The 129945-nt window shown below is 44.5% G+C and overlaps 4 protein-coding genes across 4 annotated transcripts; 1 reads left to right on the top strand and 3 right to left on the bottom strand.

Annotated features, from left to right (window-relative positions):
• Positions 1-3878: 3878 nt before the first annotated feature.
• LOC139546676 (semaphorin-5B-like) lies at positions 3879-7617 on the bottom strand. Its single transcript, XM_071355327.1, has 3 exons — positions 7525-7617; positions 7013-7160; positions 3879-4087 (listed from the first exon to the last, which is right to left on the bottom strand). Exons 1-3 carry the CDS (start codon positions 7599-7601, stop codon positions 4007-4009), a joined length of 306 nt encoding a protein of 101 aa, XP_071211428.1. The 5' UTR covers positions 7602-7617; the 3' UTR covers positions 3879-4006.
• A 436-nt stretch (positions 7618-8053) lies between these two features.
• LOC139547104 (semaphorin-5B-like) lies at positions 8054-24576 on the bottom strand. The gene is made up of 7 exons (XM_071356148.1): positions 24509-24576; positions 24160-24295; positions 22876-23086; positions 20539-20746; positions 9011-9128; positions 8432-8613; positions 8054-8060 (listed from the first exon to the last, which is right to left on the bottom strand). Exons 1-7 carry the CDS (start codon positions 24574-24576, stop codon positions 8054-8056), a joined length of 930 nt encoding a protein of 309 aa, XP_071212249.1.
• A 19349-nt stretch (positions 24577-43925) lies between these two features.
• On the top strand, positions 43926-89367 carry LOC139547105 (semaphorin-5B-like). The gene is made up of 15 exons (XM_071356149.1): positions 43926-43993; positions 44208-44343; positions 45419-45629; positions 47770-47977; positions 59380-59497; positions 59896-60077; positions 60844-60987; positions 61351-61498; positions 64432-64657; positions 66540-66752; positions 68631-68801; positions 72087-72224; positions 73461-73505; positions 82633-82838; positions 84710-89367. Exons 1-15 carry the CDS (start codon positions 43926-43928, stop codon positions 84878-84880), a joined length of 2385 nt encoding a protein of 794 aa, XP_071212250.1. The 3' UTR covers positions 84881-89367.
• Positions 89368-113299: 23932 nt separating this feature from the next.
• LOC139546674 (solute carrier family 49 member 4-like) lies at positions 113300-128188 on the bottom strand. Its single transcript, XM_071355324.1, has 3 exons — positions 128034-128188; positions 125486-125668; positions 113300-117825 (listed from the first exon to the last, which is right to left on the bottom strand). Exons 1-3 carry the CDS (start codon positions 128137-128139, stop codon positions 117710-117712), a joined length of 405 nt encoding a protein of 134 aa, XP_071211425.1. The 5' UTR covers positions 128140-128188; the 3' UTR covers positions 113300-117709.
• Positions 128189-129945: the final 1757 nt, after the last annotated feature.

Genomic DNA, 129945 nt, shown 5'->3' on the forward strand with positions numbered 1-129945 from the left:
AATGTTATCCTCTTGTAGCTGCAATAAACACAACCAAAGTCTACCCAGGGGACCAGATAGATTATCTACTTAAAAGACTACACTGCTGTCCATTGTCCCTACACAGCACTTTTCATGCCTAGGAATAACTCTGCTATGCTTAACCCCTCTATAAAGACTTGCTATATTAAGTGTGTTGTCATTCCACTCACATGTGTTTTATTTAACTAGGCAAGTCAGTTAAGAACAAATTCTTATTTACAATGACAGCCTACCGGGGAACAGTGGGTTAACTGCCTTGTTCAGGGGCAGAACGACAGATTTTTACCTTGTCAGCTCGGGGATTCAATCCAGCAACCTTTTGGTTACTGACCCAACGCTCTAACCGCTAGGCCACCCTGCCGCCCCATTGAACAGGTACTTTCAGCATGTCCATCTGAATGAGAGTGTTTGAGTTGAGGGGACGAGACAGTAAAGAATGCGTTTGACAGAGAGAGATGGAGGTGAGTGGTGAGGAGCCGGGGGCTGTAATGCCGTCCTCGCCCCTATCGCCCGTGCTCAGAAAACTCCATTTACTTCAGTTGATTAGACAGTAGGGAGAGTGAACTGGGATGTGACTGCTTTGGTTGCCTCACACTCCTCTGGCTGTCTGTCTGGCCCCTCTGAGTGCTGCATGGTGATGGGACTGGGAAAGACATTTTGGGGAAAAGAGGAATATAAAGAGAGCATCTCAAGAAAACCAGCAAACAGAAGGCTTGTAAAATAAAGATAGCCACATCAGGACCAGAGACTTCTCCTTATAGCCCGTTCTCTGAAACACTCTTTACCATCTCTCAATCTTGTGAAAATCTATTTTCTTCTCCCTTGCCACTCCATCTGTCAATTTCACGGTCTCACGGTCTCACGGTCTCTCTGTCTCACGGTCTCTCGGTCTCACGGTCTCACGGTCTCTCGGTCTCACGGTCTCACGGTCTCACGGTCTCACGGTCTCACGGTCTCACGGTCTCTCGGTCTCACGGTCTCTCGGTCTCTTTCTGTCAGTCTTGCTCTGCCTCTGTAAATCAGGTACCTCTCCCTCCCTCTCTGTCTTCCTCTGTCTATCAGTCAAGGACCTCTCTCTCTCCCTCCCTCACTCTCTCTCTCTGTCTTTCTCTGTCTCTCAATCAAGGACTTCTGTCCCTCTCTCCCTCCCTCGCACGCGCCCTCCCTCCCTCAGTCACATAATATCCAACTGTCAGACAGACAGACAGACAGACAGAGAGAGAGAGAGAGAAATTACAGACTGGGTCATTTAGGTCAGGTTAATTAAGAGTTGAGTATATAGACATAAGAGAATAGGCTGGCACACACAGCCAATGACCATTACTAAACGATACACTCAAGGGATGATCATCAGTGATGCACCAACCATACAACATCAATATAGCCAGTCCACATTCCATTTACATGAGTGTTAAGAGCAGAGCTTAGTGGAGGTACTACTGGTTATAGCAGGCCAACTGCATGATTAGGGGATGATGAGAAGCTTTAGTTTAAACGCTACAAAGACTCAGCTACTGTAACCAAGGACTCCTTGGTTCTGTTTCATTAAGCTAATGGAAGTAATGGTCCCCTCAGCATAACTTTACAGGACGAGCATCAGCATACAGCTCTCTCCCTAGTGGTGTGTTTTAATGTGTGTATTATGCTAACCACAACTGGAGGTCGTTGATGTATAGTTATGGAAGTAGTGTGTGTGTGTATGTGTGTGCAAGTGCATGTGTGCACGTGTGTTTGTGTGTGTGTGCATGTTCTCTTCCCCTTTACCGTGACAGGCCTGAGAGTTGCAGTCCTGGGCACCACGGGTGAGCCCCTGCAGGCTGGCGGGGCAGCCTTGCCCTCTGGGGTGGTACAGGTGCGCTTGCGGGTGCGGTACCCTTTGGCACAGTCCTGGGAGCAGGCGGACCACGTCTCCCATGATGACCAGTCGGAGCCTGCCACTCGTACCACAGGGGTCCTCAGGAGGTCCTCCACTAGAGCTAGCAGTAGAGGAAAGGGTTAATACACAGGGCACTGGTCTGCTCAATACACTGAATCATTTCTACATTACACAGGTCATAGAGATAGAGTAGTATGATACCGTTGTATATCATATAGGTGTATGGAATAGCTCACACATACAAGCGAAAGATCACTGATACCAGGGGATCAATAGGACCAGGCTTTCTTTATACTGAAACACTCTCCATTCCAAAACTGTTCAGATTATTCAATCCTGCCTCCATGGAGAGTCATACAACTCTAAAAATCATCTACTCTCTGTTCTGAGGAAGGAGTCTTACTTTATTCATATCTTACTCAAGTCAGCACTGGTCTTATTCTGGGTAAGTCTGGCTAGACTGTGACACGTTGGGAAGTGTTTAAGTGTTTTGCAGTGACCTCACTAACTGAATATACTGTACATATAACAGACAGAGCCACCTGGCCATACATAGAGAGAGAGACAGAGAGATAGAGACCATACTTCCCTTTAGTCCTGTCCAGTCTGGACTGTATTTCCTGTTCAGAAGCTGTTCATCAGCTCCTCTCTGAGCCTGTCCTCCTGTCCTCCTATCTGCCCACCCTGCCTACACAGCCCACCCTGCCTACACAGCCCACCCTGGCCAGCCCACCACTGTCAGCCAGCTACAGTTAATCGATACAGTGGGCGGAGAGGCGTAAAGCTGTCACCAGGAGAGGAGAGTCGGACTGTGACCAGCAGCATTGTGTGCCTGCTGGGAGACCCACACACTAACAGACACCAACAGACATCAACAGCCACTAACATACCAACAGACACTAACACACCAACAGCCACTAACACACTAAAAGACACTAACACACTAACAGACACAAACACACTAGCATACACTAACATACCAACAGACAATAAAACACGAACAGACACGAACACACCAACAGACACGCACTAACGAACACTAACACACCAACTGACACTAACAGACAAACACAGACACCTAACACACGAATAGACACTAACACACGAATAGACACTAACATACTAATAGACACTAACACACTAACAAACACTAACACACTAATAGACACTAACATACTAATAGACACCAACATACTAACAGACACCAACATACTAATAGACACTAACATACTAATAGACACTAACATACTAACAAACACTAACACACTAATAGACACTAACATACTAATAGACACCAGCATACTAATAGACACCAACATACTAATAGACGTCAACATACTAATAGACACTAACATACTAACAGACACTAACATACTAATAGACACTAACATACTAATAGACACTAACATACTAACAGACACTAACATACTAATAGACACTAACATACTAATAGACACTAACATAATAATAGACACTAACATACTAATAGACACTAACACACTAACATACTAATAGACACTACCACACCAACATACTAATAGACACCAACACACTAACAAACACTAACATACTCAGACACTAACACACTAACAGCCACTAACAGACACTAACAGGAGGATTCCTTCAATATGCTCTACATCACTGTACTACCCAGCGGGAGGATACCACAGGAGGCTGCTGATGGGAGGACAGCTTATAATGGAACGGAGCAAATGTAATGGTATCAAACAGCTGGAAACCATGTATTTGATGTATCTGATACCCCTCCACCCATCCTGTTCCAGAAGTTACGAGCCCAGAGCCGTCTATAATATAGATTGAGAGTGGGTGGGTTTGACAAAATTAAAACGATATTTAAACCTGGGCGTTAACTCCCAACCCTCTGCACACCAACACAATACATGTCACTTGCTCAATGGTAGCTACTAGCACATCACAACTAACTAGCGATTCCACATCGGATACTCACTGTCGGTCTCGCAGGCAACCGTGCCTTGGGGCAGAAGCGGGTCTCTACCTTGCGTCGTCCGATCTGCAGCTCGTGGGGGTCTGCCAGCTGGGCGCGGCACATGTAGCGCATCCTCTGCTCCTGGCGTGCCCCGCCCTGGGTCACGTTGATGGGCATCCACGGGGTCCAGGGGCGTTCCTCTTTACCTCTGGACACGCCTCCAGGTTACACGCCTTGTACTCCTGTAGGGGGAGGGTTGAGGGGGAGGGAGAAGAAAGAGCGAGAGAAAGAGAGGCCATTATTATAAAAGCATAGCTATATTGGTGCTGAGGTTGCTGCAGCACCCCCTAAATGAATCTGAATAACAAAATGTATATTAATAAAAAATATTAATATTTCTTCTCACGAAAGTAGTACACTGGGCCTTTACTAGTATTAGCGGAGATATAGACATCTGTAGCGCAGGGGGGGGGGGGACAAAATTCTGCATCTCATCTTTGGCAAAAAGGTAATTGTTTAATTAAGAACAGTATTTTGCAGGATTCAATAGTTGGAATTGTAAGAGTTGTTGCCCTGTCCCTTTCTCTACAATTGTCATTGTAATGGAATCCAGAAAGAACAAAACCCTGTCCTCAAACATTTACATGAAAAGGTGCAAAGTTATGGAAAAACACACAAAACATCCACATCCAATTAAATATTTTCCTTTATCAAATAACATTAAAAAAACGTTTTGTGCAGTATTAATCTACCATCCTTACAAACCACTTAATGTGGTCATCTAGGTTTGTACCTGTAGATTGTCCATCACCATGAAGAAAAACAATGCATAATACAGTAATTGAGTACATTGAGGATATAATGTGATGAGGCTCAGTTAGTGCTTGCAATGCTAGGGTTATGGGTTCAATTCCCATGGGGAACCAGCATGAAAAAGTCTGAAAATGTATGCACTCACTACTGTAAATTCCTCTGGATAAGAGTGTCTATGGAAAAGGAATGAATAGACCATTTCAGTTTTCACATAGAAATAAGCTGCGGGCCTCCTGAGTGGCGCAGCAGTCTAAGGCACTGTGTTGCGGTGTCACTACAGCCTGGAGTTCGATCCCAGAGGACTGGTGTACAATTGGCCCAGTGTTGTCTGTGTTAGGGGAGGGTTTGGCTGGGCGGGTTTTACTTGGCTCATTGCGCTCTAGTAACTCCTTGTGGTGGGCCAGGAACCTGCAGGCTGACTCTGGTCCTCAGTTGAACTGTGTTTCCTCTGACACATTGGTGTGGCTGGCTTCTGGGTTAAGCGCGCGGGTGTTAAGAAGCGTGTCATGTTTTGGAGGACGCATGACACGACCTTTGCTTTTCCCGAGCCCGTTGTGGAGTTGCAGTGATGAGACAAGATCGCAATTGGATATCATGAAATTGGGGAGAAAAAGGGGGTAAAAATTACACAAAAAAAAGAAATAAGTTGCATTTGCAAAGTATTTAAAGAAACTGAAAACCTATTTCAAGCAAGTATTTTTATATTCCACAAGTATCAAATGAACTGTTTTGTACATATAATTATCAGACTCAGGTTACAAATTCTGGTAAACACTCAAATACATTTAGTTTACATTTCTTCACAAAAGTAGTGCACTGGGCCTTTACTAGCTTGATAGATTCCAGGCACAGGCAAAACATTCTTTGGGGAAAAATGCTGCATTTATTAACAATGACCAACACAATTCCAGCCAAAATAGAAGATTGTAAGAAATACTGTAACCTACTATTACTATATCCAACCCAACTAGATCTGTTGCCAGTACATGTATCCCAGTGTTTTTATTTGAATTTTTCTAATCTGCCACTTCAAAAGAGTGGTACAAAACTTGCGACCCTCGCTCATGCAAGTGTGCACACAATCGTTTGCGCAAATGTAGCCAGCCATAAACTGTGATTTATTTTCAAAACGCAAGATAGGCTACAGAAATAAACTGCCTTTTACACCTGCATTTGGTGCTGAAAGTCATTCATGTTAGCAGCCAATATCAACTAGCGATATATTATCTCACTTCTCCGGAGTCCAGAGTAGAGCCATAGTTTCCAAGAAATGTAAAGAAAGTTTTGACTATTTTCTACATTGTAAATTAATAGTGAAGACATCAAAACTATAAAATAACACATATGAAATCATGTAGTAACCAAAAGTGTTAAAAACAAATCAAAATATATTTATATTTGAGATTCTTCAAAGTAGCCACCCTTTGCCTTGATGACAGCTTTGCACACTCTTGGCATTCTCTCAATCAGCTTCACCTGGATTGCTTTTCCAACAGTCTTGAAGGAGTTTCCCACATATGCTGAGCGCTTGTTGGCTGCTTTTCCTTTTTTCTGCGGTTCAACTCATCCTAAACCATCTCAATTGGGTTGAGGTCGGTGTGATTGTGGAGGCCAGATCAACCAGAGCAAAATCCTACGCGTACTTGTAGCGAATGTTGCAGGATCTGATGGAAAGCATGTTGTGTTCGGACCGCTCCATCACTTTGGAGGACAGCCTGCCTGCAGAGTGCTTGTTGGCTGCCGAGTAGACCTGTGCTTCCTCACAAATATCTTCATAAATTTGCCAGAATATGTTACATCGTAATTCCATAATATTGAAGTCAGTGCGATGTTACAGCTGCTTATCTTTAGACACATCGCCAGTACCACCCAAATTAGGCCTATCTGAATTATGAAAAGTATCAATAAAATTGCCAGGTAGCCTATTATAGTTCTGGTAAAGATGAGTCAGTAGTAGATAAACTGTATTTTATATGGATGATAAATGTGACCTATCTGTTTATTCCAGGAAAAACTGGAGGAAATTCTTTGGTCACTAATCTGGATATGCACACAGTCCTTTGTGCTGATGAATGGTCCTTGGTCAACAATCAAGACACACAACTTTTTGGTTCTGAAACATAGATGAGAATTTAACAACGACATGCGGGCAGTAGGTTCAGAAAAAAAACAAAAAAAACTTTTTGGTTAAATTCTACCATCAACAAAAAGCACACTTTGGGGACTGGCAGGGCTAGAGTCCCTCCAGGCTCACACAGGTCCAGAGCAGCTCTGTGAGCCAAGAGGTGTGTGTATGTGTGTGTGTGCGTGCGTGCGTGTGTGTGCATCCGTCTGTCCGTCCATCCATATCGTACCAGTGCGCAGCCTGGGCAGCTGTTCCCATTCTCACAGCTCCTGACCCTGGAGTGGACCCCACCTCCACACCCAGCACTGCACTTAGTCCAGGAACCCCACGGGGACCAGAAGATAGGCTGGGGACATGACACACCCTCGTTACAGAACCTAGAGAGGGGAGGAGAGGAGACGGGACGGGAGGTTAGAAACTGATATCTATTTTGGAAGAAATGTCAATTTGTCTTCTGCCTTACAGAGCTGAGCTGATATTTACCTAAGACCATCATGCCCAAAAAGATACTGAGGGTCAATACTGTTACTGAAAAGTGCAAAACATGTCTCATAAATTAATCATAAATGTCCTTTCTTAGTAAATCACCTATACATGTTTGAGAGTTTTGCTCTTTTGAGTCAAGCGAACATGTTCATTATTCAGCAAAAAAATGACATATGATAAATGTATTACTTAACCAACATTTGTTCACATAGCTCTCTCAACAAATAGACCTGCCATCTCCCTCTCTCCTCTCACCTTTCGTCCCTGACGGGGCCCACACACACCCGACCACCGTGACGGGGCGACGGGTTGTTGCAGGTGCGCTGGCGCATCTCAAACCCCGTTCCACAGGTGGTGTGCTGCACTGTCCCCATGACGCCCCAGGGGTCCAGCCTCCGTTTCTACGGCAACAGAAATGTGATGTTATAGGAGGTTCAAAGAATCCTGTAGCACCGTGTGGAAACCAGTTTCAAGATTGAGATGTACATCCAATAAGTCCAATGAGTCCAAACGGAAACGATGGCTTGATGAATACAGAGTAAAACGTTTATTTGTAGAATCTAAATGAAAAGTTTCAGGTAAAAAAACGGTTCCAATTTTCCAGGTAAACGAAAAAGATTACAGAATTTTTTGCACCAAAACATTAAAGATATTTTCCCTAAAATATGCATTATAGTAGTAGCATTTGTAAGTGCTTAAGATTCCGTTCAAGCTCTTTAAGCACTCAACACACTTATGAATATGGCCCTAATTTGTGATTCTGAGAGGGAAGACAACCACTTGCTCAGGAGCTAAATGTGACACCAGAAACACATTCTTTAATCTGCTTAAGTGCTCTGTTCCTCTGAAAGCATTTCTCTATATTCAGTAGCCACTTCCAGACAGACAGACAGACATATCTGAGGCTGCATCTAAAATGGCACCCTATCCCCTTATGTACTGCACTACTTTTGACCAGAATTCATGAGTAGTACACTATATAGGGAATGGGTTGTTATTTCACACCCTGAATGAGATGGTGGTTGGTGGTTCGGGTGGAAACATTCCTGTAACTTTCTCCAAATTACCAGGTTTTCCAAATCCTGCTTGGAAGGAGGGAAGAAGCAGGAAATCCGCAATCCTCCAATCAGGATCTATATAAATCCCTATTTGTTTTACATACCTGGAACAGTTGGAGACTTCGATGGTGGGCCCCTCACAGTTCCTCCCGCCACAGCGAGCTGGAGGGTTGTCACACTCCCTGGAGCGACACAGACAGGTGCTGGTGCCTTCGCCGTCGTCGTTGCTGCATTGTTGCCACGCTGCCCAGGGTCCAAAGCCACCGATGGTGATCTGGTTCCTCAGCTGAAAATCCACACAGGGCAGAGAGAGAGAGATAAGAGTGTCAGGAAATGTACTGGATATCATTAATCATGTGACAATAACCTTGACACAGGAAAACTGTTATTTTAACTTTATTTAATCAGGAAAGACACCTGAGGCTAAAAACATTTTCCAAGGGCGACCTGGACAAACTGAGTCCCCAAGGCAAAACAAACTGTTACAATGTTAAACTGTCAGACTACTACTGTACATGGCCAGAGTCCCCAGGAATCTCAGGCAGAGTGGAGGTATGCTAGGTTATCAGACAGCCAGCGGTGATGCAGGTAGCCCCAGGGGCTTACCAGTGACAATATTGACACCTAGGGAAATAACAAAACGAGCGGGGTAGGGGAAATTGGGGGTCCCTGTTGGCACTTACCGGACACACAGTGATGTTCTGACTCCACTGGCTCATGTTAGAGCTATCCTCCAGGGTGGTGCATCGCTTCTGTTTCCTGTCCCAGCCACAGTATGGGTCCCTGGCCTCCAGGCATAGCCTACAGGGGGCAAGAGAGATGGAGGAGAGGGGAGGGATAGGGAGAGGGAGATGGTAAAGGATAGAGAGAGAGCAGTCAGTCAACGCAGTAAACACAAGCAAAGAACACTCACCAGCCCTGTGAGGCCGGCCCACTAAACCATGTACAAATAAACTCACTCTCCCTCCAGGCACACAGCCCGCACCCCTGTGATTCCTAAACTAAGGAGCGTCTGACTAGAGGTAAACAAATCAGTGCCCCCCCCCCCCACACACACACACACATACACACACACACACACACACACACACATACAGCCGTGCAGCAACCAAACAGCGATGAAATATGCAAGTTTCCAGTCAAACAGGAGCTTAATGAGGGGTAATTAAATCTAAACCTGTTAATGATGAAGTTAGGCCGTGGGAGACAGGGAGTGAGAGGGAGCGAGAGAAAGATGGGGGAGGGGAAAGAGAGAGCTGGAGAGAGAGGGAGAGAGAGATACTGAGAGTGCAGAGAGAGCAAAAGAAAAGAGAGCGAAAGAGAGAAAGAGAGATAAATAGAGAGAAAGAGAGAACTTATTGTAATAAACACATCAGTCCTTACTGCCCTGCAACCACTCTGACTGCCTCCCTAGCAGACCTGGGTTCAATAGTATTTGATATCATTTCAAACACTTGATTGAGCTTGTCTGTTGCTGTAGAACCAATAAAAGTGAAAAGTCCCAACAAGTTCCAGGCAGGCTAAAGCAAATGCTTGAAGTATTTGAAAAATCTCAGATACTATTTGAACCCATGTCTGCTCCCTATTTCCTGCCTGTACTACCTCTTTACAGCCCCCTTAGCTAGCAGAGAGAAAGAAAGATAATTATATTCTTGGCACCAGCCCCCTTTGTTTATTTGAGTGGGGCCTCTGGTGTTTCAGCTACGAGGTTGAAGCATCACTTTGTGTTGTTACAGAACACACAGCCAAGCCCGAGCCAAGTCCTGCAGTGGGGAAGGTGTTTTAGGAGTTAGTGCTGAGCTGACAAATTGATATTTAACCTGCATCAGAGATGGCCTGACACAGAGCTAGAGGGAGAGAGAGGCTATGGGAAGGGATCCATGTTGTTGTGGTGACATCAGAGAGACGGGAACGCTTCTGCTGCACCATAGCTTTAAATGAGTGGTAAAATGAGGGTGAAGACCTGGCAAGCATAACATGTTGATAATGTTTAGCTGCCTCACCAAGCACTGCTAGTGTGCATTCTGTTTACTCAGACACATAATGCTGCTTACAGACAGACAGACTAAACACTGACACTTAAGAAGAGCATGGTGCAGATCTGAGGTCCAATTACCCTCCGTTACAGTAAGCCAGAAGTCAGGCCCGAGGACACACACACATACCCACCCTCAGGGCACACACCTCAAATTGGAAAATGCCTTCAGCTGAAAGAGTTTACCCTGGACCTGGTCTCATGAATTACAGTGGTGAAATCACACACACACACACACACACACACACACACACACACACACACACACACACACACACACACACACACACACACACACACACACACACACACACACACACACACACACACACACACACACACACACACACACACACACACACACACACACACCGATGAAAGCCAGCCATCCATGTAAGCTCTTAAGACTATGAAAATTCGTCAGCTTGAAAAGAATGCTGAGTTGACGTTTTTGACGAGCGCAGTGAGCGAGAGGGGCAGTGGAGGACGGGTTTACCAGAGAGAAAAGGAGAGCCACCCTGCAGTACAAACATCACCGCAGGGCAGGGCATGCCAACCGTCCCGTCTGCTCACCTTACTGTAACAATGGGCCTCATAGGAGTCTTCAAAGAGATTGGGGGTAATCCTGCTCTCTCTCTTTCACATGGACGCACATACAAGCATACACACACACACACACACACACACACACACACACACACACACACACACACACACACACACACACACACACACACACACACACACACACACACACACACACACACACACACACACACACACACACACACACACACACACACACACAGTAAGCTAAACCCACTAGTCTGCACTGTAAATCGTACAAAAAAGGTGCTGTCCAGAATGTAAAATGGATATTTGGCTGTCCCCATAGGAGAACCCTTTTTCCACCCCTCAGTGGAAAAGGCCCTTCATGGAACCCAAAAGGGTTCTCCCTGGAACCAAAAAGGTTCTACCTGGAACCAAAAAGAGTTCTTCGAAGGGTTCTCCTATGGGAATATCCAAACATCCATTTTAGGTTCTAGATAGCACCTTTTTTTGTAAGATTTACAGTGCTGACTAGTGGGTTTGGCTCCGATCCCATCTGACCTTTCTCCAGCTGCATCAACTGTTGGCCAGTCAAAGCTCTCAACATTTATATAACAAAACAGGTCATTGTAAAAGTAAAGGAGATCAGCCAGCCAGCTACAGACAAGGCTCTGATGTAGGCTCTGTAAGGGATGAAGTGGAGCAGGTACACTCAGAAAAGTAGAACCATGTACGGTTCTTCAGTTTGTCCCCATAAGGGAACCCTTTTTGGTGCTAGGTAGATCCCTTTACAGAGTCACATTATGCTGGCTTGAAAAAGAAGTTTTACTCCTGCTTTCTATGTGATATCAGGCCTGCAAGTCACATTATGCTGGTTTGCAAAGTGATGTTTAATTCCTATTGGAATCCAGCCAGAGTTAGTATAGCCAACAAGTGAAATGTTTAATCACCCGCAACCTGTATTCAGAATGACTGCCAGCGTAGGGCAGATTAAATACTGAGTACCTCAATCATCTAAACTGGAATAACCATCTCAGTCACATGTGCAACAAGTCAAATTACTAACAGATTGGATCAACCAAATAAAATAAAAAACTTTATTTAACTAGACAAGTCAGTTAAAAACAAATTCTTATTTTCAATGATGGCCTACGAACAGTGGGTTACCTGCCTTATTCAGGGGCAGAACGACAGCATTTTACATTGTCAGCTCAGGGATTCGATCTTGCAACCTTTCGGTTATTAGTCTAACACTCTAACCACTAGGCTACCTGCCGCCCAATGACTGTACATGCAAAAACACATATTAAAACAAACAATTCTGAAAATCACCATACAATAGAGCATGCTGGGAAATATGATATATGGCTTGATGTAGAACCCTTCTTGCTTTCCAAAGAATAATGTTTGTCTTCCAAAGAATCATCAAATAAACCCTTTCTTCCAAAAACTGTTCTTAGGATGTTAAGGTTCTAGGTAGAACCATTTGCCTTACAAAGAACCCTTGTCTTCCAAAAAGGGTTCTTCAGATCAAAACGGTTCTTGGTAAAACACTATCCCTCCGCAAAGAACCCATTTGGAACCCTTTTTTCTAAGAGTCTACATGTGATGGAGTCTGCTGATAGAGAGGAATGTGGGATTTGCACGGTGTTGGGGAGTAGCGCACTACATGTTGTCAAATCAAATTGAATCAAATTGTATTTGTCACATGCTCCAAATACAACAAATACAACCTTAAAGTGAAATGCTTACTAATGGGCTCTTAAGTAAAGTATAATTTTCTCAAGGGAAGCTGTAGTGTAAATGAACTTAAGTAATTGGTAGCTTGGTAAACTATATTTTCAAAAGATAAATATCTTAGGACTTGTTTTGAAAGTGTGTGTGTGTGTGTGTGTGTGTGTGTGTGTGTGTGTGTGTGTGTGTGTGTGTGTGTGTGTGTGTGTGTGTGTGTGTGTGTGTGTGTGTGTGTGTGTGTGTGTGTGTGTGTGTGTGTGTGTGTGTGTGTGTGTGTGTTTGAATGACTGTGAGAGAGAAGACTAAGGGAGATATAAAGATTAAAGGAAAGAGAGAAGGAGAGAAGGCTTCTAATGGCTTCTGACACCAACCCAAGACACCATACTGATATTTAATTCACCAGCCTCTTTTAGCGGTGACATAGCACACTATATCAAAACAGCGAAGCCACAAAACAAAACATGGGCTGTTAAATTTTAAACAGAGCGACCGGCAACAATAAACCAAACGATAAAACAATGTGGCTTGGCTGTCGACAGACAGCTTGTGATAAATCTCCAGAGTTCGCCATGGGGCTTAATGGACATTTTAAAAGGGATTGTGAGAGCTGTAAACCTGTGGTCCTTTACTAGGCCTTTTAATAGAAAGTCATAAAACAGCAGTTATCACTTTCCGTTTAACTGCAAATCATGACCTCATAATTGTAAACAAGACAGCGACAGACAGACAGGTTGTGTAAATATTCTGATTAGAAATGTAAGCTGTGATAGCCAATAGGCATATTGGGGACATCTGAAATGCGAATGGAGGGCAGCTTCCTGAATGGCTGTACAGTACAGTATAGCAACGTGTATTACCTAATTAATCATCATAAAACATTTCTTAAAAATACACAGCGTACAGCAATTGAAATACACAGATCTTGTGAATCCAGACAATATTTCAGATTTTCTAAGTGTTTTACAGCGAAAACACAATATATCGTTATATTAGCATACCACATGAGCTAACATCACCCCAGCATTGATTCAAGGCAAAAAGCGCGATAACGTTATCACCACCAAAATATATAAATTTTTTCACTAACCTTCTCAGAATTCTTCAGATGACAGTCCTGTAACATCATATTACACAATGCATATAGAGTTTGTTCGAAAATGTGCATATTTAGCATCACAAATCGTGGTTATGCTATGTAATCAGTCAAAACATGGCATGCATTCTGGCCGGCGCCATCTTGGAAGGGGCACCTAAGTTTACGATTATTTATCGATTAGATTGACAAAAAAAAATACAGGTTGGACAGCTAATGAAAGATGCATTGGTTATTAATGCAACCGCTGATTTAGATTTTTAAAATTAACGTTACTAGACATACAGTGTGCGTTACAGCCAGACTAGTGCCGCAATAATGGCCGTAAAAATGCGTTTACATTTTTCCACATAAATACGGAATAAAATCATAAATAGCTCTTACTTTTGGACGAGCTTCCATCAGAATCTTGGGCAAAGGTGTCCTTTTGTCCAAAAGAATCATTGCTTTGTTGTAAAACGTCCACTTCAACTTCGGAACTCAGCAGCTAACGTTAGCTACGTGGCACACACATGTCCAAATCCTCAAACGCAATACTACCGAAAATTCCGAAAAATAGCAATATACTCACATAAACTGATATAAATCGGTTTCAAATAACTTCGTTATGATGTTTCTAACACCTATATCGAATTAAATCACAGACGGATATATCTTAGCCCGATGACAAGAGCTATCTCGACATCCCAATTCTGATGTCCTCTCTTGCGCCTTCGGCGAGCGTCCAAAAGAACGTACGTCTCACTCCATTGCCTCTTATCAACTTCTGCGAACGACGTAGAGAGCTCCATTCCACTTCTCATTGGTTACTGACATCCAGGGGAAGGCGGGTGCAGTTCATTTGCGATCCATAGGGCACACACAGAGCTTTAAACTGATACTGAGAACAGAGACTATTTTTCTGACCTTCGCATGTCCTGTCATGATTTTCGCTGTAGAAAGAGTTCTGGTTCACCCACAGACATAATTCAAACGGTTTTAGAAACTAGAGATTGTTTTCTATCCAATAGTAATAATAATATGCATATTGTACGAGCAAGAATTGAGTATGAGGCAGTTTAATTTGGAGATGATATTTTCCAAAGTGGAAACAGCACCCCCTGTATTGAGAAAAGGTTAACAGCACTGTGTTTTAGAACCCTGTTGACAGGCTGGCGGCACGCATCAACAGACCATAAATTGGCTCTGCTGAGGACTGAAGAGGACCGGTGGGTGGAATTAAAGTTCTTCTCACACAGACAATAAAACACTGGATTTATTCAGGGCTCCTGGGACGCTCTGGAGATGTTAAGGCCAGAATACTGTATATAAAGAGGTTATTATTATCCCCAGGGCCCAACCTCAGGACTCAATGCTGATGACAAGGGTTTATAAGATTAAAAAATGCTCAGGGGCATTACAATAAACTTGAGAATTGAATAGTTCCCACCTGTAAAAGCAAATAACTATTATTTTGCATGAGGGTCCGTGGAATACAGCTGTAGACATGGTTGCTATCCACAAATGGTCTGATTGTGAAAATAATTTAATAAACAATGAAAACACATGAAGGTCCCTGAGCTAGAGAGCATCAGGAAATCATTGAACTTCTACACTGGAAAAATGAGCTGGTCATGTTCATGGTGAACACACCGAGACAGCCACTTTGTGGTTTCATGATGTTGATATAAACTCCTGCAGCACAGACCCACTAGTCTGCTACCTCCCCTGACTGGCTGGTTGCAGCTACAGTAGTACTGTAAATCACAAAGCAAGCAAAACTCCCACTCCTACTCTGTCTTCACCTTCACCACCTAAACATCAAGGGTACTACACTTAAGAGGTTGGCAGGGAAGTAGGGGTAAGTGGTTAGCATCTCAGGGCTTCTATCCTGATTTAACACATTCACAACATTATTACACCACTCCCAATCCTGCCATTGAGCTGTATGTATGGACCTGGAACACCTTGCCTCAGTGAAAGTGTTGACAGAGCTACTTTGCTGGCGCAGCTTGGCTACAACGTATCACTACCATGCAACACTGCAGCCGCTGCAGAATAAATAAGGCTACTTACAGAAAGTGGAGGTGAGAGAGTGAGAGAGGGCGAGTTCGAGAGGGAAAACACAGAGAGAAGGAGAGAGAGAGATTGAGAGTGGAGGTGGAGGCTGTACTTAGCAGTAGGTAGTGGCCATTGGGGAGGTCAGATGTAATTTTCACTAAAGTAGAGGGCATACTATACCACCTCTGTAGGCGGTGCAGCACATAGCAGTAAGTCACCACTAAACAGACAACACTGTGCAAAGCAATATGGCTGATTTGATCCCTAAACAGACACCAGGCACTCTGTACCGTACAAAGCTGTACACATTAGCTAAACATACACTGAGCGTACAAAACATTAGGAACACCTTCCTAATATTGAGTTGCACCCCTTTTTACCCTCAGAACAGCCTCAATTCATCAGGACATGGACTCTGCAAGGTGTCCAAAGCATTCCACAGGGATGCTGACCCATGTTGACTCCAATGCTTCCCACAGTGTGTCAAGTTGGCTGGATGTCCTTTGGGTGGTGGACCATTCTTGATACACACGGGAAACTGTTGCGTGTGAAAAACCCAGCAGCATTGCAGTTCTTGACATGAAACTGGTGCGCCTGGCACCTACTATCATACCCTGTTCAAAGGCACTTACAATCTTTGTCTTGCCCATTCACCCTCTGAAAGGCAACAAATATTTTAAAAAAGGATAATAATAACTGCACTTAAACATTATGAGTTTTCCCAGTGCTGTATTTCCATTAACAACCTATCCATTCATGCTAATACAGGGGACAAACACAGAACCAATAATTTCCTTCTCTGGTTGAACACTAGTATAGTACTGCCATTCATGTGGTAACAGAGGATCCTTTTCCAGAGCGAGTGGTTATCTCTGTAAAAAAACGGATAACTTTAAAGTTAAAAATAACCCATGCCATGGCCTCTGTAGCTTTTCTATACAAGACTGCTCCATAGAAACCTCCATTGTGTCACACAGAGGGGGCTGAAGAAGCCAATATGAATTGATGTATTGCTGTAGTTCCACTAGTTATTATGAGGTTTCATTATGAAAGGCTGTATGTGTGAATGGGACTGGGAGGGCCACCCACAGATCAGGCTAGGCCACTGACCGACTGGAGAATAGCCTGGCCGGGTCAGCCAGACAGACAGTCAGCAGGACAATGGGACTAGTGTTTTGTCACCCCACCTGGTGGGTGTCCTTCATAAGACCCACTGACATCCGCCACGCCTACGGAGAAAGAGTGGGACAGAGAAAGGGAGAGGTCCTCTTTGGATAATCCAAGTCAGAAAGACATAACCTCTTTATAGGCTTCTGGCAGAGTGTTGTTGTCCTGGGACTGTCTCCTGCAGACTGATGTAATAACACAGAGGCAGAGTGTTGTTGTCCTGGGACTGTCTCTTGCAGACTGATGTACTAACACAGAGGCAGAGTGTTGTTGTACTGGGGCTGTCTCCTGCAGACTGATTTAATAACACAGAGGCAGAGTGTTGTTGTCCTGGGACTGTCTCCTGCAGACTGATTTAATAACACAGAGGCAGAGTGTTGTTGTCCTGGGGCTGTCTCCTGCAGACTGATTTAATAACACAGAGGCAGAGTGTTGTTGTACTGGGGCTGTCTCCTGCAGACTGATTTAATAACACAGAGGCAGAGTGTTGTTGTCCTGGGGCTGTCTCCTGCAGACTGATTTAATAACACAGAGGCAGAGTGTTGTTGTACTGGGGCTGTCTCCTGCAGACTGATTTAATAACACAGAGGCAGAGTGTTGTTGTCCTGGGGCTGTCTCCTAACAATCTACGCAGAACACAGAGGCAGAGTGTTGTTGTCCTGGGCTGTCTCCTGCAGACTGATTTAATAACACAGAGGCAGAGTGTTGTTGTCCTGGGACTGTCTCCTGCAGACTGATATAATAACACAGAGGCAGAGTGTTGTTGTCCTGGGGCTGTCTCCTGCAGACTGATTTAATAACACAGAGGCAGAGTGTTGTTGTCCTGGGACTGTCTCCTGCAGACTGATATAATAACACAGAGGCAGAGTGTTGTTGTCCTGGGGCTGTCTCCTGCAGACTGAATGTAATAACACAGAGGCAGAGTGTTGTTGTCCTGGGGCTGTCTCCTGCAGACTGATGTAATAACACAGAGGCAGAAGTGTTGTTGTCCTGGGGCTGTCTCCTGCAGACTGATGTAATAACACAGAGGCGGAGTGTTGTTGTCCTGGGGCTGTCTCCTGCAGACTGATGTAATAACACAGAGGCAGAGTGTTGTTGTCCTGGGGCTGTCTCCTGCAGACTGATGTAATAACACAGAGGCAGAGTGTTGTTGTCCTGGGACTGTCTCCTGCAGACTGATTTAATAACACAGAGGCAGAGTGTTGTTGTCCTGGGGCTGTCTCCTGCAGACTGATGTAATAACACAGAGGCAGAGTGTTGTTGTCCTGGGGCTGTCTCCTGCAGACTGATTTAATAACACAGAGGCAGAGTGTTGTTGTACTGGGGCTGTCTCCTGCAGACTGATTTAATAACACAGAGGCAGAGTGTTGTTGTCCTGGGACTGTCTCCTGCAGACTGATATAATAACACAGAGGCAGAGTGTTGTTGTCCTGGGGCTGTCTCCTGCAGACTGATGTAATAACACAGAGGCAGAGTGTTGTTGTCCTGGGGCTGTCTCCTGCAGACTGATGTAATACACAGAGGCAGAGTGTTGTTGTCCTGGGGCTGTCTCCTGCAGACTGATTTAATAACACAGAGGCAGAGTGTTGTTGTCCTGGGGTCTGCAGACTGATGTAATAACACAGAGAACAAGTGTTGTTGTCCTGGGGCTGTCTCCTGCAGACTGATGTAATAACACAGAGGCAGAGTGTTGTTGTCCTGGGGCTGTCTCCTGCAGACTGATGTAATAACACAGAGGCAGAGTGTTGTTGTACTGGGGCTGTCTCCTGCAGACTGATATAATAACACAGAGGCAGAGTGTTGTTGTCCGGGCTGTCTCCTGCAGACTGATGTAATAACACAGAGGCAGAGTGTTGTTGTACTGGGGCTGTTCCCTGGATACGATATAATAACACAGAGGCAGAGTGTTGTTGTCCTGGGGCTGTCTCCTGCAGACTGATGTAATAACACAGAGGCGGAGGGCTGAGACACAGAATAGCCTGGGAGTGCAATGACAAACAATATGCAAAGACAGAAAATAGAACCATGTCAATTTCTGTGTAAATCCTGTTTGTGTCTGTATCTATGGCTGTGAAATGTATGCATTCTGCATGAACTTTTCTTTGACATAAGATTTCCTAAAAGCATAAACTAAAGACTAATAAGCCCTTCACACTTTCCTGCCCCGACCTTAGATATCACAATAAATCACAGTGATTGACAGCCCGTCACCTGTCATGTATATTTGCAGTTCTGCGTGGTTTTCTCTCTCTGTGTCCCCTGACAACTGACTGTGTCTGCTACTGAGGCTGGCAGATATAAGGCAGCACGCAGGATTAAGGACATGTTCCCCTGGTGTGCCCTTGAAGCCCAGTGTGATTATTCCACCCCACTGTGTTTTAAATAGGCCTGGCTACCGAGGCTTCCGCTCTGCTCTGCTCTCACATCTCCTCACTCACACCTTGTTTAGTATTCACCACTGTACCTGATGGAGAGGAGTGAGTGTGTGTGCGCATCTGTGTGTGTGTTACCGCTGGTGACATGTGATGGAGAAAGGAGCGAGCTGATTCATCATATGCATGAGCCCCCCCACCCACACACGCGCGCACGCGCACGCACACACCTCCACATACAACAATCTCCTATACAGTCGGTTGCCCTTCATGCACACCCGCACGCGTATATTGCACAGCGAGCTGACAAAGCATGGATGCAGCTCTAGAGAGTTGATTGAAAGCATTGATGAAATGCATAAGGCCTGACAAACAGAGAGCAGAGAGAGAGAGAGGGAGAGAGGGAGAGGGGAGGGCTTTTCTCCTCCTCACTCAGCTGTGTGAGAGAGAGAGAGGGGAGGTTTAGATCAACGACAGAGGCAGCCATCAGGCAGCTTATTCTGGAGATGACAGCCAGAGCATTGAGCAGAGCTCACACTCAGAGACTCATATTGAACTGGCAGAAGTCAGGCAGGGCAGAGTCTGAGCCACACGTCTCCCACTAAATGAGCCTGAATCCAGAGAGACAGTAAAAGATAAAGGCTTCCTTCCTTTCTCTGTCACTCTTTTTAGAAACACTGCTTCGTTAATTAAAAGCAACACCGCAACAAATTAAATGTGTTATTGTTTTGGTAAGTGTATCATCAAATAATGAATATATTAGTACAGAGTCCCAAGGGATAAGACTACACAGTCAGTTACTCAGGCTGGTATAATTCTAGCACTTTATACTCAAGGCAAGTGACTAGAAGTAAGCAGTAAACAACACGCTGTACATTTCTGTTGGGAACAGACCACAACCAGTGATGTAGTGGTAAAAAAATAAGTGTGCAATCTCTGATTGCCGGTAGCGGTGAAAAAAGTAACGCCTCCTATGCTTTCATTGTTTTTTTCCGCGAAAGGTTGGTAAGATGTGTCTACTTGCGTTAACCATCCACTATACCACTGACCACAACCCTGAGAAGACATGCAGAATGTGGAATCATTCTCAGTCTGAGACACTCATGTCTCAGTCTTGTAGTTGCAGCTTTTGCTCACCTGTACTCTTCCATAAGGTTGGGTTTGTTGGCCAGGTTGGCTTTTATTGCACTTGTACAAAACAGAAAAACGTAAGAAACTCACATCTCAGTCTTGTAGTTGGAGCATCTCTCCAGAGGGATCTTCAGAACTCTGTTGTTGAGTCCTACGAACAGTGACCTATCACTTTGAAGGATCTGCAGGCTCAAGATTGGCTCCTGCACCCCAGCGGGGAAGAGCTGGATTTCCTCCAGGTAACACCCTTGAAGGCTCTTATTGGTGGTCGCAAGAGCCTTCAGGATGGTGCCGTACTCTGATTGGAGGAGAGAGGAGGAAGAAGATGATGAGAAATCATTGATTGTACTGTATACAGCCTAGAGTCAAGAGGTTTTCCCATTCAGGTCATGTGGCTAGGAAACTCAGAGCTCTATAATATATCATTTGGCTGGACAGCTAGTGAAGTGTTAAAAAAAATATATATATATATACACTGCTCAAAAAAATAAGAGGAAACACTTAAACAACACAATGTAACTTCAAGTCAATCACACTTCTGTGAAATCAAACTGTCCACTTAGGAAGCAACACTGATTGACAATAAATTTCACATGCTGTTGTGCAAATGGAATAGACAAAAGGTGGAAATTATAGGCAATTAGCAAGACACCCCCAATAAAGGAGTGGTTCTGCAGGTGGTGACCACAGACCACTTCTTAGTTCCTCTGCTTCCTGGCTGATGTTTTGGTCACTTTTGAATGCTGGCGGTGCTTTCACTCAGTGGTAGCATGAGACGGAGTCTACAACCAGAGTGGCTCAGGTAGTGCAGCTCATCCAGGATGGCACATCAATGCCAGCTGTGGCAAGAAGGTTTGCTGTGTCTGTCAGCGTAGTGTCCAGAGCATGGAGGCGCTACCAGGAGACAGGCCAGTACATCAGGAGACGTGGAGGAGGCCGTAGGAGGGCAACAACCCAGCAGCAGGACCGCTACCTCCGCCTTTGTGCAAGGAGGAGCAGGTGGAACACTGCCAGAGCCCTGCAAAATGACCTCCAGCAGGCCACAAATGTGCATGTGTCTGCTCAAACGGTCAGAAACAGACTCCATGAGGGTGGTTTGAGGGCCCGACGTCCACAGGTGGGGGTTGTGCTTACAGCCCAACACCGTGCAGGACGTTTGGCATTTGCCAGAGAACACCAAGATTGGGTAGTCGCCACTGGCGCCCTGTGCTCTTCACAGATGAAAGCAGGTTCACACTGAGCACATGAGCACATGTGACAGACGTGACAGAGTCTGGAGACGCCGTGGAGAACGTTCTGCTGCCTGCAACATCCTCCAGCATGACCGGTTTGGCGGTGGGTCAGTCATGGTGTGGGGTGGCATTTTTTGGGGGGCCGCACAGCCCTCCATGTGCTCGCCAGAGGTAGCCTGACTGCCATTAGGTACCGAGATGAGATCCTCAGACCCCTTGTGAGACCATATGCTGGTGCGATTGGCCCTGGGTTCCTCCTAATGCAAGACAATGCTAGACCTCATGTGGTCCTGCAGTGTGTCAGCAGTTCCTGCAAGAGGAAGGCATTGATGCTATGGATGGGCCCATTCCCCAGACCTGAATCCAATTGAGCACATCTGGGACATCATGTCTCGCTCCATCCACCAACGCCACGTTGCACCACAGACTGTCCAGGAGTTGGCGGATGCTTTAGTCCAGGTCTGGGAGGAGATCCCTCAGGAGACCATCCGCCACCTCATCAGGAGCATGCCCAGGCGTTGTAGGGAGGTCATACAGGCACGTGGAGTCCACACACACTACTGAGACTCATTTTGACTTGTTTTAAGGACATTACATCAAAGTTGGATCAGCCTTTAGTGTGGTTTTCCACTTTAATTTTGAGTGTGACTCCAAATCCAGACCTCCATGGGTTGATAAATTTGATTTACATTGATCATTTTTGTGTGATTTTGTTGTCAGCACATTCAACTATGTAAAGAAAAAAGTATTTAATAAGAATATTTCATTCATTCAGATCTAGGATGTGTTATTTTAGTGTTCCCTTTATTTTTTTGAGCAGTGTATATATCATTTTTTTAAATTATAACAGCGCGCATCCAACCCAGAAACCAGCCGCATCAATGTGTCGGAGGAAACACCGTACACCTAGCGACCTGGTCAGCGGGCACTGCGCCCGGCCCGCGATGATATCCCTACCGGCCAAACCCTCCCTAACCCGGACGACGCTGGGCCAATTGTGCGCCGCCCCATGGACCTCCCGGTCGCGGCCGGCTGCGACAGAGCCTGGGCTCGAACCCAGAGTCTCTGGTGGCATCACTGCGCCACCCGGGAGGCCCTAGGTTTCTTCCTTCTAGGGAGATTTACCTAGATAATGTGCCCTTTCCTTTATAATTCAATTTAATTGATTGACCCCTGACCTTTGAACTCGACTGACCTGTGCCGATGTACATGACATGGTAGAGTGTGTCGTGACCCTGTACAATGTCCACCACCAGTCTGGAGAAGCGCACGTCATCCTGCATGACCAAGGGGTCCACAGAGACGGGCTGCACCACGTCGTTCATCAGGTACAGCCGTTGGGCGTCCTGGAGGCTGCGCTCCGTCAGACCATCGTTAGGACCGCCGTCATCATCTATGGTACCACACTGAGGGGAGGGGGGATGGGAAGGGAGAAAGGGGGAGAGAGACAGGGAAGGGAGGGAAAGGGGGGGATGAGAGAGGAGTGAGAGAGCAGGAGAAAGAGGGAAGAAAGGCACAGGGAAAGAAAGAAAAAGAAAGAAAGAGAGAAAGAAAGAAAGAAAAGTTAACTGAAAAGGAATAATACTTCATCTTAATAGTCATTGTTGCTTTGAATAAATCAATACTATGCCTCTGCCTGTGGTCATTTCCTTCTCATTTTTCTCCTCCAGTAATCACGCTTATTCACACCTACAATACTGTTACACTGTAATGATTGTTGTTTGGCAAACAACATCTCTGTGTCTGGCAAGCTACAGCAACAATATGCTTTTGAAATGCCGAATGACATGAATTTCTTCATAAAGCTACAGTTGCATTGCTAAAATGTAAATTATGTGGGCTTTGGGGTGCATAATCCCTGGTTCTTATATGCAGTGCCACCGAGATGCAGTCTGTTAGTCCTGGTTCTTATATGCAGTGCCACCTAGATGCAGAGTCTGTTAGTCCTGGTTCTTATATGCAGTGCCACCTAGATGCAGAGTCTGTTAGTCCTGGTTCTGGGACACACAGGATGAGCAGGATTTTGCTTCAGACCAGCACTAACCCGGAAGATGGGGATGGAGTTTGGGTGGGCAGTACCTGGAAGTTGGGGATGGAGTTGGGGTGGGCAGTACCTGGAAGTTGGGGATGGAGTTGGGGTGGGCTGTACCTGGAAGTTGGGGATGGAGTTTGGGTGGGCAGTACCTGGAAGTTGGGGATGGAGTTGGGGTGGGCTGTACCTGGAAGTTGGGGATGGAGTTGGGGTGGGCAGTACCTGGAAGTTGGGGAAGGGGTTGGGTAGTACCTGGAAGTTGGGGATGGGGTTGGGGGTGGGCAGTACCTGGAAGTTGGGGAAGAGGTTGGAGGTGGGCAGTACCTGGAAGTTGGGGAAGGGGTTGGAGAACATGGAAGTTGGGGAACGGGTTGGGGGTGGGCAGTACCTGGAAGTTGGGGGTGGGGTTGCTGGTGGGCAGTACATGAAAGTTGGGGTGGGTAGTACCTGAAAGTTTGGGATGGGGTTGGGGGTGGGCAGCCAGGTAGAGCGGGGGTTCTCCTGGGGACGGAAGGGACCGTTGAAGGCCTGGGTGATGGAGCTGAGGTTAAACGCACACACTGCAGATGCTGCTATACTGTTCCTGTAGGACAGAGAAAGAGAGGGCGAGGAGAGGAGAAAGAGAGAGAGATGGAAAGAGAGAATAATAGAGGGGGGAGAAGAGGGACAGAGAGAGAGAGACGGTGTTAAAAACCCAGTGAACAAGAGGTTACAGTGTTGCCCATACGTCTCTCTAACTGAGAGCTCAAATTGATCCATTATGTACACCACACTGTCTAACAGTCCCATCTTTTACAGGTGCATTAAAGACACAGCCCGTGTCTGATTCTGCTGGAAGCTGTGTCTGTGCTTCACAATCGTCATGAGACTGCTAAAGTGAATTAAGATACACACACACACAAACAGATACACTCTCCCCCTCGCACACATACACACTCACTGCACTGAACAGACTTTACTGTACAATAAACTCTATACTTTCCTTTGTATGGAATGCCAGCACACTCATAAATGGGCTGGTATACTGTAGCACGGGGATGGTGAGGAGTACGATACAATAGGGCCCTATGGAATCACTGTATGGTTTGACATTTGTTACGTTCTTCTTTTATACATTTCTATATCTGTTATGTTCTTACAGAGAACAGTATGAACACCGTATGTCATACATGCCTTATATACGTGTATTGTCCCTACACTTTAGTGGTTTGTAGCAACCATCGTGGAGATCCGACGACTCTCTGTAGAAATGCATTAACACTGTCAGAGGAACCCTGGTGTTGGCCAACGCTTCACAAGGAAATGGGAAATAGCCTGCAGCACATTGAACAGCAGCTATTGAATGTGTGTGTGTGTGTGTGTGTGTGTGTGTGTGTGTGTGTGTGTGTGTGTGTGTGTGTGTGTGTGTGTGTGTGTGTGTGTGTGTGTGTGTGTGTGTGTGTGTGTGTGTGTGTGTGTGTGTGTGTGTGTGTGTGTGTAGCTTGTTTGCCCTCTCTTCTCAATGTTTCTGCAGAGTGTGCAACTCCATCAGTGAGTGAGTGTGCTTCCTGCGGTGAGCAGCCAGCAACCTATCCCAACTTACAAAACCACAGACAATTAGCTGCAACAACCACTAACCAGGCTGCAGCCACAGCCACAGAGCTAAATACACCCTCTCCCTGCCTCTGTGGTGTCCCAGGGACTGCAGTCTGCAGCCAAGTGTTATGTTGTGACCACGGCTGTGGTTACAGTTACAAATGAAGCCATTGTTACTGTTAACGTCTAAACCGTTAATAAAGATTTAGGCTATTTTAAAACCTCCCCTCAATGAGTCAGTCCCTATGGTATTAAACATAACCTCTTAATCACACTCAACTCACTGTGTCTTTATGTCTTAATGTGGAGGGGAAAGAGAGGGAGAAAGAGAGGGATGAGAACAGTGAAAAAAAGAGTGGCAGAAAGCAGTGCTTAGGGAGCATGAGCCCATTCCCTCTTCTGCTCCTCTCACAAAAAAAGGCAATCGGCAGCCAAGTAGAGAGCAGAGCAGAGCTTTAGACTTAGGCCTTGGTCAAAAGTAGTGAACTAAAAAGGAAATAGAGTGCCATTTGGGATGTAGCCTAGGGATACAGAGGAGATATAACCCACAGTGCCCTTCATGTTCTTACATACGCCAGCCGGCCAGTCGGTACAGATGACACAACCCTTTCTGTGGTGCCATGGTACTGTTCCTCTGTGGCTGGCTGGCTGGCTGGCTGGCTGGCTGGCTGGTCTTCCCCTATGGCCAGTGTTATGGGAGTAAAAGGTTGATGTCCCTGACCACACCAGCCAACCAGTCGGACAGAATGACACAGCAGTTTTTATTGTGTCATTGTACAGTTCCCCTATGGCTGCAAAGTGTTATGGGAGAAAAAGGCAGAAGAGCCCAACCAGAGCTGGTGACTTCAACAACATCCACTGGACTTCGTCATTTTTCTGCACATGCTCAGTGCAGCTAAGTGACCCTGCTTCATCCCAAACGGAGATATTGGCATTTCCTGATACAGTGGACTACTTTTGACCAGGGCCCATAGGGTCTAGTGAAACGTGTCACACTATATAGGTATTAGGGTGTCATTTGGGACACAGCCATGGCATGCTTCTGCACATGCTCAGTGGAGCTCAGTGGTGAAGGCTTCTATGATGATGAATCAAAGAGAGCAGACTAGCATGGATGATACTCATCACACCAGATGGCCCATATATACAGTACCAGTCAAAATTCCGAACACACCTACTCATTCAAGGTTTTATACTTTATTTTTCCTATTTTCTATTTTGTAGAATAACAGTGAAGACATCAAAACTATGAAATAACACATGGAAACATGTAACCAAAACATTTGTGAAATTTCTCTCCTTCTTCATGCATTTGAACCAATCAGTTGTGTTGTGACAAGGTACAGTAGGGGTGGTATATAGAAGATACATATTTGGTAAAAGACCAAGTCCATACTGTATCATGGCAAGAACAGCTCAAATTAGCAAAGATAAACAACAGTCCATCATTACTTTGGGAAATGAAGGTCAGTCAATGCGTAAAATTTGAAGAACTTTGAGCTTTTCTTCGAGTGCAGTCACAAAAACCATCAAGCGCTATGATGAAACTGGGTCGCATGAGGACCGCCACAGGAAAGGAAGACCCAGAGTTACCTCTGCTGCAGAGGACAAGTTCATTAGAGTTAACTGCACCTCAGAATGCAGCCCAAATAAATGCTTCACAGAGTTCAAGTAACAGACACATCTCAACATCAACTGTTCAGAGGAGACTGCGTGTGTCAGGCCTTCATGGTCGAATTGCTGCAAAGAAACCACTACTAAAGGACACTAATAAGAAGAAGAGACTTGGTCTGTGCCAAGAATCACGGGCAATGGACATTAGACTGGTGTAAATCTGTATTTTGGTCTGATGAGCTCAAATTTGAGATTTTTGGTTCTAACCGCCGTAGTTTTGTGAGACGCAGAGTACTGTAGGTGAACGGATGATCTCCGCATGTGTGGTTCCCACCGTGAAGCAAGGCACACTTAACCAGCATGGCTACCACAGCATGCTGTAGTGATACTCCATCCCATCTGGTTCACGCCTAGTGGGACTACCATTTTTTTTTCAACAGGACAAAAAAGTGAAGGAGTTCTGCATCAGATGACCTGGCCTCCATAATCACCTGACCTCAACCCAATTGAGATGGTTTGAGACGAGTTGGACCACAGGAAAAGCAGCCAGCAAGTGCTCAGCATATGTGGGAACTCCGTCAAGACTGTTGGAAAAGCATTCCTCATGAAGCTGGTTTAGAGAATGCCAAGGATGGCTACTTTAAAGAATCTGAAATATAACATATTTTTTAATTTGTTTAACACTTTTTTGGTTGCTACATGATTCCATATGTGTTATTTCATAGTTTTTTATGTCTTCACTATTATTCTACAATGTAGAAAATAGTAAAAATAAAGAAAAACCTTTGAAAGTCAAGGGGTCTGAATGAGATACTTTCCGAATGCACTGTACATATGGATCCCATTTATATATATATCCCATTTATATATATATACAGTGGGGAGAACAAGTATTTGATACACTGCCGATTTTGCAGGTTTTCCTACTTACAAAGCATGTAGAGGTCTGTAATTTTTATCATAGGTACACTTCAACTGTGAGAGACGGAATCTAAAACAAAAATCCAGAAAATCACATTGTATGATTTTTAAGTAATTAATTTGCATTTTATTACATGACATAAGTATTTGATCACCTACCAACCAGTAAGAATTCCGGCTCTCACAGACCTGTTAGTTTTTCTTTAAGAAGCCCTCCTGTTCTCCACTCATTACCTGTATTAACTGCACCTGTTTTAACTCGTTACCTGTATAAAAGACACCTGTCCACACACTCAATCAAACAGACTCCAACCTCTCCACAATGGCCAAGACCAAAGAGCTGTGTAAGGACATCAGGGATAAAATTGTAGACCTGCACAAGGCTGGGATGGGCTACAGGACAATAGGCAAGCAGCTTGGTGAGAAGGCAACAACTGTTGGCGCAATTATTAGAAAATGGAAGAAGTTCAAGATGACGGTCAATCACCCTCGGTCTGGAGCTCCATGCAAGATCTCACCTCGTGGGGCATCAATGATCATGAGGAAGGTGAGGGATCAGCCCAGAACTACACGGCAGGACCTGGTCAATGACCTGAAGAGAGCTGGGACCACAGTCTCAAAAAGAAAACCATTAGTAACACACTACGCCATCATGGATTAAAATCCTGCAGCGCATGCAAGGTCCCCCTGCTCAAGCCAGCGCATGTCCAGGCCCGTCTGAAGTTTGCCAATGACCATCTGGATGATCCAGAGGAGGAATAGGAGAAGGTCGTGTGGTCTGATGAGACAAAAATAGAGCTTTTTGGTCTAAACTCCACTCGCCGTGTTTGGAGGAAGAAGGATGATGAGTACAACCCCAAGAACCCATCCCAACCGTGAAGCATGGAGGTGGAAACATCATTCTTTGGGGATGCTTTTCTGCAAAGGGGTCAGGACGAATGCACCGTATTGAGGGGAGGATGGATGGGGCCATGTATCGCAAAGACTGGTGTTGCAGCCCCTTCCTCAAGCATTGACTGGGTCGTGGCTGGGTCTTCCACCACGGAAACGAACACAGCCAGGGCAACTAAGGAGTGGCTCCGTAAGAAGCATCTCAAGGTCCTGGAGTGGTCTAGCCAGTCTCCAGACCTGAACCCAATAGAAAATCTTTGGAGGGAGCTGAAAATCCGTATTGCCCAGCGACAGCCCCGAAACCTGAAGGATCTGGAGAAGGTCTGTATGGAGGAGTGTGCCAAAATCCCTGCTGCAGCGTGTGCAAACCTGGTCAAGAACTACAGGAAACGTATGAGCTCTGTAATTGCAAACAAAGGTTTCTGTACCAAATATTAAGTTCTGCTTTTCTGATGTATCAAATACTTATGTCATGCAATAAAATGCAAATTAATTATTTAAAAATCACACAATGTGATTTTCTGGATTTTTGTTTTAGATTCCGTCTCTCACAGTTGAAGTGTACCTATGATAAAAATTACAGACCTCTACATGCTTTGTAAGTAGGAAAACCTGCAAAATCGGCAGTGTATCAAATACTTGTTCTCCCCACTGTATATATACACTGTATGTGTGCCATAGAGACACCTGGATTCCAAAATACTTTCTAACACACACAACTACACACAAGTGCGTGCGCGCGCGCGCACACACACACACACACACACACACACACACACACACACACACACACACACACACACACACACACACACACACACACACACACACACACACACACAAATATATATGTGCTGTGCCTATCATTTCTTGGGCAGGCTCTAGTCTGCAGGGTATATGGAGCTAATGCAAGTCCTGTGCACCTCACCTCAATGAAAACAGAAAAAATACATCAAGTGTGTTCCACATGGTACCATATTCCCCATATAGTGAACTACTTTTCAACAGAGCCCTATGGAATTTGGGACACAGTTAAGGTAAAAATGTTTTTCCAACCTCAGTGAATACCTGCATCGCAGCAGTAAACAAAAAGCACACTCAGCATCCCCTGTACCGTACGACAGGCAGGGAGGCAGCGAGCAGAAAATGAAGTAAGGCTAAGATTATCCATATATATTTATTTTTTATTTAATAAATTGTTTTACACCTTTTTCTCCCCAATTTCGTGGTATCCAATTGGTAGTTACAGTCTTGTCCCATCGCTGCAACTCCCGTACGGACTCGAGAGAGAGGCGAGGTCAAGAGTAGTGCGTCCCTCGAAACACGACCTAGCCAAGCCGCACTGCTTCTTGAACACAATGCCCGCTTAACCCGGAAGCCAGCCGTACCAATGTGTCAGAGGAAACACCGACACCTGGCAACCGTGTCAGCGTGCACTGCGCCTGGCCTGCCACAGGAGTCGCTAGAGCGCGATGGGACAAGGACATCCCGGCCGGCCAAACCCTCCCCTAACACGGACGACGCTGGGCCAATTGTGCACTGCCTCATGGGTCTCTCGGTTGCGGCCGGCTACGACACAGCCTGGACTCAAACCAGGATCTCTAGTGGCACTGCTACTGTAGCACTGCGATGCAGTGCCTTAGACCACTGCGCCACTTGGGAGGCCCATCCATATATACTTTTACTCCATAACAATGCAGTATCTGAGCTACAATGCTATAGTCTGAAACAATCACTTTCACGAGTGGAGACTGAGTCAGGTAGCTATAAAACAGCAGCAGCTATGTTACAATACAGTACAAAAGATTAGTGTCTTGTGCACATGCTAAAAAAGGTGCCTGGAAGTAGTATTTTTAGCTGAAAGAATAATTTGTAAAAGTAAAGTGAATAATCATAGTAATAGTAAATATATTTGATTCTTACCCAACATGCTCCAGGGGCAATATAGCTCATTTCAAGGTGAATTTGATGTTATTATGTTGGAGGTGAAGGAAAAAGTTTAGAAAAAAATCAGGCAAAAATATGGATCTCTGTAGACACATTACACCATGCCAGGACACCATGGTTACCAGGTTACTGAGGAGACATGTCAAATCAGATCACTGTGTGAGCCAATCAGCTTCTTCTACGATAACACCTGCAGCAGCATCCAGCTGCTCATTCAGAGCGCATACCAAATATGGAGAAAGCCATTGCAGTTGCAAAGAAATCACCTCAGGATTTTCTACATTAGCCAGTGACAGTCCCATTTCAATGTGAGAAACACAGATGCTGTGCAGCCTCACTCAGAGGCCGTAACAGAGGGAAGGACGAGGGAGGAAGATGCCAATAAGGTCTAGAGTTAATTATAAGGCCTCAGCGTGCTCTGGGGGTCTTAAGTTCACTACTCTGACGAGATAATGATTACAAACCCAGTCAGCTGCTAAAAGTTCAGCAAATGCAGATGGAGACCAGCATATCTCTCTCTCTCTCAAACGCTCTCTATCTCCCCATCCACTCCCTCCTTAATTCTCTCCCTCCCTCCCTCCCTCCCTCTCTCGTTCTGTTTTACAGTTTACTCTGGGAGTTCTTTGACCATGTTCAATTTAACACAGACAGATGGAGACAGTGCTTCCTGTGATTGCATTATGATATCACACTATTCAGAATAGTTTTAGGGAGGGACAGGGGGATTGGGAGAGAGAGAGGGACCGAGACAAAAGATTGGAATGGGAAGAGGGAGGCATACACACACAAACACACACGCGCACATGTACATCCACGCACATATGTCCTGTACTGAGAAGTAATGATAGCCTCAGCTCTGGTAGTGATGGAGAGCAGCCACCTACTGGGAGTCAGAACTTTACAGGTGAGAGCAGCAGAAGGCGAGGGGGAGGATTCCTCTCCCTGAGAGAGCAGAGCACAGCAGAGCAGAGCATGGAACAGATCTGAATACCAACAACTGTACTATAACTACCACCAACTCCACACTCCAAAACCTCAGTCTGTGAAAACATCACAGTGAGATTTTCTTTCTTTCAGAAAAGGGCAAAACTCTCTCACTTCCTCTTCACCTATGGACCACATTCATGTTCTTTCTTTTCCAAAGGGCAACATCCACATTGTGGACGAGTCTTCTGTTGGTCATACTGATCTCTCCTCTAGTGAAGTGGATGATACCGCATTCCTTAAACAATGTTCTGTATAACCCAGGCTTATGAGTCAGGACACAGCTCACACATACAGTAACACACAGGGTGTGTTGCGGATAGCACCCTATTCCACTTAGTGCACTACCTTTGATCAGGGCCCATAGGGTAGTGCACTATAGGAAAAGGAAAAGTAGTAAACTATGTAGGGAATAGGGTACCATTTGGAAAAACAACCACAGATTCCTTCCTCTAACCATCCTGATTCTCATTAGTGCAGGTAGAATGTGTAATGAAAAAGGTTCTCTGCCTTACTCTGCCTCACTTGCTCAAATCAGGCTAAAGCTGTGTTCGAATACTCATACTAATCAAATCAAGTCAAATTTGATTTGTCACATGCGCCGAATACAACAGGTGTAGGTAGACCTTACAGTGAAATGCTCCCATACAAGCCCTTAACCAACAATGCAGTTTTAAGAAAAATACAAAAAGAAAATAAATAAAAGTAGAAAGTAATTAAAGAGCAGCAGTAAAATAACAATAGCAAGGCTATATACAGGGGACAGAGTCAATGTGCGTGGGCACCGGTTAGTCAAGGTAATTGAGGTAATATGGACATGTAGGTAGAGTTATTAAAGTGACTATGCATAGATAATAACAGAGAGTAGCAGCAGTTTAAAATAGGAGGGGGGGGGGGGGAAATGCAAATAGTCTGGGTAGCCATTTGGTTAGATGTTTAGAAGTCTATGTCTTGGTGTAGAAGATGTTTAGAAGCCTCTTGGACCTGGACTTGGCGCTCCGGTACCGCTTGCCATGACTAGGGTGGCTGGAGTCTTTGACAATTTTTAGGGCCTTCCTCTGACACCGCTTGGTATAGAGGTCCTGGATGGCAGAAAGCTTGGCCCCAGTGATGTACTGGACCGTACACACTACCCTCTGGAGTGCCTTGCGGTCAGAGGCCGAGCAGTTGCCATACCAGGCAGTGATGCAACCCATCAGGATGCTCTCGATGGTGCAGCTGTAGGACCTTTTGAGGATCTGAGGACCCATGCCAAATATTTTCAGTCTGCTGAGGGGGAATAGGTTTTGCCCCCTTCACGACTGTCTTGGTGTGCTTGGACCATTTAAGTTTGTTGGGTAATGTGGACGCCAAGGAACTGAGCTTCTACTGGCTCCACTACAGCCCCGTCGATGACATACTAACATACTGCATAATACATACTTAATGAGAATATACTACATACTATTAATTCATTTTATAGTATACTGTAAACGAACGGTATCCTTTCAGTTGAGCGTACTAGCGCTTCGCCTGTCTACTGGAAGTTGATGCTGTTGCTATTCAACCTCTTGCTAGCTTGTTAGCATAACAAATTACTAGCTAGACATTTTACAACTTTCAGGTGTGTTCTTAAATTCAATCTGAGCGTTCGTAAATTCAGAGTGTTGTCAGATTGCCCGTTTGGGGAAATTCAGAGTGTTTCGCTCTGGGAGCGTTCAGAGCACACTGGACGCTCTGGCAGTAGGGTTGATTCGAGCGTTCTGACCTTACAACTGCAGTCAAGCACCCAAGCTAACTGGCTAACTTGTGAGCTACTTCCAGACACAAATGACAGAACACGCCACTCTGACTATTTTACTCGCCCTAGCAGAGCTGGTTAGGCAATTGTCATGTTATTCAGAGCGTTGGTGACAGTAACTGTGCTGCTCGCAACAATTTTATTACGCCTTTTTTGCCAACGTTTACTGACACCGGCCATATTCAACGGGTGTTGAGCGTTCGCAAATTCATCAGTTATTCTGCGCTCTCGTACACTCAGACGAGAGTGCTCTGAAATCGGAGTAGATAGCCAGAGCGAATTTACGAAAGCACCCAAATGTCCATTGAGAACGCACAACGACTATACCACTTAGCTAAGAATGACAGGGATAATCAAGTCAATAAACGTTGGGTAGTTAGTTAGATAGCATATAGTTAATATACTGGCAAGTTTGATGTAATAGTAGCCAACTAACGTTAGCTAGCTAGCTAGCTAACATACCGCTACCTACTGCTGTAATGATATGCTATGTGGTTTGTAAGCAGAGGTGTAAAGTACTTAAAGTAAAAATACTTGATAGAATTTGAATGGTTAGCAGGACAGGAAAATTGTCTAATTCACACACTTATCAAAAGGACATCCCTGGTCATCCCTACAGCCTCTGATCTGGCGGACTCACTAAACACATGCTTCGTTTGTAAATGATGTCTTGATTTTAGGAGTGTGCCCCTGGCTTTCCGTAAACAGTGGTGGAAAAAGTATCCAATTGTCATACTCAAGTAAAAGTGAAAGTCTTAAAGTATTTGGTTTTAAATATACTTAAGTATCAAAAGTAAATGTAATTGCTAAAATATACTTAAGTAACAAAATATTTTCAAATTCCTTATTTAAAGCAAACCAAGAGGCACCATTTTCTTGTTTTTTAAGTTTACGGAAAGCCAGGGGCACTCCTAAAATCAAGACATCATTTACAAACGAAGCATGTGTTTAGTGAGTCCGCCAGATCAGAGGCTGTAGGGATGACCAGGGATGTCCTTTTGATAAGTGTGTGAATTAGACAATTTTCCTGTCCTGCTAACCATTCAAATTGTATCAAGTATTTTTACTTAAGTACTTTACACCTCTGCTTACAAACCACATAGCATATCATTACAGCAGTAGGTAGCGGTATGTTAGCTAGCTAGCTAGCTAACGTTAGTTGGCTACTATTACATCAAACTTGCCAGTATATTAACTATATGCTATCTAACTAACTACCCAACGTTTATTGACTTGATTATCCCTGTCATTCTTAGCTAAGTGGTATAGTCGTTGTGCGTTCTCAATGGACATTTGGGTGCTGTTCGTAAATTCGCTCTGGCTATCTACTCCGATTTCAGAGCACTCTCGTCTGAGTGTACGAGAGCGCAGAATAACTGATGAACTTGCGAACGCTCAACACCCGTTGAATATGGCCGGTGTCAGTAAACGTTGGCAAAAAAGGCGTAATAAAATTGTTGCGAGCAGCACAGTTACAGTCACCAACGCTCTGGATAACATGACAATAGCCTAACCAGCTCTGCTAGGGCGAGTAAAATAGTCAGAGTTGAGGTGATCTCTCATTTGTGTCTGGAAGTAGCTAGCAAGTTAGCCAGTTAGCTTGGGTGCTTGACTGCCAGTTGTGAGGTCAGAACGCTCGGATCAACCCTGCTCCTCGGCCAGAGCGTCCAGTGTGCATCTACGCTCCCAGAGCGAAACGCTCCGAATTTACCAACGGGCAATCTGACAACGCTCTGAATTTCTGAACACCCAGAGCACACTCTAGCACTCCAGATTGAATTTACAGAACACACCCGAAGACGTAAAATGTCTAGCTAGTCATTTGTTATGCTAACAAGCTAGCAAGAGGTTGCATAGCAACAGCATCAACTTCCGGTAGACAGGCGAAGCGCTTAGTACGCTCAACTGAAAGGATACCGTTCGTTTACACTATACTAAAATGAATTAATAGTATGTAGTATATTCTCATTAAGTATGTATTATGCAGTATGTTAGTATGTCATCGACGGGGCTGTAGTGGAGCAGATTGAGAGCTTCAAGTTCCTTGGCGTCCACATTACCAACAAACTTAAATGGTCCAAGCACACCAAGACAGTCGTGAAGGGGGCAAAACCTATTCCCCCTTAGGGACCTGAAAATATTTGGCATGGGTCCTCAGATCCTCAAAAGGTCCTACAGCTGCACCATCGAGAGCATCCTGATGGGTTGCATCACTGCCTGGTATGGCAACTGCTCTGCCTCCTACCGCAAGGCACTCCAGAGGGTAGTGTGTACGGTCCAGTACATCACTGGGGCCAAGCTTTCTGCCATCCAGGACCTCTATACCAAGCGGTGTCAGAGGAAGGCCCTAAAAATTGTCAAAGACTCCAGCCACCCTAGTCATGGCAAGCGGTACCGGAGCGCCAAGTCCAGGTCCAAGAGGCTTCTAAACATCTTCTACACCAAGACATAAGACTTCTAAACATCTAACCAAATGGCTACCCAGACTATTTGCATTTCCCCCCCCCCCCCCCCCTCCTATTTTAAACTGCTGCTACTCTCTGTTATTATCTATGCATAGTCAATTCTACAAACTCTACCTACATGTCCATATTACCTCAATTACCTTGACTAACCGGTGCCCACGCACATTGACTCTGTCCCCTGTATATAGCCTTGCTATTGTTATTTTACTGCTGCTCTTTAATTACTTTCTACTTTTATTTATTTTCTTTTTTTTGTATTTTTCTTAAAACTGCATTGTTGGTTAAGGGCTTGTATGGGAGCATTTCACTGTAAGGTCTACCTACACCTGTTGTATTCGGCGCATGTGACAAATCAAATTTGACTTGATTTGATTAGTATGAGTATTCGAACACAGCTTTAGCCTGATTTGAGCAAGTGAGGCAGAGTAAGGCAGAGAACCTTTTTCATTACACATTCTACCTGCACTAATGAGAATCAGGATGGTTAGAGGAAGGAATCTGTGGTTGTTTTTCCAAATGGTACCCTATTCCCTACATAGTTTACTACTTTTCCTTTTCCTATAGTGCACTACCCTATGGGCCCTGATCAAAGGTAGTGCACTACATAGGGAATAGGGTGCTATCCGCAACACACCCTGTGTGTTACTGTACTGTGTGAGCTGTGTCCTGACTCATAAGCCTGGGTTATACAGAACATTGTTTAAGGAATGCGGTATCATCCACTTCACTAGAGGGAGAAATGAGTGTGAGCAGAACAGAAGACTCGTCCACAATGTGGATGTTGCCCTTTTGTGGAAAAGAAAGAACATGAATGTGGTCCATAGGTGAAGAGGAAGTGAGAGAGTTTTGCCCTTTTCTGAAAGAAAGAAAATCTCACTGTGATGCTTTCACAGACTAGGTTTTGGAGTGTGGAGTTGAGTGGGTGTGGTATAGTACAGTTGTTGGTATTCAGATCTGTTCCATGCTCTGCTCTGCTGTGCTCTGCTCTCTCAGGGGAGAGGAATCCTCCCCCTCGCCTTCTGCTGCTCTCACCTGTAAAGTTCTGACTCCCAGTAGGTGGCTGCTCTCCATCACTACCAGAGCTGAGGCTATCATTACTTCTCAGTACAGGACATATGTGCGTGGATGTACATGTGCGCGTGTGTGTTTGTGTGTGTATGCCTCCCTCTTTCCCATTCCAATCTTTTGTCTCGGTCCCTCTCTTCTCCCAATCCCCCGTCCCCTCCCTAAAACTATTCTGAATAGTGTGATATCATAATGCAATCACAGGAAGCACTGTCTCCATCTGTCTGTGTTAAATTGAACATGGTCAAAGAACTCCCAGGAGTTTGAACTGTAAAACGAGAACAGAGAGAGAGGGAGGGAGGGAGGGGAGGGAGAGAAGTAAGGAGGGAGTGAATGGGGAGATAGAGAGCGTTTGAGAGAGAGAGAGAGATATGCTGGTCTCCATCTGCATTTGCTGAACTTTTAGCAGCTGACTGGGTTTGTAATCATTATCTCGTCAGAGTAGTGAACTTAAGACCCCCAGAGCACGCTGAGGCCTTATAATTAACTCTAGACCTTATTGGCATCTTCCTCCCTCGTCCTTCCCTCTGTTACGGCCTCTGAGTGAGGCTGCACAGCATCTGTGTTTCTCACATTGAAATGGGACTGTCACTGGCTAATGTAGAAAATCCTGAGGTGATTTCATTGCAATGGCTTTCTCCATATTTGGTATGCGTTCTGAATGAGCAGCTGGATGCTGCTGCAGGTGTTATCGTAGAAGAAGCTGATTGGCTCACACAGTGATCTGATTTGACATGTCTCCTCAGTAACCTGGTAACCATGGTGTCCTGGCATGGTGTAATGTGTGCAGCGAGATCCATATTTTTGCCTGATTTTTTTCTAAACTTTTTCCTTCACCTCCAACATAATAACATCAAATTCACCTTGAAATGAGCTATATTGCCCCTGGAGCATGTTGGGTAAGAATCAAATATATTTACTATTACTATGATTATTCACTTTACTTTTACAAATTATTCTTTCAGCTAAAAATACTACTTCCAGGCACCTTTTTTAGCATGTGCACAAGACACTAATCTTTTGTACTGTATTGTAACATAGCTGCTGCTGTTTTATAGCTACCTGACTCAGTCTCCACTCGTGAAAGTGATTGTTTCAGACTATAGCATTGTAGCTCAGATACTGCATTGTTATGGAGTAAAAGTATATATGGATGGGCCTCCCAAGTGGCGCAGTGGTCTAAGGCACTGCATCGCAGTGCTACAGTAGCAGTGCCACTAGAGATCCTGGTTTGAGTCCAGGCTGTGTCGTAGCCGGCCGCAACCGAGAGACCCATGAGGCAGTGCACAATTGGCCCAGCGTCGTCCGTGTTAGGGGAGGGTTTGGCCGGCCGGGATGTCCTTGTCCCATCGCGCTCTAGCGACTCCTGTGGCAGGCCAGGCGCAGTGCACGCTGACACGGTTGCCAGGTGTACGGTGTTTCCTCTGACACATTGGTACGGCTGGCTTCCGGGTTAAGCGGGCATTGTGTCAAGAAGCAGTGCGGCTTGGCTAGGTCGTGTTTCGGAGGACGCATTACTCTTGACCTTCGCCTCTCTCTCGAGTCCGTACGGGAGTTGCAGCGATGGGACAAGACTGTAACTACCAATTGGATACCACGAAATTGGGGAGAAAAAGGTGTAAAACAATTTATTAAATAAAAAATAAATATATATGGATAATCTTAGCCTTACTTCATTTTCTGCTCGCTGCCTCCCTGCCTGTCGTACGGTACAGGGGATGCTGAGTGTGCTTTTTGTTTCTGCTGCGATGCAGGTATTCACTGAGGTTGGAAAAACATTTTTACCTTAACTGTGTCCCAAATTCCATAGGGCTCTGTTGAAAAGTAGTTCACTATATGGGGAATATGGTACCATGTGGAACACACTTGATGTATTTTTTCTGTTTTTTTTCAATTGAGGTGAGGTGCACAGACTGCATTAGCTCCATATACCCTGCTGAGACTAGAGCCTGCCAATGATAGGCACAGCACATCTGTTACTGTGTGTGTGTGTGTGTGTGTGTGTGTGTGTGTGTGTGTGTGTGTGTGTGTGTGTGTGTGTGTGTGTGTGTGTGTGTGTGTGTGTGTGTGTGTGTGTGCGCGCGCGCGCACGCACTTGTGTGTAGTTGTGTGTGTGTTAGAAAGTATTTTGGAATCCAGGTGTCTCTATGGCACACATACAGTGTATATATACAGTGGGGAGAACAAGTATTTGATACACTGCCGATTTTGCAGGTTTTCCTACTTACAAAGCATGTAGAGGTCTGTAATTTTTATCATAGGTACACTTCAACTGTGAGAGACGGAATCTAAAACAAAAATCCAGAAAATCACATTGTGTGATTTTTAAATAATTAATTTGCATTTTATTGCATGACATAAGTATTTGATACATCAGAAAAGCAGAACTTAATATTTGGTACAGAAACCTTTGTTTGCAATTACAGAGCTCATACGTTTCCTGTAGTTCTTGACCATGTTTGCACACACTGCAGCAGGGATTTTGGCCCACTCCTCCATACAGACCTTCCCCAGATCCTTCAGGTTTCGGGGCTGTCGCTGGGCAATACGGACTTTCAGCTCCCTCCAAAGATTTTCTATTGGGTTCAGGTCTGGAGACTGGCTAGACCACTCCAGGACCTTGAGATGCTTCTTACGGAGCCACTCCTTAGTTGCCCTGGCTGTGTGTTTCGTTTCGTTGTCATGCTGGAAGACCCAGCCACGACCCATCTTCAATGCTCTTACTGAGGGAAGGAGGTTGTTGGCCAAGATCTTGCGATACATGGCCCCATCCATCCTCCCCTCAATACGGTGCATTCGTCCTGACCCCTTTGCAGAAAAGCATCCCCAAAGAATGATGTTTCCACCTCCATGCTTCACGGTTGGGATGGGTTCTTGGGGTTGTACTCATCATCCTTCTTCCTCCAAACACGGCGAGTGGAGTTTAGACCAAAAAGCTCTATTTTTGTCTCATCAGACCACACGACCTTCTCCTATTCCTCCTCTGGATCATCCAGATGGTCATTGGCAAACTTCAGACGGGCCTGGACATGCGCTGGCTTGAGCAGGGGGACCTTGCATGCGCTGCAGGATTTTAATCCATGATGGCGTAGTGTGTTACTAATGGTTTTCTTTGAGACTGTGGTCCCAGCTCTCTTCAGGTCATTGACCAGGTCCTGCTGTGTAGTTCTGGGCTGATCCCTCACCTTCCTCATGATCATTGATGCCCCACGAGGTGAGATCTTGCATGGAGCTCCAGTCCGAGGGTGATTGACCGTCATCTTGAACTTCTTCCATTTTCTAATAATTGCGCCAACAGTTGTTGCCTTCTCACCAAGCTGCTTGCCTATTGTCCTGTAGCCCATCCCAGCCTTGTGCAGGTCTACAATTTTATCCCTGATGTCCTTACACAGCTCTTTGGTCTTGGCCATTGTGGAGAGGTTGGAGTCTGTTTGATTGAGTGTGTGGACAGGTGTCTTTTATACAGGTAACGAGTTCAAACAGGTGCAGTTAATACAGGTAATGAGTGGAGAACAGGAGGGCTTCTTAAAGAAAAACTAACAGGTCTGTGAGAGCCGGAATTCTTACTGGTTGGTAGGTGATCAAATACTTATGTCATGTAATAAAATGCAAATTAATTACTTAAAAATCATACAATGTGATTTTCTGGATTTTTGTTTTAGATTTCGTCTCTCACAGTTGAAGTGTACCTATGATAAAAATTACAGACCTCTACATGCTTTGTAAGTAGGAAAACCTGCAAAATCGGCAGTGTATCAAATACTTGTTCTCCCCACTGTATATATATATAAATGGGATATATATATAAATGGGATCCATATATGTACAGTGCATTCGGAAAGTATTCCATTCAGACCCCTTGACTTTCAAAGGTTTTTCTTTATTTTTACTATTTTCTACATTGTAGAATAATAGTGAAGACATAAAAACTATGAAATAACACATATGGAATCATGTAGCAACCAAAAAAGTGTTAAACAAATTAAAAAATATGTTATATTTCAGATTCTTTAAAGTAGCCATCCTTGGCATTCTCTAAACCAGCTTCATGAGGAATGCTTTTCCAACAGTCTTGACGGAGTTCCCACATATGCTGAGCACTTGCTGGCTGCTTTTCCTGTGGTCCAACTCGTCTCAAACCATCTCAATTGGGTTGAGGTCAGGTGATTATGGAGGCCAGGTCATCTGATGCAGAACTCCTTCACTTTTTTGTCCTGTTGAAAAAAAAATGGTAGTCCCACTAGGCGTGAACCAGATGGGATGGAGTATCACTACAGCATGCTGTGGTAGCCATGCTGGTTAAGTGTGCCTTGCTTCACGGTGGGAACCACACATGCGGAGATCATCCGTTCACCTACAGTACTCTGCGTCTCACAAAACTACGGCGGTTAGAACCAAAAATCTCAAATTTGGACTCATCAGACCAAAATACAGATTTACACCAGTCTAATGTCCATTGCCCGTGATTCTTGGCACAAGCAAGTCTCTTCTTCTTATTAGTGTCCTTTAGTAGTGGTTTCTTTGCAGCAATTCGACCATGAAGGCCTGACACACGCAGTCTCCTCTGAACAGTTGATGTTGAGATGTGTCTGTTACTTGAACTCTGTGAAGCATTTATTTGGGCTGCATTCTGAGGTGCAGTTAACTCTAATGAACTTGTCCTCTGCAGCAGAGGTAACTCTGGGTCTTCCTTTCCTGTGGCGGTCCTCATGCGACCCAGTTTCATCATAGCGCTTGATGGTTTTTGTGACTGCACTCGAAGAAAAGCTCAAAGTTCTTCAAATTTTACGCATTGACTGACCTTCATTTCCCAAAGTAATGATGGACTGTTGTTTATCTTTGCTAATTTGAGCTGTTCTTGCCATAATACAGTATGGACTTGGTCTTTTACCAAATATGTCTATCTTCTATATACCACCCCTACTGTACCTTGTCACAACACAACTGATTGGTTCAAATGCATGAAGAAGGAGAGAAATTTCACAAATGTTTTGGTTACATGTTTCCATGTGTTATTTCATAGTTTTGATGTCTTCACTGTTATTCTACAAAATAGAAAATAGGAAAAATAAAGTATAAAACCTTGAATGAGTAGGTGTGTTCGGAATTTTGACTGGTACTGTATATATGGGCCATCTGGTGTGATGAGTATCATCCATGCTAGTCTGCTCTCTTTGATTCATCATCATAGAAGCCTTCACCACTGAGCTCCACTGAGCATGTGCAGAAGCATGCCATGGCTGTGTCCCAAATGACACCCTAATACCTATATAGTGTGACACGTTTCACTAGACCCTATGGGCCCTGGTCAAAAGTAGTCCACTGTATAGGGAATAGGATGCCGTTTGGGATGAAGCAGGGTCACTTAGCTGCACTGAGCATGTGCAGAAAAATGACGAAGTCCAGTGGATGTTGTTGAAGTCACCAGCTCTGGTTGGGCTCTTCTGCCTTTTTCTCCCATAACACTTTGCAGCCATAGGGGAACTGTACAATGACACAATAAAAACTGCTGTGTCATTCTGTCCGACTGGTTGGCTGGTGTGGTCAGGGACATCAACCTTTTACTCCCATAACACTGGCCATAGGGGAAGACCAGCCAGCCAGCCAGCCAGCCAGCCAGCCAGCCACAGAGGAACAGTACCATGGCACCACAGAAAGGGTTGTGTCATCTGTACCGACTGGCCGGCTGGCGTATGTAAGAACATGAAGGGCACTGTGGGTTATATCTCCTCTGTATCCCTAGGCTACATCCCAAATGGCACTCTATTTCCTTTTTAGTTCACTACTTTTGACCAAGGCCTAAGTCTAAAGCTCTGCTCTGCTCTCTACTTGGCTGCCGATTGCCTTTTTTTGTGAGAGGAGCAGAAGAGGGAATGGGCTCATGCTCCCTAAGCACTGCTTTCTGCCACTCTTTTTTTCACTGTTCTCATCCCTCTCTTTCTCCCTCTCTTTCCCCTCCACATTAAGACATAAAGACACAGTGAGTTGAGTGTGATTAAGAGGTTATGTTTAATACCATAGGGACTGACTCATTGAGGGGAGGTTTTAAAATAGCCTAAATCTTTATTAACGGTTTAGACGTTAACAGTAACAATGGCTTCATTTGTAACTGTAACCACAGCCGTGGTCACAACATAACACTTGGCTGCAGACTGCAGTCCCTGGGACACCACAGAGGCAGGGAGAGGGTGTATTTAGCTCTGTGGCTGTGGCTGCAGCCTGGTTAGTGGTTGTTGCAGCTAATTGTCTGTGGTTTTGTAAGTTGGGATAGGTTGCTGGCTGCTCACCGCAGGAAGCACACTCACTCACTGATGGAGTTGCACACTCTGCAGAAACATTGAGAAGAGAGGGCAAACAAGCTACACACACACACACACACACACACACACACACACACACACACACACACACACACACACACACACACACACACACACACACACACACACACACACACACACACACACACACACACACACACACACACACACATTCAATAGCTGCTGTTCAATGTGCTGCAGGCTATTTCCCATTTCCTTGTGAAGCGTTGGCCAACACCAGGGTTCCTCTGACAGTGTTAATGCATTTCTACAGAGCTCAGTCGGATCTCCACGATGGTTGCTACAAACCACTAAAGTGTAGGGACAATACACGTATATAAGGCATGTATGACATACGGTGTTCATACTGTTCTCTGTAAGAACATAACAGATATAGAAATGTATAAAAGAAGAACGTAACAAATGTCAAACCATACAGTGATTCCATAGGGCCCTATTGTATCGTACTCCTCACCATCCCCGTGCTACAGTATACCAGCCCATTTATGAGTGTGCTGGCATTCCATACAAAGGAAAGTATAGAGTTTATTGTACAGTAAAGTCTGTTCAGTGCAGTGAGTGTGTATGTGTGCGAGGGGGAGAGTGTATCTGTTTGTGTGTGTGTGTATCTTAATTCACTTTAGCAGTCTCATGACGATTGTGAAGCACAGACACAGCTTCCAGCAGAATCAGACACGGGCTGTGTCTTTAATGCACCTGTAAAAGATGGGACTGTTAGACAGTGTGGTGTACATAATGGATCAATTTGAGCTCTCAGTTAGAGAGACGTATGGGCAACACTGTAACCTCTTTGTTCACTGGGTTTTTAACACCGTCTCTCTCTCTCTGTCCCTCTTCTCCCCCCTCTATTATTCTCTCTTTCCATCTCTCTCTCTTTCTCCTCTCCTCGCCCTCTCTTTCTCTGTCCTACAGGAACAGTATAGCAGCATCTGCAGTGTGTGCGTTTAACCTCAGCTCCATCACCCAGGCCTTCAACGGTCCCTTCCGTTCCCAGGAGAACCCCCGCTCTACCTGGCTGCCCACCCCCAACCCCATCCCAAACTTTCAGGTACTACCCACCCCAACTTTCATGTACTGCCCACCAGCAACCCCACCCCCAACTTCCAGGTACTGCCCACCCCCAACCCGTTCCCCAACTTCCATGTACTACCCAACCCCTTCCCCAACTTCCAGGTACTGCCCACCTCCAACCTCTTCCCCAACTTCCAGGTACTGCCCACCCCCAACCCCATCCCCAACTTCCAGGTACTACCCAACCCCTTCCCCAACTTCCAGGTACTGCCCACCCCAACTCCATCCCCAACTTCCAGGTACAGCCCACCCCAACTCCATCCCCAACTTCCAGGTACTGCCCACCCAAACTCCATCCCCAACTTCCAGGTACAGCCCACCCCAACTCCATCCCCAACTTCCAGGTACTGCCCACCCCAACTCCATCCCCAACTTCCAGGTACTGCCCACCCAAACTCCATCCCCATCTTCCGGGTTAGTGCTGGTCTGAAGCAAAATCCTGCTCATCCTGTGTGTCCCCAGAACCAGGACTAACAGACTCTGCATCTAGGTGGCACTGCATATAAGAACCAGGACTAACAGACTCTGCATCTAGGTGGCACTGCATATAAGAACCAGGACTAACAGACTGCATCTCGGTGGCACTGCATATAAGAACCAGGGATTATGCACCCCAAAGCCCACATAATTTACATTTTAGCAATGCAACTGTAGCTTTATGAAGAAATTCATGTCATTCGGCATTTCAAAAGCATATTGTTGCTGTAGCTTGCCAGACACAGAGATGTTGTTTGCCAAACAACAATCATTACAGTGTAACAGTATTGTAGGTGTGAATAAGCGTGATTACTGGAGGAGAAAATGAGAAGGAAATGACCACAGGCAGAGGCATAGTATTGATTTATTCAAAGCAACAATGACTATTAAGATGAAGTATTATTCCTTTTCAGTTAACTTTTCTTTCTTTCTTTCTCTCTTTCTTTCTTTTTCTTACTTTCCCTGTGCCTTTCTTCCCTCTTTCTCCTGCTCTCTCACTCCTCTCTCATCCCCCCCTTTCCCTCCCTTCCCTGTCTCTCTCCCCCTTTCTCCCTTCCCATCCCCCCTCCCCTCAGTGTGGTACCATAGATGATGACGGCGGTCCTAACGATGGTCTGACGGAGCGCAGCCTCCAGGACGCCCAACGGCTGTACCTGATGAACGACGTGGTGCAGCCCGTCTCTGTGGACCCCTTGGTCATGCAGGATGACGTGCGCTTCTCCAGACTGGTGGTGGACATTGTACAGGGTCACGACACACTCTACCATGTCATGTACATCGGCACAGGTCAGTCGAGTTCAAAGGTCAGGGGTCAATCAATTAAATTGAATTATAAAGGAAAGGGCACATTATCTAGGTAAATCTCCCTAGAAGGAAGAAACCTAGGGCCTCCCGGGTGGCGCAGTGATGCCACCAGAGACTCTGGGTTCGAGCCCAGGCTCTGTCGCAGCCGGCCGCGACCGGGAGGTCCATGGGGCGGCGCACAATTGGCCCAGCGTCGTCCGGGTTAGGGAGGGTTTGGCCGGTAGGGATATCATCGCGGGCCGGGCGCAGTGCCCGCTGACCAGGTCGCTAGGTGTACGGTGTTTCCTCCGACACATTGATGCGGCTGGTTTCTGGGTTGGATGCGCGCTGTTATAATTTAAAAAAATTATATATACACTGCTCAAAAAAATAAAGGGAACACTAAAATAACACATCCTAGATCTGAATGAATGAAATATTCTTATTAAATACTTTTTTCTTTACATAGTTGAATGTGCTGACAACAAAATCACACAAAAATGATCAATGTAAATCAAATTTATCAACCCATGGAGGTCTGGATTTGGAGTCACACTCAAAATTAAAGTGGAAAACCACACTACAGGCTGATCCAACTTTGATGTAATGTCCTTAAAACAAGTCAAAATGAGTCTCAGTAGTGTGTGTGGACTCCACGTGCCTGTATGACCTCCCTACAACGCCTGGGCATGCTCCTGATGAGGTGGCGGATGGTCTCCTGAGGGATCTCCTCCCAGACCTGGACTAAAGCATCCGCCAACTCCTGGACAGTCTGTGGTGCAACGTGGCGTTGGTGGATGGAGCGAGACATGATGTCCCAGATGTGCTCAATTGGATTCAGGTCTGGGGAATGGGCGGGCCAGTCCATAGCATCAATGCCTTCCTCTTGCAGGAACTGCTGACACACTCCAGCCACATGAGGTCTAGCATTGTCTTGCATTAGGAGGAACCCAGGGCCAATCGCACCAGCATATGGTCTCACAAGGGGTCTGAGGATCTCATCTCGGTACCTAATGGCAGTCAGGCTACCTCTGGCGAGCACATGGAGGGCTGTGCGGCCCCCCAAAAAAATGCCACCCCACACCATGACTGACCCACCGCCAAACCGGTCATGCTGGAGGATGTTGCAGGCAGCAGAACGTTCTCCACGGCGTCTCCAGACTCTGTCACGTCTGTCACATGTGCTCATGTGCTCAGTGTGAACCTGCTTTCATCTGTGAAGAGCACAGGGCGCCAGTGGCGAATTTGCCAATCTTGGTGTTCTCTGGCAAATGCCAAACGTCCTGCACGGTGTTGGGCTGTAAGCACAACCCCCACCTGTGGACGTCGGGCCCTCAAACCACCCTCATGGAGTCTGTTTCTGACCGTTTGAGCAGACACATGCACATTTGTGGCCTGCTGGAGGTCATTTTGCAGGGCTCTGGCAGTGCTCCACCTGCTCCTCCTTGCACAAAGGCGGAGGTAGCGGTCCTGCTGCTGGGTTGTTGCCCTCCTACGGCCTCCTCCACGTCTCCTGATGTACTGGCCTGTCTCCTGGTAGCGCCTCCATGCTCTGGACACTACGCTGACAGACACAGCAAACCTTCTTGCCACAGCTCGCATTGATGTGCCATCCTGGATGAGCTGCACTACCTGAGCCACTTGTGTGGGTTGTAGACTCCGTCTCATGCTACCACTAGAGTGAAAGCACCGCCAGCATTCAAAAGTGACCAAAACATCAGCCAGGAAGCAGAGGAACTAAGAAGTGGTCTGTGGTCACCACCTGCAGAACCACTCCTTTATTGGGGGTGTCTTGCTAATTGCCTATAATTTCCACCTTTTGTCTATTCCATTTGCACAACAGCATGTGAAATTTATTGTCAATCAGTGTTGCTTCCTAAGTGGACAGTTTGATTTCACAGAAGTGTGATTGACTTGAAGTTACATTGTGTTGTTTAAGTGTTCCCTTTATTTTTTTGAGCAGTGTATATATATATATATATTTTTTTAACACTTCACTAGCTGTCCAGCCAAATGATATATTATAGAGCTCTGAGTTTTTCCTAGCCACATGACCTGAATGGGAAAACCTCTTGACTCTAGGCTGTATACAGTACAATCAATGATTTCTCATCATCTTCTTCCTCCTCTCTCCTCCAATCAGAGTACGGCACCATCCTGAAGGCTCTTGCGACCACCAATAAGAGCCTTCAAGGGTGTTACCTGGAGGAAATCCAGCTCTTCCCCGCTGGGGTGCAGGAGCCAATCTTGAGCCTGCAGATCCTTCAAAGTGATAGGTCACTGTTCGTAGGACTCAACAACAGAGTTCTGAAGATCCCTCTGGAGAGATGCTCCAACTACAAGACTGAGATGTGAGTTTCTTACGTTTTTCTGTTTTGTACAAGTGCAATAAAAGCCAACCTGGCCAACAAACCCAACCTTATGGAAGAGTACAGGTGAGCAAAAGCTGCAACTACAAGACTGAGACATGAGTGTCTCAGACTGAGAATGATTCCACATTCTGCATGTCTTCTCAGGGTTGTGGTCAGTGGTATAGTGGATGGTTAACGCAAGTAGACACATCTTACCAACCTTTCGCGGAAAAAAACAATGAAAGTATAGGAGGCGTTACTTTTTTCACCACTACCGGCAATCAGAGATTGCACACTTATTTTTTTACCACTACATCACTGGTTGTGGTATATTACCATAGAAATGTACAGCGTGTTGTTTATTGCTTACTTATAGTCACTTGCCTTGAGTATAAAGTGCTAGAATTATACCAGCCTGAGTAACTGACTGTGTAGTCTTATCCCTTGGGACTCTGTACTAATATATTCATTATTTGATGATACACTACCAAAACAATAACACATTTAATTTGTTGCGGTGTTGCTTTTAATTAACGAAGCAGTGTTTCTAAAAAGAGTGAGAACAGAGAAAGGAAGGAAGCCTTTATCTTTTACTGTCTCTCTGATTCAGGCTCATTTAGTGGGAGACGTGTGGCTCAGACTCTGCCCTGCCTGACTTCTGCCAGTTCAATATGAGTCTCTGAGTGTGAGCTCTGCTCAATGCTCTGGCTGTCATCTCCAGAATAAGCTGCCTGATGGCTGCCTCTGTCGTTCATCTAAACCTCCCCTCTCTCTCTCACACAGCTGAGTGAGGAGGAGAAAAGCCCTCCCCTCTCCCTCTCTCCCTCTCTCTCTCTGCTCTCTGTTTGTCAGGCCTTATGCATTTCATCAATGCTTTCAATCAACTCTCTAGAGCTGCATCCATGCTTTGTCAGCTCGCTGTGCAATATACGCGTGCGGGTGTGCATGAAGGGCAACCGACTGTATAGGAGATTGTTGTATGTGGAGGTGTGTGCGTGCGCGTGCGCGCGTGTGTGGGTGGGGGGGCTCATGCATATGATGAATCAGCTCGCTCCTTTCTCCATCACATGTCACCAGCGGTAACACACACACAGATGCGCACACACACTCACTCCTCTCCATCAGGTACAGTGGTGAATACTAAACAAGGTGTGAGTGAGGAGATGTGAGAGCAGAGCAGAGCGGAAGCCTCGGTAGCCAGGCCTATTTAAAACACAGTGGGGTGGAATAATCACACTGGGCTTCAAGGGCACACCAGGGGAACATGTCCTTAATCCTGCGTGCTGCCTTATATCTGCCAGCCTCAGTAGCAGACACAGTCAGTTGTCAGGGGACACAGAGAGAGAAAACCACGCAGAACTGCAAATATACATGACAGGTGACGGGCTGTCAATCACTGTGATTTATTGTGATATCTAAGGTCGGCAGGAAAGTGTGAAGGGCTTATTAGTCTTTAGTTTATGCTTTTAGGAAATCTTATTCAAAGAAAAGTTCATGCAGAATGCATACATTTCACAGCCATAGATACAGACACAAACAGGATTTACACAGAAATTGACATGGTTCTATTTTCTGTCTTTGCATATTGTTTGTCATTGCACTCCCAGGCTATTCTGTGTCTCAGCCCTCCGCCTCTGTGTTATTACATCAGTCTGCAGGAGACAGCCCCAGGACAACAACACTCTGCCTCTGTGTTATTATATCAGTCTGCAGGAGACAGCCCCAGTACAACAACACTCTGCCTCTGTGTTATTACATCAGTCTGCAGGAGACAGCCCCAGGACAACAACACTCTGCCTCTGTGTTATTATATCAGTCTGCAGGAGACAGCCCCAGTACAACAACACTCTGCCTCTGTGTTATTACATCAGTCTGCAGGAGACAGCCCCAGGACAACAACACTCTGCCTCTGTGTTATTACATCAGTCTGCAGGAGACAGCCCCAGGACAACAACACTCTGCCTCTGTGTTATTACATCAGTCTGCAGGAGACAGCCCCAGGACAACAACACTCTGCCTCTGTGTTATTAAATCAGTCTGCAGGAGACAGCCCCAGGACAACAACACTCTGCCTCTGTGTTATTACATCAGTCTGCAGGAGACAGCCCCAGGACAACAACACTCTGCCTCTGTGTTATTACATCAGTCTGCAGGAGACAGCCCCAGGACAACAACACTCTGCCTCTGTGTTATTATATCAGTCTGCAGGAGACAGTCCCAGGACAACAACACTCTGCCTCTGTGTTATTAAATCAGTCTGCAGGAGACAGCCCCAGTACAACAACACTCTGCCTCTGTGTTATTAAATCAGTCTGCAGGAGACAGCCCCAGGACAACAACACTCTGCCTCTGTGTTATTACATCAGTCTGCAGGAGACAGCCCCAGGACAACAACACTCTGCCTCTGTGTTATTAAATCAGTCTGCAGGAGACAGCCCCAGGACAACAACACTCTGCCTCTGTGTTATTACATCAGTCTGCAGGAGACAGCCCCAGGACAACAACACTCTGCCTCTGTGTTATTACATCAGTCTGCAGGAGACAGCCCCAGGACAACAACACTCCGCCTCTGTGTTATTACATCAGTCTGCAGGAGACAGCCCCAGGACAACAACACTCTGCCTCTGTGTTATTACATCAGTCTGCAGGAGACAGCCCCAGGACAACAACACTCTGCCTCTGTGTTATTACATCAGTCTGCAGGAGACAGCCCCAGGACAACAACACTCTGCCTCTGTGTTATTATATCAGTCTGCAGGAGACAGTCCCAGGACAACAACACTCTGCCCCTGTGTTATTAAATCAGTCTGCAGGAGACAGCCCCAGGACAACAACACTCTGCCTCTGTGTTATTATATCAGTCTGCAGGAGACAGTCCCAGGACAACAACACTCTGCCTCTGTGTTATTAAATCAGTCTGCAGGAGACAGCCCCAGGACAACAACACTCTGCCTCTGTGTTATTACATCAGTCTGCAGGAGACAGCCCCAGGACAACAACACTCTGCCTCTGTGTTATTAAATCAGTCTGCAGGAGACAGCCCCAGTACAACAACACTCTGCCTCTGTGTTATTAAATCAGTCTGCAGGAGACAGCCCCAGGACAACAACACTCTGCCTCTGTGTTATTAAATCTGTCTGCAGGAGACAGCCCCAGTACAACAACACTCTGCCTCTGTGTTATTAAATCAGTCTGCAGGAGACAGCCCCAGGACAACAACACTCTGCCTCTGTGTTATTAAATCAGTCTGCAGGAGACAGTCCCAGGACAACAACACTCTGCCTCTGTGTTATTAAATCAGTCTGCAGGAGACAGTCCCAGTACAACAACACTCTGCCTCTGTGTTAGTACATCAGTCTGCAAGAGACAGTCCCAGGACAACAACACTCTGCCTCTGTGTTATTACATCAGTCTGCAGGAGACAGTCCCAGGACAACAACACTCTGCCAGAAGCCTATAAAGAGGTTATGTCTTTCTGACTTGGATTATCCAAAGAGGACCTCTCCCTTTCTCTGTCCCACTCTTTCTCCGTAGGCGTGGCGGATGTCAGTGGGTCTTATGAAGGACACCCACCAGGTGGGGTGACAAAACACTAGTCCCATTGTCCTGCTGACTGTCTGTCTGGCTGACCCGGCCAGGCTATTCTCCAGTCGGTCAGTGGCCTAGCCTGATCTGTGGGTGGCCCTCCCAGTCCCATTCACACATACAGCCTTTCATAATGAAACCTCATAATAACTAGTGGAACTACAGCAATACATCAATTCATATTGGCTTCTTCAGCCCCCTCTGTGTGACACAATGGAGGTTTCTATGGAGCAGTCTTGTATAGAAAAGCTACAGAGGCCATGGCATGGGTTATTTTTAACTTTAAAGTTATCCGTTTTTTTACAGAGATAACCACTCGCTCTGGAAAAGGATCCTCTGTTACCACATGAATGGCAGTACTATACTAGTGTTCAACCAGAGAAGGAAATTATTGGTTCTGTGTTTGTCCCCTGTATTAGCATGAATGGATAGGTTGTTAATGGAAATACAGCACTGGGAAAACTCATAATGTTTAAGTGCAGTTATTATTATCCTTTTTTAAAATATTTGTTGCCTTTCAGAGGGTGAATGGGCAAGACAAAGATTGTAAGTGCCTTTGAACAGGGTATGATAGTAGGTGCCAGGCGCACCAGTTTGAGTGTCAAGAACTGCAATGCTGCTGGGTTTTTCACACGCAACAGTTTCCCATGTGTATCAAGAATGGTCCACCACCCAAAGGACATCCAGCCAACTTGACACACTGTGGGAAGCATTGGAGTCAACATGGGTCAGCATCCCTGTGGAATGCTTTGGACACCTTGCAGAGTCCATGTCCTGATGAATTGAGGCTGTTCTGAGGGTAAAAAGGGGTGCAACTCAATATTAGGAAGGTGTTCCTAATGTTTTGTACGCTCAGTGTATGTTTAGCTAATGTGTACAGCTTTGTACGGTACAGAGTGCCTGGTGTCTGTTTAGGGATCAAATCAGCCATATTGCTTTGCACAGTGTTGTCTGTTTAGTGGTGACTTACTGCTATGTGCTGCACCGCCTACAGAGGTGGTATAGTCTGCCCTCTCTTAGTGAAAATTACATCTGACCTCCCAAATGGCCACTACCTACTGCTAAGTACAGCCTCCACCTCCACTCTCAATCTCTCTCTCTCCTTCTCTCTGTGTTTTCCCTCTCGAACTCGCCCTCTCTCACCTCCACTTTCTGTAAGTAGCCTTATTTATTCTGCAGCGGCTGCAGTGTTGTTTGCATGGTAGTGATACGTTGTAGCCAAGCTGCGCCAGCAAAGTAGCTCTGTCAACACTTTCACTGAGGCAAGGTGTTCCAGGTCCATACATACAGCTCAATGGCAGGATTGGGAGTGGTGTAATAATGTTGTGAATGTGTTAAATCAGGATAGAAGCCCTGAGATGCTAACCACTTACCCCTACTTCCCTGCCAACCTCTTAAGTGTAGTACCCTTGATGTTTAGGTGGTGAAGGTGAAGACAGAGTAGGAGTGGGAGTTTTGCTTGCTTTGTGATTTACAGTACTACTGTAGCTGCAACCAGCCAGTCAGGGGAGGTAGCAGACTAGTGGGTCTGTGCTGCAGGAGTTTATATCAACATCATGAAACCACAAAGTGGCTGTCTCGGTGTGTTCACCATGAACATGACCAGCTCATTTTTCCAGTGTAGAAGTTCAATGATTTCCTGATGCTCTCTAGCTCAGGGAACTTCATGTGTTTTCATTGTTTATTAAATTATTTTCACAATCAGACCATTTGTGGATAGCAACCATGTCTACAGCTGTATTCCACGGACCCTCATGCAAAATAATAGTTATTTGCTTTTACAGGTGGGAACTATTCAATTCTCAAGTTTATTGTAATGCCCCTGAGCATTTTTTAATCTTATAAACCCTTGTCATCAGCATTGAGTCCTGAGGTTGGGCCCTGGGGATAATAATAACCTCTTTATATACAGTATTCTGGCCTTAACATCTCCAGAGCGTCCCAGGAGCCCTGAATAAATCCAGTGTTTTATTGTCTGTGTGAGAAGAACTTTAATTCCACCCACCGGTCCTCTTCAGTCCTCAGCAGAGCCAATTTATGGTCTGTTGATGCTGCCGCCAGCCTGTCAACAGGGTTCTAAAACACAGTGCTGTTAACCTTTTCTCAATACAGGGGGTGCTGTTTCCACTTTGGAAAATATCATCTCCAAATTAAACTGCCTCATACTCAATTCTTGCTCGTACAATATGCATATTATTATTACTATTGGATAGAAAACAATCTCTAGTTTCTAAAACCGTTTGAATTATGTCTGTGGGTGAACCAGAACTCTTTCTACAGCGAAAATCATGACAGGACATGCGAAGGTCAGAAAAATAGTCTCTGTTCTCAGATCAGTTTAAAGCTCTGTGTGTGCCCTATGGATCGAAATGAACTGCACCCGCCTTCCCCTGGATGTCAGTAACCAATGAGAAGTGGAATGGAGTCTCTACGTATTTCTCAGAGTTTATAAAAGGCAATGGAGTGACATGTACGTTCTTTTGGACGCTCGCCAAGGCGCAAGAGAGGACATCAGAATGGCATGTTGAATAGCTCTTGTTATCGGGCTAAGATATATCCGTCTGTGATTTAATTCGATATAGGTGTTAGAAACATCATAACGAAGTTATTTGAAACCGATTTATATCAGTTTATGTGAGTATATTGCTATTTTCGGAATTTTCGTAGTATTGCGTTTGAGGATTTGGACATGTGTGTGCCACGTAGCTAATGTTAGCTGCTAGTTCCGAAGTTGAAGTGGACGTTTTACAACAAAGCAATGATTCTTTTGGACAAAAGGACACCTTGCCCAAGATTCTGATGGAAGCTCGTCCAAAAGTAAGAGCTATTTATGATTTTATTCCGTATTTATGTGGAAAAATGTAAACGCATTTTTCGGCCATTATTGCGGCACTAGTCTGGCTGTAACGCACACTGTATGTCTAGTAACGTTAATTTTAAAAATCTAAATCAGCGGTTGCATTAATAACCAATGCATCTTTCATTAGCTGTCCAACCTGTATTTTTTTTGTCAATCTAATCGATAAATAATCGTAAACTTAGGTGCCCTTCCAAGATGGCGCCGGCCAGAATGCATGCCATGTTTTGACTGATTACATAGCATAACCACGATTTGTGATGCTAAATATGCACATTTTCGAACAAACTCTATATGCATTGTGTAATATGATGTTACAGGACTGTCATCTGAAGAATTCTGAGAAGGTTAGTGAAAAAATTTATATATTTTGGTGGTGATAACGTTATCGCGCTTTTTGCCTTGAATCAATGCTGGGGTGATGTTAGCTCATGTGGTATGCTAATATAACGATATATTGTGTTTTCGCTGTAAAACACTTAGAAAATCTGAAATATTGTCTGGATTCACAAGATCTGTGTATTTCAATTGCTGTACGCTGTGTATTTTTAAGAAATGTTTTATGATGATTAATTAGGTAATACACGTTGCTATACTGTACTGTACAGCCATTCAGGAAGCTGCCCTCCATTCGCATTTCAGATGTCCCCAATATGCCTATTGGCTATCACAGCTTACATTTCTAATCAGAATATTTACACAACCTGTCTGTCTGTCGCTGTCTTGTTTACAATTATGAGGTCATGATTTGCAGTTAAACGGAAAGTGATAACTGCTGTTTTATGACTTTCTATTAAAAGGCCTAGTAAAGGACCACAGGTTTACAGCTCTCACAATCCCTTTTAAAATGTCCATTAAGCCCCATGGCGAACTCTGGAGATTTATCACAAGCTGTCTGTCGACAGCCAAGCCACATTGTTTTATCGTTTGGTTTATTGTTGCCGGTCGCTCTGTTTAAAATTTAACAGCCCATGTTTTGTTTTGTGGCTTCGCTGTTTTGATATAGTGTGCTATGTCACCGCTAAAAGAGGCTGGTGAATTAAATATCAGTATGGTGTCTTGGGTTGGTGTCAGAACCATACAGAAGCCTTCTCTCCTTCTCTCTTTCCTTTAATCTTTATATCTCCCTTAGTCTTCTCTCTCACAGTCATTCAAACACACACACACACACACACACACACACACACACACACACACACACACACACACACACACACACACACACACACACACACACACACACACACACACACACACACACACACACACACACACACACACACACACACACACACACTACAAAACCATTGTTGGGGAAGTTACTCTGAAAATATAGTTTACCAAGCTACCAATTACTTAAGTTCATTTACACTACAGCTTCCCTTGAGAAAATTATACTTTACTTAAGAGCCCATTAGTAAGCATTTCACTTTAAGGTTGTATTTGTTGTATTTGGAGCATGTGACAAATACAATTTGATTCAATTTGATTTGACAACATGTAGTGCGCTACTCCCCAACACCGTGCAAATCCCACATTCCTCTCTATCAGCAGACTCCATCACATGTAGACTCTTAGAAAAAAGGGTTCCAAATGGGTTCTTTGCGGAGGGATAGTGTTTTACCAAGAACCGTTTTGATCTGAAGAACCCTTTTTGGAAGACAAGGGTTCTTTGTAAGGCAAATGGTTCTACCTAGAACCTTTAACATCCTAAGAACAGTTTTTGGAAGAAAGGGTTATTTGATGATTCTTTGGAAGACAAACATTATTCTTTGGAAAGCAAGAAGGGTTCTACATCAAGCCATATATCATATTTCCCAGCATGCTCTATTGTATGGTGATTTTCAGAATTGTTTGTTTTAATATGTGTTTTTGCATGTACAGTCATTGGGCGGCAGGTAGCCTAGTGGTTAGAGTGTTAGACTAATAACCGAAAGGTTGCAAGATCGAATCCCTGAGCTGACAATGTAAAATGCTGTCGTTCTGCCCCTGAATAAGGCAGGTAACCCACTGCTCGTAGGCCATCATTGAAAATAAGAATTTGTTCTTAACTGACTTGTCTAGTTAAATAAAGTTTTTTATTTTATTTGGTTGATCCAATCTGTTAGTAATTTGACTTGTTGCACATGTGACTGAGATGGTTATTCCAGTTTAGATGATTGAGGTACTCAGTATTTAATCTGCCCTACGCTGGCAGTCATTCTGAATACAGGTTGCGGGTGATTAAACATTTCACTTGTTGGCTATACTAACTCTGGCTGGATTCCAATAGGAATTAAACATCACTTTGCAAACCAGCATAATGTGACTTGCAGGCCTGATGTGGCCTGAAAAGCAGGAGTAAAACTACTTTTCAAGCCAGCATAATGTGACTCTGTAAAGGGATCTACCTAGCACCAAAAAGGGTTCCCTTATGGGGACAAACTGAAGAACCGTACATGGTTCTACTTTTCTGAGTGTACCTGCTCCCACTTCATCCCTTACAGAGCCTACATCAGAGCCTTGTCTGTAGCTGGCTGGCTGATCTCCTTTACTTTTACAATGACCTGTTTTGTTATATAAATGTTGAGAGCTTTGACTGGCCAACAGTTGATGCAGCTGGAGAAAGGTCAGATGGGATCGGAGCCAAACCCACTAGTCAGCACTGTAAATCTTACAAAAAAAGGTGCTATCTAGAACCTAAAATGGATGTTTGGATATTCCCATAGGAGAACCCTTCGAAGAACTCTTTTTGGTTCCAGGTAGAACCTTTTTGGTTCCAGGGAGAACCCTTTTGGGTTCCATGAAGGGCCTTTTCCACTGAGGGGTGGAAAAAGGGTTCTCCTATGGGGACAGCCAAATATCCATTTTACATTCTGGACAGCACCTTTTTTGTACGATTTACAGTGCAGACTAGTGGGTTTAGCTTACTGTGTGTGTGTGTGTGTGTGTGTGTGTGTGTGTGTGTGTGTGTGTGTGTGTGTGTGTGTGTGTGTGTGTGTGTGTGTGTGTGTGTGTGTGTGTGTGTGTGTGTGTGTGTGTGTGTGTGTGTGTGTGTGTGTGTGTGTGTGTGTGTGTATGCTTGTATGTGCGTCCATGTGAAAGAGAGAGAGCAGGATTACCCCCAATCTCTTTATCGAAAGTATTCCTATGAGGCCCATTGTTACAGTAAGGTGAGCAGACGGGACGGTTGGCATGCCCTGCCCTGCGGTGATGTTTGTACTGCAGGGTGGCTCTCCTTTTCTCTCTGGTAAACCCGTCCTCCACTGCCCCTCTCGCTCACTGCGCTCGTCAAAAACGTCAACTCAGCATTCTTTTCAAGCTGACGAATTTTCATAGTCTTAAGAGCTTACATGGATGGCTGGCTTTCATCGGTGTGTGTGTGTGTGTGTGTGTGTGTGTGTGTGTGTGTGTGTGTGTGTGTGTGTGTGTGTGTGTGTGTGTGTGTGTGTGTGTGTGTGTGTGTGTGTGTGTGTGTGTGTGTGTGTGTGTGTGTGTGTGTGTGTGTGTGTGTGTGTGTGTGTGTGTGATTTCACCACTGTAATTCATGAGACCAGGTCCAGGGTAAACTCTTTCAGCTGAAGGCATTTTAGATTTGAGGTGTGTGCCCTGAGGGTGGGTATGTGTGTGTGTCCTCGGGCCTGACTTCTGGCTTACTGTAACGGAGGGTAATTGGACCTCAGATCTGCACCATGCTCTTCTTAAGTGTCAGTGTTTAGTCTGTCTGTCTGTAAGCAGCATTATGTGTCTGAGTAAACAGAATGCACACTAGCAGTGCTTGGTGAGGCAGCTAAACATTATCAACATGTTATGCTTGCCAGGTCTTCACCCTCTCATTTACCACTCATTTAAAGCTATGGTGCAGCAGAAGCGTTCCCGTCTCTCTGATGTCACCACAACAACATGGATCCCTTCCCATAGCCTCTCTCTCCCTCTAGCTCTGTGTCAGGCCATCTCTGATGCAGGTTGATACAATTTGTCAGCTCAGCACTAACTCCTAAAACACCTTCCCCACTGCAGGACTTGGCTCGGGCTTGGCTGTGTGTTCTGTAACAACACAAAGTGATGCTTCAACCTCGTAGCTGAAACACCAGAGGCCCCACTCAAATAAACAAAGGGGGCTGGTGCCAAGAATATAATTATCTTTCTTTCTCTCTGCTAGCTAAGGGGGCTGTAAAGAGGTAGTACAGGCAGGAAATAGGGAGCAGACATGGGTTCAAATAGTATCTGAGATTTTTCAAATACTTCAAGCATTTGCTTTAGCCTGCCTGGAACTTGTTGGGACTTTTCACTTTTCTATTGGTTCTACAGCAACAGACAAGCTCAATCAAGTGTTTGAAATGATATCAAATACTATTGAACCCAGGTCTGCTACGGAGGCAGTCAGGAGTTGGTACAGGGCAGTAAGGACTGATGTGTTTATTACAATAAGTTCTCTCTTTCTCTCTATTTATCTCTCTTTTCTCTCTTTCGCTCTCTTTCTTTTGCTCTCTCTGCACTCTCAGTATCTCTCTCTCCCTCTCTCTCCAGCTCTCTCTTTCCCTCCCCATCTTTCTCTCGCTCCCTCTCACTCCCTGTCTCCCACGGCCTAACTTCATCATTAACAGGTTTAGATTTAATTACCCCTCATTAAGCTCCTGTTTGACTGGAAACTTGCATATTTCATCGCTGTTTGGTTGCTGCACGGCTGTATGTGTGTGTGTGTGTGTGTGTGTGTATGTGTGTGTGTGTGTGGGGGGGGGGGCACTGATTTGTTTACCTCTAGTCAGACGCTCCTTAGTTTAGGAATCACAGGGGTGCGGGCTGTGTGCCTGGAGGGAGAGTGAGTTTATTTGTACATGGTTTAGTGGGCCGGCCTCACAGGGCTGGTGAGTGTTCTTTGCTTGTGTTTACTGCGTTGACTGACTGCTCTCTCTCTATCCTTTACCATCTCCCTCTCCCTATCCCTCCCCCTCTCCTCCATCTCTCTTGCCCCCTGTAGGCTATGCCTGGAGGCCAGGGACCCATACTGTGGCTGGGACAGGAAACAGAAGCGATGCACCACCCTGGAGGATAGCTCTAACATGAGCCAGTGGAGTCAGAACATCACTGTGTGTCCGGTAAGTGCCAACAGGGACCCCCAATTTCCCCTACCCCGCTCGTTTTGTTATTTCCCTAGGTGTCAATATTGTCACTGGTAAGCCCCTGGGGCTACCTGCATCACCGCTGGCTGTCTGATAACCTAGCATACCTCCACTCTGCCTGGTCTCTCCTGGGGACTCTGGCCATGTACAGTAGTAGTCTGACAGTTTAACATTGTAACAGTTTGTTTTGCCTTGGGGACTCAGTTTGTCCAGGTCGCCCTTGGAAAATGTTTTTAGCCTCAGGTGTCTTTCCTGATTAAATAAAGTTAAAATAACAGTTTTCCTGTGTCAAGGTTATTGTCACATGATTAATGATATCCAGTACATTTCCTGACACTCTTATCTCTCTCTCTCTGCCCTGTGTGGATTTTCAGCTGAGGAACCAGATCACCATCGGTGGCTTTGGACCCTGGGCAGCGTGGCAACAATGCAGCAACGACGACGGCGAAGGCACCAGCACCTGTCTGTGTCGCTCCAGGGAGTGTGACAACCCTCCAGCTCGCTGTGGCGGGAGGAACTGTGAGGGGCCCACCATCGAAGTCTCCAACTGTTCCAGGTATGTAAAACAAATAGGGATTTATATAGATCCTGATTGGAGGATTGCGGATTTCCTGCTTCTTCCCTCCTTCCAAGCAGGATTTCTGGAAAACCTGGTAATTTGGAGAAAGTTACAGGAATGTTTCCACCCGAACCACCAACCACCATCTCATTTAGGGTGTGAAATAACAACCCATTCCCTATATAGTGTACTACTCATGAATTCTGGTCAAAAGTAGTGCAGTACATAAGGGGATAGGGTGCCATTTTAGATGCAGCCTCAGATATGTCTGTCTGTCTGTCTGGAAGTGGCTACTGAATATAGAGAAATGCTTTCAGAGGAACAGAGCACTTAAGCAGATTAAAGAATGTGTTTCTGGTGTCACATTTAGCTCCTGAGCAAGTGGTTTTGCTTCCCTCTCAGAATCACAAATTAGGGCCATATTCATAAGTGTGTTGAGTGCTTAAAGAGCTTGAACGGAATCTTAAGCACTTACAAATTTGTACTACTATAATGCATATTTTAGGGAAAATATCTTTAATGTTTTGGTGCAAAAAATTCTGTAATCTTTTTCGTTTACCTGGAAAATTGGAACCGTTTTTTTACCTGAAACTTTTCATTTTAGATTCTACAAATAAACGTTTTACTCTGTATTCATCAAGCCATCGTTTCCGTTTGGACTCATTGGACTTATTGGATGTACATCTCAATCTTGAAACTGGTTTCCACACGGTGCTACAGGATTCTTTGAACCTCCTATAACATCACATTTCTGTTGCCGTAGAAACGGAGGCTGGACCCCCTGGTCGTCATGGGGACAGTGCAGCACCACCTGTGGAACGGGGTTTGAGATGCGCCAGCGCACCTGCAACAACCCGTCGCCCCGTCACGGTGGTCGGGTGTGTGTGGGCCCCGTCAGGGACGAAAGGTGAGAGGAGAGAGGGAGATGGCAGGTCTATTTGTGAGAGAGCTATGTGAACAAATGTTGGTTAAGTAATACATTTATCATATGTCATTTTTTTGCTGAATAATGAACATGTTCGCTTGACTCAAAAGAGCAAAACTCTCAAACATGTATAGGTGATTTACTAAGAAAGGACATTTATGATTAATTTATGAGACATGTTTTGCACTTTTCAGTAACAGTATTGACCCTCAGTATCTTTTTGGGCATGATGGTCTTAGGTAAATATCAGCTCAGCTCTGTAAGGCAGAAGACAAATTGACATTTCTTCCAAAATAGATATCAGTTTCTAACCTCCCGTCCCGTCTCCTCTCCTCCCCTCTCTAGGTTCTGTAACGAGGGTGTGTCATGTCCCCAGCCTATCTTCTGGTCCCCGTGGGGTTCCTGGACTAAGTGCAGTGCTGGGTGTGGAGGTGGGGTCCACTCCAGGGTCAGGAGCTGTGAGAATGGGAACAGCTGCCCAGGCTGCGCACTGGTACGATATGGATGGACGGACAGACGGATGCACACACACGCACGCACGCACACACACACATACACACACCTCTTGGCTCACAGAGCTGCTCTGGACCTGTATGTGAGCCTGAGAGGCGCCCCTTAGCCCTTCCAGTCCCCAAAGTGTGCTTTTTGTTGATGGTAGAATTTAACCAAAAAGTTTTTTTTGTTTTTTTTCTGAACCTACTGCCCGCATGTCGTTGTTAAATTCTCATCTATGTTTCAGAACCAAAAAGTTGTGTGTCTTGATTGTTGACCAAGGACCATTCATCAGCACAAAGGACTGTGTGCATATCCAGATTAGTGACCAGAAAGAATTTCCTCCAGTTTTTCCTGGAATAAACAGATAGGTCACATTTATCATCCATATAAAATACAGTTTATCTACTACTGACTCATCTTTACCAGAACTATAATAGGCTACCTGGCAATTTTATTGATACTTTTCATAATTCAGATAGGCCTAATTTGGGTGGTACTGGCGATGTGTCTAAAGATAAGCAGCTGTAACATCGCACTGACTTCAATATTATGGAATTACGATGTAACATATTCTGGCAAATTTATGAAGATATTTGTGAGGAAGCACAGGTCTACTCGGCAGCCAACAAGCACTCTGCAGGCAGGCTGTCCTCCAAAGTGATGGAGCGGTCCGAACACAACATGCTTTCCATCAGATCCTGCAACATTCGCTACAAGTACGCGTAGGATTTTGCTCTGGTTGATCTGGCCTCCACAATCACACCGACCTCAACCCAATTGAGATGGTTTAGGATGAGTTGAACCGCAGAAAAAAGGAAAAGCAGCCAACAAGCGCTCAGCATATGTGGGAAACTCCTTCAAGACTGTTGGAAAAGCAATCCAGGTGAAGCTGATTGAGAGAATGCCAAGAGTGTGCAAAGCTGTCATCAAGGCAAAGGGTGGCTACTTTGAAGAATCTCAAATATAAATATATTTTGATTTGTTTAACACTTTTTTGGTTACTACATGATTCCATATGTGTTATTTTATAGTTTTGATGTCTTCACTATTAATTTACAATGTAGAAAATAGTCAAAACTTTCTTTACATTTATTGGAAACTATGGCTCTACTCTGGACTCCGGAGAAGTGAGATAATATATCGCTAGTTGATATTGGCTGCTAACATGAATGACTTTCAGCACCAAATGCAGGTGTAAAAGGCAGTTTATTTCTGTAGCCTATCTTGCGTTTTGAAAATAAATCACAGTTTATGGCTGGCTACATTTGCGCAAACGATTGTGTGCACACTTGCATGAGCGAGGGTCGCAAGTTTTGTACCACTCTTTTTTGGGAGTCGCAGGTCAAAAATTCAAATAAAAACACTGGGATACATGTTACTGGCAACAGATCTAGTTGGGTTGGATATAGTAATAGTAGGTTACAGTATTTCTTACAATCTTCTATTTTGGCTGGAATTGTGTTGGTCATTGTTAATAAATGCAGCATTTATTCCCCCCAAAGAATGTTTTGCCTGTGCTGAATATATCAGACTAGTAAAGGCCCAGTGCACTACTTTTGTGAAGAAATGTAAACTAAATGTATTTGAGTGTTTACCAGAATTTGTAACCTGAGTCTGATAATTATATGTACAAAACAGTTCATTTGATACTTGTGGAATATAAAAATACTTGCTTGAAATAGGTTTTCAGTTTCTTTAAATACTTTGCAAATGCAACTTATTTCTTTTTTTTGTGTAATTTTTACCCCCTTTTTCTCCCCAATTTCATGATATCCAATTGCGATCTTGTCTCATCACTGCAACTCCACAACGGGCTCGGGAAAAGCAAAGGTCGTGTCATGCGTCCTCCAAAACATGACACGCTTCTTAACACCCGCGCGCTTAACCCAGAAGCCAGCCACACCAATGTGTCAGAGGAAACACAGTTCAACTGAGGACCAGAGTCAGCCTGCAGGTTCCTGGCCCACCACAAGGAGTTACTAGAGCGCAATGAGCCAAGTAAAACCCGCCCAGCCAAACCCTCCCCTAACACAGACAACACTGGGCCAATTGTACACCATCCTATGGGATCGAACTCCAGGCTGTAGTGACACCGCAACACAGTGCCTTAGACTGCTGCGCCACTCAGGAGGCCCGCAGCTTATTTCTATGTGAAAACTGAAATGGTCTATTCATTCCTTTTCCATAGACACTCTTATCCAGAGGAATTTACAGTAGTGAGTGCATACATTTTCAGACTTTTTCATGCTGGTTCCCCATGGGAATTGAACCCATAACCCTAGCATTGCAAGCACTAACTGAGCCTCATCACATTATATCCTCAATGTACTCAATTACTGTATTATGCATTGTTTTTCTTCATGGTGATGGACAATCTACAGGTACAAACCTAGATGACCACATTAAGTGGTTTGTAAGGATGGTAGATTAATACTGCACAAAACGTTTTTTTAATGTTATTTGATAAAGGAAAATATTTAATTGGATGTGGATGTTTTGTGTGTTTTCCCATAACTTTGCACCTTTTGATGTAAATGTTTGAGGACAGGGTTTTGTTCTTTCTGGATTCCATTACAATGACAATTGTAGAGAAAGGGACAGGGCAACAACTCTTACAATTCCAACTATTGAATCCTGCAAAATACTGTTCTTAATTAAACAATTACCTTTTTTGCCAAAGATGAGATGCAGAATTTTGTCCCCCCCCCCCTGCGCTACAGATGTCTATATCTCCGCTAATACTAGTAAAGGCCCAGTGTACTACTTTCGTGAGAAGAAATATTAATATTTTTTATTAATATACATTTTGTTATTCAGATTCATCAGGGGGTGCTGCAGCAACCTCAGCACCAATATAGCTATGCTTTTATAATAATGGCCTCTCTTTCTCTCGCTCTTTCTTCTCCCTCCCCCTCAACCCTCCCCCTACAGGAGTACAAGGCGTGTAACCTGGAGGCGTGTCCAGAGGTAAAGAGGAACACCCCCTGGACCCCGTGGATGCCCATCAACGTGACCCAGGGCGGGGCACGCCAGGAGCAGAGGATGCGCTACATGTGCCGCGCCCAGCTGGCAGACCCCCACGAGCTGCAGATCGGACGACGCAAGGTAGAGACCCGCTTCTGCCCCAATGACGGCACGGTTGCCTGCGAGACCGACAGTGAGTATCCGATGTGGAATCGCTAGTTAGTTGTGATGTGCTAGTAGCTACCATTGAGCAAGTGACATGTATTGTGTTGGTGTGCAGAGGGTTGGGAGTTAACGCCCAGGTTTAAATATCGTTTTAATTTTGTCAAACCCACCCACTCTCAATCTATATTATAGACGGCTCTGGGCTCGTGGTAATGACTGGAACAGGATGGGTGGAGGGGTATCAGATACATCAAATACATGGTTTCCAGCTGTTTGATACCATTACATTTGCTCCGTTCCATTATTATAAGCTGTCCTCCCATCAGCAGCCTCCTGTGGTATCCTCCCGCTGGGTAGTACAGTGATGTAGAGCATATTGAAGGAATCCTCCTGTTAGTGTCTGTTAGTGGCTGTTAGTGTGTTAGTGTCTGTTAGTATGTTAGTGTTTGTTAGTGTGTTGGTGTCTATTAGTATGTTGGTGTGGTAGTGTCTATTAGTATGTTAGTGTGTTAGTGTCTATTAGTATGTTAGTGTCTATTATTATGTTAGTGTCTATTAGTATGTTAGTGTCTATTAGTATGTTAGTGTCTGTTAGTATGTTAGTGTCTATTAGTATGTTAGTGTCTATTAGTATGTTAGTGTCTGTTAGTATGTTAGTGTCTATTAGTATGTTGACGTCTATTAGTATGTTGGTGTCTATTAGTATGCTGGTGTCTATTAGTATGTTAGTGTCTATTAGTGTGTTAGTGTTTGTTAGTATGTTAGTGTCTATTAGTATGTTAGTGTCTATTAGTATGTTGGTGTCTGTTAGTATGTTGGTGTCTATTAGTATGTTAGTGTCTATTAGTGTGTTAGTGTTTGTTAGTGTGTTAGTGTCTATTAGTATGTTAGTGTCTATTCGTGTGTTAGTGTCTATTCGTGTGTTAGGTGTCTGTGTTAGCTGTCTGTTAGTGTCAGTTGGTGTGTTAGTGTTCGTTAGTGTATTCGTGTCTGTTGGTGTGTTCGTGTCTGTTCGTGTTTTATTGTCTGTTGGTATGTTAGTGTATGCTAGTGTGTTTGTGTCTGTTAGTGTGTTAGTGTCTTTTAGTGTGTTAGTGGCTGTTGGTGTGTTAGTGTCTGTTGGTATGTTAGTGGCTGTTGATGTCTGTTGGTGTCTGTTAGTGTGTGGGTCTCCCAGCAGGCACACAATGCTGCTGGTCACAGTCCGACTCTCCTCTCCTGGTGACAGCTTTACGCTCTCCGCCCACTGTATCGATTAACTGTAGCTGGCTGACAGTGGTGGGCTGGCCAGGGTGGGCTGTGTAGGCAGGGTGGGCTGTGTAGGCAGGGTGGGCAGATAGGAGGACAGGAGGACAGGCTCAGAGAGGAGCTGATGAACAGCTTCTGAACAGGAAATACAGTCCAGACTGGACAGGACTAAAGGGAAGTATGGTCTCTATCTCTCTGTCTCTCTCTCTATGTATGGCCAGGTGGCTCTGTCTGTTATATGTACAGTATATTCAGTTAGTGAGGTCACTGCAAAACACTTAAACACTTCCCAACGTGTCACAGTCTAGCCAGACTTACCCAGAATAAGACCAGTGCTGACTTGAGTAAGATATGAATAAAGTAAGACTCCTTCCTCAGAACAGAGAGTAGATGATTTTTCAGTTGTATGACTCTCCATGGAGGCAGGATTGAATAATCTGAACAGTTTTGGAATGGAGAGTGTTTCAGTATAAAGAAAGCCTGGTCCTATTGATCCCCTGGTATCAGTGATCTTTCGCTTGTATGTGTGAGCTATTCCATACACCTATATGATATACAACGGTATCATACTACTCTATCTCTATGACCTGTGTAATGTAGAAATGATTCAGTGTATTGAGCAGACCAGTGCCCTGTGTATTAACCCTTTCCTCTACTGCTAGCTCTAGTGGAGGACCTCCTGAGGACCCCTGTGGTACGAGTGGCAGGCTCCGACTGGTCATCATGGGAGACGTGGTCCGCCTGCTCCCAGGACTGTGCCAAAGGGTACCGCACCCGCAAGCGCACCTGTACCACCCCAGAGGGCAAGGCTGCCCCGCCAGCCTGCAGGGGCTCACCCGTGGAGTACCAGGACTGCAACTCTCAGGCCTGTCACGGTAAAGGGGAAGAGAACATGCACACACACACAAACACACGTGCACACATGCACTTGCACACACATACACACACACACTACTTCCATAACTATACATCAACGACCTCCAGTTGTGGTTAGCATAATACACACATTAAAACACACCACTAGGGAGAGAGCTGTATGCTGATGCTCGTCCTGTAAAGTTATGCTGAGGGGACCATTACTTCCATTAGCTAATGAAACAGAACCAAGGAGTCCTTGGTTACAGTAGCTGAGTCTTTGTAGCGTTTAAACTAAAGCTTCTCATCATCCCCTAATCATGCAGTTGGCCTGCTATAACCAGTAGTACCTCCACTAAGCTCTGCTCTTAACACTCATGTAAATGGAATGTGGACTGGCTATATTGATGTTGTATGGTTGGTGCATCACTGATGATCATCCCTTGAGTGTATCGTTTAGTAATGGTCATTGGCTGTGTGTGCCAGCCTATTCTCTTATGTCTATATACTCAACTCTTAATTAACCTGACCTAAATGACCCAGTCTGTAATTTCTCTCTCTCTCTGTCTGTCTGTCTGTCTGTCTGACAGTTGGATATTATGTGACTGAGGGAGGGAGGGCGCGTGCGAGGGAGGGAGAGAGGGACAGAAGTCCTTGATTGAGAGACAGAGAAAGACAGAGAGAGAGAGTGAGGGAGGGAGAGAGAGAGGTCCTTGACTGATAGACAGAGGAAGACAGAGAGGGAGGGAGAGGTACCTGATTTACAGAGGCAGAGCAAGACTGACAGAAAGAGACCGAGAGACCGTGAGACCGAGAGACCGTGAGACCGTGAGACCGTGAGACAGTGAGACAGTGAGGCAGTGAGACAGTGAGACAGTGAGACCGAGAGACCGAGAGACCGTGAGACAGAGAGACCGTGAGACCGTGAGACCGTGAAATTGACAGATGGAGTGGCAAGGGAGAAGAAAATAGATTTTCACAAGATTGAGAGATGGTAAAGAGTGTTTCAGAGAACGGGCTATAAGGAGAAGTCTCTGGTCCTGATGTGGCTATCTTTATTTTACAAGCCTTCTGTTTGCTGGTTTTCTTGAGATGCTCTCTTTATATTCCTCTTTTCCCCAAAATGTCTTTCCCAGTCCCATCACCATGCAGCACTCAGAGGGGCCAGACAGACAGCCAGAGGAGTGTGAGGCAACCAAAGCAGTCACATCCCAGTTCACTCTCCCTACTGTCTAATCAACTGAAGTAAATGGAGTTTTCTAGAGCACGGGCGATAGGGGCGAGGACGGCATTACAGCCCCGGCTCCTCTCACCACTCACCTCCATCTCTCTCTGTCAAACGCATTCTTTACTGTCTCGTCCCCTCAACTCAAACACTCTCATTCAGATGGACATGCTGAAAGTACCTGTTCAATGGGGCGGCAGGTAGCCTAGCGGTTAGAGCGTTGGGTCAGTAACCAAAAGGTTGCTGGATTGAATCCCCGAGCTGACAAGGTAAAAATCTGTCGTTCTGCCCCTGAACAAGGCAGTTAACCCACTGTTCCCCGGTAGGCTGTCATTGTAAATAAGAATTTGTTCTTAACTGACTTGCCTAGTTAAATAAAACACATGTGAGTGGAATGACAACACACTTAATATAGCAAGTCTTTATAGAGGGGTTAAGCATAGCAGAGTTATTCCTAGGCATGAAAAGTGCTGTGTAGGGACAATGGACAGCAGTGTAGTCTTTTAAGTAGATAATCTATCTGGTCCCCTGGGTAGACTTTGGTTGTGTTTATTGCAGCTACAAGAGGATAACATTTGATATGTTTATTTTTGCCTAGTTAGTGATGAGAGAGATAGATATCTGACCTTGCTTATATGTTTATATCTTTGCGTGTGTGTTTATTCCTGTCCAGTGAGTGGAGCCTGGTCGTGTTGGTCGTCCTGGTCTCAGTGTTCAGTGCCCTGTGGTGGAGGGCACTACCAGCGTACCCGCTCCTGTAACAACCCCAGCCCTGGCAACGGAGGAGATATCTGTATTGGCCTACACACTGAGGAAGCGCTGTGCAACACACACACCTGTGACGGTAAGGCACACACACACACACACACACACACACACACACACACACACACACACACACACACACACACACACACACACACACACACACACACACACACACACACACACACACACACACACACACACACACACATCACACCCAACACCACCCCAACACATCCATCAGAGTCACAGGCTTCCCTGTCCTTTACATCAGGACGATCATTACCTCTAATCAATACATTACAACTAGTCTATCATGATAATTACTCACTGATCAATACTGTGCCAATCAACACCTTGTTATGTCGCTCCAGAGAGGGCTGTGAAATGGAGTCCCCGGCATGTCTGCTGCTTCCCTTTTGCAGCCTCAGTGCCAGCCTTGTGGTGGTGCAGACCGGTGGTGTGCCTTTTGGCCCAATATTGTGTGATGATGGGATCTGATATTTATACTGTATGTGTAACCAGGCCCTCTGCTCTGTGCGTCCCTCTGTGTAGTGTCTCTTCTCCCAATAGGACACTGTCATTCGTATGTGTGATTCTGAGCCAGCTAATCCTGGCCTGGGTAGAAAGTTACTCTCAGACGTGTCTGTGAATAAGCCCACAGCCCTAATGAGAGATGAGACACCATTTCTAAAGAGTTTCTCTTTTGTTTTGTCTGATTCCTAATCTATTCTTTATTTTCTGGAATTTGCTAGCCAGTGCAAATATTGCTTCTGTTGCTGCTGCGGCGTGTGACCGTGTGTGTGTGAAATGCGTTTGAAATGTGTGTGTGTGCCTACCCGGCTGCCTGTGGTTGTGTCCACAGTTTACCATGCTAATGACGTGGCCATCTCATTTGTCTCCGGCTACGGTACATTTACTGACAAGCAGGACATTGGTCATCTGTGCACAGATCCATGCTCACTTCCCTACAGATACAGTGCACCTCCAATTATCCAAAAGGCCTTGTGTCTGTCAGTCCCCGGACTATCTGATGTCCCTTTCAGAGATGGCTTGACTAAAGAGATTGTGCTAACTAATGGAGGACAGGTGTGTGTGTGCTTTTGTGTTTGTGTATGCGTGCGCGTGTGACCGTTATTACAGTGAATGCTAATAGAGGTGCCTCAGGGTTTTATTTCTGCCTTGATCCAATTCTACAGCTCAGACGCATTGGTTTGGTTGAGTGACGTAAATAAATGCATGAAATGAATGAAGCAATTATAGTAAGAGGGCTGGTTTGCTGCGTTGTTAAACATAATTGTAATATTATGCGACAGTACTGTGTCCACATTAGGACAGGCACAGAGTCACAAGGCCACCAACTCCTTGTGACTGAGGCTGTCCTAATATGGATGCCATCCTAATTAGAGGTCGACTGATCATGATTTTTCAACGCCGATACCGATTATTGGAGGACAAAAAAAGCCGATACCGATTAATCGGCCGATTATAATTTTTTTTAAATGTATTTATATATATATATCATACACACACACACACATTTTTGTAATAATGACAATTGCAACAATACTGAATGAACAATGAACACTTTTATTTTAACTTAATATAATACATAAATAAAATCAATTTAGTCTCAAATAACATGAGAACATATGTTAAAACGAACCACCAGCTTTCATGGGTTCAATTATCCCAGTTAAGAAGTTTTAGGTTTTAGTGCAGAAAGCAGAGCTTGTCTGCATGGTCCCCTGTCAGTCTGCTCTTCCGCGAAACACAGACCTTATTTGAAGTAGATCAAGACATTCTCAATGGAAGACATGAGCGGTAAAATAACGAAGGAACCCCCTTCAAGTTCAGCCGCAAGTTATTACAGGAATTATAACGCGTCGACTATTTCTCTCTAAACCATATACCTTTGACTAATCCAGAAACTATCACCTCGAAAACAAAACGTTTATTCCGTTCCGTATTTTATCTAACGGGTGGCATCCATGAGTCTAAATATTCCTGTTACATTGCACAACCTTCAATGTTATGTCATAATTACGTAAAAATTCTGGCAAATTAGTTCGCAAAGAGCCAGGCGGCCCAAACTGTTGCATATACCCTGACTCTGCGTGCAATGAACGCAAGAGAAATGACACAATTTCACCTGGTTAATATTGCCTGCTAACCTGGATTTCTTTTAGCTAAATATGCAGGTTTAAAAATATATACTTGTGTATTGATTTTAAGAAAGGCATTGATGTTTATGGTTAAGTACACATTGGAGCAATGACAGTCATTGATTATTTGTTTTTCATAAGATAAGTTTAATGCTAGCTAGCAACTTACCTTAGCTTACTGCATTCGCGTAACAGGCAGGCTCCTCGTGGAGTGCAATGTAATCAGGTGTTAGAGCATTGGACTAGTTAACTGTAAGGTTGCAAGATTGGATCCCCCGAGCTGACAAGGTTAAAAATCTGTCGTTCTGCAAGGCAGAACGTTCCTAGGCCGTCATTGAAAATAAGAATGTGTTCTTAACTGACTTGCCTAGTTAAATAAAGATTAAATAAAGGTGTAAAAAAAAAAAAAAAAAAAAATATATCGGCAAATCGGCACCCAAAAATACCGATTTCCGATTGTTATGAAAACTTGAAATCGGCCCTAATTAATCGCCCATTCCGATTAAACGGTCAACCTCTAATCCTAATAAGGACACCGTACTGTGGGGGTTGTCTTCTGTTGTTCTACCAACACAAGTTGTGGGAGATCAAAGAGCAGATGGAGCAGCTTCAACAGCCAGTGACTGAGTCTCTGACTGATACGAGAGGTGAACAGAATGGCTACAGTCATAGAGCCTTATATATGTACAGTTTCTTTGGATTAATGGGTTTTGTCATTATGTGTTGGGAAACTGGGAGAGGATCCTTTATGTTTACTGTATACAAGTGCCTGCCGGCCGGGAAACATGGCTTACACTTGGCTCTGGACACACACATCTCGGCTATGCACTAAACAAACTATGGGTTTGCTTTTCAATACAGTTTACCTCACAAACGTTTGGGTCTGTTTGTATATGGCTAAGGTTGTTTGTGGCTGTGCTGTGGTGGGGCTAGTTTGTTTGTTTGTCTCATGCTCTTGGGTGGGCATGTTGGGTTCCAGGCATTTTAAGACTGTAGCAGTTACTTCAACTCAGGGTGAGTCCATGGTCATTTGTCTGTGTACTGACAGTCACAGTGTGTGTGTGTGTGTGTGTGTGTGTGTGTGTGTGTGTGTGTGTGTGTGTGTGTGTGTGTGTGTGTGTGTGTGTGTGTGTGTGTGTGTGTGTGTGTGTGTGTGTGTGTGTGTGTGTGTGTGTGTGTGTGTGTGTGTGTGTGTGCAGGCGGCTGGATGGCCTGGTCTCTGTGGTCAGTGTGTGACAATGCAGGGCTGCAGGTACGCAGCAGGGTCTGTGGAGCTCAAGGCTCCGCCCCCTGTGTGGGAAACAGCACCGAGCACAGGGACTGCAATGAGATCCCAGGTGAGTCAGACACACCTTCATCATCATTATCATCATTGTTATCATCATCATCGTCGTCGTCATCATCATTATGTAACATAGACACACACTGAAATGAGCTGTATCATCACACACATAGGGCCAGTTTTCCAGAATAAGCCATTTCCTGGTTTAAAAATCATGTTAAATTGAAAGTGCTTTTAAATCCATCAGTGTCCGGGAAACTGCCCCATATACTATCAAACTCCTCCAATCCCCACCAGACAGAGGCCTTGCCCATCTGCTATCTTAATTAGTGTTAATCTCAGTAAATCAGGCTTCTCAGACGGCTCCTCTGATGTCTCTGTCTGTTAAGTTTTCTTCCTTTATTTTTGCTGTAGTCGTAGTGATCTTTCAGGGCCTGGCTGCCAGAGACAAGACAAGATAGACTCACTAGCCCAGAATACCAAGTGAATTAAATCAAGGCTTCTCTCAATTAATATTAATGTGTCACAACACCAAGGCTGCATCCCGAATGGCCCCCTATTCCCTATATAGTGTACTACTTTTGACCAGAGCCCTGTGCCCTGATCAAAAGTAGTACACTATATAGGGAATAGGGGTGCCATTTGGGATGCAGGCCAAATCACACCTAATTTATTGCAATTTTGGATGAGGCGATAGAAATCGTAAGGTCACTGGGAGTGCGTGTGACACTGCCTGGGGGGAAATTGCCCCAAATTTAATCATTGGATTGTTGCGTCTCAATTAAAAACACACCCTTCCCTCCCTCTCTCCCACTACCTTCCTGATGAATTAGTGGAAGGCAAACGTGGTTTAACTTTAAATGATTGGCTTTACTTTGATTAAATGATTGGCTCAGGCTACACAACATTCAACATTCAAGACATTTACAACATTCCACTGGAGAAATGATTCATTGATTTGTGTTTCATGATGTTTGCTTGTTTGTTTGTGTTGTATGTACCGTATACAGTATTTCATCTTCCAGTTAAAATGAAAGTCTACTCTGGTGTCTTGGGGTGATTCCAGCTGTGTCTGGTAAGAATCTGCATGTGCTGGTAGCTGACTGTGTGTCTGTCTCTGCATGTCTGTCTGTCTGTCTGTCTGTCTGTCTGTCTGTCTGTCTGTCTGTCTGTCTGTCTGTCTGTCTGTCTGTCTGTCTGTCTGTCTGTCTGTCTGTCTGTCTGTCTGTCTGTCTGTCTGTCTGTCTGTCTGTCTGTCTGTGTGTCTGTCTGTGTGTTTGTTGTGTTGCAGTGATTCTCCCTGCGTCTGGCTTTGATAAGGACCAACAATGCGGAGGTAAGTGGATTGACAACTATCTACGTGTGTGCATGTGTGATCGTTTGTGGGGGGGTTGGAGGTAAGGGGGGGGGGTGTAGGGATAGAGCGAAAGAGTTAGTTGTGAAGGCTGCCACTACAGTGCCTTCAGAGAGTATTCATACCCTTTGACTTACTCCACATTTTGTTGTGTTACAGCCTGAATTCAAAATGGATTACATACATTTTTTTCCTCATCAATCTACACACAATACCCCATAATGACAAAGTGAAAACATGTTTTAGAAATGTTAGCAAATGTATAGCTAATTTACATGTGTATTTTGTAGAAGCAGCTTTAGCAGCGATTACAGCTATGAGTCTTTCTAGGTAAGTCTTAGGGTTGTATCACATTTCAGGTAAGACCCAAATGTAGACTGTGTTGAAGTAACAAACAGGAGACAAAGGACTGTGACACATGGATTTACATCTAGACACATGAAAAGTAGGAAGTATACAGAGGGTATGGGACAACAGAGGACAAACAGCAAAGGGGCTAATGATTTTGGAGAAGGGGGGAAAGGTCTCAGCTTCCGGGGGTGTAGCCGCGGGGCTATAGCGGCATGCCAGCACATCCGGCTTAACATCCCTGGGTACCAGGTTGGTGTTGCGGGAAGCGAAGTGGCCCGGGCCTTACTGAACCCCTCCCGGAGGTCCTGGTACTCCGCGGGAATGGCGCAGAGGTTCGGGGCTATTTCCAAGCCCCCAGGGAGACGTCCCGGGGCAGGCAGAGATGATTTCAGGCAATGATCGTGGCAGAACGGGCTCCAGCCCATGATGGCACAAGTAGACCAGTCAATCGAGGGATTGTGTCGCTGGAGCCAAGAGAAACCCAATACCACAAGAACCTGCGGACACTCAATTAGCAGGAATTGTATTGTCTCGATGTGGTTCCCTGACACTTGTAGGTTGATGGGGGTGGTATGGTGGGTGACCCGGCCTATAGAGCGCCCGTCCAGCACTCTAACATCCATGGGAATGGAGAGGGGTTGAGTGGGGATGTCCAGCTCGGACGCCAGGGTAACATCCATAAGACTCAAATCGTCCCCTGAGTTGATGAGTATCTGGAGAGACTTGGGCTGATTGCCCCACAGCAAGGTGGCATGGAGAGGGGGGTGAGTAAGGGGAGAAGCAACATTATCCTTAAGACCCACCAGAATACTCATTCCTACCAATGAGCTAGGTCTCTTGAAGGGACAGGTAGCCACATAATGACCGGCAGGCCCGCAATACAGACAACACTGGGTGTTAAGTCTGCGTACGTGTTTGGCTGGAGACAGCCTAGCCCTGCCGAGCTGCATTTGCTCGAGAAGAGGCAAATTGGCTGTCTTCTGAGGCTCTTGGAGGAACTCGGGTAAGCTCGGATTCTCTCGGGGACGAAGACGCCGGGGACTTCCGGAGTTCATCAGATGCAAGGTGGTATCCTTGAGTGAGAGATTGTGACCTTAATCAGACCTCTTCTCCCTCCTACTTTCCCGTAGCCGACCATCGATCCGGATGGTTAAAGTGATGAGTGAGTACTTCCTCTGAAGTAAAGGAACATGTTGAACAGCGCTTCCGGGTTCCAGGCACCCTCCGCTGCTAGCGTGCTGAAATCCACCGCATAGTCCGCCCCACTGAGGGAGTCCTGCCGAAGCTGGAGTAACTTCCGGGCAGCCTCTCTCCCAGACACCAGAGCCTAAAACTTTTCTCACCTCCACCACGAATACCTCCAGACTGAGGCAGACGGTGGATTGTTGCTCCCACACCACCATGGCCCAGGCGAGTGCCCTCTCGGACATCAGCGTAGTAATGTACGCTATCTTCGAGCGGTCCGAGGGGAACGAAGAAGACTGCAGATCAAAAACAAGGGAGCACTGGGAGAGAGAGGCTCAGCAGGTTCTGGAATCTCCATCGTAGCGCTCCGGGGGAAGTAAGCGGGGTTCCCGGGAAACCGGGGTGACGGCGCCAGCCGGGTTACTGAGGGGCTGGGAGGTTACCGTCGTGGTAGGCTGCCTAGTAGGCAACCCATGGAATTGCTCCCGCAAAGCGTTTAATGCTAGGTTGAGATGTTCGGCCACATCCTGGACCCCTTCCATCAGACTGCAAAGCAACTCTTTGTGTCTACCAATGAGAGCCCCTTGGGAGGAGATGGCGTTGCAGAGCTGGTCCAAGTCTGCTGGTCAGTCATGGCCAGTTCGTACTATCACGTTTCAGGTTAGACCCAAAGTAACCATGTTTATTACAGCAACAGGGGCAGGCAAACGGCAGGTCAAGACAGGCAGAGGTCGATAATCCAGAGTAGTGGGGCAAGGGTACCGGACGACTGGCAGGCTCAGGATCAGGTCAGGCAGAGGTCGGTAATCCAGACTAGGGGAAAAAGCACAGGACGGCAGGCAGACACAGGGTGAGGGGCAGGCAGAGTGGTCAGGCAGGCTGGCTCAGAGTCAGGACAGGCAAGGGTCAAAACCAGGAAGACGAGAAAAAGAGACTGGGAAAAAAACAGGAGCTGAGGCAAAACGCTGGTTGACTTGAACAAACAAGACGAACTGGCAAGAGACAGAGAACACAGGTATAAGTACTCAGGGGATAATGGCGAAGATGAGCGACACTTGGAGGGGGGTGGAGACGAGCACAAGGACAGGTGAAACAGATCAGGGTGTGACAGGGTTGAATATTTTGCCGGTATTAAAAAAAAAATCCATACAGAGAATAAATCACTTTTCTCCCGGGTAACCCTGTATTTCCCGCCAAAACCGTAAGTGTCATTCAAAATGATTATAAAGCATATAAATATGTCTGGTATAACTTGATGCTACCTGAGCCTAATGAGCCATATACAGTATTAAATATATTTTATGAGCCAATACATATGAGCCAATACATAATGTGCAGTACATACTGCACATTATGCACGACAGAAAAACATAAACGCCCATAGATGTAACTAGCTATATGCTCTCTTGGTTAAATAAATTAAACTAGCTCCAGTAGGCTAATCTTTTTGAGTGTTTACTGTATTGCTGTATTGTATAATACTGTATTATATGGACTGGAATTATGCACATCGTTCAAACCATGATAAAGCAGAAGAGAACATACGATTCTGGTGCAGCACATGCGGCCAACAAAGTAGTATAGGCTAGGGAATTAGATATTAATTTTAAAATAAAATGGGGCATATTTGTGTAGTTACTAGGCTGACGCATATATACCTTTCATAATATTTATCTTAATGTTATTAGCCTATCTCTTCTTTCTCTCTCTCTATTGTTGCTTCATTCCTTCCTCGCTTTCAACAGTTAAGGTGAACTAAACTTGTTTCATTTATCTTCATCATTCTAATGTCATCCTTGAATAATATAGGACTAGAATTAGATGCAGAAGGCTGTCACTTCTCTTCATGAAGATTGAATCGTTATGGGTCAGAATAAATAACTGCTATTGCCAACCACCATTGCACGTTCACTCTTCTATTCACTCTTGTGTTTAACATTCAGCAAAAAAGAGCTTGCGTCCCTCTTCGAATAGTCTATTGGTATAAGAAATGCTAAAACAATAATGTCCAGCAAGCCATTCTAGTCTAGCTTTTCCTACATGGGACTCATAGAGCTAAGGAGTGTTTTTTAAGGAGAGAGGCCAGCGGCGCACAGGTGCTTGCGTATTGCGCAAGAGAAGGAGGCTATGAGTTAGATTCTTATTATGCATAACCCATCATTAATTAGCTAAATATAAGGCTAATACTGCATTGAATGTATTACCTGAAAGATATATACAGTATATATGAAACATATATACAGTGCATTCGGAAAGTATTCAGACCCCTTCCCTTTTTCCACATTTTGTTACGTTATAGCCTTATTCTAAAATTGATTAAATAAAGAAAATCTTCATCAGTCTACACACAATACCCCATAATGACAAAGGAAAAACAGGTTTTTAGACATTTTTGCAAATGTATTAAAAATAAAAAAAACAGATAGCTTATTACATAAATATTCAGACCCTTTGCTATGAGACTTGAAATTGAGCTCAGGTGCATCTTGTCTCCATTGATCATCCTTGAGATGTTTCTACAACTTGATTGGAGTCCAACTGTGGTAAATGCAGTCCTCTGTAAACTGGTCATCTCTGTATACCTGTCGCAAGACCCACTGGTTGATGCTTATTTATAAAACCCTCTTAGGCCTCACTCCCCCCTATCTGAGAAATCTACTGCAGCCCTCATCCTCCACATACAACACCTGTTCTTCCAGTCACATTCTGTTAAAGGTCCCCAAAGCACACACATCCCTGGGTCGCTCCTCTTTTCAGTTCGCTGCAGCTAGCGACTGGAACGAGCTGCAACAAACACTCACACTGGATAGTTTTATCTCAATCTCTTGATTCAAAGACTCAATCATGGAAATCTTACTGACAGTTGTGGCTGCTTCATGTGATGTATTGTTGTCTCTACCTTCTTGCCCTTTGTGCTGTTATCTGTGCCCAATAATGTTTGTACCATGTTTTATGCTGCTACCATGTTGTTATTATGTTGTGTTGCTACCATGCTGTGTTGTCATTTACATTTAAGTCATTTAGCAGACGCTCTTATCCAGAGCGACTTACAAATTGGTGCATTCACCTTATGATATCCAGTGGAACAACCACTTTACAATAGTGCATCTAACTCTTTTAAGGGGGGGGGGGGGGGGTTAGAAGGATTACTTTATCCTATCCTAGGTATTCCTTAAAGAGGTGGGGTTTCAGGTCATGTGTTGCTGCCTTGCTGTGTTGTTGTCTTAGGTCTCTCTTTATGTAATGTTGTCTCTCTTGTTGTGATGTGTGTTTTGTCCTATGTTTATATTGTATTTATTTTTAATCCCAGGCCCCCGTCCCCGCAGGAGAACTTTTGCTTTTTGGTAGGCCATCATTGTAAATAAGAATATGTTCTTAACTGACTTGCCTAGTTAAATAAATAAAAACATTATTTGGAAAGGCACACACCTGTCTATAAAAGGTTTCACTGTTGACAGTGCATGTCAGAGCAAAAACCAAGCTATGTGTCACGTTCTGACCATAGTTCTTTTGTATTTTCTTTGTTTTAGTGTGGTCAGGGCGTGAGTTGGGTGGGTAATCTATGTTTTCTATTTCTGTGTTGGTTTTCTGTGTTTGGCCTGATATGGTTCTCAATCAGAGGCAGCTGTCAATCGTTGTCCCTGATTGGGAACCATATTTAGGTAGCCTGTTTTCTGTTGGGTTTTGTGGTTGGTTATTTTCAGTCTTTGTGTGTCTGCACCAGACAGAACTGTTTTCGGTTGTATCTTTGTTATTTTGTTATTCAGTGTTCTGTTTTGATGATTATTAAACATCATGAACACTTACCACGCTGCACCTTGGTCCTCACCTTCTTCCTCCATTGTCCATAGAGCTCAGAGACAGGATTGTGCAGCATTGAATATCCCCAAGAACACAGTGGTCTCAATCATTCTTAAATGGAAGACGTTTGTAACCACCAAGACTTTTCCTAGAGCTAGCCGCCCGGCCAAACTGAGCAATCAGGAGAGAAGGGCCTTGGTCAGGGAGGTAAACAAGAACCCGATGGTCACTCTGACAGAGCTCCAGAGTTCCTCCGTGTAGATGGGAGAATCTTCCAGAAGGACAACCATCTCTGCAACACTCCACCAATCAGGCCTTTATGGTAGAGTGGCCAGACTGAAGCCACTACTCAGTAAAAGGCACATGACAGCCCGCTTGGAGTTTTTCCAAAATGTACCAAAAGGACTCTAAGATCATGATAAATAAGATTCTCTAATATGATGACACCAAGATGGAACTTTTTGGCCTGAATGCCAAACATCACATCTGGAGGAAACCTAACACCATCCCTACGGTGAAGCATGGCGGTGGCAGCATCATGCTGTGGGGATATGTTTCAGCTGCAGGGACAGTTTGAGGCTAGTATGGTTTGAGGGAAAGATGAACAGAGCAAAGTACAGAGAAACCCTTGATGAAAACCTGCTCCAGAGCGCTCAGGACCTCAGACTGGGGCAAAGGTTCACCTTCCAACAGGACACATTACCCTAAGCACACAGTCGAGACAACGCAGGAGTGGCTTCGGGACAAGTCTCTGAATGTCCTTGAGTGGCCCAGCCAGAGCCCGGACTTGAACCCGATCGAACATCTCTGGAGAGGCCTGAAAATAGTTGTGTAGCGACGCTCCCCATCCAACCTGACAAAGCTTGAGAGGATCTGCAGAGAAGAATGGGCGAAACTCCCCAAATACAGGTGTGCCAAGCTTGTAGTGTCATACCCAAGAAGACTCGAGGCTGTTATCGCTGCCAAAGGTGCTTCAACAAAGTACTGAGTAAAGTGTCTAAATACTTCTGTAAATGTGATATTTCAGTTTTTCATTTTTAATAAATTTGCTAACATTTCTGAAAACCTGTTTTTGCTTTGTCATTATGGAGATTTGGGTGTAGATTAATGAGTACATTTAAAAATATATATATATATTTTAGAATAAGGCTGTAATGTAACAAAATGTGGAAAAGGTCAAGGGGTCTGAATACTTTCTGAATGCATTGTATATAGGGCTATAAATCAACCTAGAACAGGATTTTCTATTTTGGATGCAATTTGAATGGAGTTAATGGAGAGAGAAAAAGACTGCGAGAGAGTGCCCGCATGTGCACTGATTTAAAGCAATGATATTGGAGTGATAGGCTGTTTTAAAACTCTGCACCTGCAAAAAAATATATATATCTTTACAATTAAAAAACATGGTGACCCTCGAAAGCCAGATGGAGATGGGTAAATTAGAAGCTCATTCTGGCTTTGTGACTGTACGCCTTAGGCTATTCTGCAGAAAATGTAGGCCTACAGTACCTGTCACAAGAAAGAAAGTTACCATGATGAGATGATATTGTAGGTCTACATGCATTGTGAACTGAGCTCCATACTGAGGTGGGCTGTCTGTCCCCACCCTGAACGTTGGTGATTCATCATGCAGAGGCAGTAGAGAAGACAGATTTAGACATCACATATTATTTAACACTTCCATTTCACACCATGCTGTTCATAAAAATAATTTATTATAATTTACCGGTTTCTCACAGTTCTTTATCCCGGGAAAAGTGAGTCGTTTTGGGCGGTAAATCCCGGTAAATCTCGGTAACCGAGTTCCCGCCATTCAGCCCTAATAAAGTATGTAAGAGCTTTCCACACACACCTGGATTGTGCAACATTTGCCCATTATTCTTTTCAAAATTCTTAAAGTTCCTTCAAATTGGTTGTTGATCATTGCTAGACAACCATTTTCAGGTCTTGCCATAGATTTTCAAGTAAATCTTAGTCAAAACTGTAAATCGGCCACTCAGGAACATTATCTAGCACTGTCTTCTTGGTAAGCAACTCCAGTGTAGATTTGGCCTTGTGTTTTAGGTTATTGCCCTGCTGAAAGGTGAATACATCTCCCAGTGTCTGGTGGAAAACAGACTGAACTAGCTTTTTCTATAGGATTTTGACTGTGCTCATAGCTCCATTCCATTTCTTATTTATCCTGAAAAAAAACCCAGTCCTTAACGATTACAAGCATACCCATAACATGATGCAGCCATCACTTTGTTTGAAAATACGGAGTGGTACTCAGTAATATCTTGTATTGGATTTGCCCTAAACATAACATTTTGCATTCAGGACCAAAGTTAATTGCTTTGCTACATTTTTTGCGGTATTACTTCACGGTGGGGGAGCTGCGAAAAAGAGACGGCTATCGGTCCGCTAATACAGGACTTGTAAAGGCCCAGTGCACTACTTTTGTGAAAAAAATATAAAATAAAAAAAGCTACAGACTGCAATATTTGTCTGCTAATACAGGACTTTTGTGAAAAAGCACCCTCAGTACCCCTACTTCCCACCGCTATGCAAACAGGATGCATGTTTTGGAATATTTTTATTCTGTACAGACTTCCTTCTTTTCACTCTGTCAATTAGGTTAGTATGGAGGAGTACCTACAATGTTGTTGATCCATCCTCAGTGTTCTCCTATTACAGGCATTCAACTCTATAACTGTTTAAAAGTCACCATTTGGCTCATTGTGAAATCCCTGAGCGATTTCCTTCCTATCTAGTAACGGAGTTTGGAAGGACGCCTGTATCTTTGTAGTGACTGGGTGTATTGACACACCATCCAAAGTGTAATTAACAACTTCACCATGCTCAAAGGAATATTACATTTTTCACCCATCTACCAATAGGTGCCCTTCTTTGTGAGGCATTAAAAAACCTCCCTGGTCTTTGTGGTTGAATCTGTGTTTGAAATTCACTGCTTGGCTGAGGGACAGATAATTGTATGTTTGGGGTACAGAGATGAGGTAGTCATTCAAAAATCATGTTAAACACTATTAATGCACACCGATTGAGTCAATGCAACTTATTATGTGACTTGTTTAAGCAAATGTTTTTATTTAGGCTTGCCATAACAAAGGGGTTGAATAATTATTGACTCAAGATGTTTCAGCTTTTCATTTTTAATAAAAAATACATTATGGGTTATTGTGTTTAGGCCAGTGACAAGAAAATCCAAATGTAATCCATTTTAAATTCAGGCTGGAGCACAACAAAATGTGTAAAAAGTCGAAGGGTGTGAATACTTTCTGAAGGCTGCTGCTGGACAAAATCAGGATGGCACAAGCCTTTGAACCAATCATTAGATGGGGAACATGCATTATGGGGGATGGCCATTAGAATGAGGTGTAGGTAGCCTGCTGGGAATGGTAATGGTTTGAAAAGGCTGTGCCGCCACACCATTAGACAGTTTCCAGGAAGTGCCAGGGGAACTGAGAAGAAGGAGCTTGGTGCCCTTCAATAAACCAACATTTTGCTAGCCTGGTCACCGATCTGTTTGTGCTGTCTTGCCAACTCCTGTGGCTATTGAATGACCATAGGAGTTGGCAAGACAGCACAAACAGATTATCGACCAGGCTACTGAAGTAGAGCTTGTTGCCCCTGAATGAACCACCATTTTACTGCAATACAATACCTGATGGAGGACAGAAAGAGAGAAAACGACAGATTACAGGCACAGATAAGTGAACCAAACATTCTGACTGATCTCCTACCATCTGTCGGCTTTGTTGTTTCTTCCCAGCATTCACCTCGCTGCACCTGATAGCCACAGGCGTGTCCTGTTTCCTGGGGGCGGGCCTTCTGTCCTTTCTGGCCTACGTGTACAGCCAGCGCTTCCACAAGCCCTTGCAGGAGTCCGCCGTCATACACCCCACCACGCCCAACCACCTCAACTACAAGGGCAACACTACACCAAAGAACGAGAAGTACACGCCCATGGAGTTCAAGGTATTGTCACAGGTATTCAAGGATTGTCACACACGTAGACACGGACGCACGCATGCAGACACGTGCTTGCATACCCACACCATGAAACACCATTTTCTGCGTAGCACAAAGATTAGGTAACACCAGTCATTCATTTGATTTTGACAGGAGATTCCATATGCATAGGTTTATTTCATTACATTAACTACTGTACAGGGGATAGAGATATGGTGGGAGCTCAGAACATATATTTCTTATTTCTCTTCACCTGGTTTCCTTACTCCACTTTCTGTTCACAGTCTCAGTCCTTATTAATGGCCCTCATTAGCCTGTTATAGCCATGGACTCCCACTGCTGTTTATAATGCTGGAACCAACACCTTTTGAGGAATGTAACACCTGTGTGTGCCTGTGAGCCACGATCTCATCGATCTGTCCCACAATGGCATTGCCCTCCCTGCATGTGGCAGGGTTAGCCCTAGGACCGACGTTGTATCATGTATCATCACCTAGTATACATACTGTTGTTGCATATTATGCGGCAGGTAGCCTAGTGGTTAGAGCGTTGGACTAGTAACCGAAAGGTTGCAAGATTGAATCCCCGAGCTGACAAGGTAAAAATCTGTCGTTCTGCCCCTGAACAAGGCAGTTAACCCACTGTTCGTAGGCCGTCATTGAAAATAAGAATTTGTTCTTAACTGACTTGTCTAGTTAAATAAAGGTAAAATAAAAAAATGATATTGCCCCATAATTAGTCAAGTACTATGCTAGGAGGCTCTTTATCTCAGGTGACGGTTGCTGCTTCTCAGGGTGAAACCTGATTATTTTCTGAAGATGTCAGCCACCAGCTGGCTGAGTGATGTGTTTGTGGCTGAGTGAGGCTGGGTCCTAATGTGTTGCTGAGTCTGGGTCCTCATGCTGGGCCCTAATTATGAGAGTCATACGTTGAGAGCAGTGTCTCATTAGGTTAACGACCAGACCAGGCAGGTTTCATACTACAGGTAGTTAGCTAGCTATTCGCCTGGCATCCTTACGGATTTCTCTAAGTTTCACCATTGAGTGCAGCATTCAGTCTGGTTTAACCAGGCTACCTAGCTAGAGCCACTGGCTCAACCTGAGAACTACTGCTGTTATTGTTGCTTTAGCCATTACATTATGCGGTTGTTTCTTCACAGGCCCTCACTACCCAACGTTGTTGTGCATTTCACTGATTCTGTAACCCATTTACAGAGCCGTGTTTGGCCTAGAGCTGTTAACATACAGTAAATGACATTACTCAGCAGCCCTCCGTAAAGTGTTCCCTTTGTCGGCGCATTGTGGCTTCTAGCCGCCACGACCTGCTTCTAAAGTGCAAGTGTATTAAATTATGTGTGTCCCAAATGGGACCTAATTTCCTATATAGTGTACTCATTTCTCTATGGGCCCTGGTAGTGCACTATAAAGGGAATAGGGTACCATTTGGGATACAAACTAAATGTTTTTGTATTTCATTTTTTGGAGGCGCCTACTGTAATTTATTCATGCCTCTCATATTTGTTCATTGATTACGCTTGATGTTTGGCTGCTAAATCATATTTGTTGAAGGGTTGTACCTTGCTTAGAAATCCACTAACAGTACCCAGCACTGTTGCCCACTTTTCAACGTGTAAGAGTCTAATATATTGATATTGCTCCTGTCTGGGTCGTTGGTAAACTAACACATCTGTTACAGCACTGGTATAAAACTCTTATGTCACTGTTATAACACTGTTATGACTGTTTTCTCTACTCTCCCCACCTCACCCAGAAAAACACTTTACTGAACAGTACGTACCTTTTCAACTGATCAGTGTTTTTTGTCTAATTTTGTAGCCACTGTCACCTGTTATGACACTGTCTTCTCTCCTCCTCCAGACCCTGAACAAGAATAACCTGCTCCCAGATGAGAGGTCTAACTTCTACCCAACGCCCCTGCAGCAGACTAACATGTACACCACCACCTACTACCCCACAGCGCTGGGCAAATATGACTACAACAGGCCTGACTCCTCCCCTTCCCCCTGCAGGACCTATAACAACAGCTGAGACACCACCCCCACCCCCATGGCCCCCGGCCCCGCCCACCCAGACTGAACTGAACTCCACCCCGATCACCATGGTGACAGATGGCATGGTGACTGAACACATCCTCTGACCTGGAACTAATTTTTTCTCCCCTCTCCTTTATCCCATGGTATCTCCCAAATGGTGGGGGGGGGGGGGGGTGTAAGGGTATACCTGGAACATACCATGGTATACCTGGAACATACCACTCTGTAGAGGTGCTGATGCCTCCATTAGACTCGCTAAGTAGAGCCAGGAATTTGATCATAGTTTGTGGTGTATTTTGGGGGGGGTGAGTGAGTACTGGACTCACACATTTGGGGGGTGTGAGTGAGTACTGGACATCACAGTGTCAACGTAGTGGAGAGATAAATGATGAACTCTATAAGACACTATAAGCTACAGTATGGAGTTGGAGAACTACTTATCCCTGTGGAACTTGACAACCTGAGCGCCTTACTGTAGGTGTTGTGTTGCTATCCAGAGAGGCTAGAGTTGGCCTCAGGAGAAAACTCAAATGGCCGCCACCTCTCTTCCCTGGTCTGTCTGGTCACCTCTATGATTGAGTCTCTTTTTTAATTTAATTTCTTTTTTTTACTCCCTTTTTCTCCCCAATTTTCAATCTTGTCTCAACTCCCCAATGGGCTCGGGAGAGGCAAAGGTTGAGTCATGCATCCTCCAAAACATGACCAGCCTAACTGCTCTCCTTAACACCACCGCCAGCTTAACCCGGAGGTCAGCCACACCAATGTGTCAGAGGAAACACTGTTCAACGGGGTCAGCCTGCGGGAACCTGGCCTGCCACAAGGAGTCGCTAGAGCGCGATGAGCCAAGTAAAGCCCCACCCTCCCCTAACCCGGATGACGCTGGGCCAATTGTGCGCCGTCCTATGGGACTCCCGGGCCATGGCCGGTTGTGGCACAGCCCGGGAATGAACCCGGGTCTGTAGTAAAGCCTCTAGCACTGCAATGCAGTGACTTAGATCGCTGCGCCACTTGCGAGGCCTATGAATGAATTTCTATGACACCAACATCCCCTTGGTCTGCAGCATCCATACCCATGATGAACACCTAATTCTCCCAACAACAAAAGCAGTTACCCAGAACAACCCTACCAGTGCATATCATTGTGTCTGTCCTTCAGTATGGTGGATGCGGATCGGGAGGGAACAAAAAAAAGAACTAAATTAATTCAAGAGATGAAGAGATCAATACCAGTTCTATTGTGTTTGGAGGTGGATGGATGCACTCAGGTCACCTCGTCTCATCAAATGACACGAGGAGGACAAGTACCTGGGACTTCAGCTCTGCTGTGGCGCCATGTTTTTGGGTGGTACTATGGGACCAGGGGAACAGAGGCACATCCAGGAATGGCAGCGTGTGATCTGTTATAGGAAAAGTGCCTACACTAGACCACATAGATACAGACATACTCACTGCTGGAGAGAATCTCTCTATCTGCTTATGTCCAAACAAGGCCCACACCTCAGGCTGGCTGTGTTATGTACTGTATCGTATGTTCACAAAGGCAATGTTTCCCAGGGAATGATCTGAACATGGGCTAGAGAGATGAGGTGTCTGACTGAAATACAGTTGGGATCATCCAGCTTTGGGTGCTTTGGGTATACAGTAGAGAGGATCATGTGGGGTCAAATTTGACTTTCTATTTCTTCTTTTTTATGATGATATAAAGACTTTTGGAAGGAATTCCCTTGCTTCTAGAATGAAATGGATGTATTCTACTGAGTACTATACCTACCTACCGCTCAGTGGTCATATTAAATATGGCCAGTGTGCAGAACTGGACTTTAACCGATTTTATATGATATCATACAAGGTGGGATAAAAAGATAGTAGTGGGGCATTTTTTTATGAGGGAGGTGATTTGTTTGATGTTCAAGAGAGCAGTAGGATAGGAGGACATTTTTTATTTCACAAATAAGGGATAGCTGATTCACTTTTGAGTTTCTCATCGGTTTCACACCACAGCATATTAAAAAAATCACAGCCGCTTAGTAGCCAATACGTGTCTGACAAATTAAAGGAGAATTTAGATTTATTACAACCACGTCTGTATTTTTGGTGGCATGTTATAGAAGGGTCCAGACCTTTTTTGTTGTTGTTGCAATTTCACTTGTTTTTGAGAAACATACCCCAACCAGCGAGTCACTTCTTCATCCTCGTTGTGCAGTACAGGAGCTCTGAAAAAACATGAACCAACGCTCCAAAAACACTCAAATCCTTTTAGAAACGGAAAACCTTCAGTACAGTGATGCAGGTCTTTAGATGTTGTACACATGAAATTGTGTCATTCCGAACTTTATCCGCAACATTATATTCCATTTTGTGCAACTCTAGCTGTTTCCCTTATCCAGCTGTTCCACTCTCCTAGTGGCCTGCTGCTACTGCACAACGAGGATGAGGAAATTACTTGCTGGTTTTTATTAAGTTAATAAAAAATAAAAAAAGTGAAATTGCAAAAATAAGTGTCTGGACCCTTGTATAATACTCCAATTCAGTACATAAAAAATAGAGATTTGGTTGTAAAAACACACACTATTCTCCTTTAAGATTTTACAACAAAAAAATTATGTAGAAGCAAATATTCAGTCTGACTGTAGCGAATATCAATGTGTCCCTCTCTTTACAATGCTAAATCATGCTTAGAAATGCTTTGGTATGAGATTGTTGTGTGTGTGCGTGCGTGTGCGTGTGTGTGTGTGTTCGCGCATGTGTGCGTGTGTGTGCATGTTGGCGTGTGAGTGTGTATGTTTGCTTGCTTCGTATGTGTATGCCTGTGAGAGTGAATGAGGAGCGGAACAGACAACTGTATGTATTTTGTACGATGTAAATGGAATTCTTTCTTACATATGACTGTGTATATAATGGGATCTGTAAAGGGGTATGTGCATTTTTTCCACACATTATGATGATAGCACTCCTAATGTTCCACTGGGTTTCTATATGTTCCATGTATAAGATGATAATCATTGTAAATTAACGAGAGCTGCGCAGTTCTCATAAGGAAACACTATTTATAGTGAAGCTTGGATCATAAAGGGCATTTCAGAAACAGAACTGAGCTATATTTTATTATTATGCCCGCTGTTAAAATGAATGCTAATTTAGCAGCAATGCTTTCAGTTCCACTCATAGAAATGGTATGATTCTATTCTATCATTCTAATTCTATAGTTCCGTTATATGCACGAGAGGTCTATCTGTACATAAGAGACAGCCTTCGATCTGCAGAGCATTAATGACATCTAAAGGTTAGTATAATGTAAATGTATATTGTTGTATAGCTAACACTGTTTAAAAAATAAAAAAGCCTTAGTTGTAAAAAAATATATAAGTGCAGCAGCTATGTACTCACCAACCATGGGGTTTGTAAGGGGATAGAGTTTGTCAATGTGACTGGTTGACTACGGCCTGGACAACTTCTCCAGCTGTTTTGTAACTTTCTATAGATGTACAGTTTGTCCAGATCCTATGTAGAATCTTAATCCCCGTTTATACCTGGTGCTAACATACATGCCTTGTCCTGATTGTGTCCACATCCTGATTGTGCCAACATATGCTGACAGGTATAGACGATCAAAAGACACATTATGATCTGATTGTGATTAGATCTTACTGACCACCTCTGGAGGTAGTCGGGGACTCATTCTGTCTGGATATCTCACAAGTCTCTGGACAGTGAAACCATTTAAATCATAATTATATTGCCTTCTAAAATAATTGACATGTGTCTTAAAATAAATAAATAAATATTATTTTGAAAGAAATCCATCAAATAATTGTCATACAGTGAGGGACCATGAAATCTGGTCACAGTGTGGACACGGTGGATGAATAAATATGAATATGAATAATATTCATCCACCGTGATACGGATTTAGTTTTTTTACAAAAAATGTTCACCAGGTATAAATAAGGCTTTAGAGTAACAAAGACAGCCTGTCCTTTTAGAAGCACTCATGCCATATTAATACAAAATCAATGTCACCACAACAGTTTAAAAAACATAAACATTTTAAATGAACAAGAACAAGACACAGAAAATGGTGAGTAGTGTATAGTAACAGTATTACGATAATCCATTGACTAGATCAAAGTAATTCAGCTGTATAGAGGATTTACAGCAACCCCTCCACCCAGTGGTTTTCCTTTTCCCCACTTGCCTGACCCACATTTTTTGGTTTGTGATTGGCTCCCACTAAATGATGACTCCCTTTGATTGGCTTCCCCTGGCCCTGTAGTAATCTTTGATTGGGCAAGCTGGATGTCACATTGTGAAGCTTTGTCCCCTGATTGGCTCGGTGCCCTTCTATGCAACTGACCTGGTGGTACTATTAGATATGTGATGTAGACTGTAATCACTGCCTTTTAGACACTGTGAATTTTTTGGTACTCTATATTTTTGTATATTGTACATTATAAAGGATAATAAACCTTGATGCCAACATGACGTGTGTGTGTGAACTCCATCATTCCAATGCCTCCGCAAATTACGCTATACTGTATGTACAGGCATCACCTGAAATTGACAACACATCATCCCTATCATTTTATACCTAAACTTCCCTCACACTGAAAGTATCCATATATTGTATGTGGCCTACAGTACTGTGCTTGGCAGGACTGAAATCAATCTGACAAGTCAGAAACACCCACCCCACTCAGGGACAGTGCTTCCTCATTTGGCTGGGGTGCTGCCCTGGCTGTGCCTCTCCATTACCCAGAGAAGCTTAGGACTAATGAGTGTCTTTATTGATGAATGCAGCAATTGCATTAATCACCTCATCTGCTGAGCTGACCCACAGGCATGGACATGATGGAGTGTGATCATGGTGTGATGGGAAAGCTGGCTCACAGCCAGGGGGTCACTATCCATCTATAGTAGTCTCGTCCTATAGGCTAATACTGCTGAGTATTGCCCTATAGGGATGGCTGGTGTGTGAGGTAACTATCCATCAGATGATGTAATGAGAGTCAGAGTAGAAATGAAGAGGACTATACAGGACACCACTGCTGCAAAAGAGGTGACCCTCTCTCTCCACTCTGGTTTTTAATGATCTATGTCACCATGGGAGTGCATCCTCCTCCTGTACCCCTCAGTGTCCTCTGGGCTGCAGAGCTGCAAGTTAGTACAAAGTGTCCCCAGTTCCGCTGCTAACACATGACTATGCTTATTGGCTCCAATGCTTTAAAATTAGTGTCAGCATAAGTGTGCCACGGCCCTCTGATGTACATTACACCATGACCAGTGGCCTTTGAGAAACATGGATCTTAAGGACTGTCCTGGTTATTGGCTCCAGTGCTTTACCATTAGCTTAGCATCAGTGCGTCTGTCTGATGTACATTACAACATCACCAGTGGGCCTAGTAGATCTTAGATGCTCTAGTTCTCTCTGATGATGTTTATCAAGTGGAGGGCTGTTGTTGATTGTGTTGAAGTATTGCTTCCCCAGAGGGAGGATCAAGAGTGGGATGCAGAGACAGACGTGTTTGTGTGTTTACATGACGGAGAAGATCACACAGAACCACATCTCTGAGGCAGACGATGGCTCTCATCGCAACGTCTGTGGGTTCTGGATCGTGTCGTCGTGTTCAGTGGCCAGTCACACACACACCCTCACAAAAGCTCAGATCTCCATCCTCTGAGAAATACTGGGAAATTGTTTGATTTGACGCATCGGCTAACAATCCACCAGCCAACTCTTCTCTGAAGTGAACGATGGAACTTTGCCTGAAATTAACTCAAAGGGACTTCATGGCATTTGAAATCTAATTAAAGAGTCTAGATTCTACTGAGGTACAGTGTCTTGAACAACAATTATAAGGTCCATCTACAGATTTGTAGACATTTGGGTTTTGAAACTTTCAAACTGACCATTTCAGTGATCTGTCTTTATAAAAAGTCAGCAAATTTGAATCAGAGGCAAGTTTCAGTGTTTACTCTGCTAATCAACAACCTTTGTCGAATCAGGTAGAGCTGTGGTGCAGTTGACCAGTGGACAACACTGGAACTATGGTTGAGGCAAGGGTTATGGTTGAACTGGGATGTGGACATGAAAATTAAGCGGAGCCAGTTCAGAAAGGAAACTTGAGGGCCCCGCCTCAGCTGATGCATCAGCTGAGATGGTACCAATTAGAGGGTAGTATCAAACACGTCTACCAATCCCGCCTGATAATGGCACCGGAGGAGATGGCTGTACTTTTACAGTCCCCTAACCAATTGTGCTATTGTGTGTGACCATGTTAGCGTGCAATGCGCCCGGCCCTCCACAGGAGTCGCTAGTGCGCGATGGGACAAGGACATTCCTGCCGGCCAAACCCTCCCCTAACCTGGGCCAATTGTACGCTGCCCCATGTGTCTCCCGGTCGCGGCCGGCTGCGACAGAGCCTGGACTCAAACACAGAATCTCTAGTGGCACAGCTAGCACTGCGATGCTGAGCCTTAGACCACTGCGCCACTCGGGAGGCTACGATCATGTATATCCTACCAACGGGCCATAAAAACTGTAATATCTTATGTTTCACTGAGTCGTGGCTGAACAACGACATGAATAACATACAGGTTTTACGCTGTATTGGCAGGATAGAACAACCGCCTCTGGTAAGACCAGGAGTGGCAGTCTATGTATATTTGTAAACAACAGCTGGTGCACGAAATCGAATGAAGTCTCGAGGTTTTGCTCGCCTGAGGTAGAGTATCTCATGATAAGCTGTAGACCACACACACCGAGAGTTTTCATCTATATTCTGCATAGCTGTCTCTTTGCCACCACAAACCGATGCTGGCACTAAGACGTGACTCAAGGAGCTGTATACGGCCATAAGCAAACAGGAAAAAGCTCATCCAGAGGCGGCACTCCTAGTGGCCGGGGACTTTAATGCAAGGAAACTTAAATCTGTTTACCTCATTTGTACCAGCATGTTAAGTGTGCAACCAGAGGGAAAATAAACTCTAAACCACCTTTACTCCACACACAAAGATGCGTACAAAGCTCTCCATCACCCTCCATTTGTCAAATCTGACCATAATTCTATCCTCCTGATTCCTGCTTACAAGCAAAAACTAAAGCAGGAAGCACCAGTGTCTCGGTCAATAAAAAAGTGGTCAGATGAAGCAGATGCTCAGCTACAGGACTGTTTCTCTAGCACAGACTGGAATATGTTCCGGGATTCTTCCGATGGAATTGAGGAGTACACCACATTAGTCACTGGCTTCATCAATAAGTGCATCGATGACGTCGTCCCCACAGTAACTGTACGTACATACCCCAACCAGAAGCCATGGATTACAGGCAACATCCACACTGAGCTAAAGGTTAGAGCCTCCGCTTTCAAGGAGCGGGTCTCTAACCCGGAAGCTCATAAGAAATCCTGCTATGCCCTCCGATGAACCATCAAACAAGCAAAGAATCAATACCGGACTAAGATTGAATCATACTACACCGGCTCCAACGCTCGTCGGATGTGTCAGGGCTTGCAACCTATTACAGAGTACAAAGAAGTACACCCGCGAGCTGCACAGTGACACGAGCCTACCAGACAAGCTAAATTGCTTCGAGGCAAGCAACACTGAAACATGCATGAGAGCATCAGCTGATCCAGATGACTGTGTGATCACGATCTCCGCAGCCGATGTGAGAAAGACCTTTAAACAGGTCAACATTCACAATGTCGCAGGGCAAGACGGATTACCAGGATGTGAACTTCGAGTATGCGCTGACTAACTGGCAAGTGTCTTCACTGACATTTTCAACCTGTCCCTGACTGTCTGAAAAACCAACATGTTTCAAGCAGACCACCATAGTCTCTGTGCCCAAGAACACTAAGGTAACCTGCCTAAATGACTACCAACCCATAGCACTCAGGTCTGTAGCCATTAAGTGTTTTGAAAGGCTGGTCATGGCTCACATCAACACCATTATCCCAGAAACCCTAGACCCACTCCAATTTCATACCGCCCCAATAGATCCACAGATGATGCAATCTCTATTGCACTCCAGACTTTCCTTTCCCACCTGGACAAAAGGAACACCTATGTAAGAATGCTATTCATTAACTACAGCTCAGCGTTCAACACCATAGTGCCCTCAAAGCTCATCACTAAGCTAAGGACCCTGGGACTAAACACCTCCCTCTGCAACTGGATCCTGGACTTCCTGACGGGCCACCCCCCAGGTGGTAATGGTAGGTAACAACACATCCGCCACGCTGATCCTCAACACGGGGGCCCCTCAGGGGTGGGTGCTCAGTCATCTCCTGTACTCCCTGTTTACGAATGACTACATGGCCAGGTTCGCTCCAACAACATCATTAAGTTTACCGATGGCACAACAGTGGTAGGCCTAATCACCAACAATGATGAGAACGCCTATAGGGAGGAGGTCAGAGACCTGGCCGTGTGGTGCCAGGATAACAAGTTCTCCCTCAACGTGATCAAGACAAAGGAGATGATTGTGGACTACAGGAAATGGAGGACCGAGCATGCCCCCATTCTCATCAACGGGGTTGTAGTGGAGCAGGTTGAGAGCTTCACGTTCCTTGGTGTCCACATCACCAATAAACTATCATGGTCCAAACATACCAATACAGTTGTGAAGAGGGCACGACAATGCCCATTCACCCTCAGGAGACTGAAAAGATTTGTCATGGGTCCTCAGATCCTCAAGAGATTCTACAGCTGTACCATCGAGAGCATCCTGACTGGTTGCATCACTGCCTGGTATGGCAACTGCTCGGCCTCCGACTGCAAGGCACTACAGAGGGTGCCCAGTATGGCCCAGTACATCACTGGGGCCAAGCTTCCTGCCGTCAGAGGAAGGCCCTAAAAATGTTCAAATACTCCAGCCACCCTAGTCATAGACTGTTCTCTCTGCTACAGCACGATAAGCGGTACCGAAGCGCCAAGTCTATTTCCAAAAAGCTTCTTAACAGCTTCGACCCCCAAGCCATAAGACTCATGAACAGCTAATCAAATGGCTACCCAGACTATTTGCATCTCCCCTCTTTTACGCTGCTGCTACTCTCTGTTTATTTATTTATTACACTTATTTTTCTTAAAACTGCATTGTTGGTTAAGGGCTTGTAACTACAACAGTTTTAAGGTTGAACATCCCTGTTCAACCCTAACCCTAACCCTAGCCTCAACCACAACCCCAACCTTAACACTAAACCACAACCCTAAACCTAACCCTAGTTCAGAAAGAAAATGTCACGTAGAAATATGTTTAACCATTATTAGATTTGGGTATGTAATTTTAGGGGATTTTTTTTTAAAGGGTCCGATCCTTAAGCAATGAATGATGCAAGTCTTGGCGATATAGGCTCTGCTCCTTCAGGTTAGCTCACTGTGCAAGCAAAGCGCCCATATAAAATATAGCCTACGAGCAGTGAGTGTGGTAAATTATACTATTCCCCCGGCAGGAACACAGAACCTAAAAGGTGGAGGCTGAGGTGGTGGTGGGAGCAAGAAGCCAGTGCATAGAAGCAGTAGCAGCAAGTGCCAACAGGATGAGTGATTAGACCCTTCAGCTTAAGTAGCCTGCGCAATAAATCAAATCAAATGTTATTTGTCACATGCGCCGAATACAACAGGTGTAGACCTTACAGTGAAATGCTTACTGTAGCTTCATGTCCACATCCAGAGATGGGCAGTATTTCTGTTACATGTATCTAAAATATGCATGTAAATTATTTCTGAGTATTTTGTCATTTGTATTACACTGGGCTGAACTACACTCCAATGTATTTTGTAACAAGATACTTTCGAGAGCTGTATTTTCAAAATACAAAATACTTTGTCATTTTTTATAGCGGTTCACCATTTTGTGGCCCCTTTTCACTCTGCATTAATATCATTAGTCTATTGGCACTATGATGTGATAAGAGCATCTGCTAAATGAACTAAATGTAAATGTGTATATATAATATTTTAATTGCAAAGCATGCTGTGTAGTATTCCAATGAGCGCCGCCCCAAAACAAGGATTTGTTTTGAAGTGATACACTTTTTGCCAAAATTGACTTTTCGTAGCAGGCTGAGGAGACCTTACGCAGCAGGTTAGAGGAATTAGGAGAACAAGGTTAATCATCAACATTTTACTGCAGTGGGCTAAATCAAGGTCACACAAAGTGATTCTTGGTGTCTTATACAAATCTAATTTGAAACAAAGATATATGCCTCACACACATGGCTATGGGCTTAAAATTAGAAGACACCTGTACCATGTCAGATATAGAGTTGATATTTATTACATTTTGAGTTTGCATCACAGAAGACTGAAATATAACAAAACTGTTTGACATAGAAACACCGGATTTGTCCGTTTGAAAAAATAATAATAATATCATTATAAAAATATGAATTTCCACCCATGAGGCCAAAGAGGGCACTTTTGGTAATTGACTGCAGGAAAGGGCTACGAGTCTATTGATTCACTCGTGTGTCAATCCAAGTAACGTAATAAAGAAATCCCCATCTAAATCCATCAGTTTAAGCTAGAGATATCTGTTTTGCATGGGCTGTGTCTCAATCTACCACATCAGCAAATGGCAGCCTTCTGTATCTGTGGTGGAAGGTGGCTGAGCCGGTGCTTGTCAGACCATGTGACATCCCGAAAATCGGTCTTCTCACAAAAAACGTCTGTAGCGTCTGAACGGTTTGGCCTACAAAATAATATGATGCTGTTCTCCGTTTGGTCTATGACCCCCATAAATGTCACAGGACTCATATGAAGGTAACAATGTACAGGTTAAAAACATTTATGGAAGTATGGAGTTAGTTTGATGCCAACCGAAAAAAGGTTATATATGTGTCCAAAAAACTAAGATATTTCCTGAGCTTTCTTATATCTCCTAGATATAGGACAGACACTTCAAAACCTTATTCCTTATGATTTTTTTTTACTGTCTGTTTTTGCCATTTATGAATGTGTAATTCAATGCATTTCTGTGGGCTATAGTATAAAAGGCCAAATTCCTTTTTAAATATAATTTTTTTACCTACAGGTAAAAATTCAAAACATGACCTAGAAACAAGGTCAATGATAAATGGTGTGCTTTGCAGTTCATTTTGGTATGTTCATTTTCACATATATATTTAAATTTTGTAAATTTAGCAGACACTCTTCTTACAGTCAGTGAATTCAACTAAGGTAGATCAACAACACATATCACAGTCATAGCAAGTAAAACGTTTCTATAACCATTACTGAGAATGTTGTTGCTGTTCATGTTGGCTACTTGCAAATGTATTTCTGTATTTCAAAATTAAACACATTTCAAAATATAAGTATTTTTTGGTTTATTTTGATACATTGATCTTTATGGTATTTTGTAGTTGTATTTTGTCATTTTTTCCCATCCCTGTCAAGATCCTGTTTCAACCCTAACCCTAGATGACCAATAGAGGACCAGAGGTCAGAGTTGATCTAACAACTCCATTGCCTTGTATCCTCCAACCTCCATTAGCCAGACCAACACAAGTGGATGGGTTAATGTTGGTACTGGTTAACATAGCCTGACGGTGAGTGATGAGTGGGAGGCAGAGAAAGGGCAGTGATGTAGGGTCTTCTCCTGTACACCATCCCTCCCAGTCCTCTCTAATGAAAGAGAGAGGGAACCAAACAATGTTAGAACACCATGAGGCTCCATCCATGCTCACATCTTTAAAAAATAAAAAATAAATATAGTACCAGTCTCAAATTACATGCTAAAATCAATTCTAGAATGTTTTACTTTTATATTTATTTTATGAGGGACTCATTTGAGCACCTCCAGTTTAAAGTTGTTGGTCGTTGCGAGGCTGTAAGGTATTGATGGAGACATCCATTTGTGTTTTATTTAATCTACTTAACCACCTGCCAGGGGTTGTAAATGCTAAAGCACACTCTAAGGAGTGGGGATATTGATGACTTGGCCGTAAAACTTACAAAAAAATTGCTGATGTCACGAAAATGTGGATGGGGACATGCATAAATCTAAAGATGGTATAAAAAGGGACTCCACCATGCCCAAATAAAGGAAATAGGGTCTTACTGAATCATAGAGGCCTGTACATACTCAAGTTGCCAAATGATATATAACACATTTGACACAATTGTTGGGAAACCACTTATATTTTTGTGATGCTACAGAGAGTTTGTCTGCACAAAAATGTTTACACAACCATTGTCCGGTGTCTATACAGGTAATTACTTTTTGCATAGAAAAACTCTGTTGTATAGGCAGAACCGTTCTGCCAAATGCGTAGTTATCACGACTCAGGATATGGCCCAGATGCAGACACGGGAGGCAGATAGTACAGTTCTCACATGATTTATTGGAAACACGGGGCAGGCAAAGGGCAGGTCGAGGACAGGCAGAGGTTCGTGATCAGGTCAGTCAGGCAGGTACAGAATGGCAGGCAGGTACGGGGTCATGGCAGGCAGAGGTTCGTGATCAGGTCAGTCAGGCAGGTACAGAATGGCAGGCAGGTACGGGGTCATGGCAGGCAGAGGTTCGTGATCAGGTCAGTCAGGCAGGTACAGAATGGCAGGCAGGTACGGGGTCATGGCAGGCAGAGGTTTGCCATCAGGTCAGTCAGGCAGGTACAGGATGGCAGGCAGGTACGGGGTCATGGCAGGCAGAGGTTTGCCATCAGGTCAGTCAGGCAGGTACAGGATGGCAGGCAGGTACGGGGTCATGGCAGGCAGAGGTTTGCCATCAGGTCAGTCAGGCAGGTACAGGATGGCAGGCAGGTTTGGGGTCAGGGCAGGCAGAGGTTTGCCATCAGGTCAGTCAGGCAGGTACAGGATGGCAGGCAGGTACGGGGTCATGGCAGGCAGAGGTTTGCCATCAGGTCAGTCAGGCAGGTACAGGATGGCAGGCAGGTTCGGGGTCAGGGCAGGCAGAATGGTCAGAACCGGGAAAAACTAGGAAACAGAACTATAGAAACAGGAAGGCGGGAGAGAACGCTGGTAAGACCTGACAAGACGAACTGGAAAACAGATAAACAAAGAACACAGGTATAAATACACAGGGGATAATGGGAAGATGGGCAACACCTGGAAGGGGGTGGAGACAAGCACAAAGACAGGTGAAAAAGATCAGGGTGTGACAGTAGTACTGTATATTAGTTGTACAATCTGCATGTGTACAGTGTTTTTCATAAGTACAAGGAGTAGCCAGCCAAATAGAAAAAGTTGCCAGCCAGGGAGCTCTGGGCTGGGGGGTTCTGGGGGGTTCTGGGGGGACATGCCCCCGGGGAAAGAAATTGCAGAACAATCTCTATTTTGGTGGCCTCTGGTACATTCTAATGCTTTGATTCCATCTGAAATACACAGATAAATGATTGAATATTTTAAAGGGTGACTGCACTTTCTGATTTGGCCTCGTTTTAGATTTGGTTAATTAAGAAATACTAGCGGCCATTACTAAATTAAAACGTGAGTTGGTTTCTGGGTGTGGTTTGATGTGCTTGTTTTGTGTGTGTGTGTGTGTGTTCTTTTTGCTATACTTTCCCCCCCCCTACCCTTCCATCCCTGCCCTAATTGGAGTAAACAAACGGACAACAATACTTCTACTGTTACTTACGGCAATTTCACTCACATCTACGGTACCTGTAGTTAAATAATTATACATACGGTATATTCCTCATTTCCTTTTTCTTCAAGTGCTGGATTTTCACCCACAGTGGCCAATACACTATTCATTCTGATCTTAACTCCAATCTTCCATTGTCCACAGATTTTTTTTTAAACACACAGAAATTCCAGTGTTTCTATGTCAAACGGTTTTGTTATATTCCAGTCATCTGTGATGTACGTGTATATACAGTTGAAGTCGGAAGTTTACATACACTTAGGTTGGAGTAATTAAAACTCATTTTTCAACCACTCCACAAATGTCTTGTTAACAAACTATAGTTTTGGCAAGTCAGTAAGGACATCTACTTTGTGCATGACACAAGTAATTTTTCCACCAATTGTTTGCAGACAGATTATTTCACTTATAATTCACTGTATCACAATTCCAGTGGGTCTGAAGTATACATACACTAAGTTGATTGTGCCTTTAAACAGCTTGGAAAATTCCAGAAAATGATGTCATGGCTTTAGAAGCTTCTGATAGGCTAATTGACTTATTTTGAATCAATTGGAGGTGTACCTGTATTTCAAGGCCTACCTTCAAATCTAGTGCCTCTTTGCTTGACATCATGGACAAATCAAAGGAAATCAGCCAAGACTTCAGAAAACAAAATGTAGACCTCCACAAGTCTGGTTCATCCTTGGGAGCATTTTACAAATGCCTGAAGGTACCACATTCATCTGTATAAACAATAGTACGCAAGTATAAACACCTTGAGACTACGCAAAGGCCCTTGTGAAGATGCTGGAGGAAACAGGTACAAAAGTATCTATATCCACAGTAAAACGAGTCCTATATCGACATAACCTGAAAGGCCGCTCAGCAAGGAAGAAGCCACTGCTCCAAAACCGCCATAAAAAAGCCAGACTGCGGTTTGCAACTGCACATGGGGACAAAGATCGTACTTTTTGATGAAACAAAAATAGAACTGTTTGGCCATAATGACCATCCATTATGTTTGGAGGAAAAAGGGGGAGGCTTGCAAGCCGAAGAATACCATTCCAACCATGATGCACGAGGTGCCAGCATCATGTTGTGGGGGTGCTTTGCTGCAGGAGGGACTGGTGCACTTCACAAAATAGATGGCATCATGTGGGAGGAAAATTATGTGGATATATTGAAGCAACATCTCAAGACATCAGTCAGGAAGTTAAAGCTTGGTTGCAAATGGGTCTTCCAAATGGACAATGACCCCAAGCATACTTCCAAAGTTGTGGCAAAATGGTTAAGGACAACAAAGTCAAGGTTTTGGAGAGGCCATCACAAAGCCCTGACCTCAATCCTGTAGAAAATGTGTGGGCAGAACTGAAAAGGTGTGTGCGAGCAAGGAGGCCTACACCAGCTCTGTCAGGAGGAATGTGCCAAAATTCACCCAACTTATTGTGGGAAGCTTGTGGAAGGCTACCTGAAACATTTGACCCAAGTTAAACAATTTAAAGGCAATGCTACCAAATACTAATTGAGTGTATGTAAACTTCTGACCCACTGAGAATGTGATGAAAGAAACAAAAGCTGAAATAAATCATTCTCTCTACTATTATTCTGACATTTCACATTCTTAAAATAAAGTGGTGATCCTAACTGATCTAAGACAGGGGATTTTTACTAGGATTAAATGTCAGGAATTGTGAAAAACTGAGTTTAAATGTATTTGGCTAAAGTGTATGTACATTTCCGACTTCAAATGTAAAGTGTAATATTGGGATGCCAACTCAAAATGTAATACATTTCAACTCTATATCTGACATGGTACATGTGTCTTCTTTGTTTTAAGCCCATAACCATGTGTGTGAGGTGTATACTTTTGTTTCAAAGTAGATTTGTTTAAGACTACCAAGAAACACTCTGTGCGACTTTGATTTAGTCCACTGCAGTAAAAGGTTATTACACTAGAGACTTACCATGTCTTGTAGTGGTTGCAGCTCAATCACCTCTTTCTGCTGACATAACATGGGACTTGTGAAAGCGGCCTTTTTCTACACTTGAGAGTATCCGGTTTATGACTATAAGCCTATCAACTCCCGAGATTAGGCTGGTGTAACCGATGTGAAATGGCTAGCTAGTTAGTGGGGTGCGCGCTAATAGCGTTTCAAACGTCACTCGCTCTGAGACTTGTAGTAGTTGTTCCCCTTGCTTTGCAAGAGCCGGGGCTTTTGTGGAGCGATGGGTAACGATGCTTCGAGGGTAGCTGTTGTCGATGTGTTCCTGGTTCAAGCCCAGGTAGGGGCGAGGAGAGGGACGGAAGCTATACTGTTACACTGGCAATACTAAAGTGCCTATAAGAACATCCGATAGTCAAAGGTATATGAAATACAAATGGTATAGAGAGAAATAGTCCTATAATTCCAATAATAACCTCAACCTAAAACTTCTTACCTGGGAATATTGAAGACTCATGTTAAAAGGAACCACCAGCTTTCATATGTTCTCATGTTCTGAGCAAGGAACTTAAATGTTAGCTTTTTTAGATGGCACACATTGCACTTTTACTTTCTTCTCCAACACTTTGTTTTTGCATTATTTAAACCAAATTGAACATGTTTCATTATTTATTTGAGGCTAAATTTATTTGATTGATGTATTATATTAAGTTAAAATAAAAGTGTTCATACAGTATTGTTGTAATTGTCATTATTACAAATAACTAAATAAAAAAATAAAAAATAATCGGCCGATCAATCGGTATCGGCTTTTTTTGGTCCTCCAATAATCGGTATCGGTATCGGCGTTGAAAAATCATAATCGGTCGACCTCTAATACATACATACCGTAGAATGCTAAATCATGCAATTATTATTCTCAAGCTAACCAAAAGCATTGAGCTACGAATGCCTGTTCTCGCCATTTTCAGTTGAATTAATCTAACTTTATTTCATGGCAACTCAAGCAGGCCATGTCGTATTTGTTTCATAGTCGATACGTAATCATATTTCATGACAGTGTAACGGTTAGCTTTGTTTACAGAAGGATGAAAGAACACAATATGTTTGTCAGGGAATGCTATTCTGATATGTCAGATGAAGAGTTAGACCAGAAAGTCAGCGCCATTAAGGCAAGGATGCCCCATGCAGGCTTTAGAATGGTCAAAGGAAGTCTCAGAGCAATGGACCATTGTGTACAATGGCAAAGAGTCTTTGCAGCCTGTAGATGGTGCAGGTATCATTTCCAGAATGATCCAGCTTCGTTGCATTGCTCGGGAAAAATACTCTGTTCTTGCACCCATGTCTCCCGTCCACATTGATACAAATCCTAAATTGATAAGGTACTAAGATGTATAATGTCTCCATCAAATCTAAGTTATTTTAACTTTTTATTCTTATTCGTCGACAAATGTTCAATGATGTATGAAATTGGAGTTGTTCTTCATCAATTGGTAATACATAAATAATGAAGCAGGTTAATAGGTTAAACATTTCACTTTTAATTCCAATGCTTTTTTTAAAGATACAGGTAAGAGGTAAGTACATTATTTTGTATACATATTGCATATTTCCCATCACCTAATGAACAACCACAATACCAGTCTGGTGTTAAGCTTTCTGTGCTGTATTGATGTATCCTGAAAATGACATCTGCTGCTTTAGATTGAACGGTCATATCTCAGTTATTGTTTTCATATCTACAAAAAATAAGCTATTTTCTTTACTTTCAGAGTGCGAGCTGATCAAGGGGTCGAAAATGTAGATATTGCCAGATGTTCACTGTCCGAGGAACCGGCCGTGGAAGCTTTATTGCTGGCAAAAGTGTCCATAACCAGAGGTAATTAAACTGTTCTGTGTTCTTTCTCTCTTCCTCTCTGCCTGTCTTGTTGTACATGGAACCTGTCTCACATGCACAGTTTGGAGGAAGAAGGATACCTTGACCTGTCGAATTCTATCCACCTCTTCTGTGTGGGATATGTGTTCCTACCTCGTCTGCGGGCAGATCTGCAGCATTTCACAGAGAGTTGGAATAATCGCCCCTTAAGTACAGAGGCGAACCTGACACCTCACCAGCTGTGGCATATCGGAATGCTCCAAACACCTGTGCACATTTTTGTTTTTGCCTTAGCACTACACAGCTGATTCAAATTATCAAGTCATCATCAAGCTTCAAGTGGTATTTATGTCTAATAATGACACTATCTTCTATTGTTTGTCCTCATGTGTCTGTTTTTCAGCATAAAGTACTCTGTAGCCACTTAGTGTGGGCACCAGTTGAGACCACACACACACAATAACAGTCTCTCCTTCACTTCATCCTTCTCACTAAATCCTCTAGGTTATATCAGCTGTGTCGGTGAACCCCTCCCGCATCTGAACTGGCTGTCAAAGAGGGCACAGCATGATCATAGATGAGAGGTCAGGTCAACAGGAAGTATTATTAAAGAGATGCTTTACATTGAAATACAGATAGAGATGTAGTAGTCCCACAGTTAATGATCCAAGGTCAGTTTTGCATTTTACCTCCTGATGATTATGATGATTGACCATGTTAGAATAAAAAAAACAAGGCATAATAATGCTCTCTATCCATCTGTCTCTCGTCTGCAGATATGTTTTGATGTGAGAGAGGAAGCCAGTCCCGTCATCGCCACCTCACCCGCTCTTAAGATAACCTTTGGGCAAACTGTGGGCCCAAGGCTGGTTAGGAGACACCGCTAGAGACACTGTAATTGTGATGAACTGAGAGAATATTAGGGTAGCACTGTAATTCATTAATCATATGCTGTCTGCCTCTGTTCTTACCTCTTTCCCTTTCTGTCTTCTACACCTCTCTCCACCTCGTCTTTATTCTTCGCTATGTTACTTCAGCTACATTGCATGGCAAGGCAATCTTACACAATTGTACATTCAATTTGCAGTAAATGCTTCAGCTAGCTAGATTCTTTACATCCATTGTTTCCCAAGACGACAGCCTGGTTTACTGGTTTTCTCAGGATTCCCTAAAACATTAAACAACACAAATTACAATGTCATACTGTACTCATGTCATAACACCAGCTAGCTAGCTGGCTAATGTTAGCTAGTCAGTTAATTTGCTAAATCGCGATTTTCGTGAATTAACTTTGTCAAAAAAATATGCACAATTGTTTGTTTCTACATTAACTAACATATTCCTTTCAATTGTATATTTTTAGTTTGACTCGTTATGATGTTATAACTACTTACATCTGATTCCCCCGTAATGTTTTGTCAGTCAACTTTGTTGAAGAAAGCCACCAGGGACGGGTGGTTCCCGTCAAATTCGCCATTGGAACCACTCAATATTATCGGTCATATAAAAACCTTGGGACCCAAATGCATAGTGAGTGCTCTATCTCCCCCTTGTGGTGGTCTGGAGCAATGAAGCCGTGATGCTGGGTACCTCTAAGTCACGCGGTGTAAGCTCGCAACTTTTAAAGGAGGAACCACTGTAGTTACAAGGTGGGCATTTCATAATGTATGTATATTTTTTGAAGTATTGACCTTGGAATATTCAATGTAGTCGGCGCTAGATTCCACAAAGCCTGGTCTCGGATTCACACCGTTGGTGAAGTTCATCAGAAACTTCCTTCACCATGGAGTGGAGTTTAGTCCGCTAGGCCCCTGCTAGAGCGTCACGTCTCTCTACCTCCTCTCCCTCGCGCTTTATCAGCTCTGGTTAATAAAGTAGTTTAAAAATGGACTTTTCTGCTGCTTCCCTCACTCGGATCGGATCGGACCGGGTCTGGATCCAATCAGGTCTATACGGAATGGGTCTAGTTGTCCTCGGGTCCGTTCAGAACGGGTCTCTATATTTATTTTATTTTATTTATGCATATCAGGTCCGGATCGGAAAGCCCCAGGTCCATTTCGGGAACACGTCCAACTTGTTGGACCCATGAAGGCCTCTACAGTACGGGGCCACAGGGTAGCCTCAATCCCAGCTGTTCTGGGTCTGGTAACGGTGCGATATTTAACAGTGCAACGCTATACAGAGAGTACTAGTGTAAATGATAACAGTCCAATGTACCACAGGGAGCTATCCCCAACATTATATCCTTGTGTCATCGTTTCTTGGCCTTTTATAGGAACAAGGCTTTTGTCCTAAAAACAGTAAGGTCTTTTTCCATGTTAGCAAACACAACAACCCACCCAGGACCCGAGGGGCATGGTATAGACGATTAAAGCCCAATTCCAGATCCATACTTGATAGTTTCCTCCCTCCTGTCACAACTGATAAGATTTACATCTTAGTTTTGCTGCAAAACTGTTTTTTTCAGGACCTCTGAGATTCAGATCATTTGTTTTCTTCTACAGAGACTAGTTGCTATTCTCCACAATAGACACACCTTTATTTATATTTAATCCATTCTCACAGGTCTCACTGCGATGACAAATAGGCTTCCTGTTCCCCTGCTCCCTGTGGGAGGTTAATGCGTTGAAACTGAACCCAACCTGGGTAGCTAAGAACAAGTAGCAAAACATGAATCATTTATGTAGAGACCTGCAAGCCTTTTTCTGCCCCCTTGTATCCATCTGAAGTTGAGAGTTCTGAAAGGGGTGCAAGCGCGTGCTTAGGCAACAAAAAAGGCTCTTGGTGGTAGTGCATTAAACTTTGAGAAAAAATGAATCAGGAGGCAGAAAGTAAGTGAAAATCAGTGTGTCAGGTCGTATTCTAGCCATTCTCCACTAAGCTTTTAAGCAAATTTCCTGTCCTTGTGTTTATTTGAAGCATTTTGCTGCTGTGTCCCTGAAAAGTTCACGCACGATCACGGTCGCAAACACACACATACACACACACACACACAAACACACACAACGCACTCTATATGAACCATCAATTTGTTCCAACAAAGCTAAGGTGTTGTTTGAAGTGATGTGTTCTTATTTCCGCCCTCAAAACACTTTCTACTTCTCTGTAATTTTTCGAAACAGATGTAGACACAAACAGATGTAGAGACAGATGTGTACAACAATCTTGTTTTATGTTGAATAAGCCAACATCAACCAAACATAAAAATCTGAATTCAGTGGAAAACAATGAAACAGGTCAGGCGCCTATAGTCTAAATCAAAGTGCTTTCTATATCTTACTGTTCACAATTACCTACATAAACATCTGTTTTTCAGCAGTACCATGTAACCTGTATACAGTATGTACATTACAGAGTGACAGAACTCCTTACTGACATTTCAGAGCCGCTAAACCACATATTATGCATGATGCTGCTGCTAGTCGTCGTACAGACAGTATTCAAATAAAGCTACAGTGCTGCAAAGGCCATACGTACTGTGTATGTACCGAGTGGCAGAACTTCCCACTGCATGTGTTAACGTTTCAGAGCCTTTCCACCATATAATCATAATGCTCCTAGTCAACATGCAGTATTTATATAAAGCTACAGTAGAGGGCTGAGAAGGTCAGGTGTTTTTTCTGATTCACAGTGGTCCTTATGGGGAGGAGGGTAACGTAATGGATAGATTGTGAGGTAGCTTTTCCACCTCTCTGAGGCACACGCACGCACGTGCACACACACGCATGCACGCACACACACACACACACACACACACACATAGCTTTCCTCTCAGAGGAGGAAAGGACCTATTTCCTCTCAGCTGGAGAGCATTATGTCTGAGAGGACTGAGAGGGCTGGAGCAGCTATACACAGGGCCTCTTCTAGGACGATTGTGTCCCAAATGGCACCCTATTGCATATATACAATGGTGCACCCAATGGACCGTGGGCTGTTGTCAAAAGTAGTGCACTATATAGGGAACAGGTCAGTTGGAACGCAACTGACCTCAGTCTATATAATGTTCACCACTCAAATCTTTTCAAATGGGTCATGCATATGTGCTGAAATGTATTTATGTCTTTGCATTTGTTTCTGTTCAATAGTGATGAAACTGTCGCAAAAGTTTTTAAAGTTTAGATATCCTATAGTATAGTGGGTTTTACTTGGTTTAAATGTGTGCAAGAGTAGAAGAGATATTTTGGTCACTCTTGTGATCTATAACCTTGCCTGAGACCAGAAGACTTGCATTAGCTCCTCTAGCGAATGCCTAGGCTTGAACTCAACAGACAGTTTTGGGTTCCATATTAACTCTGGGTCTTTACCTCCACTGGGCCTATTCAGACTTATTTTATATTAAACCTTTATTACCAGGAAGTCTCATTGAGGCCCCAAATGAGGTTCAGGGAGAGATTTGATGGTTCTTCAATGAGTCTTTTCTCACCTTACATCTCAGGTAAGCCCCTGTAAGCCTCTGGGGACTCTGGCTCTCCCAGTAGGGGCCCCATGTGAACCAAGACAGAGCTGCACTGTGTTTAACTTAAAAGCAACAAACAGGTTCATTGTTAGCAGATCTCTCCTGGCAGTTGCCTTTCTTTAGCCTGTATTATCCTCTCCTCTATCCTCTCCTCTCCTGCTGTGAAGAGGGCCGTAAGCTGCTGAGAGGACCTATCTAGTCATGCTAGCTCTCTCTTTCACAGCCTATATACCCTCTATGCTGAGCGTAGGGGAGAGCTGTATAAACTCACAGGAGGTTTTGGTAAAGAGCAAGCTAGAGGGATGTACTGTATGAAGCCCACATAGATACTGTCTCCCATGAGATATGAAGGAGGATGGGACTTTTATTTTTGGGGAGATGTTTGGCAGACTATCTGCTCAAGGATTTGAATCGATCTGCTCAAAGATTAGAACAGTTGGCTGATTTGTTGTAGGTAGCAGGGAAATCCAATAACTTTGTAATGTGGTAGTTCTCTGCCAACGTACAGTAGGTGGCAAGACAATGACAAAAATATATCTTTCACTGTAACCGGTTATGTACTTGGTCAGCCCTGTCCTCACCTGTGTCTCCCCTCACACCCACTCATCCATTGGCAATGTAAGCCACTCCCTCTGCGAGGCAATGCGTTTCAATCCCAGTGTCCAATTGTGAGTGTACTGGCTGCAGTCACCTCACAGAAGGGAACTTAACAGACAGGGTCCAGGCACGCTCATCGGCAGCACAAGATATGTATATATATAAGTATTCAGACCCCTTTACTTTTCCCACATTTTGTTACCTTACAGCCTTATTCTAAAATGGATTAAATTGTTCCCCCCACCATTAATCTACGCAAAAGAGCCCATAATGACCAAGCAAAAACAGGTTTTTAGATTTTTTTTGCAAATGTCTATATTAAAAAAAATTGAAATATGACATTTCCATAAGTATTCAGACCCTTTACTCAGTACTTTGTTGAAGCACGTTTGGTAGCGATTACAGCCTAGAGTCTTCTTGGGTATGACACTACAAGCTTGGCCCACCTGTATTTGGGGAGTCTCCCATTCTTCTCTGCAGATCCTCTCAAGCTCTGTCAGGTTGTTCAACCAGGTTGAAGTCTGGGCTCTGGCATGGCCACTCAAGGACATTCAGAGACTTGTCCCGAAGCCGCTCCTGCGTTGTCTTGGCTGTGTGCTTAGGGTTGTTGACCTGTTGGAAGGTGAACCTTCGCCCCAGTCTGAGGTCCTGAGCGCTCTGGAGCATGTTTTCAACAAGGATCTCTCTGTACTTCGCTCCGTTCATCGTTCCCTCTATCCTGACTAGTCTCCCAGTCCCTGCCGCTGAAAACATCCCCACAGCATGATGCTGCCACCACCACAGTTCACCGTAGGGATGGTATTGGCCAGGTGATGAGTGGTGCCTGGTTTCCTCCAGATGTGATGCTTGGCATTCAGGTCAAAGAGTACAATCTTGGTTTCATCAGACCAGGCAATCTTGTTTCTCATGGTCTGAGAGTCCTTTAGTTGCCTTTTGGCAAACTCCAAGCGGGCTGTCATGTGCCTTTTACTGAGGAGTGGCTTCTGTCTGGCCACTCTACCATAAAGGCCTGATTGGTGCTGATGCAGACATGGTTGTCCTTCTGGAAGGTTCTCCCATCTCCACAGGGGAACTCTGGAGCTCTGTCAGAGTGACCATCGGGTTATTGGTCACCTCCCTGACCAAGGCCCTTCTCCCCTGATTGCTCAGTTTGGCCGGGCGGCCAACTCTAGGAAAAGTCTTGGTGGTTCCAACCTTCTTCCATTTAAGAATGATGGAGGCCACTGTGTTCTTGGGGACCTTCAATGCTGCATAAATGTCTTGGTACCCTTCCCCAGATCTGTGTCTCGACACAATCTTGTCTCTGAGCTCTACAAACAATTCCTTTGACCTGATGGCTTGGTTTTTGCTCTGACATGCACTGTCAACTGTGGGACCTTATATAGACAGGTGTGTGCCTTTCCAAATCATGTCCAATCAATTGAATTTACCACAGGTGAACTCCAACCAAGTTGTAGAAACATCTTAAGGATGATCAATGGAAACAGGACGCACCTGAGTTTAATTTCAAGTTTCATAGCAAAGGGTCTGAGTACTTATGTACATGTGATATTTCAGTTTTTTATTTGTAATACATTTGCTAAAATTGTAAAAACCTGTTTTCACTTTGTCATTATGGGGTATTGACTGTAGATTGATGAGGGGGGAAAACAATTTAATCAATTTTAGAATAAGGCTGTAAACATAACAAAATGTGGAAAAAGTCAAGGGGTCTGAATACTTTCCGAATGAGAGAGAGAGAGAGATGCTACCTCCATCTTCAAGCACTCTACCTCAATATTCATCACTTTCTCTTTCTCTCTCTCTCTCCTACTTTCTCCCCCCCCTCTCTCTCCCCTCCTCTAAGAGAGCAGCAGTAGAGAAACTTCCCTCTTGTGTGTGACAGATACTTGGAGCCCATCTGACTTAGAGTCCTTGACGTCAGCGCCAGGCCGGTGATGGTCTGGAACAGCTGTTGTGACAGCAGCCGGTCACAGCAGAGGTCTCAGTGCCACTCCGCCATGCCACAGGGACAGGGGACTATAGGTTAATGAAACTGGTGACACACACATTGGACGCCCAGTTGGCTGCTGATTGCACCTTTGAATGAATGTACCTCTGACTGTACCCCAGCCGTTTCCTACCTAAACCCTGACATATTTTTAACCAGAGGGACGAAGCTGTAGCCCACTGCGCCTCTGCATCCCCCAGAAATTCAGTCACCCAAACCCCTACTGATCCACCATGGATGCCCAGTTTTCCACTGAGTACACCTCTGACAGTCTCTTTCCCAGTCAGTCACCCAATTCCCTGCGGATCCATCATGGACCCTCAGTCGCCTACTAACTGTACCTTTACATCCCCCACAGACATTCCCTACCCAAAACTCTGACTGCCACATCATCCAGAGGGACAAAGGAAGCTAAGTACCCGATCCACCATGGTGGCTCAGTTGCCTACTGACTGTGCATTTGCAGCTCCCAACCGTTCAGTCACCCAAACCCCTGCTGAGCCACCATGAACTCCCAGTTGTCCAGTCGCCTGCTGACTGCAGCTCTCAGACATTCACTAGTCAGCCAAACCCTGGTTGCAACGTTTTCATCCAGAGGTAGAAATTAAGCTTAGTCCCTGGCTGTACCCCCTCCTAAACTTTGTTCAGGGTGCTGAGTCACATTGTCTGAACACAGCAATCAAAGGTAACCATGCTGTCCGGTAGCCACATGTAACAAAACAAAAAACATGTTCATTTTTGATGAGGGGAAGGGGAAGGGAGGAGGAGAAGGTCTGTATGTGTGTGTGTGAGTGCATCTGTGTGTGAGTGCATGCAAGAGACTGCTCCCCAGGAATCCACAGAGGTATAGCCAGGCTTCTGGGGTGACTTTCTGTGAGCCTGTTTGCATTAGCTAAGAAAGGCATGCATCTCTCTGTAGGTGTGTGTGTGATTTAAGTGGGAAGCCTGCTAGATCAAAGAGTCCAGTGTTCTCCTGGCCGTGGCGTTTCCGCCTGCCTGGTTATCATAATTGCCTTTACTCTGAGGACATGCTGATTCCGTTAGGCCTTGTCTCCCCACATTACAGTTAGGAGACTGAACTCTGGTCTGGCTGTCTGCTTGCTTTTTCTTCTCAACCCTTTACAGTTAGAAATGGAAGTGTTGAAAATATTGATGTACTGTAGCTCTTTTTGGGGTGGACAGGAAAAAGAGAGTTTGTACCATAGACGCTTTTGACAATTTGTAGAGTCCATGCCCCGACAAACTGAGGCTGTGATATGTGGTTGTCTAGCTATCTTAAGAGGAAGTCAAAAGATGAAATCAAAAGTCAAATGTCTAACATCTGGGCTCATATTCATAAAGCATCTCAGAGTAGGAGTGCTGATCTGGGATCAGTTTTGCCTTTTAGATCATAATGAATAGGACAAGGGGGATATGATCCTAGATGAGGTACTCTGAGACACTTTATGAACATGGGGCCTGGAATTTCTTTATATATTGCCAGCTGCTAATCTCCTTCCAAGTATGCCCCTCACACACATCCATACAAGGCCATCTGTCTCCCTTATCCCCCCATCCTCAGTCTTCTGGTTAAAATTGTATACATGTTGGGAGTTATTTAAATATATGTCCCCAAAAGATAGAGGCTGTAGGGTACCAGACACATGTTAGGGAACACCTCAAAGTCACTTCTGATGGTGTGTGTGTGTGTTTGCATGTGTGTGTATACACCTCAAAGTCACTCATGATGGATACTCCAATTAGGATCCAGCTGTCATGCAGCTCGTAGCTCCGGCCCCTAAACCCATCCATCCTCATCAACACTACAGCCCAGTAATATGTAGAAGATAAGTTACAGCCAATATGATAGCATTTATGCTAAATGAGCCATTTGAAAGCGCAGCCCATTTTTCATAATCCAAGGTTTTCAGTTAAGACACATACTGTAGCTAAGGGAGTCCCAAGGAGACAGAGACACAGGAGGCTTGCATGCTTGCCAAGGATGGAGGGAAGCGAAGCGTTTTTTCCATAAAAAATAAGGGGGGAAAAACTACCGATATCATAAAAGAAACAACACAGATATGAAGAGTGGCAGTTGGAATGGAAAACAAATGATGGGGTATAAAAATGTCACTTGGACAGACAGGGAGGCCTATTTTCTACCAGCCAGCCATTTGGTCTCAAAATCTATGACAGACAGGAACAACAACGGGGGAATAGAAAGACAGAGAGAGAACAAAGCCAAAAAGAAAATCACCAAATTGCTTGTCAGACAATGAAAACTATTGTTTCCAACGGGCTTCTCTGCTCCCAACAGACCTGCTGTCAACAACAAAGATGTGTTTGTGTTGTGTGTGTGTTAAACAGGCAAATTGTTGTGTTTTGTTTTCCTGAACAATTGAAACTGTCTGCATCATTGCCCTATCTCTCTCTCTGAAAATATAACATGGAGGCTCCTGCATCCACGCTTACTACACTACAGTATAAATACTATTATTGCCTTTTGCACTGATGCAATGAACTGCAATCCAATTACCCTAAAAGCTAAATAATTGTGTGTTTGACTGAGGCCCTCTCTATTCCCATAGAGCAGGGATTCCCAAACGGTTTTGCTTCATGACCCACCAACTGAGGTGTCTGATTCGCGACCCACCATAACGTTTGAGCAGTGAAAAAAACGTACACAAAACAAAGAAAAAAAATATATATTTGCAGGTTCAAAGCTAAACTCCTGCAATTCCACACATCCTGTTATGGAGCTGAAAGAAAATGTTGCAGTTTTAAAGCCAATTTCCTGCAATTATACGCATTTTGCCATAGAACTTGAGAGAAAATATTGCAGTTTTTAAGCTAATTTCATCCAATTCTACACATTTTTACATGGCTAATGTTGTGTTCTTATGCTCAAAATCAATGGGGCTCTGATTGTCAAGCTTTTATTTTGTTGATTGTAAATTCTTAAAGACTATAGGCTATTATAAAAAAATATAGAGGTCCATTATCTTTTCAACATACTTTTTACTTGGTTTTAGTCATTTAAGTTTACACTGAAAGCGTTTTTCTATCCCTAAAATGTATTTCTGAAAACATTTGGGCAATGTCATCCCGCGACCCACCTGGACACCTGCCACGATCCCCAAGAGGGCCCCGACCCACAGTGTGGGAACCACTGCCACAGAGTGCTGTTGAATTCCAGTTCACCCCCTGGGTCATGAGCACTGTGTATTGGGTGTTCTGATCCAGGCTGAGGCACACCATGATGCAGAGTGTTGTGCTGCACCATAGCCTGGTCTCAGATCTGTTTGTGCTGTCTTGCCAACTCTTATGGTCTTTGTCACAAGAAGTTGGTAAGACAGCACAAACAGAGTGGGACCAGGCTATCCAGATCTGGGACATACAGCTTCCCAGTAGCTTCTATCTCTTGTCTTTGAGAACATCTTGCACTCAACTCCAACACCTGACAGAGGGGTTAGGAGAGAGATCAATCAGACACACACACACCTATGGGTCAGATAACAAATATCTCCATTGAGGAGAGAGAAACATGAGTGAGAGAGAAAGAGAGAATCTCTGCAACTAAAATCAATCATAGCATCTAGTGTATCCAGAGAGCCAGTGAGTCAGAATGAGCCAGAGCAGGTCACCTCCCTTTGCATGCATGGGGACCCCAGAGTCCAATATTCAGCCCTGATCGTAGCCTACATATGACTTCAGGCACAGCTGGGAGAGGGTCTTGTGTGTGTCTTCTAGACGGAATAGGCGTCTTCATGGACTTTACACTAGTGAGGTCATGTATGTTGATCTTCATTTGTTTCATTAACTGGAAATGGGGAAATGAGTGCTGACATTTCCTGGAAGAAAAGAAGGTGAAATGTCCTGCAGTTTTTTGTACTTTTACACTTGGTCTACAGTTGCATTCATTGTGAAATAGAACATGAAGGGGAGGAGAAGAGTGGATGATGGAGGAGAAGAGAAGTGGGTATACTGTATTTCAAAATGTATTTTTAATAAGCTGCTTAAAATTTCACATACATTTGTTTTTACAGGACAATAACATCTATACCCCCAAAACACATGATAAGCAGTGTAATAGGAACGAGTTTCACTATTGTACACATACTGACTACCTCATCACAGAGTGGGTGGAGAGGACAGAATGCACAGATCACAGGGAATTAAGGCAACATATCACAAGGTTTTGAAGGTAAAGAGCATAAAGACAAAACAAAGTGTTCTATCACTGGGTCGTTCCACGAAGAGTGCCTTTGATATTTTAAGTAGAAATTGTGCATCAATATTGAATTTCAAAAGCCTGTTATATTAAATGAAGTGCCCTTTAACATAGACCACATGTAGAATTTAATCAATCTGAATGAATAAATAAATAAAGTCTTGATTAAGTGCCACAATTCAGCATTTTGACATGTCCCTCTGTCTTCCCTCTGACTTCTAGGAAGATTTTTAACCCACTTAATCCCCACAGGTTCTCACCATCATTGTAAAGCCCTAGTTATTTTGTTGCTTTGACAAAGTAATTTCTGAAGATGATTATTTATTTTGTGTGATTAGGGATTCATTTACATCTGTCCCTCATTCTAAAGGTCAACCCTGTAACGTGAACTGAACTCTCATTGTAATATGGTGAAACTCTTTCTTTTAAATATTTTTTTCAAAAGAAACATTAAACATCTAATAGCCAAATCATAGCGTAAAAGCAGGTGAGATGGTTCTACTCTGAGCGGATCAAGCATAACATGTCAACCTTGTTACCCATACATAGACAGGCTAGAAATATATTTGTAATTTTACCTATTGAGATGGGAAAATGTGTTTTTATGAACTGAACATGTGCTCTGACAGAACGTTAAAATTAGGTGAAATTATTATTTTTTCTTTGTTAACCAAGTTACAGTTCTCAAAAGGCACCGAATTGGTGGAACGACCCTACGAGGTAAAGAGAAAAACTCTTACTGTACAAGGGGAGTTAAAAAATTAACAAGGAGAAAGGAAAGGACAAACGCCATTCAGAACATATAGTTGAAGTCGGAAGTTTACATACACTTAGGTTGGAGTCATTAAAACTTGTTTTTCAACCACTCCACAAATGTCTTGTTAACAAACTATAGTTTCAGCAAGTCGGTTAGGACATCTAATTTGTGCGTGACAAGTCATTTTTCCAACAATTGTTTACAGACAGATTATTTAACTTATAATTTACTGTATCACAATTCCAGTGGGTCAGAAGTTTACATACATTAAGTTCACTGTGCATTTAAACAACTTGGAAAATTCCAGAAAATTATGTCATGGCTTTAGAAGCTTCTGGTAGGCTAATTGACATAATTTGAGTCAATTGGAGGTGTACCTGTGGATGTATTTCAAGGCCTACCTTCAAACTCAGTGCCTCTTTACGTGACATCATGGGAAAATCAAAAGAAATCAGCCAAGTCTGGTTCATCCTTGGGAGCAATTTCCAAACGCCTGAAGGTACCATGTTCATCTGTACAAACAATAGTACACAAGTATAAACACCATGGGACCACGCAGCCGTCATACCTCTCAGGAAGGAAATGCGTTCCGTCTCCTAGAGATGAATGTACTTTGGTGCGAAAAGTGCAAATCAATCCCAGAACAACAGCAAAGGACCTTATGAAGATGCTGGAGGAAACAGGTACAAAAGTATCTATATCCACAGTAAAACGAGTCCTATATCGACATAACCTGAAAGGCCGCTCAGCAAGGAAGAAGCCAGTGCTCCAAAACCACCATAAAAAAGCCAGACTATGGTTTCAACTGCACATGGGGATAAAGATCGTACTTTTTGGAGAAATGTCCTCTGGTCTGACGAAACAAAAATAGAACTGTTTGGCCACAATGACCATCATTATGTTTGGAGGAAAAAGGGGGAAGCTTGCAAGACGAAGAAAACCATCCCAACCGTGAAGCACGGGTTGGCAGCATCATGTTGTGGGGGTGCTTTGCTGCAGGAGGGACTGGTGTACTTCACAAAATGGATGGCATCATGAAGTAGGAAAATTAGGTGGATATATTGAAGCAACATCTCAAGACATCAGTCAGGAAGTTAAAGCTTGGTCGCAAATGGGTCTTCCAAATGGACATTGACCCGAGGCATACTTCCAAAGTTGTGGCAAAATGGCTTAAGGACAACAAAGTCAAGGTATTGGAGTGGCCATCACAAAGTCCTGACCTCAATCCCATTGATAATTTGTGGCAGAACTGAAAAAGTGTGCGTGCGCAAGGAGGCCTACAAACCTGACTCAGTTACACCAGCTCTGTCAGGAGGAATGTGCCAAAATTCACCCAACTTATTGGGGGAAGCTTGTGGAAGGCTACCTGAAACATTTGACCCAAGTTAAACAATTTAAAGGCAATGCTACCAAATACTAATTGAGTGTATGTAAACTTCTGACCCACTGGGAATGTGATGAAAGAAATAAAAGCTGAAATAAATCATTCTCTCTACTATTATTCTGACATTTCACATTCTTAAAATAAAGTGGTGATCCTAACTGACCTTAGACAGGGGATTTTTACTAGGATTAAATGTCAGGAATTGTGAAAAACTGAGTTTAAATGTATTTGGCTAAGGTGTATGTAAATTTCCGACATCAACTGTACATACTATATACAGTATCACCCAGGAAAAACATATTTTCTGTGGTTTGTCTGTGGCACAGCCGAGTAATGGGAGTTGGTGAGTGATTTTGGGGAGTACCCCCACTTGTGCATGGGCAGGGGGCATGTTGAAAAAATAAGTTCCCTGTTTAAGTCCCTTGTAGATTAGTGCCTTTCAGGACCAGTCACTCCACAATCTGGGCAAAGGTGTTTTTTTCCCGTTCCCTTCTTTTTCATGTTGAACATCAGTTCAATATCTGTGTTATTTCTCTGTGGGAAAGTAAGCATCCCCTCCAAGTCCATCCCTGACCATCCAGGCAAGGAGGTGCTTACCGAACCACTACCTGCCTCTTGTTGTCAGTGTCCTCAGCACAGTGACTACTGCTGGTGAATGTTGTGCGGTAGATGTAGAGCAGCTTCTTGGGGACTTAATAAGTGACTTATTAAGTGACTTAATAGTTTGTGGTTTCCACAGAATCAGCCACAGTCTCAGCTGTGCAGCAGCAGTATTCACATATTTCATTACAGAGTCTTTGTATTTGTCTCTGTATCTACTGTGTTAGTGTTCTGATCCCTCAATAAATACATATCTGAAATAATAATGGACATTTCTACTGAGAAATATTTCACGTTAAAACCATTTTTAAAAACATGCCTTTCTCACTGAAACAAGTTTAGTTCAAAATTCAAAAATCTCCTATGTAGTATAACAAACTGTAAACAGCTACAACAAAAAACATTTGACAATTTTGAAATGTTCGTCTGCATATTAACCAACTCCAAACCAAAATGTCTGACTCCTGCTGTCAGCTGGAAGGTCAGAATGACACGGGGAAACTGCTACTTCCAACATCCATATTCTGAACTGCTCATTAAAACGGATTGTGTGGTAACACCAGGAGACCAGCAGAGCCTCGACACACACAGAGATGAGAGTTTAAAGCAGTGACTTTGCATGCAGAGAGAGGCGGTCTCTGGGGCTCATCCAATCATATCCCAAGACACTGGCGTGCACCAGGGTGGTGTCCAATCATAGCCGACGACACTGGCAGGAACCTGCACGTCCTCCAATCAATTCAATCCCATAGGGAGAAAAAATGTCTTGCATAAGTCTTGAGAGAGGGGGATATAGTAAAAAAAGGCCACCATATGTCACTATTAAAAGACATGTAATATCACAGGTAATTCTACAAAACAGCTTAGTTTGACAGTTTTACCCCCCTGCAATTCATAACCAGCAGTTATGAGTGACAATAAAATGCTATATGGTCCCTTGTTAGCACAGACTGGCACGGTGGGGCTTGCTGATTGGCTGCTAGAGCTACTCAGCCAATCAGGCCTCTCTTCTCTCATTAAGATCAGAGGACAGCCAGGCCACAGGGAAACCACCTGCCACAGAGTGCATCTTTAGACAACAACAGTCCCTCATCATGCCATGACCAAGTCCCACTGTAGTTTACATTATAAAAAAAGACAAGACAATGCTGCATCAGAGGACCAACAGACCGACACTGATAAAGAGTTAACATTAATGACTAATTGTCTGAGGCCCTTGGCTGGCGCTTCTCATTGGCTACAAGGAAATCACAATGAATCACCGTCATATTACACGTTTACAACTACAGTTATACTTAAAACGTAAAAGAGCACAAGGTTGCACTTCTGAAATCTATTTTTTCTTCCTCTTCTTCTCTGTGCAGTGTGTTTCAAATGTTCCTGTCTTTGTTCTCCTCTTGTTCCAGTCTTTGTGTGTGTGTCAGACTGAAACAAAGACGTCTAGGTAGAGGCGGTCGTAGGATTCCCTGAAGAAGAGGATGAGGACGAGGCTGAAGGCACAGGAGCCCGTCAAACACCAGTTTAGCCACGACAACTCTGAGGAGAGATGGAAAAGGTTCATTAGATCACTGAAGGTTACTCATTACATCTGTTCCTCTATGCTCACTGCAGGCAAGACATCACCGGTACACTACTGTACATCACAATGACCTTTATAACAGACGACAAGAACAACCAATCATATAGTTAAAGTATTGACTTCATGACTGTGTATAAACCCAACCAACGACATGCAATAGTAGTAGTATAACGTGTTCTAATAGTTTAATGTGTGGAAGTTATTCATGTCCGTTAACTCAAAACAAGCCCTAATCATGCAATGTGTAGACTAGAGGGTGACATCGTTCAGAAATTGGCTGAACTTTGTGTCATGCATCTAAATAATGTCAGTAATGGCCTGTTTTCCCTTTCAGAATTGAACTAAACTTGAACCCCAATGTTTTTCCTTTTCCCTCCTGTTTTGCTGTTTAAGCGCCAGTGGCCCTAGCTAGCCTGTAATGAAGAGGTAATGGAAAGACACGTGTAGAGTGGGACTAATTGGTGTGAGCCATGGTTCTACCTCAACACACACACACACACACACACACACACACACACACACACACACACACACACACACACACACACACACACACACACACACACACACACACACACACACACACACTTGACAGACACATTACTTCCTGTTACTGCCCCAGAAAGAAATCGATAGGTCTCCTTTCAGCTGCACAGCACTAGGCATGCCCTCTCAACATGATGCAGAGGTGTGGGTGGGGGGAGAGAGAGAACGAGAAAGAGAGGGAGAGAGAGAGATGGAATACAGAGAAAGAGAGTCACCAGAGAGAGCGAGGGAGACCAGAGAGTGAAAGAGAGAAACAGAGAGACAGAAAGAGAGAGAGAGAGAGCAGAGAGAGAAACAGAGAGACAGAAAGAGAGAGAGAGCAGAGAGAGAAACAGAGAGAGAGAAAGAGAGAGCAGAGAGAGAGAGAGTAGAGAGAGAGAGAGCAGAGAGAGAGAGACAGAAAGAGAGAGAGAGAGCAGAGAGAGAAACAGAGAGACAGAAAGAGAGAGCAGAGAGAGAGAGAGAGAAACAGAGACAGAAAGAGAGAGAGCAGAGAGAGAAACAGAGAGACAGAGAGACAGAAAGAGAGAAACAGAGAGACTAAACGAGAGAGAGAAACTGAGCGGGGTGCCCAGCACCCCTACCACTAAGACAGGAACCACACGGCCTGATAAGGTAGAAGATGACAGCCCTCCAGCAGCTGGCAGGGCCCTGATAAAGAACCAGCAGGACTAAATATAGAGAAATGAGGTCAAAACACACCAAACTGAGTGGAGCATGCATCTTAATTCCCCCTGCAGGGCATTTCAATTTCAGTTGCCCAGTCCTATAATGCAGTTGATCAATTGCCCCTGAAGTGAGCGGCTCAATCGATGGGTGAGAAGTGAGACTCAAGCTAGGTCAGCCGTTTGGCCTGTTTGGGTAAATTATATGATTTGGCCCTCTGGCACATCTCAGAGTGAGTCAGCCAGAATAGATCCACCTCTCCACCAGGGTAAGGTGAAGGAGACAAGGGTGCATTGCACACAGGAGAAAAAGAATAGGCCTTTTTGGCTTACTCTTTCACTTATTGTTGCTGCCTATACCTACACAGAAAACATTCATAGTGTCCAGAGGGGAAGGGGACATAAGGGAGAGAGTAAGAAAGAGAGAGGCTCCTCCTCAGGACAATGTGAAGGAAAATAATATTTTTTCTTGCTTATCCTTTCATTTGTGTCTCCACTAGGGTACAAAAAGAGCCTCTTCCTGAAGCCAGAAAGAGTGAACATCTGTGGATCCAGAGCACAGTGGACAGAGAGAGAACATCTGTGGGTTCAGAGCACAGTGGACAGAGAGAGAACATCTGTGGGTTCAGAGCACAGTGGACAGAGAGACAGAGAGAGAGACAGAGAGAGAGAGAGAGCGAGAGCGAGAGAGAACATCTGTGGGTCCAGAACACAGTGGACAGAGAGAGAGAACATCTGTGGATCCAGAGCACATTAGACAGAGAGAGAACATCTGTGGATCCAGAGCACAGTGGACAGAGAGAGAACATCTGTGGGTGCAGAACACAGTGGACAGAGAGAGAACATCTGTGGGTCCAGAACACAGTGGACAGAGAGATAACATCTGTGGGTTCAGAGCACAGTGGACAGAGAGAGAACATCTGTGGGTCCAGAACACAGTAGACAGAGAGAGAACATCTGTGGGTCCAGAGCACAGTAGACAGAGAGAGAACATCTGTGGGTCCAGAGCACAGTGGACAGAGAGAGAACATCTGTGGGTCCAGAACACAGTGGAGAGAGAGGACATCTGTGGGTCCAGAACACAGTGGACAGAGAGAGAGAACATCTGTGGCTTCAGAGCACAGTGGACAGAGAGAGAGACAGAGAGAGAACATCTGTGGGTCCAGAACACAGTGGACAGAGAGAGAACATATGTGGGTTCAGAACACAGTGGACAGAGAGAGAGACAGAGAGAGAACATCTGTGGGTTCAGAGCACAGTGGACAGAGAGAGAACATCTGTGGGTCCAGAGCACAGTGAAAGACAAAAGAAGTGAAAAGGTGAAGGATGTTCCATTGTGCAGTAGCACAGTCATTAATCAAGTTAGCTCAGTAACCTGTTGCCTGTTGGTGTGGCAGTGGTGTGGAGGCCTGTTAACGGAGTTGTGTTTCTCTGACTGTGTTGTCACCACAGCCCGCCTGCCCCTGATTCATCCATTTAGATAGGAGATTAAGGGAGGAGAGATATGTGAACGGGTGTGGAGTCTGAATGAATGCTAATGTGTCTTTGTATGCTTACCAACAAGTATTTGGTGGTAAAGAAAGGGCTAAGTGGCTTGTGCAGTCATGGTCCCTCTGACATCGTCAGTGAGGAGTGGTGGGGCTGTAGTGTGTAGAAAGTTGCTTGAACAGCAATACACAGGGGAATAGGAGTGGACTGAATCTATTTCCCTTTCTGTACATGAATAATGAAAGAGCCTCTGGGGAGACATACGTTGATGCAGGCTATCATAGCTCCAGTAGCTCAGTGATAATACCCAACTGACAGTTAGAAAGGACAATTGAAATGATGTTTTCACTTCTCCCTCTGGCTATATTGACGCCTCACCCTGCGCCATCAGCCAAAGCCGCTTATCATACCAGAATTATTCCTAATTGTGGCCGATAATGCTGCGTTTTAAAATGGATGTAGCTTTTCAGAGCTGGTTAAATGTCTTCTCACTTTACAGAGCTGTTATTTGGGGGAACGGAGCTAGCTGACTGGCTGACATTAGCCAGAAATAAATGAAATGAAATCATAAAACGTTCAATGAAACAAAATGAGAATAATTATTTTCTATTACTGTCAGAATGTTCAGACTGGGTGGGTAGACATTAAGACGGTTTAATATGACTGTGTGTTCCTAATAGGGTGTGTTTGATTATACTGTCAGCTGTTCCCATGATGATCATTCAAAAACATCCCAGAAATAAAAGTGCAACTGCAAAACAAAAGGCTTGTTATGGATCAACGTGGCGCTACAGTCTCCGACGCCGCCATAAGATTCACAAAAGGTTAGGAATTACAGATAAGCCAACTAACATGTTATTCATCTCATAGTGTTGTACTTCAGACAAATACTGCAAAGTTTGACAAAAACTAAGTTTAAAATTAAAATAAAAGCGGCAATTATTTTCTGTCCGATTCCCTTGTAGAAGTCTTGGCAACAAACCCAGCGATATAGCTGCCTATCCAACACAACCCCTAACTCCTCCACATAGACGAGGAATCTTTGACGCTACACTTCACAATAAGGCTCCCTACTTTGTATTCCACCCACCACTCCATAGCTAAATCACAAACACAGAGACGATGAAATCTAAAGTACCAACAACTATAGCTGTATGCATTCATATGGCCAATGTTGTCTCCATTTATGTGTTCAGACAGATTCAGTCCTATATAGAGAATAGGGTGCCATTTGGGAGGCACCCTGAAATACCCTGCTGGAATAGAAGGAAGTTGGGACCCGCTGAAATACCCTGCTGGAATAGAAGGAAGTTGGGACCCGCTGAAATACCCTGCTGGAATAGAAGGAAGTTGGGACCCGCTGAAATACCCTGCTGGAATAGAAGGAAGTTGGGACCCGCTGAAATACCCTGCTGGAATAGAAGGAAGTTGGGACCCGCTGAAATACCCTGCTGGAATAGAAGGAAGTTGGGACCCGCTGAAATACCCTGCTGGAATAGAAGGAAGTTGGGACCCGCTGAAATACCCTGCTGGAATAGAAGGAAGTTGGGACCCGCTGAAATACCCTGCTGGAATAGAAGGAAGTTGGGACCCGCTGAAATACCCTGCTGGAATAGAAGGAAGTTGGGACCCGCTGAAATACCCTGCTGGAATAGAAGGAAGTTGGGACCCGCTGAAATACCCTGCTGGAATAGAAGGAAGTTGGGACCCGCTGAAATACCCTGCTGGAATAGAAGGAAGTTGGGACCCGCTGAAATACCCTGCTGGAATAGAAGGAAGTTGGGACCCGCTGAAATACCCTGCTGGAATAGAAGGAAGTTGGGACCCGCTGAAATACCCTGCTGGAATAGAAGGAAGTTGGGACCCGCTGAAATACCCTGCTGGAATAGAAGGAAGTTGGGACCCGCTGAAATACCCTGCTGGAATAGAAGGAAGTTGGGACCCGCTGAAATACCCTGCTGGAATAGAAGGAAGTTGGGACCCGCTGAAATACCCTGCTGGAATAGAAGGAAGTTGGGACCCGCTGAAATACCCTGCTGGAATAGAAGGAAGTTGGGACCCGCTGAAATACTCTGCTGGAATAGAAGGAAGTTGGGACCCGCTGAAATACCCTGCTGGAATAGAAGGAAGTTGGGACCCGCTGAAATACCCTGCTGGAATAGAAGGAAGTTGGGACCTGCTGAAATACTCTGCTGGAATAGAAGGAAGTTGGGACCCGCTGAAATACTCTGCTGGAATAGAAGGAAGTTGGGACCCGCTGAAATACCCTGCTGGAATAGAAGGAAGTTGGGACCCGCTGAAATACTCTGCTGGAATAGAAGGAAGTTGGGACCCGCTGAGCCCAGACCCTTGCAACCCTTCAATATTGAAGGAGGGTTGAACCTCGGCAAGACGGAGCTGCTCTTCCTCCCGGGGAAGGACTGCCCGTTCCATGATCTCGCCATCACGGTTGACAACTCCATTGTGTCCTCCTCCCAGAGTGCTAAGAACCTTGGCGTGATCCTGGACAACACCCTGTCGTTCTCAACTAACATCAAGGCGGTGACCCGTTCCTGTAGGTTCATGCTCTACAACATTCGCAGAGTACGACCCTGCCTCACGCAGGAAGCGGCGCAGGTCCTAATCCAGGCACTTGTCATCTCCCGTCTGGATTACTGCAACTCGCTGTTGGCTGGGCTCCCTGCCTGTGCCATTAAACCCCTACAACTCATCCAGAACGCCGCAGCCCGTCTGGTGTTCAACTTTCCCAAGTTCTCTCACGTCACCCCGCTCCTCCGCTCTCTCCACTGGCTTCCAGTTGAAGCTCGCATCCGCTACAAGACCATGGTGCTTGCCTACGGAGCTGTGAGGGGAACGGCACCTCCGTACCTTCAGGCTCTGATCAGGCCCTACACCCAAACAAGGGCACTGCGTTCATCCACCTCTGGCCTGCTCGCCTCCCTACCTCTGAGGAAGTACAGTTCCCGCTCAGCCCAGTCAAAACTGTTCGCTGCTCTGGCACCCCAATGGTGGAACAAACTCCCTCACGACGCCAGGTCAGCGGAGTCAATCACCACCTTCCGGAGACAACTGAAACCCCACCTCTTTAAGGAATACCTAGGATAGGATAAAGTAATCCTTCTAACCCCCCCCCCCCTTAAAAGAGTTAGATGCACTATTGTAAAGTGGTTGTTCCACTGGATATCATAAGGTGAATGCACCAATTTGTAAGTCGCTCTGGATAAGAGCGTCTGCTAAATGACTTAAATGTAATGTAAATGTAATATTAAAACAATATGTATAAAAACATTTTTTTAAAGAAGTTAAATCATTGATACTTCAGAATTTGTTCTTTTGGCAGTGAGCAGCGAATGGAAATTTTAAATCAACTGTAACCAAAAAATAAATGAACATCTTTGAGCCTGAGATTGCCAATTTAAAATGAAGGATGGAGCGGGGTTGATTTTGAAAAGGCAAAGATTTATATGGAATTCTTCTGCTTTTAATTCCACACCACCGCATATGCCACATCGATTACTGTATAAGGCTGAAATGAATGAAGGATGAATTAGAGGTAAAAAAAAGAAAATATTGTAGCCCTATCATACAGTGGAGGCTGCTGAGGGGAGGATGGCTCATAATAATAGCTGGAACAGAGCAAATGGAATGGCATCAAACCATGTGTTCGATGCATTTGATACCATTCCACTCATTCTGCTCAAACCATTACCACAAGCCCATCCTCCCCAATTAAGATGCGACCAACCTCCTGTGCCATCATACTGTCCTATTCCTTACAAATCTCTGTTATGTGGTGGTTGAATGTTCCTCCGTTCATCCACATTGGTTGATAAACAAAACAGATACAACAGGAACTGGATTAAGTCGTAGTTGTCCCCCATAATGAAATCGGGGAGGGGACTGTGGATACGTCTCCGTCCGTTAGTACGCTTGTACGTTTGTCACACGATATCTCAGACAGCACTGGCCCGATTTTGACAAAACTTGGGTGAATGATGCGTCTTGCCATAGAGAGCCAATATTTACAAAATTGCATAATTCGTGGGGGACAACCAGCCAGACTGTACACCCCCTGTACTCTGGGGGACCAGCCAGACTGTACACCCCCTGTACTCTGGGGGACCAGCCAGACTGTACACCCCCTGTACTCTGGGGGACCCAGTGAATCTCACGAATAGTAATGCAGTTCGCACAAATATGTGTACGTATATATTCTATCTATTTACTCAAAAGGGTTTGAGGGGGGAATACTGTCAAGTTCTAGAAGCATTATTCATCATTCCACCTGAGTGGCTTTGTGATTAGCCTTTACTGGAAGGTTAGACAATCAGACAAAGAAGAGCTCTGCAAACAGAATGTAGCTCAGCTAACAGAGGAGAGAAACAGAGGTTTCTTCCCAAGTGACACCCTAGCCCCTTCATAGTGCACTACTTTTGACCATGGCCTGGTCAAAAGCAGTACACTATGGAAGACAATTGGGTGCCATTTGGGATGCACACACAGAGAGGAGGCCTGATGCTTCGGATACACTGACTTTATATTTCTACAGGCTCCAGACCTGCTCCTGGAGCCTGTAGAAATGGAGAAATAGAGGTAGAGATAGTCTGTTCTCTGTAATGTGCTCTACTTACAAATGATACATGAACCTACGCTAGACCAAGACAATGAATACCAGGCTGGGAGAGATAAAACATTTTTTTAAATTATTATAATCAAAATAAATATTATATCTTAAAAAGTCTGGGAATCTAATTCTTATATCTATTTGTTAAGATTGAAAATGATCCTGAGTGGATATGTAGGCACATCTGACCTCTTGACCTGGATGTAAATCTGACCCACTGATCTAGAGCGCTCTCCTATCCACTTCTTTCTCTTCCATCTTGTGTTGTAGCTGTACTCTACCCGTCAGTCTTACCTGTGCTGTAGAAGGTGAGGAAGAAGAGGAGGCAGCCGGTGACCAGGTTACCGAGGAAGGTGACCACACCACAGGTGATGCCCTCTGGCACGGGGTACACGGTTTCGATGAAGAGTTCAAAGAAGATGGGCACACTACTGTTGATGAAGATGCCCACCAGGATACAGGAGGTGTACAGGGTGGCTGCGGGGAAGAGGGGAGGGGGGTTAATCAATCAATCAATCATCACATTTTATAAAGCAGAGGACAGGGATTCATGGGTTAACCAATCAAATGTGACTTATAAAGCCCTTTTTACATCAAACAGGTGTCAAAATATTTTACATATGGCACTTTAACTAGTACGAGATGACACTAGTCTAGTGTGACCATAAGAACAGTGTCACCATGAGAAGGCCTCCAAGTTCTCATTGTTACACATCAAAGCTTACTCATAATGTCATTCCAGCTAAGACAATGGTGGTTTAACAGTGGGTGGTGGATGGGGGGAAAAACACAGGCAAAACCACCTGCTGTGCAGCTTGTGTTTTCATGAGATTGACTACAGTTAGTTATTCTCAGGGCACAGGCAAATTGCGTTGGTAAGTGCCATATGCTGCTGGCCGATTCCCCCAGTGTGTGTGTGTGTGTGTGTGTGTGTGTGTGTGTGTGTGTGTGTGTGTGTGTGTGTGTGTGTGTGTGTGTGTGTGTGTGTGTGTGTGTGTGTGTGTGTGTGTGTGTGTATATATTTGTCCCCAATTTGCTTGTACGCATTTGTGTGTGTGTATGTGTGCGCACAGTGTCTGTGCGTGTGTCCGTGCTTGTGTGCCTGTGTGTCTTGGCCACCACTGATCGAGGTCTCAGCTGCTCTGAGGCCGAGCTCGGGGGCCCTGGGCTGGGGGAGGAGATTAAGCCATCACCGTGGAGCAGAGCATTGCTACATCCCAAATGGCACCCTATTCCCTATAAAGCGCACTACTTTTGACCAGAGTACTATGGTAGTGCACTATATAAGGAATAGGGTACCATTTGGAACAGAACATGGCTCAGTCTCCTCCGTCTCCTTTATCACTGCAGATTGGGCCAAATCAACTCCTCATTAGCCAGCACCGCTCTAAATCACAATGCTGCCTCAGAGGACCCAGCCTGCCTGCCTGCCTGCCGCTGTCACAGAGGAACTGAGGCGATGCCACTGCACTGACGACACAGTCATCAAATCCGGAAAGAATATCCCCTCTTCCCTCTCATCATCCCTTTGTTCAACCACCCCCGTCCTGCTCTAAGACAGGCTGGTATCAAACACAGACAACCTCTAGTGTCCCACGGCTGCTCTGTTCCTCCCACTCTGTCTCAGTCTCTCCCAGGTTGTAGCTAGTTGATCCCCAGGGGATGGTGCCGCTTCATCGCAACATTTTTGACTTTTCAGTAGAGGAAGTATGGTAGTAGAACCATGAAGAATGTGTCCAAGGGAAGACCCCACGCTGTCAGCGAATCCCTTCAAAGAAATTGTTGATCCCCTTAATTTTCTTCCAATTACGATCTTTTCTCATCGCTGCAACTCCCCAATGAGCTCGGGAGAGGTGAAGGTGGAGTCATGCGTCCTCTGAAACATGACCTGCCTAATGACGCTCTTTAACACCCGCCAGCTTAACCCAGAACCCAGCTGCACCAATGTGTTGGAGGAAACACCGTTCAACTGGCTACCGGGGTCAGCCTGCAGACACCCGGCCTAGGAGTCGCTAGAGCACGATGAGCCAAGTAAAGCCCCCTCGGCCCAACCCTCCCGTAACCAGGGCGATGCTGGGCCAAATGTACCACGGCCGGTTGTGGCACAGCCCAGGAATGAACCCGGGTCTGGAGTAACGTCTCTAACGTCTCTGCCTTAGACCACTGCGCCACTCGGGAGGCCAGTGAATCACTATTACATGAATGATAATAGATGTCGTTGAAGAACAAAACCAGTGAAGCTGTGTAAAAAACAGACACATTATTATTCATTTAGTAAGTGCGCAAGCTGAGGATTTCAAAAAAGGGATAACAAAGAGAGGTGTGTAATGTGGAAGAGGCTCCTACCAGAGCTATGTATAATACCACCATGCACAGCACACCAGATGGATGGGCAATCCTGGGGTCTGTTAGCTTGGCACTGTCAGCCAGTAGCGAGAGGATTGAAAAAAATACTGATGACAAGCATGAAAATTATGATGGATGAGAATGCTTAGAGCTGGTGAATGTGAAGTTCATATGTTTGTTTGTTTCAAGGGAAACTGCTAATGTGCTACTGCATCGCAGTCCATATCTGCCCTGAGATTGGAGGGTTGGGAGTTCCATCCCCGGCCGAGTCATACCAAAGACTGTACAAATGGGACATATGCTTGGCCCTGCGATAGACAAGAATCCTGTCCAGGCGGTGTACTTGTACATCAATCTGCCTCATGCTACAGAAACAGGAGATGTACTTGCTTTACTCGGTCCATGCGTCCCTTCCTACATCTAAAGGACAAGTCTGCTATTGAAGTATCCATTGTGGCTCTAGGATTCTCTGGAAACCATGCTCTACTAGGCCTACCTGCAGTGGAGGGTAGGTGTGTGAGCCTGGTCAGGCAGGTTAATGTGAACCAGGTGGAGGCCAGGGAAGCACCAGCCATCATCAGGACCAGGATGAGCTTCAGCATGCCCCGGATAGAATCTGCAAACCTGGGGAGAGACAGAGATGGAGGTAGTAAACCTGGAGAGAGACAGAGATGGAGGTAGTAAACCTGGAGAGAGACAGAGATGGAGGTAGTAAACCTGGAGAGAGACAGAGATGGAGGTAGTAAACCTGGAGAGAGAGAGAGATGGAGGTAGTAAACCTGGAGAGAGAGAGAGATGGAGGTAGTAAACCTGGAGAGAGACAGAGATGGAGGTAGTAAACCTGGAGAGACAGAGATGGAGGTAGTAAACCTGGAGAGAGACAGAGATGGAGGTAGTAAACCTGGAGAGAGACAGAGATGGAGGTAGTAAACCTGGAGAGAGACAGAGACGGAGGTAGTAAACCTGGAGAGAGACAGAGACGGAGGTAGTAAACCTGGAGAGAGACAGAGACGGAGGTAGTAAACCTGGAGAGAGACAGAGATGGAGGTAGTAAACCTGGAGAGAGACAGAGATGGAGGTAGTAAACCTGGAGAGAGACAGAGATGGAGGTAGTAAACCTGGAGAGAGACAGATGGAGGTAGTAAACCTGGAGAGAGACAGAGATGGAGGTAGTAAACCTGGAGAGAGACAGAGATGGAGGTAGTAAACCTGGAGAGAGACAGATGAAGGTAGTAAACCTAGAGAGAGACAGATGAAGGTAGTAAACCTAGAGAGAGACAGATGAAGGTAGTAAACCTAGAGAGAGACAGATGAAGGTAGTAAACCTAGAGAGAGACAGATGGAGGTAGTAAACCTAGAGAGAGACAGGTGGAGGTAGTAAACCTAGAGAGACAGGTGGAGGTAGTAAACCTAGAGAGACAGGTGGAGGTAGTAAACCTAGAGAGAGACAGATGGAGGTAGTAAACCTGGAGAGAGACAGATGGAGGTAGTAAACCTGGAGAGAGACAGAGATGGAGGTAGTAAACCTGGAGAGAGACAGAGATGGAGGTAGTAAACCTGGAGAGAGACAGAGATGGAGGTAGTAAACCTGGAGAGAGACAGATGAAGGTAGTAAACCTGGAGAGAGACAGAGATGGAGGTAGTAAACCTGGAGAGAGACAGAGATGGAGGTAGTAAACCTGGAGAGAGACAGAGATGGAGGTAGTAAACCTGGAGAGAGACAGATGGAGGTAGTAAACCTGGAGAGAGACAGAGATGGAGGTAGTAAACCTGGAGAGAGACAGAGATGGAGGTAGTAAACCTGGAGAGAGACAGAGATGGAGGTAGTAAACCTGGAGAGAGACAGAGATGGAGGTAGTAAACCTGGAGAGAGACAGAGATGGAGGTAGTAAACCTGGAGAGAGACAGAGATGGAGGTAGTAAACCTGGAGAGAGACAGATGGAGGTAGTAAACCTGGAGAGAGACAGATGGAGGTAGTAAACCTGGAGAGAGACAGATGGAGGTAGTAAACCTGGAGAGAGACAGATGGAGGTAGTAAACCTGGAGAGAGACAGATGGAGGTAGTAAACCTAGAGAGAGACAGATGGAGGTAGTAAACCTGGAGCACACACATAGAAACAGGATTGTTTTTAAACAACAACAAATCAACAACTGAAACGCGTACAACATTGCCTACTTTTGGTATGTTTCAAAAATGGCCTAAAGGAAAACTTAATATTTTGGTATTTTCTTCCATTAGTGCACTGTTGATACGGTCCCAAAATGTTTTGCATGTCAGGAGTCAAGTTTTCAAGATAATTTTCTTTCAAGAAGCAATGTGTCACCCGCCACATCATCATGATGATGATGCAAATCATGGCATGCTTCAAACCACAACAAAGAGTGTAAACAAGTCTCAGGGTGACTT

Source organism: Salvelinus alpinus, chromosome 20 (genome assembly GCF_045679555.1).
Source record: "Salvelinus alpinus chromosome 20, SLU_Salpinus.1, whole genome shotgun sequence".
NCBI classification, from domain to species: Eukaryota; Metazoa; Chordata; class Actinopteri; order Salmoniformes; family Salmonidae; genus Salvelinus; species Salvelinus alpinus.

What these genes read in the sequence shown, in the direction of transcription:
- LOC139546674 (XM_071355324.1), bottom strand. Translation starts at nt 128,139, where the DNA reads ATGCTGAAGCTCATCCTGGTCCTGATGATGGCTGGTGCTTCCCTGGCC. An exon ending in ACACCTACCCTCCACTGCAG is followed by an intron (nt 125,669 to 128,033) that starts GTAGGCCTAGTA and finishes TCTTCCCCGCAG; the next exon opens with CCACCCTGTACACCTCCTGT. An exon ending in CCTCACCTTCTACAGCACAG is followed by an intron (nt 117,826 to 125,485) that starts GTAAGACTGACG and finishes ATCTCTCCTCAG; the next exon opens with AGTTGTCGTGGCTAAACTGG.
- LOC139547105 (XM_071356149.1), top strand. Translation starts at nt 43,926, where the DNA reads ATGACGATTGTGAAGCACAGACACAGCTTCCAGCAGAATCAGACACGG. An exon ending in GCTGTGTCTTTAATGCACCT is followed by an intron (nt 43,994 to 44,207) that starts GTAAAAGATGGG and finishes TCTGTCCTACAG; the next exon opens with GAACAGTATAGCAGCATCTG. An exon ending in ACACGCCCATGGAGTTCAAG is followed by an intron (nt 82,839 to 84,709) that starts GTATTGTCACAG and finishes CTCCTCCTCCAG; the next exon opens with ACCCTGAACAAGAATAACCT.
- LOC139547104 (XM_071356148.1), bottom strand. Translation starts at nt 24,576, where the DNA reads ATGACGATTGTGAAGCACAGACACAGCTTCCAGCAGAATCAGACACGG. An exon ending in GCTGTGTCTTTAATGCACCT is followed by an intron (nt 24,296 to 24,508) that starts GTAAAAGATGGG and finishes TCTGTCCTACAG; the next exon opens with GAACAGTATAGCAGCATCTG. An exon ending in TCCAACTACAAGACTGAGAT is followed by an intron (nt 9,129 to 20,538) that starts GTGAGTTTCTTA and finishes TGCCCCCTGTAG; the next exon opens with GCTATGCCTGGAGGCCAGGG.
- LOC139546676 (XM_071355327.1), bottom strand. Translation starts at nt 7,601, where the DNA reads ATGCGCCAGCGCACCTGCAACAACCCGTCGCCCCGTCACGGTGGTCGG. An exon ending in GGCCCCGTCAGGGACGAAAG is followed by an intron (nt 7,161 to 7,524) that starts GTGAGAGGAGAG and finishes TCCCCTCTCTAG; the next exon opens with GTTCTGTAACGAGGGTGTGT. An exon ending in GCTGCCCAGGCTGCGCACTG is followed by an intron (nt 4,088 to 7,012) that starts GTACGATATGGA and finishes CTCCCCCTACAG; the next exon opens with GAGTACAAGGCGTGTAACCT.